We start from the raw sequence: 121896 nt of genomic DNA, 5'->3' as shown, positions 1-121896 counted from the left end.
TGGTGTCTCGGTTACCGAGGCAGATAATACTGGAAAGAATGTGGAAGATTTCCAGAGACATTGGTACACAGAAAAGTTCTCTGCCAGTTTCTGTATCCTACAGGAATTCTGTGGACTCCCAATTGGATCTGAAAACACCAGCAAGGATAAGAACACCAAAGTATGCATGTAAATTAGTTTGGTCCATCTACTTCCATCTCTCCCAAAACACCCTACAAATTAGTGCAGTCCAGAATGATTTTCTGGGTGGTGTCTGGGAGGAACAGTTCAAAAGAAGACTTTATGTCCTGCACATGAGTAACCGCCATCCAAGTCGGCCCTGGTTGCATCCTTATCACATTGGGAGCCAAGCGAGGTGGCTCATTCCTAGGGCAAGAAGACCATTCAATCCCAACAAAAATTGGACATCCATATTTCTCCTCCTGCAGGTTGCTGATGAGCTGGTTGCTGACGGGCTTTTCCTGTGGCTGGCTGAGGGTCAAACTTATCCTCTTCTTCCAACTCACTGTCAGACTCCGAATTGACAGAGACAAAAATGATTTCTAAGGCCCTCTGAGCAGAGATTATTTTTGTCATATTGATTGATTGTGGTAAGGAGCCACACATGCAAAGCTATTTATTTGTTGTGTCCCTCCCCCAATTTGCACCTGGCTGGGGTAGAGTGTGGGAAAATGCTGATGTATTAAAGTAATGTATTGTAATAGCATTGTGCAGGTTCCCACAAGACATTGTGTAGTTTCACACAATATAAAGGGTAAAGAGTGCAAGAAAACCAGGAAACAGGGAGGTTCTTGGTGCTATGTTGGAACAGCAGGACAAGTCAAAAGTTTGGACACACCTACTCATTAAAGGGTTTTTCTTAATTTTTACTATTTTCTACATTGTAGAATAATAGTGAAGACTTCAAAACTTAAATAACACATGGAATCATGTAGTAACAAAAAAGTGTTAAATCAAAATATATTTTATATTTGAAATTCTTCAAAGTAGCCACCCTTTGCCTTGATGCCAGCTTTGCACACTCTTGGCATTATCTCAACCAGCTTCACTTGGAATGTTTTTCCAACAGTCTTGAAGGAGTTCCCACATTTGCTGAGCACTTGTCGGCTGCTTTTCCTTCACTCTGCGGTCCAACTCATTCCAAACCACCTCAATTGGGTTGAGGTTGGGTGATTGTGGAGGCCATTTAATTTGATGCAGCACTCCAACACTCCTTCTTGGTCAAATAGCCCTTACACAGGCTGGAGGTGTGTTGGGTCATTGTGCTGATGAAAAACAAGTGATTGTCTCACTAAGTGCAAACCAGATGGGATGGTCTATCACTGCAGAATGGTGTGGTAGCCATGCTGGTTAAGTGTGCCTTGAATTCTAAATAAATCACAGACAGTGTCACGAGCAAAACACCATCACACCTCCTACTCCATGCTTCACGGTGGGAACCACACATGCGGAGATCATCCGTTCACCTGCTCTGTGTCTCACAAAGACACGGCGGTTGGAACCAAAAATCTGAAATTTGGACTCATCAAACCAAAGGACAGATTTCCACTTGTTTAATGTCCATTGCTCATGTTTCTTGGCCCAAGTAAGTCCCTTCTTCTTGTGATGTCCTTTAGTAGTGGTTTCTTTGCAGAAATTTGACCATGAAGGCCTGATTCACACAGTATCCTCTGAACAGTTGATGTTGAGATGTGTCTGTTACTTTAACTCTGTGAAGCATGTATTTGGGTTGCAATCTAAGGTGCAGTTAACTCTAATGAACTTATCCTCTGCAGCAGTGGTAACTCTGGGTCTTCCTTTCCTGTGGCGGTCCCCATGAGAGCTAGTTTTGATGTTGATGGTTTGTGCGACTGAACATGAAGAAACTTTCAAAGTTCTAGACATTTTCCAGATTACCCCCCGACACACATCTTGTCACAACACAACTGATTGGCTCAAACGTGTGAAGAAGGAGAGAGAAATTCCAAAAATAAACTTTTAACAAGGCACACCTGTTAATTGAAATGCATTCCAGGTGACTACCTCATGAATCTGGTTGAAAGAATGCCACGAGTGTGCAAAGCTGTCATCAAGGCAAAGGGTGGCTCCTTTGAAGAATCTCAAATGTAAAATATAAAACACTTTTTTGATTACTACATGTGTTATTTCATAGTTTTGATGTCTTCACTACAATGTAGAAATGCGTTTTTTTTAAATAAGAAAACCCCTTGATTGAGTAGGTGTGTCCAAACTTTTGACTGGTACTGTACATAATAGAAATGAAAATGTGTTCTTTTACATGTTTTTCACAGAAAATTAGCCAAGGCCAATAAGTTAAAAAAAAGTTGAAAAAATAATTAATTGTATCATTTTTTTAAAGGTAAACATTGAACATGGATCCCTTAGACCCAAACGCCACACAAGGGTTAATGGCTATATGTCTTTGTACAGTGCTTGTTATTAACCAGTAGGGCTACCCCCATACTAGTGCTAACGGAGTTTTTACAAGCAGAAGTGTGATACGGATGTGGGTAACAACATTTTGATACAGAGTTCTGGAACTTTGCGCCTTCGTTGGGGATGCATAATAAGGAGGGTAAATTGGAGATATGAACCCAGAAGAGCAGACGGTTACGTGGCTGATATCATTAGGGGTACTTAATTCACCCAAGAAGAACATAGCTGACCCAGAGGAATTTCTGAAAACATCTCTGAAAGATGGGGTCGTCCTGTGCAAACTTATGGAGCGGCTCGTGCCCGGCTCTGTTCCAAAGGTAAGCGCAGCATTGTAAATGCACTGTTATAAGTGCAACATAACAGTGAGTGATAACGGGAAAAGTCATTTACAAAGTCATAACGCTTTTCAAATGCGAGGGGAAAAAAACACTGGCAGCGTCTCTGGAGAGGAAGGGAGGGGTAGAATGATCAAATTGCTCATCTCCATTCGAGAAATGTAATGTAACATGTCTTAGTTAAAACATTTGGAATAAATGAATGTGCCACATGCAACTTTACGATGAGCCATATATCAATAATGTAAAATATTGTTACATTTGTATAGGATAACTTGCTGACTTCCTGTGAAGTGAAAAAAGTGTTCCGCATTCTGAAGTTCACTAACGAGTTTAGTTATTGTTCTGTGGTTTAGTCTTAAAAGTAACTATAACGTTCCAAAACACATTAAGTCACCAAATATCCTTATATATTCAAACTGATGCACATTCTGCTATCCAATGCTTTTTCTCACCTGTGCTAGATGCATCTGCATCTGTTGTTTATGTTGAAGTCATATCACATGAAAGACTATCTAGGGTACAATTTTAGAATGATGTGATGGCTACAAGTTAAACTTTTAGAATATATCACTTTTATTAATTGTGGTCTTATGAATGTATAGTAGTTCCACGTGCATTTTGTGATACAAAAAGTAGGCTCCGAGACAGAATGACAAACAATCAACATGCAGCGTTGCACTTTTAGCAGGTTGATTTTATGGGGTACCAGACATTCACTGTAATGTATTTTGTACAGGCCAACTGAATGCAGTCCGTAAAACAAAGGAAAACATACATGATTCATTTAGCATACATCGGCTGTAGGCACTCTAATAAATTAATTTCATCCTATTTAAAACTGATTGTCACTGACTAGACAAAAAAATAAGACGCAACGCAGCGGAGAAGTGAGAGGTCATCTGCACGTCACTTCCTCCTCAAAGGCTCGCTTCCTGATGCGACTGCCCCCTTGAGCGAGTTTGAGCGAGAGGTGGGTTTATGACCTGGTGGGTTTATGTATACATGAATGAGACAGGCGTAGGAAGAATCCACAGTTACTTTGTAAACTGTAAGATATACCAACATTCCAAAGGATACAGTGGATTGTTACTTTGTTTCTTTTCCCATCTTGAGTTGTCATTTGCGTCAACGCCTATAATTAAACCAAATTAACCCGTTATCTTTATCTCCAAGGTAGGCTATGTTTTTATATATTTGTTTCGTGTCTCTTTTTAGTACTGTCAGGATCCGAGAAACGAAGCCGACTGCATCGCTAATATCAAGGAGTTTTTGAGAGGATGTACATCCTTGAAAGTAGAGGTAAGTCATTTCAAGTATATTTTGTTTGTGGTGGTTGTTTAATCTATTTTATGTTGCAATGTTTTGCTTTCTTCTATCACATTTTAATGGTCGCATACACATATTTCGCGGGGGTGTAGTGAAATGCTTTTCGAACACATCTTATACGATAATGTGTTTGTTGTTGTTGGACATTTTGACTTGAGTTGGTTGCCGAATTCTTGTTTCTAGGCTCCAGTAAATGGTTAACTACAAACTTATTTGAGGATTGGTGTCATAGCTGAGAAATGTGAAGCCATGGTTAGAAAATAATACTGCATGACTGTGGCAATATATTCAACACAGGTTACAGTCTTAACTTGCCTAGAACTGGTTTGCTGTTATTTAAGCACAGGTTGTTTTCTTCTGCATGTAGAATGTTTTTGGCACATGTCTCTTGCTTGCCTTGTGGAATGGGGCTACCCTCTTAAGTAGGCATGCTTTCAGTCACTCCCACAGAACACACAGACAGACAGCGGCTTGTTGATGGGTCAACTGAGACTACTTCTGTCTTGAATAAGGCTCCACTGTCCACTGTTTGAGCAGTGTACATTGAGCAACAATGCAATTCAACAGAAATCTAGCTGTACTCTCTACCTTTCAAGTGAAAATGACCCCCCCCCCCCCCCCCTTAGCCACAATAAGAAGTCACATTGATATTTATGTCTGCATGTAGCATATTCAGCAGAATCCGCATTAAACTAGTCTCTCCCTCAGGCCTAACATATTTCCAGCACAATGAATGGTGATGCGGATAATAAGAGGGTGGTGGAAGTCCTTTCCTTCCCTATGCAGTATAGGGACTGCCGTGTTGGACAGTCGTGCCTCTCACTCCCCAACCTTTTATAAATAGTCCTTTCTTGTCTTGAACCACATAAGTTGGTTTGTTTAAAAAAAAGTAATTGAATCAGCCAGGCTCGCTGCTGCAAGTCAAGTGGTTGAGGAAGAGAAACGCTGGCTGGCCTGTTTTTGTTTTGGGAGGTCCCTTCTGCTTTCATGCAGCAATCCCACTTCTCCTCCATAATTAGAGCCTTTGCGGCAGTGCAGTAGCTCACGACCGTAAGGATTTGGAGAGTCCCAGTAAAATGTCATCTTGACTTTTTTTTTTCGGACCATTGCAGTTCGGCCCTTCCCTTGCTCTGGTCAGTGATGTGATGCTGAAACCCTCTCTCTTTTTCTTAACCACAGACAAACTAGGCACGTGGGGCTGTCATGTGACGAGAGAAAGCGAGCAGTCACTCTCTCAACTTTTCCTTTCTGCGCAGAGATGCAGAAAGGGGAAGCAGCAGCAACGGATTGAGGGCCAACTTGACCAGTTCTAGTCGACTACAGTATAGTTGAATATATATATACAGCCTGAGCCTGCAGTATCTTTTTTTCATAGACATCTACAGTAATATACAGTTATAACATATGTGAGTCACATACTACCCAGCCCCTGCTCAAGGCTCTTTGACAAAGACGGACAAGTGAGTTTCATATGTCATATTTTAGCCTCCGATGCCAGATTGTTTAGCTTTTAAGTAACTGTGTTTTGATCCATGCTTCGGTTCTCTGTGGATGTTGTCAAAAATGAACAAGCAACAGATTGACATATGTCAGTATTACAAGCTGCCCCAGTAGTCTTTCACCTTGACATGGTTAACAGAGAGCCAAATGTGTTGTGATAGTCTTACCAAAGCTGAAGCGTGGCTTATGCACTACCACTGAGTCACAGTAGCTTTGGCTCTGAAGGGCTAGATAGTCAGCCGATTCCTCATGCCCTGCTACCCAAACTCTATATCTAAGATGTTTTATTTAAAATGTGAAACTATAGCTGCTAGAGGAAAGTGGATAGCTGGCTGTCTGTGAGGCCGGGAGACAGAGAGCGAGCGAGTGCTTAGTGTGCATCGAATGGCAAATGAGGAGGGAACCGCCTGTTTTGTTACCAAAACCGCTATGCCACTAAAAATATGGTTCACATTCAACATGTCTCTGTCTTGTTGTGTGCAAGTCGTATTCCATTGTGTGTTGTTGCTGGGCTGCAGTCAGGCTTCTCAGTGTGATAGTTAGCAAGGCAGCATCTCCTACTTCTTTGTTATCAGTGAAAAGCCTCTCTGATGCTAATGATTTTTGACCTACTTCTCTTCCTCTGCTGTTTTTAGTCCGTCATATGAGCAGCTAGGCATTTTGCTTTTGAATTGAAAGTGTCTTCTTTGTGTCTTTTCTCCTCTCCTGCCAGGGATTTGAACCAGAGTGCCTGTACACTGGGGAGAACTTTAACAAAGTGCTGACCACTCTGCTGGGAGTCAACTTTGCCACCCAAGGTCAGTCTGATGACTGTATTGATCTGCTCTGGGCCTTATTCAGGAGGATGCAAAGCTACAACACATTCAGATAGAAATGCACTGTGTAAAACGGGCATGATTCTCACTCTATACAACTAGCTTATACTTCTATCTTCAAGGTTGTAAACTTTGCACCCCACTGAATAAAGACCATAATGGTTTTTTTTAAGGCTGAGACTGAAATAATATATACTCGCCTTCATTGTCATGCAAAGTAACGTTGTAATCATTGATGTGTATGCTACTAAAGATAATACACATGTATGCCACATGACTAATCTGCCCTCTCTAAAAGAGGAGCCAAGTGGAGTGAATCATTTTACAGCTACTTGTTAGCGTGTGCACTGCCGAGACTCCTAATGACCACGTGTAGCGTTGTCGTTTCTAACGCACTCTGCCATGTCTGTGAGGGTGTAAACATGCTTGTCATGTTTTTGTTTTGTTGCCTGGATTGGTCCCAGAAGGCCTGGTGAATCATGAAAGGTGTCTTGTTCACAGGCAGCTAGCATCGCTGTGTCTCGCTGTTTTTATGGGCCTCCTGCAGAGTACCATATTTACTATGATGACTACCGTGTCTTTGGCTCTCGTCCTACTGAACACGCCTGGCTCTTTTCTGTCACATTGCATTCGTAAGACACCTGGCTGAGCTTGAATAAGGCTTTATTCGTTGCAGCAAGTTCAGTGGTATGAGTGGAATTTACTTGGCGGATACAGTGTTTCATTGTCAATATGAGGAAATTGTATTTTAAGTCAAAGCAACGGTGCAGCTTGGCTCTAAGACGTGCACGTGCTTAAATGGCAACCCGATACTGTCACTCCAATCGAACCAGTGTTTGTCTTTTTTGCTAGTGCGAAGCTTTTGCTGCGAAGTCTAAAAGCTTTCAATGTCTTCAAAGCCATCAGTTCACTGTATCTGTTACAGTCTCGTTATCAGTTTGAAGTTGTCTTAGCGCCAGTCCTCATCAGAGAGCATGGATAGTACAGGCCACAGCATGAAAACTGGACCAAAAGCTCTCGCTCTGCCCTCTCTCCTCTCAGTGATGTGATCAGCTTGATATGCAAATCATCTAATGGCGTCTGAGAGGACCAGAAGCTATTTGCCAATCTTCAAAACATCTAGTGCTGTTCATTTGGGCTGAATTAGTCACATGCGCTTTAATGTGATCAAGAAGAGGCATCTCTCTGTGTTTCTGCTGCCTGTGATTTTCTGGCAAGCCTCCCTCTGCACAGTGTCCTCTCTCTGTCGCTGTCTCTCTGTGTGCTTGTGTGCACAATCTGACAGTGCAGCTGCAAGAAGCAGTGGTTGCCAGGCCACAAGGAGGGGGCTGCTGACTACAGGGCTTGTCTGGGCGTCTCACTGCATGTGCTGAGGCATGTGGAATCCGTGTGATAACCCCCCTCCCCACATACACACACACACACACACACACAGCCCTAAGAGAAACACAACAACTTCTACTATACTGGCCTGTTGTTTTTGCTCTTTTGGCCCATCTGCAGCTGCAAAATGATGAGGAATGGGAGTGAGGTCAAGATTGGCTTTGACTCTTGGCGGTGCCCTAGAAATTGTTGGCTGAACCAACATGGATATACAGTACGTAGGCCTAATGCTGATGGGAGTGCCCTCAATTGTAAAAGGGGAACTCAGAACCCCGGAGGCACCTTTTGTAGTTTGATATCTGGATGAGTCTTTCCTGTAGCATACATGGCCAGGTCTCCAATGGATTTGTTTTTATCAGGTCTAAAAGGTTGAATAAAAACATGATCGGACTGTTTTTTTCCCTCCAGAGTCATGTCCAGACTGTAGCAATATGGTCAATAACATGACTCACTGATCAGTGTCAGAGATACCGGCTTTGCCAATCTCTCTTTATCAATTCTCATTACAATGGTCTCAGTCTGTATAGCTAAGAGGATATCTGGCTAATCCTGTCTTCCAGATGGTTGGCTCTCTATCAAAACATGTCTAAATAGCTTAGCGATGATCCACTCCTATAATGAAAGGAGATTAGACAAAGGTGTTACTCCGGGACACTGTCCCTCCTTGGAAAGTGGATTTAGACTCCTTACCAGCCAACAAGGATGCACATGTCATGTAAAGTCATGTGTTCGCTCATTAAAAGAGGATTTGCTGTCACTTCCCGACACCGATACAAGTATAGATATAATACTGTGTTGGCTAAGTTGTAAAGGATGGCTATGGGTCTATATTTGGCTTCGTTTTAGCAGCTTGCATTGGGAAAGAGTGTGGCTGTGGCAGAGACATGCCCAGGTCTGTTGGTACTGCTGTGGCTGGATGTCTGTTTGTCTTATCTCTATGTGAATCATAAAGAGCTGATGCATCACTGCGCCTTCAAGGGAATCCTCTCACATGATGGCTGCCAGGTGTTTTCCAGTATTAGTCTGGTAGTCCTACAAGGTTTTCCTCCTGTCTGAGAATGCGGAGAGTTTGTTAGTCAGCTCTTTGAAGATGATTTTGTTCATGTCCAAATCAACCTACGATACATGATTTACTATTCATTTCTATTGGGCACAACATAATCTGAAACGCAACCAAAACAAACTGCAAATGCATCCAACAAGTTTGTAGAGTCACAAGCTTGATGTAGTTATTGTGTGCCAGGAATATGGGACCAAATATGATACTTTTGACTACTTTAATACACTATAAGTGAATTTGTTCAAATAATTATGATGCCTTCAAATGGAGGTACTAGATGCATAAAGTGCTTTAATTTCTAAACAGAGAGTACCAGTCAAGTTTATTTAAAAAAAACGTCTACATTGTAAAATAATAGTGACGACATTGAAATGATGAAATAACACATATGGTATCATTTAGTAACCAAAAAAGTGCTAAACAAATCAAAATCTATTTTATTTGAGATTCTTTAAAAGAACCTCGTTGTCGCGCGTCTTTATTTTAGGTCATACTACATGATGTCAGAAGTGGTTTTAAAAATCACATAAACGTGAAGGAGGTACCGAGTAAATCATACTCGGGCTGTTTCAAAGCAGGGAGGGCACAGTGTTGGAGATAAAACAGTGCATATCATTATTTTGCTAGCTAACGAGCAAGGACTAAGCTACTGCTAAGCAACATGTTGCAAGAGGAAGAAGCTGGCGGGATTTCAGGGTTTGCGACTCCAAGTTCAACGGGCTCTGGCGCAAACACGGACAGGCCAGTGGCTTGTGCTGACGGATTTCGCATTAGTCCCCCGGAGAATTTTGTTTGTATGGACATTCAAAACTGTCCGAAATGGATCAGGCGCTTTGAAAGGTACAGGGTAGCATCAGGCTTAAACGTGAAAAATGAGGCATTTCAAGTTAATACACTGATCTACTCTATGGGTGATGAAGCCGAGGATATATTAAATGCTTCAACGTTGACCGAGGAAGAGAAACTTAACTACAGTGCCGTTAAAGACTGTTTTGAAACGCATTTTGTAGGGAGACACAACATTATTTTTGAGAGAGCTAGGTTTAATATGCGCAAACAGGAGCAGGGTGAAACCACCGACAGTTTTATCACAGCTGTTCACAAACTAGCAGAACATTGTCAGTTTGGCGCGCTCAGGGAAGAGCTGATCCGAGATCGGATTGTAGTCGGAATAAGGAATATATCACTTTCTGAAAAGTTACAGTTGGATTCCCAGCTTACCTTGTCCAAAGCTGTAAACCAGGTTAGGCAGAGTGGGACAGTAAAAAGACAGCAGACGATACTGCGCGACAACGAGGTTCTAGCTCCAGCCTGTTTATTAACCTAACCCTTGCATGTCCTACCTAGGTACGGATGCCCCCAAGGGACATCCTACTACAGTAGCCACCCTTTGCCTTGATGACAGCTTTGCATTTTCTCAACCAGCTTCATGGGGTAGTCATCTGGAATGCTTTTCCAACAGTCTTGAAGGAGTTCCCACATATAATGAGTAGAGGTCGACCGATTAATTAGTGCCGATTGTTATGAAAACTTGAAAATCTGCATTTTTGGACATCAATTATGGCTGATTACATTGCACTCCACGAGGACACCGTGGCAGGCTTGACTACCTGTTATGTGAGTGCAGCAAGGAGCCAAGGTAAGTTGCTAGCTAGCATTAAACTTATGAAAAATAATCAATCTTAACATAATCACTAGTTAACTACACATGGTTGATGATATTGCTAGTTTATCTAGCTTGTCCTGTATTGCATATAATCGATGCGGTGCCTGTTAATTTATCACCGAATCACAGCCTACTTCGCCAAACGTGTGATTTAACAAGCGCATTCGTGAAAAAAGCACTGTCGTTGCACCAATGTGTACCTAACCATAAACATCAATGCCTTTCTTAAAATCAATACACAAGTATATATTTTTAAACCTGCATATTTAGTTAAAATTGCCTGCTAACATGAATTTCTTTTAACTAGGGAAATTGTGTAATTTCTCTTGCGTTCTATGCAAGAAGAGTCAGGAAATATGCAGCAGTTTGGGCTGCCTGGCTCGTTGCGAACTGTGTGAAGACCATTTCTTCCTAACAAAGACCGTAATTAATTTGCCAGAATTGTACATAATTATGACATAACATTGAAGGTTGTGCAATGTAACAGCAATATTTACACTTAGTGATGCCACCCATTAGATAAAATACGGAACGGTTCCGTATTTCACTGAAAGAATAAACGTTTTGTTTTCGAAATGATGGTTTCCAGATTTTACCATATTAATGACCTAAGTCTCGTATATCTGTGTGTTATATTATAATTAAGTCTATGATTCGATAGAGCAGTCTGACAGCATTCATTCAAACAGCGCTTTCGTGCTTTTGCCAGCAGCTCTTCGCTGTGCTTCAAGCATTGAGCTGTTTATGACTTCAAGCCTATCAACTCCCGAGATTAGGCTGTAAATACTATAGTGCCTATAAGAACATCCAATAGTCAAAGGTATATGAAATACAAATGTATAGAGAAATAGTCCTATAATTCCTTATCTTCTTGTGACTCCCAAACCCGCATGCGGGAGCGTAATCATCGGCGGAAACTAATTAGCATAACGCAACGGACATAAATATCCCTAAAAAAAATCCTATTCATGAAAATCACAAATGAAATATATTGAGACACAGCTTAGCCTTTTGTTAATCACCCTGTCATCTTAAATTTTCAAAATATGCTTTACAGCCAAAGCTAGACAAGCATTTGTGTAAGTTTATCGATAGCCTAGCATAGCATTATGCCTTGCTAGCAGCAGGCAACCTTGTCACAAATCAGAAAAGCAATCAAATTAAATCGTTTACCTTTGAACTTCGGATGTTTTCACTCACGAGACTCCCAGGTAAATAGCCAAAGTTCATTTTTTTCCCAAAATATTATTTTTGTAGGCGAAATAGCTCTGTTTGTTCTTCACGTTTGGCTGAGAAATCGCCCGGAAATTGCAGTCATGAAAACTGCGAAAAATATTCCAAATTAGCTCAATAATATTGACAGAAACATGGCTAACGTTGTTTATAATCAATCCTCAAGGTTTTTTTCTAATATCTATTCGATAATAAATCCGTCGGGACAATTCGTTTTTCAGTAGGACCGATTGGAGTAATGGCTACCTCTGTATTTTACGCAAGAATCTCTCTCGGAGCCATCATGTGACCACTTACGCAATGTGGCCGCCTACGGCTATTCTTCAACATAAATGCGTAAAACTACGTCACAAGGCTGTAGACACCTTGGGGAATAAGTAGAAAGCGTAAGCTCGTTGATGGCACATTCACAGCTCAATAGGGACTCATTGGAACGCAGCGCTTTCAAAACCTGGGGCACTTCCGGATTGGATTTTTCTCAGGCTTTCGCCTGCAACATCAGTTCTGTAATATTCACAGACAATATCTTTACAGTTTTGGAAACGTTAGTGTTTTCTATCCAAAGCTGTCAATTATATGCATATTCTAGCATCTTGTCCTGACAAAATATCCCGTTTAAAACGGGAACGTTTTTTTTCCAAAAATGAAAATACTGCCCCCTAGTTCCAACAGGATAACTACAACCTAAAACGTCATACCTGGGATCATTGAAGACTCATGTTAAAAGGAACCACCAGCTTTCATATGTTAGCTTTTTTACATGGCAAATATTGCACTTTTACTTTCTTCTCCAACAGTTTGTTTTTGTAATATTTCAACCAAATTGAACATGTTTCATTATTTATTTGAGACTAAATGTATTTTATTAAGTTAAAATAAGTGTTTATTCAGTATTGTTATAATTGTCATTATTTAATCGGTATCGGCTTTTTTTGGTCGGTGTTGAAAAATCATAATCGGTTGACCTCTAATACTGAACACTTGTTGGCTGCTTTTCCTTCACTCTGCGGTCCAACTCATTGCAAACCATCTCAGTTGGGTTGAGGTTGGGTGATTGTGGAGGCCAGGTCATCTGATGCAGCACTCCATCACTCTCCTTCTTTGTCAAATAGCCCTTACACAGCCTGGAGATGTGTTTTGGGTCATTGTCCTGTGGAAAAACAACTGATAGTCCCACTAATCACAAACCAGATGGGATGCCGTATTGCTGCAGAATGCTGTGGTAGCCATGCTGGTTAAGTGTGCTTTGAATTCTAAATATATCACAGACCGTGTCACCAGCAAAGCACCATCACACCTCCTCCATGCTTCACGGTGGGAACCACATATGCAGAGATAATCCGTTCACCTACTCTGCGTCTCACAAAGACATGCCGATTGGAACCAAAAATGTCAAATTTGGACTAATCAGACCAAAGGATAGATTTCCACCAGTCTAATGTCCATTGCTCGTGTTTCTTGGCCCAAGCAAGTCTCTTCTTCTTCTTCTTGTTTGTGTCCTTTAGTGGTTTCTTTGTAGCAATTTGACCATGAAGGCCTGATTCACGCAGTCTCTGAACTGTTGATGTGTTTGCTACTTGAACTCTGAAGCATTTATTTGGGTTGCAATCTGAGGTGCAGTTAACTCTAATGAACTTATCCTCTGCAGCAGAGATAACTCTGGGTCTTCCTTTCCTGTGGCGGTTCTCATGAGAGCCAGTTTCATCATAGCTCTTGATGGTTTTTGCTACTGTACTTGAAGAGACTTTCAAAGTTCTTGACATTTGTCGGATTGACTGACCATGTGTTAAAGTAGTCATGGACTGTCGTTTCTCTTTGCTTATTTGATATGTTCTTGCCATAATAATATGGACTTGGTCTTTTACCAAATAGGGCATTCTTCTGTATACCACCCCTACCTTGTCACACAACACAAGTGATTGGCACAAACACACTAAGAAGGAAAGAAATTCCACAAATTAACTTTTAGCAAGGCACACTTGTTAATTGAAATACATTCCAGGTACCTCATCAAGCTGGATGAGAGAGAGAATGCCAAGAGTGTGCAAAGCTCTCATCAAGGCAAAGGTTGGCTTCTGAAGAATCTCAAATACATTTAGATTTTGTTTAACACTTTTTGGGGGTTACTACACGATTCTATATGTGTTATATTATAGTTTTGATGTCTTCACTATTATTCTACAATGTAGAAAATAGTAAAAATAAAGAAAAACCCTTGATTGAGTAGGTGTGTCCAAACGTTTGACTGATACTGTATGTATGAAAATACCCTCAAATAAGTACATTCTGTACTGTCGCTTCATATAAAACACAACTAATCCAAAATGTTGTAGAACCGAAATAAATGTTTTAGCTTCAACATCCAAATAAATATGAGTGTAAGCACATTAGAGGTATGAATCATTAGGCCTTTGCCCTCTTTGATGTTTGTCATTGATAATGTACAACAAGGTCTCTGGGCTTGTCTGTGTTAGATGGCTGCTCTGAGCTGGCCGGGGATCAATTCTAGCTAGCAGAGTTGAGGTGATTCTGTCAAGCGCAGCAGAGCCAACAGCCTGCACTGAAACACCTTCTCATCAACAAGCTGCTACCACTGTGCAGTACACAGCCCAATGCTGTTTAACCTAACTACTGAAGCAGCACTGACGTGTATGAGAGAGCGAGATATTTGTGTAATCTCATCTGTTATGAGTAATTGTATAAATGTGACAGGGATTTTTGTACTTGATTATAAGAATGATGTAAGTTGTTGTATTCACGACTGACTGACAAACATCTATATAACCTAAGTTATTTGAGTCCTTGCACTCACAATGTCTTTTCTTTTTTTTGTGGATCATAATGAAATATTCAAAAGTCTCGGTCTGTGTTTTTGCTCCACAGACTGTGGCACTGAGAGGTCATGTCCCCAGTCCGGCACATCCGCTCCTAGTCAGTCCACCTCTTCCCACACACTATCCTCATCCAAGTCCCTGCGCAGACCATCCAAACCAGTGGTAGGGTCACACAAACACACGCACAGCTCACAGAGTTCATGTCAATTCCATCTCAAGAATGTCTTTTTTATGTCCTAAATTGGCTGCATTGAAATGGAATGGACCCCAATACTGGTCGTTGCGGTTGTTTACCACTCAGTAAACTGACACGCATTCTACCCAACCAGGAGATGTCGGAGAACGGCGGGGGCGGGCTGCTGCTGGTGAAGGCGCGCTTCCAATTCAAGCAGAATAACGAGGATGAGCTGTCCTTCAACAAGGGAGACCTGATCGGTGTGTCGCGCCAGGAGGAGGGCGGCTGGTGGGAGGGCACGCTCAACGGCAAGACGGGCTGGTTCCCCAGCAACTATGTCCGTGAGGTCAAGCCCTGCGGTGGGTCGGGTTGGGGACGAGTCTATGTAGTACCTGGAATGGATTTAGACTAGATCATTTTGCATGTCACTTGCTGCTCCAAAACTCGGGTTCTAATTCCTTTATGCCCTGCAGATAAGCCTGTGTCTCCTAAAGCCACTCAACTTACCAAGAACTACTACAGTGTGGTGAGTGGGCCCTCTCCCATTGGATCTCCCTTTTCTACAGCTCCGTATGCGCTGGGCCATGACAGCTTTGCTTAGGGGAACTGTATAGGCTGTAACACCATGGATGTGGGATGTGGCTTATTTCAATTATCTTTCTCAGGTGGTGCAAGACATCCAGGAGCATGAGCGGGAGTTTGTCAAGGAGCTGCAGACAGTCTTGAGCTCTTACCTACGACCTCTACTGGCAAGCGACAAGTAAGCTTCAAGAACAAGGATGGAGGATTCATTCAGATGTTTATTCATCTTAAAATACCAATTACTTAAGAACTTTGTCATTGTGAATCTCTCTTAGAATGACCTAGAGTGGGGCAAAAAAGTATTTAGTCAGCCACCAATTGTGCAAGTTCTCCCACTTAAAATGATGAGAGGCCTGTAATTTTCATCATAGGTACACTTCAACTATGACAGACAAAATTAGGAAATATATATATATATATATATATATATATATATATATATATATATATATATAATTTGCAAATAAATTCATAAAAAATCCTACAATGTGATTTTCTGGATTTTTTTTCCTCATTTTGTCTGTCATAGTTGAAGTGTACCTATGATGAAAATTACAGGCCTCTCATCTTTTTAAGTGGGAGAACTTGCACAATTGGTGGCTGACTAAATACTTTTTTGTCCCACTGTATGTACCTTGTTTAACATATTTTTTTAATGAGTATTCAATCTACTCATTATAATTCTATGTTCTCTGTTGTGTGGTGTCCAGGCTGAGTGTTACAGACAGTGGCATTCTGGGCGCTAACCTGGAGGAGATCCTCACCTTCCAGCAGGGCCTGGTTATGGCTCTGGAGGAGTGTACCAAGTAAGCGTCTGAGAGTGTTAATGGCTGTGGTGGAGGCACTGCTAATTTGAGGCAACTGAATCAAACCACATTACCCTAACCGCATGTCAAATCTGCCACTAGACTTTTTACATGCCGGACTGTTTCTACCAGATATTCTGTTGAGATGTTGATCTAGATTGGATGGCCTCGGACGACGTGCACCCCCTAGTGACCGATATCTGAAACCAAAGATACAGGAACAACCCAATTGTTGTCCTACCAACTAACTCACCCACTTCTCTCTGTGTGTGTTGCAGGGTTCCAGAGAGCCAGCAGCGAGTGGCTGCCTGCTACCTCAACCTGATTGGGCAGATCAGGATGCTGTACCTGTCCTACTGCTCCAGTCACCCTTCAGCTGTCTGCGTACTCACTGACCACAGGTCAGGCCTTATTGGCGTCTCAGTTCTGCATTACATTAATCTAAATTTTATTCACATTTCATTGAATTCAACAGTCAGTATAACAATGCAAGGAAAATGGCATGTTTTTGTGGATAACTTTGGAATTAGTTGGTGTTTCTCTTTCACCCACTAGGTGTCATACTTTCTCTCTCTAAATGTAGAGGTGTAACCAATGATGTGTATATATAAACCCTGGATGACTGACAGGGGGCTTGTGTTGAAGCCACCTCGCAGCCATCTTGGTACTCCTCCTGTGTTGTAAAAAAAAAAAAAAGATTTTGGAAGTTGTGGAGATACTAATAAATGCATCTGCATTTGTTTTTCTATTACAGACTCCTTAATGCATACTTTAAATTATATCTGAGCTAAACATAAAAAGAAGAAAAAAAATATAAACATTTTCCTTTTAAAGTATTTTTTTTGTGCATGCTAATGTTACTGTCCCCAGTACAACAACAAAAAATACTTATATTTTGTCCTTGAAACATTTTAATTTAAATACTGTAGAATTTCATTCATTCCTATGGAGGACTCCTACTTGGGAGTGCCAAAATGGCCGACCAGTGGCTTCAATGCCTCTCAATGGCCAATGCATATCGTTACAAATCCAGGGTTTATATACATTATTGGACACGACAGAGGGGTTTCTCGCTTATCAGTTGTAACTATGAATGAGTGACCTTCAGTGTGTAGCCAACCGTCATCATATCCTCACTGTGTCATTCACTGCAATCAGCCCGGAGCCTCTGCACCTCTTAATGGATCCTCTGCGGTCCTTCACACACGGTAGTGGTAATTAAAACCAAGAAATGAATCAAGCGGTTGTGTAATTATTATGTTAGTTTAGCAAATTAATCATGTATGCTATTTTGCAACAATTGTTTATTTCCCTCGTCTCTTGCTGCACAGTTAATGTGAAAAGATGCACTGCAGAGAAAAGAACACACACGTACAGGAAGCTGCACACAGGATATCTATAGTTGTGGTTGTTGTTCGAGACAGATGAGGCACTTTCGATTTCACACTAAACTAATTAGCATCTTTCATACTGTGGGATCTTTTTAAGTTTTGTCCTTTCACTATCAAACAAATTCAACATTGACTTAATTGATTGTTCACTCCAAAATCAAAGTATTTTTTGGGGGGAATCTTGGTAGAATCTTTCCCCTTTATCTCTTTACATCGTAAGCCTGGTGTGTGTGTGTGTGTGTGTGTGGGTGTGTTTGTTTTGTAGTGAGGAGCTGGGTACGTTTATGGAGAGCCAGGGGGCCAGTACGCCAGGCATCCTGACCCTGACCACCAGCCTGAGTAAACCCTTCATGAGGCTGGACAAGTACCCTGTCCTGCTGCAGGAGCTGGAGAGACACGTGGAGGTACAGTAGGCCTCATCTAGAGCCAACATGGAGGGCAGTTGCTTAACTCTCTATAGGCCCATCTATAGAACCATATGCAACTGAAATTTAACTCACCTCTGCTGTCCCAGATGGCACTCCGCTTCAATGCTCAAATACCATTGCTATACCATGTTTTGATATCCCTCCCAAACATCTTAATGTAGTTGGATTATTTACATTTTATTTTTTTACATCCACCTTTATTCAGGGGTGAAAGTATATTTAATTTCTTACTGGTACGGTACTCTGTGTGTGTGTAATAGCCTAGGTGTAATCATAGAATTATATATAGAATCCCTATTAATTTCTTATGATCTCTGTAGGCTTAGTAATGAATTGTCATAACATTTGGCATGTATTACATTTCAATGTGGCATTAACACAACCAGTCATGATGTCTTCATCTGATTGTCGAACAATCACTTGAAAAAGGTTCTCCTGCAAGCTACCCGTGCACGTTCGTCCACTCACAAAATAATTCCAGCGTCCGAACATTGCTCTGTGCGCCCACCATTTGATGAATGGAAACGGCTTTCTGTTACGAAACCCCTAAACGTGTATTGTAACTACATTCTGCGATGGTCATTAGACCACACGATGGATGCGTCCACTGCTGTCTGCGCACGTCTCTGTCTCGGCCACTCGTCTCTGTCTCGGCCACTCGTCTCTGTCTCGGCCACTCGTCTCTGTCTCGGCCACTCGTCTCTGTCTCGGCCACTCGTCTCTGTCTCGGCCACTCGTCTCTGTCTCGGCCACTCGTCTCTGTCTCGGCCACTCGTCTCTGTCTCGGCCACTCGTCTCTGTCTCGGCCACTCGTCTCTGTCTCGGCCACTCGTCTCTGTCTCGGCCACTCGTCTCTGTCTCGGCCACTCGTCTCTGTCTCGGCCACTCGTCTCTGTCTCGGCCACTCGTCTCTGTCTCGGCCACTCGTCTCTGTCTCGGCCACTCGTCTCTGTCTCGGCCACTCGTCTCTGTCTCGGCCACTCGTCTCTGTCTCGGCCACTCGTCTCTGTCTCGGCCACTCGTCTCTGTCTCGGCCACTCGTCTCCGTCTCGGCCACTCGTCTCCGCCTTGGCCACTCGTCTCCGCCTTGGCAAAATGGAAGTGTTCTCATCAAACCACTATGTAACCCACTTATTCTTTTCCATTGACTCTACCGGCTTACTTTTAACCCTGCCTTTTTATAAGGTGGTGTGTATAAAATCTAAGTTATTTAACAGGTTTTTGGTGTTGTTGTTGACTGTCTTGCAGGAGGCCCACCCGGACTACAGTGACATCTTGAAGGCAACGGTGGCCTTTAAGAGCTTGGTGGTAGGTACAGAACCCCTGTGCATTGTAGAATCTTACTAGTCTATAGTAGCGTCATCTATTCTATATTACTAACACACTACAGAGAGAGAGACAAGTCAGTGAGGACTATTGTATGTAAATGTAATTTAATATTAAACTGATTATGGCTGTAGGCAAATTATGAAATAGTCATGTAAACAGGGTACAATGTTTATCCTAATCGGCGTAAGGTCAAAATCTAATAAAGCACATGCCGATTTAAAACGCCTGGGTTTCTGCGCAATCTTTTGAATGATTAGGACATGTAAACAGCTTAATCAGCGCTCCATCGGTGTATTTGATCTGTGCATGTGCCAGGACCAGTAGGTCAGAGCCTTCCTCTAACACCAGTGAAGTGAGTTCTGAAAAACTGAAAATATGCTTCTTATAAATAGTTTTCACATTCAAACGTTATATGTCTGAACTCTGAATCAAAAAGCTTTCGTAAAAATAACATGGTCACTGTGGTAGGTTTTATTTTGATTGGCGATTTTCTGCATTTACCAAAAGTCCCATCGGGTAGCCTGATTTCAGATGTGTCCATGTACTGGTTTCTGTGTTATTATGGAAATCGTTCTTCTTCCCAAGCATGTGCAAGTTTTAAACAAACTATTATATTAACCTTACTATCCACAATAATCGCATTATTGTGTGCAAATAACCGCGCTCAGTGTCTTCATGAAAGCAATTCATGAATTGCTTCCTGTGTAATATGTCCTCAGTGAAAAGCTTTTTCCTACGGTGGGTTGCTACTGAAATAGCAGCACAGATTTTGAAGATGAGCGTTAGATGAGAGTCAATACAAGGTGTCTGTTGGAGAAATAGTCTGAGAGGCAGTTTCCACTGTGGCTGAGAGTACTGTAGTCTCTTGAGGTGTCTGTGTGTGAGATGTGTGCTGAGGGCGTGTGTTTGTGCTTCCCAAAGGTTAACTTGTTCTTTTGGGTCCGCCAGGCCTATTTACATACGCTCCTGCTCTTTATGTCTGAGTCAGAACTTGGTGGATGTTGCTTTGTCATTTTGTCTTTGTGAGAGGGGGAATCCCCCTTCTGGTCCCGTAATCTGTTCTCTGTAACTCGTTATACCTGTTGCACTAATGCCGTATCATGGACATTTTATATTATATTAACCCAGGCTTAAAATGGCTGTCTTATTGTCTGTCTGTTTCCACCACACACTAACAGTGTCTTATATGCAATATACATTAATTGGCACCTCTCCCTCTCATTTCAGACCCAGTGTCAGGACCTGCGGAAGCGTAAGAACCTGGAACTACAGATCCTGTCAGAGCCAGTGAGAGGCTGGGAGGGAGACGGAATGAAGTCTCTGGGTCACGTGGCCTACATGTCCCAGGTGCACATGCAGAATGGGACCAATGAGGTGAGAGCAACAGATACGGGTGTCCTTATATGCTGAACTAAGATGAGTCTACCAATGGTTAATGTTAGGATTGGGGGTGGTAACCTAATCATAGATCTGTGTGTATCGGCAACAATCCAGACGGAGCGCAACAGGCAACCTCCGAGAAGGTCAAAGTTCAAATGAACGACTCCAATGGCTCCTTTCACAGCCATGTGGTTGAATGGATATTAATGTTTTGAGCAGCATGCATGTGTGCTTGGGCAAAGCAAATAAAGGGAAAAGTGAGGTGGACCAGTTACTTTTTATGCTTGACAAACAGGAAGTAAAATTGTTGCTTGTTTGTTCACTCACAGGCTTCGAATCGATCCAAGGACTTATTTCCCCTTTCGGAATTGTAATATTTCAGCACCTGACGACTTTATTCAGAGCAGATCAGTTTGTTTCCGTCCAACACGTTCTGAATATGAGTCCTATATTGTGATCGCCACCGCCTCTCCCACATTAAGCCAATGTTATTCAAATATTTGAATTCATTATGAATCAGAAACCACAGACTGTAGAGTGAAAAGTCATCCCCCCCTGTAGTGTGGTTTCTGTGTAGGGGTCGAATATGAGGATCTGAGGGCTGAGGGGAACAAATGTCTGGCTTTGTTTTGGTCTTATTGAAGCACCAGCCAACATCTATCTAACATCTTTCAAACAGAACCTGTTTTCTTTACCTTTTTAAAGCTGCAATATGTAACTTTTTGGGAGACCTGACAATATTCACATAGAAATGTGAGTTACAAATCTTTCATTCTCATTGAAAGCAATTCTAAGAAGTGGTAGATCTGTTCTATGTGCGCTTTTTCTAGGCTTCCCTTTTTAATGTTTAGTTTTTGTATCTTACTTTCGGTTTTGTAAACTAGCTTCAAACAGCTGAAAATACAATATTTTTGATTGTGGGCAAAATACTGTATTTCACAGCGGTTTAGATGGTACAATGATTTTCTACACTATATTCACTTGCTCTGTCACATAAACTGAAATTTGGCGAATGATTTAGAATTTTAGCAACCGGGAAATGGCAGAGCAATTTCTTTATAGTGCATCTTTAACTTTGCTGAAATATTATGATTTGTGGATTCATAATCTACGATATTGCTCCCCAAATATCATCGACGCAACTGATTTTCACGTCCCGTTGCTAGAGTTTTCAGACACTCATCTCTGTCTGTGGGTGTCAATGTGTGTATTTGACACACAGCCATGTCTGATTCGTTCATGCTGTATCTGTGTTAATGTGTGTTCTCCATAGGAGAAAGAGGAGCGCTATCTCATGATGTTTCCCAGTGTGCTCGTCATGCTGTCTGCTAGTCCGCGGATGAGCGGCTTCATATACCAGGTAACCAACAAGCACCAGATGTGTCCCAGGTGTTTCCCAAGTATCTGTGGCAGTGTGTCACCCCCTCCTCTCTCCTTTCCAACAGGGAAGGCTGCCACTGACGGGCTCCACGGTCTCCAGACAGACAGACGACACAGAGAACGGCCACTATGCCTTTGATATCACAGGTACAGTAAATTCATCTCAGAGGAGATGGAGAAAGACCGGAATACTCTATAATCTGCGGCACAATTATTGAAAGGGCCGTATCATACACAGGTCCTGTTGAGTAGATTGGAGGTCACTGGTCCGTTATCATATTCCTGTTACATCCGTGGGTTGTAGGCTATTAATGGCCATTTGCGTCTCATTTAAGTGAACCAATGGAGTTTTTTTTTTATATAGCATTCCTTTGATAAAATAATATCAAGCTGCTTTGGCAGTCATTCTTATTCCAGTCCCTTCAGTACAAACTCTGGCTGTGTAAACCTTGATTAATGTCTGGTTAAATGATTTAAGACTTATGATATTCACTGAGGGGGGAAAGGAAGCGATACTAAGTGAGTTATGTGAACTATGAATCATAGTGTTTATGTAATGCTATCATTTAACATGACAAGACTGCTGGGAGAACCACTCATCAGAGTTGTCTTATTTACTTGCCACTTGACACATGCTATGATATATGCCGAGTTAAAAACAACTGGGAACTCTGAAATAAACAAGCTCAGACTGGGGAAAATTTGATTCGAACGATCTTCCAACTAAGAATTCCAACTCTGGAACTCGGGCCTCTTTATAAGAGCTCTAACTTTCCGACCTGAAGATCGCTGACGTCATGATTTGACCTCGTATTTTCCAGTTGCCAGTGGTTTTGTACTGAGGCTTACTTGTTTTGTAACCATGACGCCATGATCCAGTTTGTCATCCAGTCTTGACACTGTGCCATGGTGGGCGTTTATGATTCATGTCAGACTTGTGGGCTTTAATGAAACAGCTCGCTAACAAAGTGTTACCCGTACCTAACTTTAGGTAGCTTAGCCTGGAACTTCCCAGCAAAGTGCAACCCACTGAAGTGTGTGTGTGTGTGTGTGTGTTGCAGGGAGCATGTTTGATCGTGTCACAGTGATCTGCAGTAACCCCCAGGAACTGCAGGACTGGCTGGACCATCTCAATACCTACACCAAAGGTGGAAGCCCTGTGGGCACCATAATCAGGGTAAAGACATGACACACACACACACACACACACACGTTCATACACTGCATTATTTATTGTTTCAAAGCTACAGGAAGTGCTGTTATGTGTAGAGAATGTGCACTCAACAAAATGGTGTATTTCCCTTTAGACATGGCCAGTGATGTGACAACGTGCACACCACTCCACACGTAGCTAGAACTCGCATTGCACTGAACTATGAACTACCACTGAACTTCACACATGGCTGGCACTTGCATTAAACTTCCATTGAACCTCACACATCCCCTCTTTCTGACTGTGGCTTACCTCTGTGTATGGATGATATAGAACGAGGGGGGGAAACCACTCAGTATGGTGGGCACTCCCACTCACCAGTCCCACCTGCCCATCTTCATCACCCCCAGCCAGGCCAACCGGGGACCACTGGAGCCCCCCAAGACCACCAAACCCTGGTCCCTGAGCTGCCTGCGTCCTGCCCCGCCCCTCAAGCCCTCTGCTGCACTGGGCTACAAGGAGGTAGGCCAACCCAGATTTATAGTCCATCTATCTCTGGTTTCTTCACTCTTGATTCTGGAGAGCTGCAGTGTGCGCAGCTCTCTAGCCCAGCACTAACCCTCTAGATTGTTCTTATCGAGGTCTGGAAGAATAGTTGATTACTTGAATCAGGATGTTGTGCTGGGCTAGGACAAACGCCTGCATGCGCTAAGTTTCTTCAGGAGCTGGGGTACAGAACACTGCTTTACGTCTCACAGTAACTTGACTCTAATAGGACTATGGAAAAACCCTCTGGGATATAGCTCTGTTTGTGTGGGCAGAGCGCTTAGCAGATGAGTAGGCAAACGGTGCTCCCGGAAGCTATAGGATGACCATGTAGTTCCTGTTAAGTAACCACGTTAGTTCTGGTAAAGACTTGTTTGACCTGGTGGTTGGCTGCACTAGATACAGCTGTGGTCATTGTGAGATTAGGGTGAGCTAGAATGATCATGTTCTTTCTAGTTCATTCCATTTCCATTTTTTTTTTTGCCAGAATAGTCCTTTTTAAAAATGGCTATAGTTTTGCGAGTCCTGAAATCCATTTTTTTAAAAGCAGACAAACAACGTTACATACATGCAATAACCAAAAATGGGTTATGTGTGGTAGTTCATCACTGAGAATAACGCACCATGCTCTCTGCCCCCAGAGTTAAAGCAGCTAATAACTGGGACTCCTTCTCTACCCTTTTGTATAATGCATCCATCTCCCCCTTTAACTCTCTCCCCTACCATGTTATATTTTCATCACTGTTTTCTTCACACTACAGGATGGGGGGAGGCACTGAAATGTTCACTGTTAATCTACTTCTATCAAAATTCTCAAAGAAAATTCTCTCTCTCTCTCTCTCTCTCTCTCTCTCTCTCTCTCTCCAAACTGGCTTCTATAGAGAATGTCTTATATATTGAAGGTAAGGCTAGATCTATCTCTCTCTTACTGTGTGGATATGTGTGCTTGTGTGCGCCCTTGTGCTGAAGTGGCAACCCATTGCTCTGTTTTCCTCTTCCTCTGCTGTAAGCTGTCGGTTTCCTGTGTTCTCTGCTGCCTTGTCTGTCTTTTATCCCCCGTAGTCACCCAAAACCTCTGGCAGACGGTCTACCTGAGATCTCTATCTGTTTTCTAGGTAACAACAAAGCCCGATTTCTAGATAACAGAAAGCCATACTTGTACAAGTGGAATTTGGTGCAGAAACACTCATTCCCTTTCCAGGTTTTAAAATAGAATCGTTTACAAATAGAATACAAATGAAAGGATGACATTGAATTATTCATTGTTTCAATTAGGATCTTCATCTTTGGCTCATGAATGGTGAAATATATCCATTTTAGCTGACATGATGACATCATAGGCCACACAGTTTGCTCCAAGTGTGTGACGTGTGTGCTGGAAATCACATAATTAATGACTCAGAAGACAATTTAGTTTTTTTAAAAGTAAACTGTTTAAAATGATACCAGGGTCATGTTCATTAGCCACCAAAGGGACGAAACCTGACAGAGAGGGAGTGACTACTTAGACTTGTTCAATAAGAAACACCAATTTTCTTTTCATGTTGCGTGTCCTACTGAACATGACCCAGGTTTCTTTGGTTATTACCGTCCCATGCTTATGCAATATGTAAGACTTTGTCGACCTTGTTTGTTTTTGTCCATGGTGGCGATGTGTGTTACTGTAGGCTTGCAGTTACCGTGGTCTTTTTCCCCTGGCTTGACGACGTTTGTCACTGTGTACTCTACCCTGCTAACACTTCTCCCCGACTCCTACAGGACTCCGGTAAAAGTCCGAGGCCCATTAAGAAGTTCCTCCCGAAACGCAAAACGGAACGAAAACCTTCCGACGATGAGTTCCTCCTGCGGAAAAGTAGGTTTGATCATTACACACTATTATGTAGAATTTCCTAGTGTCCAAATGTGTTGCCACCAAGGAAAGCACAGATTCACACTCTGTGTGACAAATTCCACCCGCCACCTAACCAATGACCAATTTCTAGCTCTGTGAATCAACACAATGTAATTCTCTGCATATTAGCTCAAACGTGTATCTCACGTGGTTGACGGTAACTCGCAGTCTGTGCGCCTTCTCAAGGTGAGAGTGAGTCAGTTACTCATCAAACACATCCAGCTGCATCTTATTAGTGTTTAAAGTTGAACTCGTACCCAAATAATGTTGTTGACTCGTCCTATACTCGTATTTGTGGCCAAAGTGTAAATTAGAGGGGGGGGGGGGCACCACCTTGTATCTCAAACAGACTGTTTCAAAAATGCTTTCTCTTTCCTCGTTTAACATGACGTAACATTGGTTCGTTGGCTGAGCTGGCCAATCAGCTGTTTACTTGTTGTCATTAATATATTTTTATGACCGGCATTAACAAAACTGTTGTTAGGGTACGCCCACACCGTTCCAACACAGAAAAGCTGCTTTATAATATTCTTAATTGCCATTTCTTGGAAGGAAAACTATTTTGCTCATGTTATAATGAAATAAAGGTCATATTTCATAGACATCTGGAAACACTGGACTGTTACTTTAAATTGCATGGAACGATGAGAGGGAAATGGACCATCGGTAGCATAAATCCATAGAGATGCTGCAGCTAAATCTGTTGGACCTGACTGTCAGTGGAATGTTGAAGGTTTGAATATAAAGTTAGTTGTTGTGGATCAGAAGCCGCCTGACCTATTGTTTTTCCCCTGCGTGCCTTTGATTGACAGGTACAGCTGCTCTGGAGGAGGATGCACAGATTCTGAAGGTGATCGAGTCCTACTGCACAGGGGCCAGCCTGCATCAGAACAACACGGGTGAGGCGAAGGATAGTGTGTGTGCGTGTGTGCGCGTGTGCGTGTGTGTGTGTGTGTGTGTGTGTGTGTGTGTGTGTGTGTGTGTGTGTGTGTGTGCACACGCCACCGCGTTTGTATATGTCTGTGTGATTGTCTGTTTTCAACCTGTCAATCAAAAAAAAATATATATAGTTGAAGTCGGAAGATTACATACACTTCGGTTGGAGTCATTAAAACTCGTTTTTCAACCACTCCACAAATTTCTTGTTAACAAACTATAGTTTTGGAAAGTCGGTTAGGACATCTACTTTGTGAGTGACACAAGTAATTTTTCTAACATTTGTTAACAGACAGATTATTTCACTTATTATTCACTGAATCACAATTCCAGTGGGTCAGAAGTTTAAATGCACTAAGTTGACTGCCTTTTATACAGCTTGGAAAATTCCAGAAAATGATGTCATGTCTTTAGAAGCTTCTAATAGGCTAATTGACATAATTTGAGTCAATTGGAGGTGTACCTGCGGATGTATTTCAAGGCCTACCTTCAAACTCAGTGCCTCTTTGCTTGACATCATGGGAAAATCAAAAGAAATCAGCCAAAATAATTTTAGACCTCCACAAGTCTGGTTCAGGCGTTTGGAAATTGCTCCCAAGGATGAAGGCACCACGTTCATCTGTACAAACAATAGTATGCACGTATAAACACCATGGGACCATGGAGCCGTCATACCGCTCAGGAAGGAGACGCGTTCGGTCTCTAAGAGATGAACGTACTTTGGTGCGAAAAGTGCAAATCAATCCCAGAACAACAGCAAAGGACTTAGTGAAGATGTTGGAGGAAACAGGTACAATAGTATCTATATCCACAGTAAAACGAGTCCTATATCGACATAAACTGAAAGGCCGCTCAGCAAGGAAGAAGCCACTGCTCCAAATCCGCAATAAAAAAGCCAGACTACGGTTTGAAACTGCACATGGGGACAAAGATCGTACTTTTTGTAGAAATGTCCTCTGGTCTGATGAAACAAAAATAGAACTGTTTGGCCATAATGACCATTGTTATGTTTGGAGGAAAAAGGGTGAGGCTTGCAAGCCGAAGTACACCATCCCAACCATGAAGCACTGGGGTGGCAGCATCATTAGGTCGGAGTGCTTTGCTGCAGGAGGGACTGGTGCACATCACAAAATAGATGTCAACATGAGGTAGGAAATGTATGTGGATATATTGTAGCAACATCTCTAGACATCACTCAGTAAGTTAAATCTTGGTCGCAAATGGGTCTTCCAAATGGACAATGACCCCAAGCATACTTCCAAAGTTGTGGCAAAATGGCTTAAGGACAAAGTCAAGGTATTGAAGTGGCCATCACAAATCCCTGACCTCAATCCTAAAGAAATTTTGTGGGCAGAACTGAAAAAGCTTGTGTGAGCAAGGAGGCCTACAAACCTGACTCAGTTACACCAGCTCTGTCAGGAGGAATGGGACAAAATTCACCAAACTTATTGTGGGAAGCTTGTGGAAGGCTACCCAAAACGTTTGACCCAAGTTAAACAATTTGAAGACAATGCTACCAATTACTAATTGAGTGTATGTAAACTTCTAATCCACTGGGAATGTCATGAAATAAATAAAAGCTGAATTAAATAATTCTCTCTACTGTTATTCTGACATTTCACATTCTTAAAATAAAGTGATCATCCTTACTGACCTAAGGCGGGGAATTTTTACTTCGATTAAATGTCAGGATTTGTTAAACTGCTCTGGTACCGCTTGCCGTAAAGTAGCAGAGAAGTCTATGACCTGGGTGACTGGAGTTTTTGACAATAGTTTATAGGTCCTGGATGGTAGGAAGATTGGCCCCAGTGATGTATTGGGCCGTTTGAACTACCCTCTAGCACCTTACGGTTGGATGCCGAGCAGTTGCCATACCAGGCGGTGATACAACCGGTCAGAATGCTCTCGATGGTGCAGCTGTATCATTTTTTGAGGATCTGGGGACCCATGCCAAATCTCTCTTGAGGGAGAAAAGGCGTTGTCGGGCCCTCTTCACGACTGTCTTGATGTGTTTGGACCGTGATAGTTTGTTGGTGATATGGACACCAAGGACCTGCTCTACTACAGGACCTGCTCCACTACAGCCCCGTCGATGTGAATGGGGGTGTGTTTGGCCCTCATGTTGAGGGAGAGGTTGTTGTCCTGGTACCACACTGCCAGGTCTCTGACCTCCTCCCTATAGGCTGTCTCATCGTTGTCGGTGATCAGGCCTACCACTGTTGTTGTCAGCAAACTTAATGATGGTGTTGGAGTCGTGCTTGGCCACGCAGTCGTAGATGTACAGGCGGGGACTAAGCACGCACCCCTAAGGGGCCCCCGTGTTAAAAATCAGCGTGGCAGATGTGTTGTTGCCTACCCTTGTCACCTGGGGGGGCGGCCCATCATGGAAGTTCAGGATCCAGTTGCAGAGAGAGGTGTTTAGTCCCAGCGTCCTTAGTTTAGTGATGAGCTTTGTGGGCACTATGGTGTTGGACACTGAGCTGTAGTCAATGAACAGCATTCTCACATAGGTGTTCCTCAGGTTTAGGTAGGTTACTTTCTAAATGTAATCCGTTACTAGTTGCCTGTCCAAAATTGTAATCAGTAACGTAACTTTTGGATTACCCGAACTCAGTAACGTAATCTGATTACGTTCAGTTACTTTACTTTCCCCTTGAGGCATTAGAAGACAATGTATGTTACCAATTGAACAACATCTATTGCAGGATAAAACAATGTTAAAGTTTACATAGCTGGCCATATGTGCTTCTATACCTGCATTGCTTGCTGTTTGGGGTTTTAGGCTGGGTTTCTGTGCTGCACTTTGAGATATCAGCTGATGTACGAAGGGCTATATAAATACATTTGATTTGATTTGGATGTTATTTTTTACTTTATGGGTTGGTTATGTAGGCTTCTTCTAACCCATCACTTTCTACTACATATAGTAATACGATTAAGTTAGACTTTTATTTTTAATGTAAAGATCTATCAGAATTCCAGTCATTCCAATAAATGTTATACCCCTTGATCTTCATGAATAGAACTTGGAAATATGGAAGTATAGATTACCCAAAGTTTTTGGGTTATGCTGAGGTAAAACGATAAGGAGTTCGATCTATCAAACACATTTGGTGTGTCATCATAGTGGTCTCTGACCTGTGGTCAGACACGCTCAGGTGGAACAAACTTAAACTTGCGCCTTTTTTCAATGTTGATTTCAAATCAAATCAAATGTATTTATATAGCCCTTCGTACATCAGCTGATATCTCAAAGTGCTGTACAGAAACCCAGCCTAAAACCCCAAACAGCAAGCAATGCAGGTGTAGAAGCACGGTGGCTAGGAAAAACTCCCTAGAAAGGCCAAAACCTAGGAAGAAACCTAGAGAGGAACCAGGCTATGTGGGGTGGCCAGTCCTCTTCTGGCTGTGCCGGGTGGAGATTATAACAGAACATGGCCAAGATGTTCAAATGTTCATAAATGACCAGCATGGTCGAATAATAATAAGGCAGAACAGTTGAAACTGGAGCAGCAGCACAGTCAGGTGGACTGGGGACAGAAAGTAGTCATCATGTCAGGTATTCCTGGGGCATGGTCCTAGGGCTCAGGTCCTCCGAGAGAGAGAAAGAAAGAGAGAATTAGAGAGAGCATATGTGGGATGGCCAGTCCTCTTCTGGCTGTGCCGGGTGGAGATTATAACAGAACATGGCCACGATGTTCAAATGTTCATAAATGACTAGCATGGTCGAATAATAATAATAAGGCAGAACAGTTGAAACTGGAGCAGCAGCACGGCCAGGTGGACTGGGGACAGCAAGGAGTCATCATGTCAGGTAGTCCTGGGGCATGGTCCTAGGGCTCAGGTCCTCCGCGAGAGAGAAAGAGAGAAGGAGAGAATTAGAGAGCGCACACTTAGATTCACACAGGACACCGAATAGGACAGGAGAAGTACTCCAGATATAACAAACTGACCCTAGCCCCCCGACACATAAACTACTGCAGCATAAATACTGGAGGCTGAGACAGGATTTTAATATAATTGAGAAAACAGAGAAGTGTCAAAGATTTTTTTTCAAACATCCTTTCTGAATTTAAAAGTAATCCTCGAAGTAATCTAGTTTTTCAAAAGTATCTAATCTGATTACAACTTTTTTTCTGGTAATGTAACGGTTACTGTTTTTTTTTGTAATCCCTTACATGTAACAGATTACAGATTGTGTAATCAGTTACTCCTCAAACCTGGTGTTCCTTTTGTCCAGGTGGGAAAGGCCAGTGTGGAGTGCGATTGAAATTGCTTCATCTGTGGATCTGTTGGGGTGGTATGTGAATTGGAGTGGGTCCAGGGTTTCCGGAATGATGGTGTTAATGTGAGCCATAACCAGCCTTTCAAAGCACTTCATGACTACCGACGTGAGTGCTATATGGCGGTAGTCATTTAGGCAGGTTACCTTCGCTTTCTTGGGCACATGGACTATGGTGGTCTGCTTGAAACATGTAGGTATTACAGACTCTGTCAGGGAGAGGTTGAAAACGTCAGTGAAGACACTTCCCAGTTGGTCTGCGCATGCTCTGATTACACATCCTGGTAATCCGTCTGGCCTCGCGGCCTTGTGAATGTTGACCTGTTTAAAGGTCTTGCTCACATCGGCTATGTAGAGAATGATCACACAGTCGTCCAGAACAGCTGGTGCACTCATGCATGCTTCAGTGTTTCAGTAACTTGCCTCGAAGCGAGCATAAAAGGCATTTAGCTAGTTTGGTAGGCTCGCGTAATAAATGTGTGTGTGTGTGTGTGTGTGTGTGTGTTATATAGACAAATAGTTTTCTTCAACACGTCCAAGATGTGTGTGTACCACACCTTTTAATGGCCCATAGATAGACACGGCAATGACAAAGGCTTACACGCGTGTCTGTGTCTGTGTGTGTGTGTGTGTGTGTGTGTGTGTTATTGTGTGTATCTGCAGCGGTGAGGAAAGATTCTGTCCCTCAGGTCCTGCTGCCGGAGGAAGAGAAGATGATGGTGGAAGAGATGAAGAACAATGGTCAGACCATCATAGAGGAGAAGTAAGACTGCCATCACTCAGGAGAATAGACTTTCATTAGGCCATTACATTACTGTGTATACACATGCATCTGCAGTTAGTTATCGTTCAGCCGGACGTTTCAACACGTCTAATCCGAAGCTTTTTCACGGATACTGTAGGACACTAGTATTTTATTTATCAGTTCATGTCTTTACATGATGACCTTGAAGTGTTGGCAAAACAGGGTTTTGTCTTGAACGTTGAATAGCAAGAAATTGTGGTCAACATTGAAAAGCGTGACATTGGGACTTTAATATTTGTGAAATTGTTATGTTCAACTACCTCGACCACTCATTCCAAAGCCTTTATCATATTATACATATTGTAACATGACAACAATATGCTATTGTCCGGCTTTTCTGATCACCTTTTGTTTCTTGACTTGCAGGAGTCTGGTTGATGCGGTGTACGCTTTAAAGGATGAGGTCCATGAATTAAAGAAGGTAAAATAACTGTTGATCTAAAACTCACTCTGACACATTTAAAGTCTGACAAGCCATTTTGTTCAGGAGTGTCGGTGTTGTGGTTTATGTGGGTGCGTGCTTGTCTATCTGCAGGTACATGTTTTGTGATTGTGGGTTCCTGCTTGTAGGTGTGTTCTCACGTCTTTGCTGAGTTTCAATGGATATTTGTGTATGTGTCTCGCCAGGAGAGTAAGTGGATCAAGCAATGTCTGGAGGATGAGCAGAAGTCTCGTAAGGAGCTGGAGAGAGTGGTCAGGAAGCTGGCCAAGCAGAAGAACGACTGTGCCTGGGAGGATGGAGACCACTGAACAACCCCACACACCTATCCATTTACCTATCCCGCATATGTGTGTGAGTGAGTAAGTGAGCAGTGTGTGACTGTGTGCAGTGTGTCCATGCTTCCATCTCTACAACACAGAAGGGTTGGATTAATTTAGCTGGACTCTCTGTTCTGATGCTTGGCCTCACATGCTGAACTATTCATTATCTGTCTTCCTGATCCAACCCTGTTGGAGGATTTTCAAGTCATAACCATGGGTCTTACTCAAGCACCCGAAAAGCTAACTGAGACCAATGGGAGGGGAATTAACCAGAATCGAAAAATCTGATTGGTTGCATCCCTTCTGCTGCCACTGTAATTGGTCAACTCTGATGGAACCATTTTGGACAAAGGATAAATAACTAGTACTGCAGTGTCACCAGCTGCATCGCCACTCTGGACTACTGTGTCTACATTTCAATAGGAAATCTAATGGGTGCGAGAAGCCTTCTTTAGGTACAATGGGTGTTTTCTTGCATGCACTTGTTTCAGCGGGAGAGCGACTCCTTCCACCATAACTAGGGCTCATCTGTCCCACTCTACATCTGTTACAGCATTGTTTGGCGTTTGTTTGGTGTTGAGGACACCCCCGCGGCCTTGTCGGGGAAGAGAGAAGCTTGCATCGAGCTTCAGTGAACACGATTGGCATTTTGCGATTGCACATTCTAGACGTGAGACTCTGCATCTCCAAGATATTTTGTAGGCTTTAGCTTTTCATTTCAGATAGGTGAGACCTTTCCATAGACTATCAAAACGGTCTTCTAGCTCATGGAGAGTGGATTTCAATACTGTTCCAAGCTGGTATTAATTTTATCGAAAAAGGTCCTTGACTGTGTACCTTACAATCTGCATGGGTGTACAGTGTTTCTAAGATAGTATTACGCATTAGACATGCTAATCAATATATAGTCCAAAGCTATCAGGGATATAGATATTTATAAACTGGGTGGTCCGAGCCCTGAAGTGCTGATTGGCTGACAGTCGTGGTATATCAGACCGTATATCACGGGTATGAGAACATTTATTTTTACTGCTCTAATTACGTTGGTAGTCAGTTTATAATAGCAATAAGGCACATTTGGGGTTTGTGGTATATGGCCAATATACCACGGCTAAGGGCTGTATCCAGGCACTCCGCGTTGCGTCGTGCTAAGAACAGCCATTAGCCGTGGTATATTGGCCATACACCCCATCCCCTCGTGCCTTATTTCTTAAAAGTGTATTGTGTATAGAATACACACATACTTTCTTACCGAGACAATATACAAATAACAATTCAATACATGTACTAATAATTCATAGCTTTGCTTTATTCTGGGGTTAAATAATATATATTGCTTATTTATTTTCCATTAAAACATTTAATTGTGTAGAAAAGTGTATGTATATGGTACTGGGAACCCACTTGGGGCGGTCGTTATGGGTTTCTGCCTTTTTTTAAACTGGGCTGGAATTCAACCCAACCCGCACTGCAGGAAACCACCTCTACAGAATGTTAATCTTGTTCTGGTGCTAAGGGGGAAAAGTTTTTAAGTGGTCTTATTTATTGGACATTGTCCATTGGGGAAGACAAAACAACTCAGTTTAATTTTTAGTATTTGGTACAACAGGAACATTCTTATTTGTATGTAGTAGGCTATGTCCCACATTTTGAGTTTGGTATAAATTCCAAGAAAGTGTCATTACATTTAACATCAGTGTTCTGGGCCTGTATTCACAAAGCATCATAGAGTAGGAGTGCTGATCTATAATCAAGCCCCTCCTGTCCATATGATCACTTTTAATTATGGTCTAAAAAGGAATAAATGATCCTAGATCAGCACTTCTATTCTCAGACCCTTTAGGAATACCGTCCCTCGTCTCATAGTCATTATTATGCTTCCTTCTCATATTGGAACTAATCCAGGCAGAGGGAAAGATCTCCCCACTTTGATTGTGTTGTTGGAGAGTGTATAGAGTGAATCAGTGTGAGTAGTGTAGGAGAAGAAGTGATCAAGTGCCTCCTGATCCACTTTACGAGGAGGGATAAATTAAGTGACAGGGATTAAATGGGTTTTCTAGCAAATTGCCCAGGTTGGTTTTTTATGTCATGTTTTCACATTTCAGTGCGTTTGATGGCACTGGTTAGATGTTCATGGGGAGAGGTAAGGGTATTATAACAATTCAGTGTGGATTCGGGCTTTGGTGCCTTATGTCAGGGATTTCCAAACTCCCAAACTCGGTCCTGGGGCCCCCCCTGGGTGCACGTTTCGGTTTTTTACCCGAGCACGACACAGCTAATTCAAATAACCATTTGATTATTTGAATCCGCTGTGTAGTGCTAGGGCAAAAACCGAAACGTGCACCCAGGGGGGGCCCCAGGACCGAGTTTGGGAATCCCTGCCTTATGTCAAGGCCTTAGGTGAGAAATGATTCATTGCAATCACAGCACTTCATCCCAGGATTATATGTAGTGCATACACTGTAACACCTGATGCCAACCTCCTACTGCACTGCAGAGCAATAGTGCAAGCATTTTACTGTTACTAAGTGACTGCTTCAGTTTGACTGTTTTACGTTACAGCAGGGTTCCCCAACTGGTGGTTATTTTGGCCCCCCAAGTATTTTTTTATTTGTTATTATTATAATTTTTGTTGTTGGACATAAGACTGTAAAAACAGCATGAAATCAGCACCAATTGATAAACATTTCACATATCTGTTCCCAAGTATTCTCACGCATAATAGAGACCTGTGATCGTATACAAATGTAAGGTTTTAAATTATGTTTTAGTCAAATATTATATCTGTTTGGGCTTCTTGCGGTCAACTTGCAGTCTAAACATTATTTGTAAGTAAGTTCAGGCCCCCCAACCAGACACTCAAGAAAAAAAAAATCAGCCTGTGGCTTTAAAGTGTCACTCTGAAACGGTCAGTTGGGCAAAGTAGACCCAGGATGTATGAAGAAATCATGTGCAGTGATGACTCCTCCTTTGCCCCTTAACCAAAATGGGCCTGTGTCAGCAGTGTGTTTTCTCTAGTCATGATGGATAGCAGCATACTGGAACACACTGTTGTGTTCAGGTCCCACTGTCAATGTCAGCTCAGTTCTGCATGTTTTGTCACCTGTACAAATGTCCTTCAGTATCATTGTCAATGTCAGCTCAGTTCTGCATGTTTTGTCACCTGTACAAATGTCCTTCAGTATCACTGTCAATGTCAGCTCAGTTCTGCATGTTTTGTCACCTGTACAAATGTCCTTCAGTATCACTGTCAATGTCAGCTCAGTTCTGCATGTTTTGTCACCTGTACAAATGTCCTTCAGTATCATTTGTTCATGTTTTATTGCTAAGATTATTATTATTATTACATCAATATTTGTATTGAATAGTTTTCATACAGTGTTTTATAATGTTTAATGCCTGAAAGCCTAAGTGAGCACTTGGAGAGATATAACCTATCCCATCCTTCTCATCGAGACTTGTCAGACTGCTCCACGTGTATCGTTTAAAAAAAGTTATTCTATGCAAAAGTATGACTGTTAGAAGTATTGTAAATCTTTTTTTTTTGTAGCGGCTGCATACTTTCATGTTATGCTTTCAGTATGCTCATTATTTGAATAAAAATGTAACGCAAACAATAGTTTTATTAACAGTATTCATTCATGTTGTGAAAGTCCATTGGTAAGCCTATTCCGCTACAGGGATCATCAACTGGCGACCCGGTGGCTGATTTTATTTGGCCACCTAAAGTTTGCTGATAACTTTATTTTAAATGTAAAAGTGTACATGCATACATGCACATATACATACAGTTGAAGTTAACAAACGCCTAAGCCAAATATTTTTTAACTCTGTTTTTCACAATTCCTGACATTTCATCTTAGTAAAAATTCCCTGTCTTAGGTCAGTTAGGATCACCACTTTATTTTAAGAATGTGAAATGTCAGAATAATAGTAGAGAATTATTTATTTAAGCTTTTATTTCTTTGATCACATTCCCAGTGGGTCAGAAGTTTACATACACTCAATTAGTAAGTGGTAGCATTACCTTTAAATTGTTTAACTTGGGTCAAACGTTTTGGATAGCCTTCCACAAGCTTCCCACAATAAGTTGGGTGAATTTTGGCCCATTCCCCCTGACAGAGCTGGTGTAACTGAGTCAGGTTTGTAGGCCTCCTGGCTCGCACACGCTTTTTCAGTTCTGCCCACAAATTTTCTATAGGATTGAGGTCAGGGCTTTGATGGCCACTCCAATACCTTGACTTTGTCTTAAACCATTTTGCCACAACTTTGGAAGTATGCTTGGGGTCATTGTCCATTTGGAAGACCCATTTGCGACCAAGCTTTAACTTCCTGACTGATGTCTTTAGATGTTGCTACAAAATATCCACATCATTTTCCTACCTCATGATGCCATATATTTTGTGAAGTGCACCAGTCCCTCCTGCACCAAAGCACCCTCACAACATGATGCTGCCACCCCCGTGCTTCACAGTTGGGATTATGTTCTTCGTCTTGCAAGCCTCCCCCTTTTTCCTCCAAACATAACAATGGTCGTTATGGCCAAACAGTTATTTTTGTTTCATCAGACCAGAGGACATTTTGCCAAAAAGTACCATCTTTGTCCCCATGTGCAGTTGCAAACCATAGTCTGGCTTTTTTTAAAGGTGGGTTTGGAGCAGTGGCTTCTTCCTTGCTGAGCGGCCTTTAAGTTTATGTCGATATAGGACTCGTTTTAGTGTGGATATAGATACTTTTGTACCCGTTTCCTCCAGCATCTTCACAAGGTCCTTTTCTGTTGTTCTTGGATTTATTGGCACTTTTCGTACCGAAGAACGCTGGAAACAATGGTTTCTGTATCAAATATTAAGTTCTGCTTTTCTGATGTATCAAATACTTATTTCATGCAATAAAATGCAAATTAATTACTTAATCATACAATGGTATTTTCTGAATTTTTGTTTTAGATTCCATCTCTCACAGTTGAAGTGTACCTATGATAAAAATTACAGACCTCTACATGCTTTGTAAGTAGGAAAACCTGTAAAATCGTCAGTGTATCAAATACTTGTTCTCCCCACTATATATGTGTGTGTATGTATATGTTTGTGTGTGTGTCGTATGAAAACGTTTGGGCACCCCTGACAATTTCCAGGATTTCCATTTATAAATAATTGGGTGTTTGGATCAGCAATTTCATTTTGATCTATCGAATAACTGATGGACACAGTAATATTTCAGTAGTGAAATGAGGTTTATTGGATTAACAGAAAATGTGCAAAAATTTGACAGGTGCATAAATTTGGGCACCTCAATAGAAAAATCACATCAATATTTAGTAGAGCCTCCTTTTGCTAAAATAACAGCCTCTAGAGGCTATGGGAAGTGTCTAATGAGTGTCTGGATTCTGGATGAAGGTATTTTGGACCATTCCTCCTTACAAAACATCTCCAATTCAGTTAGGTTTGATGGTTGCCGAGCATGGACAGCCCGCTTCAAATCATCCCACAGATTCTCAATGATATTCAGGTCTGGGATGTCCATTCCAGAACATTGTACTTGTTCCTCTGTATAAATGCCTGGGTATATTATGAGCAGTGTTTTGGGTCGTTGTCTTGTTGAAATATCCAGCCCCGGCGTAACTTCAACTTTGTGACTGATTCTTCAACATTATTCCCAAGAATCTGCTGATATATGCGACCCTCAACTTTAACAAGATTCCCAGTACCAGCACTGGCCACACAGCCCCACAGCATGATGAAGCCCCCACCAAATTTTACTGTGGGTAGCAAGTGTTTTTCTTGGAACGCTGTGTTCTTTTGCATAACGTCCCTTGTTATGACCAAATAACTCAATCTTTGTTTCATCAGTCCACAGCACCTTATTCCAAAATTTAAGCTGGCATGTCCAAATGTGCGTTTGCACACCTCAAGTGACTCTGTTTGTGGCGTGTGTGCAGAAAAGGATTCTTCCGCATCACTCTCCCATACAGCTTCTCCTTGTGCAAAGTGTGCTGAATTGTTGAACGATGCACAGTGACACCATCAGCAAGATGATGTTGTAGGTCTTTGGAGGTGGTCTGTGGGCTGTTTTTGACCGTCACCATCCTTCGCCTTTGCCTCTCCGATATTTTACTTGGCCTGCCACTTCTGGCCTTAACAATAACTGTGCCGGTGGTCTTCCATTTCCTCACTATGTTCCTCACAGTGGACACTGACAGCTTAAATCTCTGCGATAGCTTTTTGTAGCCTTCCTCTAAACCATAATGTTTAACAATCTTTGTTTTCAGGTCATTTGAGAGTTGTTTTGAGGCCCCCATGTAGCCACTCTTCAGAGGAGAGTCAAAGAGAACAACAACTTGCAAATGGCCACCTTAAATACCTTCTCTCATGATTGGATGCACTTGTCTATGAAGTTGAAGGCTTAATGAGCTCACCAAACCAATTGTGTGTTCCAATTAATCAGTGCTAAGTAGTTACAGGTATTCATATCAACAGAATGACAAGGGTGCCCACATTTTTGCATAGCCTATTTTTCACATCTGATTTAATTTCATACAACACAGTGGCCACCATCGTTCTTAAATGGAAGAAGTTTGGCACCACCAATACTCTTCCTAGAGCTGGCTGCCCAGCCAAACTGAGCAATTGGTGGAGAAGGGAGGGGTCAGGGAGTTGAACAAGAGTCCGATGGTCACTGACAGAGCTCCAGAGTTCCTCTGGGGAGATGGGAGAACCATCTCTGCAGCACTCCACCAATAAGGCATTTATGGTGGAGTGGCCAAACAGAAGCCACTCTTCAGTCAAAATGCACCTAAAGGACAATCAGACCATGAGAACCAAGTTTTTCTGGTCTGATGAAACCAATATGTACTCTTTGGCCTGATTGCCAAGTGTCATGTATGGAGGAAATCTGGCACCATCCCTATGGTGCAGCATGGTGTTGGCAGCATCATGCTGTGTATGTTTTTCAGCGGGACGGACTGGGAGACTTGTCAGGATCAAGGGGAAGATAAACGGAGCAAAGTACAGAGATCCTTGATGAAAACCTGCTCCAGAGCGCTCAGGACCTCAGACTGGGGAGAAGGTTCACCTTCCATCAGGACCATGAACCTAAGCACACAGCCAAGACAACGCAGGAGTGGCTTCGGGACAAGTCTCTGAATGTTCTTGGGTGGCCCAGCCAGAGCCCGGACTTGAACCCCGATCAAACATCTCTGGAGAGACCTGAAAATAGCTGTGCAGCGACTCTCCCCATCCAACCATACAAAGCTTGAGAGGATCTGCAGTGAGGAATGGGAGAAACTCTCCAAATACAGGTGAGCCAAGCTTGTAGCATCATACCCAAGTAGACTTGAGGCTGTAAACGCTGCCAAAGGTGCTTCAACGAAGTACTGAGTAAAGGGTCTGAATAGTTATGTAAATGTGATCAGTTTTTTAATACGTTGGTAAAATCTATTTGCTTTGTCATTATGGGGTATTGTGTATAGATTGATTAGGAAAAAACTAATGTAATCCACTTTAGAATACGGCTGCAATGTAAAAGAAATTTGAACATTTTCCCGAGATTATGTATGTGTTGGTTTTTATACACACACACACACACACACACACCTCTACATGACCAAAAGTATTTGGACACCTGCTTGTCGAACATCTCATTACAAAATAGTGGGCATTAATATGGAGTTGGTTCCCCTTTTGCTGCTATAACAGCCTCCACTCTTCTAGGAAGGCTTTCCACTAGATGTTGAAACATTGTTGCGGGGACTTCCATTCAGCCACTGGAACATTAGTGATGTTGGGCGATTAGGCCTGGCTCGCACTTGGAGTTCCAATTCATCCCAAAGGTGTTTGATGGGGTTGAGGTCAAGGCTCTCTGCAGGCCACTCAAGTTCTTCCTCACTGATCTTGACAAACCATTTCTGTATGGACCTCGCTTTGTGCATTGGGGCATTGTCATGCTGAAACCGGAAAGGGCCTTCCCCAAAATGTTGCCACAAAGTTGGAAGCACATAGTCATCATTGTATGCTGTAGGGTTAAGATTTCGCGTCACTGGAACTAATCCGGAACCATGAAAACCGGCCCCAGACCATTATTCTTCCTCCACCAAACTTTACAATTGGCACTATGCATTGGACAGGTAGTGTATCTGCCAAACCCAGATTTGTCTGTCAGACTGCCAGATGGTGAAGCATGATTCATCACTCCAGAGAACGTGTTTCCACTGCTCCAGAGTCCAATGGAGGCACGCTTTACACCACTCCAGCCGACGCTTGGTATTGCACATGGGGATCTTATGCTTGTGTGTTCCTGCTGGGCCATGGAAACCCATTTTATGAAGCTCCTGACGAACAGTTATTGTGCTTCCAGAGGCAGTTTGGAACTTGGTACACAATATGTGCTTCAGCACTCGGAGCTCACATTCTGTGAGCTTGTGTGGCCTACCACTTCACAGCTGAGCCATTGTTGCTCCTAGATGTTTCCTCTTCACAATAACAGCACTTTTAGTTGACCGAGGCAGCTCTAGCAGGGTTGAAATTTTACAAACTGACATGTTGGAAAGGTAGCATTGTTATGCTGCTTTTTGTTCTATGTTGCTCAGTCTGTATGCTATGTCTTGCTTGTCCTATGTTGCTCTGCGTGTGCTCACTGCTCAATGATTGTATATATTGTAATTGTTTTTAATAACCTGCCCAGAGACTGCGGTTGACAATCAGCCGGCTGGCTGAAATCGGCACTTTTACTGAAACGTTGATTAATGTGCACTGTAAAAATAAAATAAAATCAATAAAAAATAAAAAATAAACCCAATAGCATGTTGAAAGTCACTGAGCTCTTCAGTAAGACCATTCTACTGCCAATGTCTGTCTATGGAGATTGCATGGCTATGTGCTCAATTTTATACATCTGTCAACAATGGGTGTGGCTAAAATAGCCTAATCCACTAATTTGAATGGGTGTCCACATCCATCTACCATCTACCATCATATCAAGAATCTGATTAAACAGCATGATCCTTACGCAGGTTGATCTTGTGCTGGGGACAATAAAAGGCCACTCTAAAATGTGCAGTTTTATCACACAACACTTATGCCATTTGTCTGAAGTTTTGTGGGAGTGTTCAATTGGCATGCTGACTGCAGGAATGTCCACCAGAGCTGTAGCCAGAAAATGTAATGTTAATTTCTCTACTATAAGCCGCATCCAATGTCGTTTTAGAGATTTCGGCAGTATGTCCAATCGCCATCACAACCGCAGACCATGTGTAACCACACCAGCCCAGGACCTCCACATCCAGCTAATTCACCTGCGGAATTGTCTGAGATAAGCCACCTGGACAGCTGATGAAACTGACAAATATTTCTATATGTAATAAATCAGTTTTGTGGCGAAAAACTCAATGCCTATGCCCTCCCAGGGCCACCCATGGCTGTGCTCCTGCCCAGTCATGTGAAATATATATAGATCCGAGCCTAATTCATTTCTAAATTGAGTGATTTCCTCAAGTAAAATCATTGAAATTGCTGCAATTTGTGTTTATAGTGGATTTTTTTTCTCATTTTGTCTGTCATAGTTGAAGTGTACCTATGATGAAAATTACAGGCCTCATCTTTTTAAGTGGGAGAACTTGCACAATTAGTGGCTGACTAAATACTATTTTGCCCCACTGTATATTTTTTGACATAAAATATTGTATCATCAACAGAAATTCACCTCAAAATCATTTTAATTCAGGAAATCTATTAAAGTATTTGCACTCATAGAGAGACGTAATCATTTACCAATGTAATCAATATTTTAAATGATCATGTTTTTGTCCAATGCAATACCTATTTGAGCTTCTTCTGTCAATTTGCAGAGTACAAATAATGTATAATTATGTTCAGGTGGCTGGAACATAATTATGAAAAAATGTGTTCCACCGCTGAATCTAGTTGATGACCCCTGCACTACAGGTACATAGAATATGCTACAGTGACTAGCCTATGTTGAGAGACACATGACATGGGTGAGTATAGATGACATCCTGTGAATGCAACCTCCCCTCTACACCTCTGGCAGGGTGTTCTGCACCTCTGTGCAGTAGACTCACACTTTCCATGCTGTTAAACAACTCACTCGATCTCTGGAGTGGAATGGTATAAATGACATCGGGGCTGTGTGGAGTTTTAACCTTTGTACTGCGCTTACCTTTTTATATATATATATATATATATATATCACACACACACACATACGATAGTCATTGAATAGATGTTACTTTACAAAGTAGCTTACCGTCAGTGTTAAGATCTCATATCGTTGTCAAAGCATCATCACGTTATGGTCTGGTAAAGAACCTCTTCCACACATGCCCTGATCTATTTCCAGTCTGTGGTTTTCCTGCACAGATCTTCTTGCTGTGGTGCATAGTTCTAGAAGGTCACTGTATTACATTTGATGAGATGGGATGCAAAAGGATGCAGAAGGTTTGAGTGCAAGGCTGCAACTTGGTTTCATAAACTTTGTTGCTCTGTGGGGCACCATAATGCCTCCTTACAAATTGCATGACCTTTGATATGTCTGTGGTGATGTCTCATGCTCTTGATCAGCCTATTTGGTGGTGTTCTTGAGCCAAACAACCAACCATTGGTTTGATCATTACACTTAGCAACCCACAAAACTGTAGGGAGATGGGGGGGACTTGTGAAATTAAAGGTTTCACAGGCTGCATCAGTTCCAACCACCAAGCACTGAGCCAATACTGTATGTGATAAACCAAGTGGAAACTTAGCACAGAGATACTGTATGTGATAAACCAAGTGGAAACTTAGCACAGAGATATACGGTTATATTTCATTAAATAATCAAGAACGTTTTCAATAAAAAATAATTTATTATCTATACAGACACCATACGTCACAATAAATACACAGTCATTGCCATATTCCTAGTAATTAATATTAATATCTAACATCGTAGGGCTGGGATACTAAGTTATCCAATCAACAGCAATAAGTTCCAGGGATTTGTGGGTTTCACCGTGGGCTTGGTAAGAAGATTAATATTTTTTAATTGATCTAGTCCAGATATTCCCAAACTGGGGGGGGGGGGGGTGGTACGCCAAATAAAAATGTGATTCACTTCTTTTAAAAATGTATTATTATATAAAAAAATCTTCCCATTTTCAAACAATTCCATTTATAATTTCCAACGGGGCTATACATTTGGGTGAGTTTTTTTCTCTCGCCTGAATAGCCTAATTTCACTGCCAAAAATAAAATTAAACCATCTAGTGTTCAGCAAAATAACAACACAATGTCAAATACAGCTAGCCTAGTAAAATAATTAACATCCAATCGCATTAACCGTTACTCTCTTGCGGGAATTCCACTAACGGTCCGTATGTAGCCAAACGTAGCTGCTGCTCATGTTGGTATCTGTACTGATGGCGCAAAAGCCATGACAGGGAGACATAGTGGAGTGGTAACGCACGTGCAAGCAGATGTTCCCGATGCCACTTGGGTACACTGCAGCATCCACCGAGAGGCTTTTACTGCCAAGGGACTGCCTGACAGCTTGAAAGATGTTTTGGACACTACAGTGAAAATGGCTAACTTTGTTAAAGCAAGGCCCCTGAACTCTTGTGTATTTTCTGCACTATGCAATGATATGGGCAGCGACCAAGTAACGCTTTTACAACATACTGTGCTGGTTATCAAGGGGCAAAGTATTGACACGTTTTTTTTGTAAAGTTGAGAGACGAGCTTAAAGTTTTCTTTACTGACCATAATTTTTCACTTGTCTGACCGCTTGCATGATGACGAGTTTCTCATACGACTGGCCTATCTGGTGATGTTTTTTCTCGCCTGAATGATCTGAATCTAGGATTGCAGGGACTCTCTGCAACTATATTCAATGTGCCGGACAAAATTGAGGCTATGATTAAGAAGTTGGAGCTCTTCTCGGTCTGCATTAACAAGGACAACACACAGGTCTTTCCATCATTGTATGATGTTTTTGTGTGCAAATAAACTCAAGCTTATGGACAATGTCAAATGTGATTATAGCTGAGTGAGTGTGCAATTACGCAGGTACTTTCCCGAAACGGATGACACAAACAACTGGATTCTTTACCCCTTTCATGCCCTGCCTCCAGTCCACTTACCGATATCTGAACAAGAGAGCCTCATCGAAATTGCAGCAAGCGGTTCTGTTAAAATGTAATTTAATCAGAAGCCACTGCCAGATTTCTGGATTGGGCTGCACTCAGAGTATCCTGCCTTGGCAAGTCGCGCTGTTAAGACACTGATGTCCTTTGCTACCACGTACCTATGTGAGAGTGGATTTTCGGCCCTCACTAGCATGAAAACTAAATACAGGCACAGACTGTGTGTGGGAAAAGATTTAAGACTGAGATTCTCTCCAATACAACCCAACATTGCATAGTTACATGCATCCTTTCAAGCACACCCTTCTCATTGACCTGTGGTGAGTTATTCACAATTTCCAATGAACAAATATGGTTTTATATGTAAGATGGTTAAATAAAGAGCAAAATTATTGATTATTATTATTTATGCTCTGGTCCTATAAGAGCTTTGTGTTACTTCCCATGAGCTGGGTTGTGACAAAAACTCACACTAATTCTTATGTTTAATAAATGTATCGTATAGTGTGTGTGTGGCAGGCTTAGAATGATGGCAAAAAAAAACATTTGAGAGTGCGCTGACCCTGGTGCTAGAGGTGGTACGCAGCTGGAGGTTGAATGTTTGAAGCGGTATGGGACTATAGAAACTTTGGCAACCACTGGTCTAGTCCATGTTTAGATCCATTTAGCAGATTTGTATTCAGTCCTGTCCCACTCCAACCACTCACATGGCCTTGATTCCATTCATCGCTCCAAAAACAGGCACAATCCAAAGTAGCGTAGTCCATCATCTCTATACTGTAGGCAATGTCCATTGTGATGACCAGCCTACAGCTTGTACAATCCAAAGGTGGTAGTCCCCTCCTCATAGTTGACTAGGCTGGGGTCCGTCACCCACACACTAAGCTGATCGTCTGGCTCCAGACTGAACACTCCTCCCTGGAAAGCTGTACATACGTCTGTATGATCCTGGTCCCCCAGGCTGCAGTAGGCTGTCATCAGGTCTTTCTCCTCTCCCGTCTCCCCCTTCCTCAGCTTCACCCGGCTGGCCAGAGGGGTTTTGGGGTGCCATTTGGAGAAAGCCACCTGGGAGTAGATGTTGTAGTCTCCAGGCTGCAGCACCTTCAGCCAGCTGGACATGTAGTACTGGACGTTCTTCCGCACTGAGTGGCCTATGTTCCACTCCAGATACTTTGCTGTTCAAGCAGACAATTTACATGTTGAAGTGCATTTTAAAACCTTATACTGAAACTCTTATATCTTGTAGGAACATAGGCCACTATGTTCCTACAAAACAAACCTAGAATTATAGTGGTAAGTAACATCTCTTACTTGGGGGCGAACCAGAAACAGGTTGCTTTACTATCATGCGTGCCATGGCTCCATACGAGGGCCCATCCCCAGTGAGTTTAGCAGCTGAAACAGAACAGACAAACAGTTAGTCTTCACCCTCTCAGAAGAGAAGGTTCTCTGCTGACAGAAGGTGAGCTTGGTAGAGTAGCAAGTCCAGGAAATTATACATACATAGATGCTATAAAAGATTTGAACATACCTCTTCCTTCCTCTTGTGAGACCTTGAGCGGAGAGACAGGAGAGCACAGCATTGCTTAATCATATGTTAATACTGCATGTTTTCTCTTCTACAAAATGTACTCATGAAACCTCCGGTATCTTAATTTGAGTCTCGGCAACCTCGGCCTACCTTTGCCAGGATGCTTTTGTATTTCTCCACAAGCTTCTTACAGTCCAGCACTGACTGGATGTCTTTCTCACACTCTTCAAGTCTCTTCAGGATGATCAGATCATCCAGGTACTTGCTGTCAAGGTCCTTGTGATACTGAGCCCCAACAAAGCAGGAATAAACGTTAACTCTATTCTAGCTAAATGTATCTTAATATCAGCACTGCTTAAGAATGATCATATGTCAGTCTTTCAAATCAAATCTTATTTGTCACATACACATGGTTAGCAGATGTTAATTAGAGTGTAGCGAAATGCTTGTGCTTCTAGTTCCGACAATGCAGTAATAACCAACGAGTAATCTAACCTAACAATTCCACAACTACTACCTTATACACACAAGTGTAAAGGGATAAAGAATATGTACATGAAGATATATGAATGAGTGATGGTACAGAACGGCATAGGCAAGATGCAGTAGATGGTATGGACTACAGTATATACATATGAGATGAGTAATGTAGGGTAAGTTCACATCAGGACAAACTCATGAAACGTTAGGACTAAGCGGTTGTTGTGTACCAGCCGCTTCTGAATGTATCTGTTGAAGTTTTTATTCGGATCCTGGGAAGTTTCCTGAGACCCCCTGTGCTTGAAGAATAAATAGGCCTAGGTTTTCACTGAAATATTTTTTATGTTGAAAAGATGCTCTGCATTAAACCCCATCGCTCTTTGAAGAGTGAAGAGATCCAAGAGGTCTTTCTCACGTCAAACAATATCCCTCTCTAAGACACCCCAGGATAGATTTCCGCTATAACATAGTTATTATACATAACTAAATTAATACATTTATATCATTCCCACTCACATGCATTCTTGAGAATATTTTTAAATTAAACTTTAGGAAAATAGGCCTACTGTCTTCATAATATATATATATTTTTTAAGTAAGTACAGTGAAACATGTTATTCTCAAATAGGCTGCATAACAAAAGTAGACTTGTATCCAAGATCTATGATAGTTCTGAACTTGGCACTAAGAAACTTTGCCCAACATCAATGAACCTGAACGTTAGACCCACTCTTAGACGTTTAAATAACTGTGTCTATATATTTAAAGAGAGGTGAGTTCGTACCTTGTTGTCCGTGTGGTACAGGTATGCGAATCCCCCCAGTAGCAGAACCATTTGAAGCACTATCATGCCAATGAGAAACCTGAGGAGAGGTTTGCTGTGGCCTGGTCCTGGTGCCGACATGACAGAGCCTAGCCGTGGGGGAATAGGTGGCGGAGGCATGCTGGTCTGGTAAGTGTTGATCATGGTGGTGCAGAGGGATCTAGATACAGAGAGGAGAGATCTGACTGCCTTCACACACCATACACATCTGAACAGCTACTGTCAGTTGTCACTAGCTAGTGTATTTTTCTGAGTTCACTTCCTGGAATCTCTCAACTTTAAGAGGTGTGTGTGTGTGTGTGTGTGTATGTGTGTGTGTGTGTGTCTCTGAATGCATGTGTGTGTCTGTACAGTGTGCATGACTTGAAGGCATCAACCCCTCCCCAAAAAATCTACTTTTATTCTTCACATGCTTCTTAAACAACAGGTGTAGACAGTGAAATGCTTACTTACCAACAATCCAGAGAGAAAAACAACCCCGTTTTACATTTAGTGTTCATTCCTTGACCTTTCACCTGTTGGTTTCTCAAGTCCATGTTTCCCCAAAGATGAATTCCAAACAGTTCCCTTCTTGAAGTGGTTGGTGTGTGATATGATAACAGCATATCAGAAATGCCCATGAAAATCTCCCGAAGAATTGTTTGGATGTTGCGCAATCAATGAATTTGCTGAGCAAGGTATTGTGGCCGAAATGTGACCATGTAACCAAAGAAAAATGCAACCAGGGTAAAAGCACCTAAAGACACATCTACCCAGCAAACGGGATGCCCTGAGGAAATTCGGTAACGTCCTAAAAACGTCCTCGGGACAAACTGGGAACTAGACAAAACCTCCAGGGGACCATGAGACAACGTCCTGAAGACTTTAGGCGACCATCATGATTCACAGTGGACAACATAACAAGCTGAAACTTTACACCACTGAATTAGTTGATTGGATGCAATCCAAAACAATAGACAAAAGCAGTGTCTATGCACATTTGAACTGTGTCATCAAATTGGTGTTAAGTGGAAATCAGCCCCTCTTTCATCTACAGGTGCTCCAAAACCCACACTGTTTGCCCTGGTTACAGAAAGAGGTTTCACATTTGACACGTCAATGTACACTCATTTAATAGTCTACTTATTTGATGCATAGCTTTCTTTCTACCTTAGCTCTATCTGTCCATGAGATTTCCACTGAGGTTGCAGAATTAGTCAGTATCAACCATACACAATGCTTGTGTGGCCAATGTTGGCACACCCCCCCCCCCCCCCCCCAAAAAAGCTGGAAGGTTGGTTTACTTTAAGATCCACCCCCAGCCTCTCTTTTCACAGTTAAGTATTTATTTGGAACGTAGGACTAGCGAGAATGGAAAGATCGCTAGCTTGAAGACGTGTTAATATACATAGGGTTTTACGGGTGTCACTGAAAATGCAACAGTGTTCTGCATTCCCATGCAAGATTTCAAAGAGGGGCTGTGGGCACAAAGTCCTCCCCTGTGGCCTGCCTTGAAACAGACCTCAAAGAGGTGACGACAGCCTTTTAGACCCTGATGGCTCGATGGCCTGCAGTTGTTGCGAAGCTTTTTTTTTACATGACAGATGTTTGTTTTTCACCCATATGAATAAACATATTTACATTGTGCAAATACAAAAATACACTTTTCTCTCTTATCTCTATTCTCTCGCGCACACACACACCCTAACCTTAGACCCTAAACCAAACCCTTAACCCTAATTCTAACCCTAACACCTGAACCTAAAATAAATGTTTTTCCTTGTGGGGACAGGCAAAATGTATAGTCCTTGTTTTACTATTCTTGTGGTAAAAACACAAACGCTCTCGCTCTGTCTAACTTTTGACTTTATGAATCTTCTACTGGATGTCTATGCAGCACCTGTGTCATCATTGGCAGGATAAGCCAATTAGAGACTCATTTAATGAATCTCTGTTCAAATGTATTTTTACACCAGCGCTTGGAATGAGCATCTTTTGACATTTGCGCTAATTCAAACCTTAATTATGTCATTCAATTTAGGGGAAAACATTTAGCTGCCTTTTGCTAAACATTTAGCAGCCATTTGTTTGGCCCAGCTGCAGTAGTTACATCAGGAGAGAAAATGACTGTGCTTGTACTACAGGCACCTTAATGAGAGGTAGGCTACTTGAAACACACTCAAGTCTTAATTTCCTTCTCTAAAAGCCAATACAAGCAGGACGCTAACAACTGGATCAGAATCTGACTTCCCCCATGGAACCAAGGTTATAGAGAAAGACTACTACTTGGTTCTCCCAGAAATTGTACCCCTGGGTGCAAATGACACTTCTCTCCATCAGCGTGAGAGGGCAGGACAGGGCAGGTATCATGACTCATACATCATTAAAAAAAAAATGTAACCTTTATTTAACTAGGCAAGTTAATTAAGAACAAATTCTTACTTACAATGACGGCCTACCGGGTTAACTGCCTTGTTCAGAGGCAGAACGACAGATTTTTACCTTGTCAGCTAGGGGATTCGATCCAGCAACCTTTCAGTTATTGGCCCAACACTAACCACTAGACTACCTGCTGCCCCAGGCTGGCATATATGACTATTTCTCTCACACCCTTTCTCACTTAGACACACATACACACACGTGCACACATGCACACTCCTACACACTCTTACAGGGTACAGGAATCACGATGTGGAACTTAGAGAAGGGGAAGACTATGGTCAAGTTGGGAGTTTCTCAGACAATAATCTTTCCATTTACTAATTCTATTGAGTCAAGCAGTTTCCATAGAATGTCAACACGTGTCATCTGCCGGCTCATTTGGAGTGTTAGGCTTGCGCCCTAAATGGCAACCTATTCCCTTGATAGTGCACTCATATTGACTAGTGCCTTTGTCAAAAGTAGAGCACTATGAAAAGAATAGGGTGACATTTGAAAAGCAGACATAGAGGATGTCTTGGGTTGACATTCACTCTGCACTAGCAGTAACAGAGGACTTTAGACAAACTAGAAATAAACTAAACTTTTATTTTCATAATGCACATTGCTAAGCAGAGAAATTACACACAATTTGGAGTGTCCCATTACTGAACGCAGCATTGGCAACAGTTTTAAAACAACTACAAAAAAACTGTCTTGGCGTCAGCTTGTTTATGTGAAAACTTGAATTAAAATAATATCTGAACAATGTCATGTACTTCAACAATACTGAGACTAATATTGAAGCATATTTACACGCAGACTGGCAAGCTGTCCTGCAATACACAACTGCCCAAGCAATACATTCTACAGTATAGGCATCCGACCGTAAGTTACTTCAGAGGGTAGTGTGTACGGTCCAGTACATCACTGGGGCCAAGCTTCCTGCCATCCAGGACCTATATACTAGGTGGTTTCAAATGGCCACCGGGACTATTTACATTGACCCCCCCCCCCTGTTGTTTTTACACTGCTGCTACTCGCTGTTTATTATCTATGCATAGTCACTTTACCCCTACCTACATGTAAAAATTACATCAGCTAACCTGTAACCCCACACATTGACTCGGTACCACCTTTATATAGCCTCATTATTGTTATTTTATTGTTACTTTTTATTACATTTTTTATTTTATTTAGTAAATCTTTTCTTAACTTTATTTCTTGAATTGTATTGTTGTTAAGGGCTTGTAAAGTAAGCATTTCACGGTATGGGCTACACCTGTTGTATTCGGTGAATGTGACAAACACATTTGGATTTGATTTGATTTTGAGAGTTATAACAAAACAAAAAAACACTTTGCCACATAACATCTCAGTAATATGACGTAGGGCTTCCTCTAGTGGTGTAAGTACTAATCTCTCTGGTGGCATGCCACTCTTAAGTGAGGGCCGCATTCTAACTTGAAATCCATGTGCTTACCTTAGGCTGGCATTAAAAGAAAAAGATCTGACATAAGGCTAGGTTGAGGATGAAGATACAAGGCTAGAGCTACATTTAAGGTTAAAGTTCAAGTTAGGTTGAAATTAAGGTAAGAGTTAGAGCTACAGTGGATGTAAAATTGGACATGTTTGAATACAAAAATACTCACCACTGGCAAAGCCTAACAGTTCAATTAACCCAGAGTGTCATGTAATTCCAACGGGATTCTGGGTAGAACAGTCCCAGTGGTGCCCTCAGTTCAAGTGAACATGAGCCTGTATACTGTACAGTATTCACACCTTGACTTTTTACACATTTTGTTGTGTTAAAACGTGGGATTAAAATGGATTTGTCATTTTTTTGTCAACCATCTACACAAAATACTCTAATGTCAAAGTGAAAGAACACTTCAACATTTCGAGAAAAAAAAATAACAAAAAACACTATCTTGATTAGAGAAGTATTCAAACCCCTGAGTCAATACATGTTTGAATCACCTTTGGTAGCGATTACGGCTGTGAGCCTTTCTGACAGAACATTCAGGTAGCCTAAGGCGTCTAGCTGAACGAGTGTGCTCGTATTCTCCTTTAAAAGACCTTCGCTGGAAATAAGAGGAAAAAGCGGCAATTAGTATACGCTTCCTCAAAATAGTCTGAATTAATCTAAAATAACTCAAGAAATCTGTCAAATTTGTATGTTTTCGCCGAGGAGATCTTAGTTGCGCAATTCATCTAACTAAGATGCTTGGTGCAGTATTGCTCAATGAAAACATCTGCATGAAAACGATTCGTCTATCGTTGAATGACAAAGACTTTATTGAAGAATCCCTTCTGTTGACCAATCACCGACGATGGGGCGTAGACTTCGACTCCGAACTTCGGCTTGCCTCTAGAAAGGTGTGCCCAAGCAGCCGCAAAAACTCAAAAGTTCAAAACATCACAAAATGTCGTCATAATATTTGTACAAACTCTTCCGAACTATTTCGTCGGGGAAGCATGTGGACGCCTTAACAGATCATCTAAATGCTACAGGTCAGGGTGGGCTGAGTCTGACATTAAAGGGTTAATGTTGTTGGATTTTGCACAATGAGAACGGCAAAGGTAGAAAGTAACCGGAGCTGGAGAGGGAGGACCCAGTTGGTATACATCTTGTAGAATCCAAGGCAGAGTTTCCTAGATGGCTGGGGACACAACTGATGGGTCGCGACCAGTTCCTTTTGGTTAAGGGCCTAAGACTGGGTTGACTTTGCTCATCTAGTGGGTCACAAAGGAATTCAAAGGTTCCACAGGAGAATGCAGGTGGCTATCTTTTCTCTGAGCCTCTCTCACCTCAGAGTGTGGTTCCCCCAGCCCAGTAGAGGAGGTTCTCAAGGGGTGTAGTGGACCACCAGAGACATGGTGCGCCGTTCCCTCCGCAGGCCACACAGGGGGGCATTGCTGGGGCTCCTGTAGCTCTCTGTGTGTGGGGAGCAAAGAGAGGGCTGTTTTGGGGCTAGAGAGGGGCATGAAAGGGGTTTACCGGGGGTAGCGTTCTCCTCTCTGCTGCTCTGCTGGGTGTTAAAGCCGTACACAGACTGGGGCTCCCCTCTGCATCTCACAAAGGCCACGAAGCATCTGTAAAACTGACACACACACACACACACACACACACACACACAAGTCACTTTGAGTATAAATCTCACTCTCACACACTGAGGCGATAGCATTTGACACAACAGTAAGATGGCATCGGACAGATATGGCAGCTCTGCTTCTAGCTCCTAAGCAACTGTGTTAGTTCTTACATTATTATCCTAGAATTTTTGTTGGGTGTTTTTACATACAGACGGAAATAACTTTTGGATATGAGAGCAGCGGTAACTCACCAGCATTACGACCAGGAATACAACTTTCCCGAATTGGATCCTTTGTTTGTACCCCCCAGGGCATTTTAACTTATTCCAGAGGCTACTCCAAAACACCGCCAGCGGAGAAGAGGTATTCGGAGTGGACTTCTAGTCAGACTCCAGAGGCGTGCACACCATCCACCTCTTCAGAGTATATTACTTATATTCAGTCTCTGGATAATAAAAGTAGACAAGCTCAGGGTGAGGATCTCCTTCCAGAGAGACACCGGGGATTGTAACATACGCTGCTTCACAGAAACATGGCTCTCTCGGGATATACTGTCCCCTTCCATTCAGCCATCTGGGTTCTTAGTACATCGCATCAGACGGGAATAAAACATTAAAAACTCTCCCGGAAGAAGAAAGGCAGGGGTGTATGTTTCATGATTAACCCTCCCTTCTGCAAATCTGATCACGACTCCATTTTGCTCCTCCCTTCCAATAGGCAGAAACTCAAACTGGAAGTACCCATGCTAAGGTCTATTCAACGCTGGTTTGACCAATCGCAATCCATGCTTCAATATTGTTTTGACCACGCAGACTGGGATATGTTCAAAACTGAAAGCGCAAACCACCGCATTTAACCATGGCAAGGTGACTGGGAATTTGGCTGAATACAAACAGTGTAAGTATTCCCTCAGTAAGGCAATCAAATACAGTACAGAGACAGTGGAGTCGCAATTCAACAGCTCAGACACGAGACGTATGTGGCAGGGACTACAGACAATCACGGACTACAAAGGGTACACCTGCCACGTTGCTGACACCGACGTCTTGCTTCGGGACAAGCTAAACACCTTCACCCGCTTTGAGGATAACACAGTGCCACTGACGTGGCCCTCTCCCAAGGACTGTGGGTTCTCCTTCTCCGTGGCTGAAGTGAGTAAGACATTTAAGCGTGTTAACCCTCGGAAGGCTGCCGGCCCAGACGGCATCCTTAGCCGCGTCCTCAGAGCATGAGCAGACCAGCTGGCTGGAGTGTTTACGGACATATTCAATCTCTCCCTATCCCAGTCTGCTGTCCCCACTTGCTTCAAGATGTCCACCATTGTTCCTGTACCCAAGAAAGCAAAGGTAACTGAACTAAATGACTATCGCCCCGAGGCACTCACTTCTGTCATCATGAAGTACTTTGAGAGGCTAGTTAAGGTTTATATCACCTCTACCTTACCTGACACCCTAGACCAACTTCAATTTGCTTATTGCCCCAATAGATCCACAGACGATGCAATCACCATTGCACTGCACACCGTCCTATCCCATCTGGACAAGAGGAATACCTATGTAAGAATGCTGTTCATTGACTACAGCTCAGCATTCAAAACCATAGAGCTCTCCAAGCTCATCATTAAGCTCGGGGCCCTGGGTCTGAACCCCGCCCTGTGCAACTGGGTCCTGGACCTCCAAATGGGCCGCCCCCCTGGGTGGTGAAGGTAGGAAACAACACCTCCACTTTGCTGATCCTTGACACAGGGGCCCCATAAGGGTGCGTGCTCAGCCCCCTCCTATGCTCCCTGTTCTCCCATGACTGCGTGGCCAATCATCAAGTTTGCTGACGACACAACAGTAGTAGGCGTGATTATCAACAATGACGAGACAGCCTACAGGGAGGAGGTGAGGGCCCTGGGAGAGTGGTGCCAGGAAAATAACCTCTCACTCAATGTCAACAAAACAAAGGAGCTGATCGTGGACTTCAGGGAAATAGCAGAGGGAGCACGCCCCTATCCACATCGAAAGAACCGCAGTGGAGAAGGTGGAAAGCTTCAAGTTCCTTGGCATACGCATCGTTGACCATCTGAAATGGTCCACTCACACACCGTGTGGTGAAGAAGGCGCAACAGCTTGGCCCCCAAAAACCCTCAAACTTTTACAGATGTGCAATTGAGAGCATCCTGTCAGGCTGTATCACCGCCTGTTAGGGCAACTGCACCGCTCGCAACTGCAGGGTGGTGCAATCTGCCAAACGCATCCCCAGGGGCAAACTACCTGCCCTCCAAGACACCTACAGTACCCAATGTCACAGGAAGGCCAAAAATATAATCAAGGACATCAACCACCCAAGCCATGGCCTGTTCACCCCGCTATCATCCAGAAGGTGAGGTCAGTACAGTTGCATCAAAGCTGGGACCGAGAGACTGAAAAACAGCTTCTATTTTAAGGTCATTAAATAGCTATCACTAGCCAGCTTCCACCCCGTTATGCAAGCCTGCACCTTAGAGGCTGCTGCCCTATATACATAGACTTGGAATCACTGGCCACTTTAATAATGGAACACTAGTCACTAATAATGTTTAAATAATATTTCCATACTGATTTTACTCATCTCATATGTATATATACTGTATTCTATTCTACTATAGTCAATGCCACTCCACCATTGCTCAATCTAGTATTTATATATTTTTAAATTCCATTCTTTTACTTTTAGATTTATGTGTATTTTTGTGAATTATTTTTAGATACTACTGCACTGTTAGATACTACTGTTCCTACACCCGCAATAACAACTGCTAAATAGGTGTATTGGGCCAATAAAATTTGATTTGATCAAACTCATCCAAAGAAAGCTACCTGGTCTCAGAGCATTTCATATTATTCTGTATGTAAATCAGAGACACTCCATTTAGTATGATAGGTTTCGTGTGTTTATTTGTGGATGTCCATCATCCATTTCGTAGTTCATGAATTACAATTCGTATATGTTAAGAATTTGCTAAATGTGCAATATGTTACGAATTTAAAAAACATTATGAAATCCAATTTGTTGTGGCTAACGTTAGCTAGACTAGGGGTTTGGGTTAAGGTTAGAGTTAGCTAACATGCTAAGTACTTTCAAAGTAGCTAAAACATAGTAAGTAGTTAAAGTAGCTAATTAGCTAAAATGATCAAGTTTTCTATGATGAGTTTCAAACAGTAACCTTCTGTCTTATGTCACCATACCAAACATAGCATCATACTAATTTGAGTGTTCCAGATTTACATGTTATGTCTAGTCTATGAGACCAGGCTGCATAAAGAGAGCATAGAGTGACCTAGTTTGCTAGTATGTGTTCTCTATTAAAATTTTCAAATGAAGTCTTCGTAATAGTGGTGGCTGCTGAGGGGGAAAACGGCTCATAATAATGCAAATGGAATGGCATTAAACACGTTTGATGTATTTGATACCATTCCACTAACTCCGGTCCAACCACTATCACAAGTTCGTCCTCAATTAAGGTGCCACCAACCTCCTGTGGTGTGTTGATACTTGACACCTCTTCTTGGTTCAAGTGCCCTGAGAGAAGACAAATGGGATTTAAGGTAGCTGCCAAACTAAGTATGTCAGCCGGCCTGTTCTTACTGTAAGTGTCATAGGTAGTATCTATGAGGCAGAGGGCGATGAGAGGTGCAAAGTAATTACTGGGAGTCTGTGTCCTCACAATACTGTGTCCCCGCAATGACAGGAGTTAGGGTGTCACTGTCAGTAGTCCGTGTGGGGATGTTAGCAGTGTCCCTTCACCCAGTCCCCCTCTGCTCCTCACTGACAGGTGGGCTGTCACAAGCACTTGAACCCCCATTTATACATTTTATTAACTGAGCTCTCATAACAAAATACATGATTAGCCTGTCAAGCTAAAGTAATCATGTCCATGAATGTGAAATAGAGCATTTAGCAAAAACATCATGTCAACATGTTAGGACATACCTCTAAAATGATACCTCAATGGTATCCTTAGTATGGACTCTGGGGGCTGTGTGTGATTGTCTTTCTGGCCTCACATGCCAGGCTTGAAAAATTAAAGGAGAGCTGCACACTCTAGGAGCTCAGATGCAATAATTGAAAAACCTAATAACCAACGTTTCGACAGACAAGCTGTCTTCATCAGGGTATAACGACAAACACTGCGGGGTGACTAGTTTATGTAGTGTCAAAGGACACACACAGGTGTCTGTAATCATGGCCGGGTGTGGCCTGATATCATTGGTTGATTGTCAGATATAACAAATAACATAAAAAAACATGAATGGATAGCATACGATCCTAGATACAATTTGGCTGCATAAGCCTAAAAACATTTACAACAGCAAAATCACAAGAATGGCTTCAGATCAAAATCTACGTTAAGACCGAGGGAGCAAGGGTCTTTAAATTAAAGATCCAGGCAGCCTCTCGTTTAACAATAAATTGTCATGTTCGATGCCGATATAACATCCATTTAAGGGAACACTTTTTCTCCCCTAATAGTGATATTTCTACTGAACATGTAGGTTTCTCACCTGCACATCCTCCGACTCCTTTTAGAAGTAGGTGTTATTTTGTACCTCCATCCAATCGCAATCACTCTATTGAGACGTATTGCAGACTCGTTGAATAATATGTTGTTAATCTCCTTAAGAACAAACAGGAGTACATATCTTTCCAGAATTTACCTCAGGAATGAAAAACAAGCTCTGCTTGATTTACAATCCGTTATGTCAGTCCTTACCCGCCCTGCTGATAAGGGTGGGTTGGTTGTACTCATGGATAGGACAGTTTATGCAAATGAGTGTCATAGACAACTGCTTGACAACACCTTTTACAAGAACTTCAGAAGTGACCCCACTGCCCAATTTCAGAACACAATCTTTACTGTCCTACATGGGTATTTAAGTTCTGGTCAGATAGCTAAAAAGTCATGTTCTTTTTTGGTTATTCAACACCCTAAAATTGCTACTTTTTATACTTTGCCGAAATTACACAAGAATGTTACAAAACCTCCTGGGCGCCCTATTGTAGCGGCCCTTGATGCAGTAACGGCACCTCTATTGACTTTTGTTGACTTTTTTACTAGACCACTCGCAGAACAGCTCCCCTCCTTTGTGAAGGACACCAGCAGTGTGATCTCTATTACTGAATCTCTTGATCCTCTCCCTGAGAATACTTTGTTTAATGACGAATATTCCACACGAGGGCGGTATTGACGCTGTTACATTTTCTTCTGCAACGTGACCCAAATTAACTAACTTCCAGTGCAGGCATTATAACATTGGCTGAAATAGTACTCTCACACACACAACTACTTCATGATTCTAAATTATTTCTTTATTCAGACGAAGGGTACTGCTATGGGATCCCCCATGTCTCCTAACTATGCTAATTTGTATGTGGGTTACATGGAGAAACAGTCCATCAAAAATGTTTTCTTGCCCAACATCATTAATTGGAAATGGTACATTGATTATATTTTTGTTCTATGGAGGGGTGATGCAAAACAGCTCCAGGCATTTCCTGCTTTTCTTAACTCTTGTTCTGAGCATCTGAGATTTACTATGCAGTCTGACACGTCAAATCAGTTTCCTGATCTTGTGTGAGGATAATGTTCTATACACTGATCTTTACAGGAAACCTACTGATCGTAACAGTTCGTAGAGGGCTGAAAGTTGTCACCCGCATCCCTTGAAAAACAGTTTGCCCTACAGCCAATTCTGTCGAATCAAAAGACTTTGCAAAAAAACTAAATCCGATTTAGACAGAAATATGGCTGAGAAGCAAAGAAAATGCAAGGTGAGGGGGTACAAAAATGGTCCGACTAATATTGCTATTGAGAAAATTCAAAACAAAACAAACAAAACTCTGATTTACCACCCCAAGATATCCCTGCACAACGTCTATTTGTTGCCCCTACTGGATGGAAACTACAAGTGTAATGGCTGTGCTACATGCAATGGCACTTATAAATGTAGTTCCTTCAAACACCCCCAAACAGGGAAACAGATCCCAATCAAAAGGTGTTATCACGTGCTCCACTAAGGCAGTTATTTATCTTATAACTTGTCCTTGTGGTAAAAACGATGTGGGTAAAACAAAGCGCAAATTAAAAGGACAAATCTCAGAACATGACAGAACTCGATTTACCCAGTTGCGGCCCACTTCTTGGAAGCAAACCACTCGATTCCGTCCCTACTTTACATCGGCATTAAACATGTCACCCTCCCTAGGAGAGGGGGTGACCTGGACAATTTATTGTTAAAACGAGAGGCTGCCTGGATCTTTAATTTAAAGACCCTTGCTCCCTCGGTCTTAACGTAGACTTTGATCTGAAGCCATTCTTGTGATTTTGCTGTTGTAAATGTTTGTAGGCTTATGCAGCCAAATTGTATCTATGATCGTATGCTATCCATTCATGTTTTTGGTATGTTATTTTTATATCTGACAATCAACCAATGATATCAGGCCATACCCGGCCATGATTACAGACACCTGTGTGTGTCCTTTGACACTATATAAACTAGTGACCTGCAGTGTTTGTCATTATACCCTGATGGAGACAGCTTGTCTGACGAAACGTTGGTTATTAGGTTATTAAATTATTGCATCTGAGTGTGCGGCTCTCCTTTAATTTGTCAAGTGTTCTACTCCGCTAGCCAGCACCTCGCCTAAATAGGTGTGCGTTTTTTTCACCTCTACAGTGCATTGCGAAAGTTTTCGGCCCCCTTGAACTTTGCGACCTTTTGCCACATTTCAGGCTTCAAACATAAAGATATAAAACTGTATTTTTTTGTGAAGAATCAACAACAAGTGGGACACAATCATGAAGTGGAACAACATTTATTGATTATTTCAAACTTTTTTACCTAATCAAAAACTTTAAAATTGGGCGTGCAAAATTATTCAGCCCCTTTACTTTCAGTGCAGCAAACTCTCTCCAGAAGTTCAGTGAGGATCTCTGAATGATCCAATGTTGACCTAAATGACTAATGATGATAAATACAATCCACCTGTGTGTAATCAAGTCTCCGTATAAATGCACCTGCACTGTGATAGTCTCAGAGGTCCGTTAAAAGCGCAGAGAGCATCATGAAGAACAAGGAACACACCAGGCAGGTCCGAGATACTGTTGTAAAGAAGTTTAAAGCCGGATTTGGATACAAAAAGATTTCCCAAGCTTTAAACATCCCAAGGAGCACTGTGCAAGCGATAATATTGAAATGGAAGGAGTATCAGACCACTGCAAATCTACCAAGACCTGGCCGTCCCTCTAAACTTTCAGCTCATACAAAGAGAAGACTGATCAGAGATGCAGCCAAGAGGCCAATGATCACTCTGGATGAACTGCAGAGATCTACAGCTGAGGTGGGAGACTCTGTCCATAGGACAACAATCAGTCATATATTGCACAAATCTGGCCTTTATGGAAGAGTGGCAAGAAGAAAGCCATTTCTTAAAGATATCCATAAAAAGTGTCACTTAAAGTTTGCCACAAGCCACCTGGGAGACACACCAAACATGTGGAAGAAGGTGCTCTGGTCAGATGAAACCAAAATTGAACTTTTTGGCAACAATGCAAGACGTTATGTTTGGCGTAAAAGCAACACAGCTGAACACACCATCCCCACTGTCAAACATGGTGGTGGCAGCATCATGGTTTGGGCCTGCTTTTCTTCAGCAGGGACAGGGAAGATGGTTAAAATTGATGGGAAGATGGATGGAGCCAAATACAGGACCATTCTGGAAGAAAACCTGATGGAGTCTGCAAAAGACCTGAGACTGGGACGGAGATTTGTCTTCCAACAAGACAATGATCCAAAACATAAAGCAAAATCTACAATGGAATGGTTCAATAATAAACATATCCAGGTGTTAGAATGGCCAAGTCAAAGTCCAGACCTGAATCCAATCGAGAATCTGTGGAAAGAACTGAAAACTGCTGTTCACAAATGCTCTCCATCCAACCTCACTGAGCTCGAGCTGTTTTGCAAGGAGGAATGGGAAAAAAATTCAGTCTCTCGATGTGCAAAACTGATAGAGACATACCCCAAGCGACTTACAGCTGTAATCGCAGCAAAGGGTGGCGCTACAAAGTATTAACTTAAGGGGGCTGAATAATTTTGCACGCCCAATTTTTCAGTTTTTGATTTGTTAAAAAAGTTTGAAATATCCAATAAATGTCGTTCCACTTCATGATTGTGTCCCACTTGTTGTTGATTCTTCACAAAAAAAATACAGTTTTATATCTTTATGTTTGAAGCCTGAAATGTGGCAAAAGGTCGCAAAGTTCAAGGGGGCCGAAAACTTTCGCAATGCACTGTATATTACTCACATGCCAGGCTGTCATAAGGCTTTCTAAGCTGCATATACGTTTCTCCCCACCACTGTAAAGGCTACACGACAGGTGAACAACACCATTGTCCCTCTGGTCCGTCCTTTAGCGCCCCCTCTCACCTGGTTGTTGAACAGCACATAGATGACAGGGTTGATTACGGTGCTGCTCTTGGCCAGGACGGCGGGCACCACGCTGGCCACGGGGGTGACCAGGCCTGACCGGCCGAAGGTGGCCGCCAGGGCCATGACGCCGTAGGGCATCCAGCACAGCAGGTAGCAGGACACCATGGACAGCACCATGAGCAGGATGTGCTGCTCTCGCCTCTGGGCCGACAGCAGGTTGATTTTAGCCACCTGGGAACAGGAGGGGAGAAGAAAATTGTCTGACAAAGCTTTGCATTCATTATACTGTTGTATTATCTTTGCTATTACCAATGTGTAGCACCCCACTTGTAATGCTGTAGTGCTGGTCATGTATGATGTTAAGGTGTTAAACACACTGTGTTGCAATGAAGGTCTACAGTAGGGTTGACTATTTTACCAGTATTCTACATGTGTTCCCTCCTAAGAATAAATAACCTTTCTCCCAGGTAACCCGGTATTTCCCACGAAAACCGGACTTGTCATTCAAAAGCATTATAAAAGCATATAAATAGGCCTGTCTGGATTTGATTAGAGCTTTGATCGAAAATTGACACCTGATGCTACCTGAGCCTGATGAGTCATACATCAATGGAGCAGCAGGAAGCCTAGTGGTTAGAGGGTTGGGCCAGTATCCGAAAGGGGTAGGCTGTCATTGTAAACAAGAATTTGTTCTTAACTGACTTGCCTAGTTAAATAAATTAAATACCTTTTAATGAGCCCAAAAAATCCCAAATGACTGTGCTGTTATCCAATACATATACAGTACCAGTCAAAAGTTTGGACACACCTACTCATTCAAGGGTTTTTCTTTATTTGACTATTTTCTACATCAAAACAATGAAATAATACATATTGAATCATGTAGTAACCAAACAAAAAGTGTTAAACAAATGAAAATATATTTTAGATTCTTCAAAGTAGCCACCCTTTGCCTTCATGACAGCTTTGCATGCCCTTGGCATTCTCTCAACCAGCTTCACCTGGAATGCTTTTCCAACAATCTTGAAGGTGTTCCCATATGATGATCACTTGTTGGCTGCTTTTCCTTCACTCTGCAGTCCAACTCATCCCAAACCATCTCATTTGGGTTAAGGTCGGGTGATAGTGGAAGCCAGGTCATCTGATGCAGCACTCCATCACTCTCCTTCTTGGTCAAATAGCCCTTACACAGCCTGGAGGTGTGTTTTTGGGTCATTGTCCTGTTGAAAACAAGATGATAGTCCCACTAAGCGCAAACCAGATCGGATGGCGTATCACTGCAGAATGCTGTGGTAGCCATGCTGGTTTTAAGGTGTGCCTTGAATTCGAAATCACTGACAGTGTCACCAGGAAAGCACCCCCAAACCATCACACCTTCTCCTCCATGCATCACGGTGGGAACCACACATGCGGAGATCATCCGTTCACCTACTCTGCGTCTCACAAAGACACGGCAGTTGGAATTTAAAAAACTCTAATTTGAACTCATCAGACCAAAGGACAGGTTTCCACTGGTCTAGTGTCCGTTGCTCGTGTTTCTTGGCCCAAGCAAGTCTCCTCTTCTTATTGCTGTCTTTTAGTAGTTTTTTGTTGTTACAGAAACTCGACTATGTATGCCTGATTCACTCATTCTCCTCTGAACAGTTGATGTTGAGATGTGTCTGTTACTTGAACTCTGTGAACCATTTATTTGGGCTGCAATTTCTGAGGTTGGTAACTCTGCAGGTCTTCCTTTTCTGTGGCGGTCCTCATGAGAGCCAGTTACATCATAGTGCTTAATGGTTTTTGTGACTGCACTTGAAGAAACATTCAAAGTTCTTGAAATTTTCCACATTGACTGACCGTCATGTCTTAAAGTAATGATGGATTGTCATTTCTCTTTGCTTATTTGAGCTGTTCTTGCCATAATATGGACTTGGTCTTTTACCAAATAGGGCTATCTTCTGTATAACCCCCCCCCTCCCTCCCTCCCTCCCTACCTACCTACCTACCTACCTACCTTGTCACAACACAACTGATTGGCTCAAACGCATTAAGGAAAGAAATTCCACAAATTTACTTTTAACAAGGCACACCTGTTAATTGAAATGCATTCCAGGAGACAACCCCATGAAGCTGGTTGAGAGAATGCCAAGAGTGTGCAAAGCTGTCATCAAGGCGTGGCTACTTTGAAGAATCTCAAATATAAAATAGATTTTGATTTGTTTAACACTTTTTGTTACTACATGATGCCATATGTGTTATTTCATAGTTGACATCTTCACTATTATTCTACAATGTAGAATAAAGAACCCTTGAATAAGTCGGTGTGTCCAAACTTTTGACTGTGTCGTAATGTGAATATCGTTAAATGTGAAGACTCTTATTTTATCAAATCAATTCTATTTGTAATCATTACGTAGTTATTGGTTACTAACACAATGCATTGATAAGTCCCTAGTGGACTAAACCGGTATGATGGCTTGGTAGACAATGGAAAGGGGTGGGGACAGATAAAAAGCGGGAAAGACCAAATGGATTCACTACAAACAGTTGATAATTATATTAATTGAAATGCTAATCCTTTGCACATGAACAGCCGCTCATTCGAAAATAATTGCAATGTATATATTTACGCCCGTATGTCGTTGTCTTCTCTTTTGGAATCGCCGGTCCGTCTGTCGGAGAGTCAGTTCATCAGAAAGTCTCTGGTTAACTTCCCCAGATGTTACAATGTCTTTCGTAGTTGTCGCTTACTCAGCGGCTCTGGATAGTTTCTGTTGTAATGGATACATCAGGCGTACAGATGGTCGTTGCATGGAATAGATGTTTCCGCAGTTGTCGGTATTCTCGTACTAGACTTACATAATTTCCAGCTGCAGACTAGTAATTCTACGTCTTGGATTTGCTTTTATTCTGTAGTGATCGATAGTCTCACTGACAGTGACGCCGACTATGCTCATGTGGGAGTGGCCACTGATTTGGTTAACTTTATATGAAAACCCATATTTTCTCATTTAGAAGGTTAACATCACATTGCATCTTTTCACAAATAGTTTAATGTTTAATCACATACGTTTAACAATATTTAGATGTAAACCCCATAATTAAGAAGTGTACACAACCAAAGATACAGTAATGAGTGTTTCCTGTCCTTCATGAGATCACCAAATGAAACACACTCGACATGACTGTCCCTTAAGTGTCCACGGACCATTCCCACATTCACAAAAATATAAATATTGTTTTATTCTCCCATTTTAGGGCATAGGAGTTTTGGCAAGAGAAGCTCTCCCGCAACACTGCATGGCAGTTTCTACCAAGTATTTATGACCGTTGTAAAACCTGATGTGGGAGAGAAAGAGAAAGGGGGGAGCCACGATATACACCCAAAAAGGGCCACGTCGTGACAGTCCCCCTCTGGTGGGTTCAATCTTGTGATTATCCTGCAAGTTGCAAACCAACATAAAAAATTAACGACCACGTGAGGTCCTGGTTGTGGATCATCGTTGCAGTCCCCCTCTGGTGGTTGACCTTGATAGGCTCTCTGAAAGCGGAGCAGTCCACCACAAGGATGGGCAGCGGATGTCCGGATTGGGATCGCCGTTCCGTACCCATCGTCTGGTCATCCAGACAGGAAGATCTGGACAGTAACTTAGGCAGATGTTAACAACGCACACACACACTCAAAATATATAATTACATTTCTTCCCATTGAGCGGCATTGTGGCACTAACTGATGGTTGTATGGGGACTTTGTTTAAGGCTCTATCACTTCCTAAGTGTCAAAGGAATTGAAAGGAAAAGGAATAAAAGCATAAACAAATGATATACAAAATCTAATTATCAAACCATCTAATTGGACTGTATTCTACATACGTTCATGGTCGGCAAAATGAACCTATCATGGCATTGTCTAATGTCATATCTAGGGCGTTCCTAATTTGTGGTGTTGCTTAGGGCGCTATCCTAAGTTGATAACTACATGATAAGTCTACAGCTGCAAGGCACCAGATTCGGGCAGTCTACAGGGATGACCTATGGACCTCTAGAGAAACTTGTGAGTACTGCAGCTGTAGAGTTAAAGGCCTCAAAGTAAATTTTCAACTTTACAAAGGCTGCTATTTTGCTCGGACGCTTAAGTGATCCAAGTATAAATCCTTATTACATGTGCCGTTGTACGTGTGTGTCTGTGCTTACACAAGCGCACATACCAAGTAACCAAGTATCCGGGTAGGCTGCAACCTGTTCAGAATTGTCATGGCCGTCGAAAGAAGTGGACCAAGGTGCAGCGTGGTGAGCGTACATATTTCTCTTTATTAGAATGTCGCCAACAAAAACAATACAAAACAAAACGACCGTGAAGCTTCAAAGTTAACTACCCACACTGAAAGGAGGGAAAGGGCTACCTTAGTATGATTCCCAATCAGAGACAACGATAGACAGCTGTCCCTGATTGAGAACCATACCTGGCCGAAACATAGAAAACAAAACATAGAATGCCCACCCCACACCACACCCTGACCTAACCAAATTGAGAACTAAAACGGCTCTCTAAGGTCAGGGCATGACAGTATCCCCCCCCCCCCCCCCCCCCTTCCCCCAAAGGTGCGGACTCCGATCGCAAAATCTGAACCTATAGGGGAGGGTCTGGGTGGGCATCTATCCGCGGTGGCGGCTCTGGTGCGGGACGTAGACCCCGCTCCACCTCTGGCTCACCCCCCTTTGGTGGCGCCTCTGGTGCGGGGACCCGGACTGGGCACCCTCGTCGCAGGACCCGGACTGGGAACCCTCGTTGGGGGCCCCAGACTCGAGGCCGTCGCTGGAGGCTTCGTGCCATGACTCCTCACTGGAGGCTTCGTGCCATGGATCATCACTGGAGGCTTCGTGCCATGGATCATCACTGGAGGCTTCTTGCCATGGATCATCACTGGAGGCTTCTTGCCATGGATCATCATTGGAGGCTTCTTGCCATGGATCATCATTGGAGGCTTCTTGCCATGGATCATCACTGGGCTGGAGAGACACACAGGAGTCCTGGCTCTGGGAGCAGGCACAGGACTCACCAGGCTGGGAAGACATACAGAACCAAACCCGGCAAAAACATAGAAAACAAAACATAGAATGCCCACCCCACATCACACCCTGACCTAACCAAATAGAGAAATAAAACATCTCTCTAAGGTCAGGGCGTGACAAGAATGTGTCTGATGTCATCAGATAATCTTCAGGTCAATGCCTGGAGGTCAGTAAGAATTGATGTCGACCTCAAGACATATGTTAAGGGGACCTGTAGTAGTTTTACGACACGTCAATGTGTCTTACACCATTATAGTGGTGATAGGTATGAAGGAGTCTATTTCATAGATACAGTTGAAGTCGGAAGTTTACATACACCTTAGTCAAATACATTTAAACTCAGTTTATCATTCTTGACATTTAATCCTCGTAAAAATTCCCTGTCTTAGGTCAGTTAGGATCACCACTTTATTTTAAGAATGTGAAATGTAAGCATAATAGTAGAGAGAATGATTTATCCAGCTTTTATTTCTTTCATCACATTCCCAGTGGGTCAGAAGTTTACATACACTCAATTAGTATTTGGTAGCATTGCCTTTAAATTGTTTAACTTGGGTCAAATGTTCCGGGTAGCCTTTCACAAGCTTCCCACAATAAGTTGGGTGAATTTTGGCCCCTTCCTCAAGACAGAGATGATGAGTCAGGTTTGTAGGCCTCCTTGCTCACACACGCCTTTTCAGTTCTGTCCAGAAATGTTCTATTAGGATGTGGTCAGGGTATTGTGATGGCCACTCCAATACCTTGACTTTGCTGTCCTTAAGCTTGGGGTCATTGTCCATTTGGAAGACCCATTTGCGACCAAGCTTTAACTTCCTGACTGATGTCTTGAGATGTTTCTACAATATAACCACATCAATTTCCTACCTCATGATGCCATCTATTTTGTGAAGTGCACCAGTCCCTCCTGCAGCAAAGCACCCCCAAAACATAATGCTGCCACCCCCGTGCTTCACAGTTGAGATGGTGTTCTTCGGCTTGCAGGCCTCCCCCTTTTTCCTCCAAACATAACGATGGTCATTATGGCCAAAGAGTTATATTTTTGTTTCATCAGACCAGAGCACATTTCTCCAAAAAGTACAATCTTTGTCCCCATGTGCAGTTGCAAACCATAGTCTGGCTTTTTTATGGCGGTTTTGGAGCAGTTGCTTCTTCCTTGCCGAGTGTCCTTTCAGGTTATGTCGATATAGGACTCGTTTTACTGTGGATATAGATACTTTTGTACCTGTTTCCTCCAGCATCTTCACAAGGTCTTTGCTGTTGTTCTGGAATTGATTTGCACTTTTCGCACCAAAGTACGTTTATCTCTAGGAGACAGAATGCGTCTCCTTCCTGAGCGGTATGACGAATGCATGGCCCCATGGTGTTTATACTTGCATACTATTATTTGTACAGATGAACGTGGTACCTTCAGGCATTTGGAAATTGCTCCCAAGGATGACCCAGACTTGTGGAGGTCTACAATTTCTTCTGAGGTCTTGGCTGATTTCTTTTGATTTTCCCACGATGTCAAGCAAAGAGGCACTGAGTTTGAAGGTAGGCCTTGAAATACATCCACAGGTACACCTCCAATTGACTCAAATGATGTCAATTAGCTTCTAAAGCCAAGACATAATATTCTGGAAATTCCCAAGCTGTTTACAGTCAACTTAGTGTACATGTATGTAAACTTCTGACCCACTGGAATTGTGATACAAGTGAAATAAACTGTCTGTATGCAAAAACTATAGTTTGTTAACAAGAAATTTGAGGAGTGGTTGAAAAACGAGTTTGAATGACTCATAAGTGTATGTAAACTTCCGACTTCAACTGTATGTCATCCACGGAGGAGTTACCCTCAAGACGGAAGTAAGCACTGAAACAGTCATACGCAGTGTGATTATGGTTCATGACTTCTAATAACTTTCCTCCTGAATGAAGGGTTCTATTTATTAGTGACGTGTGCTGAGCATCAGAAGAGTGTTCTGGAGATTCCCTTACGTGTTGCAATCTGAGTGAACGGAGTAGCGCACAGCGTTGTATGAGATCTTCAGTTTCTTGGCAATTTCTCACATGGAATAGCCTTCATTTCTCAGAGCAAGAATAGACTGACGAGTTTCAGAAGAAACTTTGTTTCTGGCCATTTTAACTCTGTAATTGTGCCCACAAATGCTGATGCTCCAGATACTCAACTAGTCTAAAGAAGGCCAGTTTTAATGCTTCTTTAAATCAGGACAACAATTTTCAGCTCTGCTAACATAATTGCCAAAGTGTTTTCTAATGATCAATGAGCCTTTTAAAATTATAAACTTGGATTAGCTAACACAACGTGCCATTGGAACACAGGAGTGATGGTTTCTGATAATGGGAAGTACTGAATGAGCTTTGCAAAAGCAAATTTGACTGATTAATCAATGTTAATGATAAATCAAACCTGTATAGGCTATTTGGGAATTCAACTTTAATTAACCTGAGAGCGTTGCTGTATCAAGGTTAATGTGGAAAATTGTCTCATTTGCAGAAACCAATCAATTTGGAAATTATTTAAAATGTCAATTTGAAAAAGGTAAGTCTGGCAATTTTACTTATTAGTTCACTTGAAAGAGACAACTATACCCCATCTGTTGAGATTGGCTGGATAACATTAGTAACCACTTGATATAAACGTGATACACACTGGGTGTCACAAATGATGATTTAAAAAAAAAAAAAAATAATCCTGCCGATTCTTCACCCCCAGGGGTCACTGAACGCAGAAAGCTGAAATCAAATGGAAGTACAAAGGGCGGGACTTAAGTCGCTTAAGACGGCGGAATTTCAACGTGACACAGGAAAAACGAAATAGTTACTTTGCCTTTGTTAGCTGTAGCATCTCGTGCAAGCTAATCCTACTTTGTACACTTTCAAGCATAACATAGAATCCCTTTAAAGATGGGAATGGTTTAACTGGAAGGCGTGGTAAACAAAGAAATACACAGAGTCTACTCACGCTACTGAGACCGCGAGGGACAGAGAATTATCGCTTTGTCAAGCTAATACCTCCTCCTCGGCTGCCTCTGTGTCCTCGCTCGAGAAATTAATAATGACCGAGTCTACCCGGTTCTGAAACTCGGGAGACAGAAATAGCACATTTGACCCAACGCGTCAATTTCTATAATTTCTATAAATAGCTGGATTGTTATCCAAGTACTAGAAATTTTATCACTAACTTTACCAACTCATAAGACACCCTGACGTCATCAGATACGCGACACCAGGACAACTTATATGGGTAAACACACACAACCAATAATTCCTGTCTACAACTCCCCTGCTGTATAGCATAATCTGGGTGTATAATGCAATCTGCTTTTCAAATTTATACAGGCTGAATCAAAATAAATGCCTCATTCTATCTTAGATTCCTCACACGGCGCACTATATGTCGTAACGTGACTATCATTAAATGTGAAGACTTATTTTAATTACACAGAATTGATTTGATAAACTAATCATCTAAACTTTAATCAACTAGGAAGTCGGGGCACCACAGGAAAATATTTACTGTCATTAGTTATTTAGTTATTTCCTGAATCGACTTTTCAGATATTTTCATATCTTATCAAAACAGTCACTCATTAATAAATTGTACCCCATCAGTTCTCATTACTAAACGTCGCAAACCCTTGGGTATCTGCACAAAACCTAGCCTCCATAATGAATCAGCGATATACACATTGGCTTAATTATTTGTCCCCACCTCTTTCCATTGTCTACCAAGCCGTCATACTGGTTTAGCCCACTAGGGACTATTCAATGCATTGTGTTAGTAACCAATAACTATATTGTTTGTTTATGTATTTCTGTGATTTGATTAGTTAGTTAGTAAATAATTAATTAAGCCGATTCATTATGGAGGCTAGGGTTTGTGCAGATAGCCAAGGGTTTGCGATATTCAGTAATGAGAACTGATGAGGTACAATTCATTAATAAGGGTCTGTTTTGATAAGATTTTAAAATATCTGAAGAGTCGGTTTGGGAAATAGCGACTCTATAAACAAAATTTTTCCATGGTGCCCCGACTTCCTAGTTAAAGTTACATGATTAGTTTAATCGCGTAATTAAATTACACAGAGAATTGATTTGATAATATACAGTCTTCACATTTAATGATAGTCACAGACACGACAACGGGTACTGTATGATAGAGGCTAATGCACATTTAAGCATGACAGAAAAACATAAAAGCCCATAGATGTAGCTAGCTATATGCTCACTTGGGTAAATAAATGAAATTAGCTCCAGTAGGTTAATCATTTTGAATGAACTGTATTGTCTTATACTGTATTCAATGGACTGGAATTACCTTCAAACCACAATAAAGCAGGGAGAAAACTTACAATTCTGGTTCAGCACATGTGGCTAGCGAATTTGATTCTAATTTTGTTAATATAATAGGCTTATAATTAGTAGTCTGACGCATACATAGGCCTACCTTTCATAATATTTCCCCTAATGTTATTAGCCTACTGTACCTCCTCTCTCTCTCTCTATTGTTGCTTCATTCCTTCCTCGCTTCCAACAGTTAAATGAAATAAGTTGCATTGTCCTTATCTTCATCATTCTAATGACATCCTTGATTAATATAGAACAAATTTGCTCCTTTCAAAACTACCAGTAAGTTCTATTGGCTGATGTATTTAACATTCAGCAAATAAGAGCTTGTGTCCCTCCTCGAATAGTCTATTGGTATGAGAAATGCTAAAAAAAAAATTACAATGTCCAGCAAGCTATACTAGTCTAGCTTTTCCAAGAGCTAAGGATAGAGGCCAGCAAAGCACAGCTTATTGTGCAAGAGAGGCTATAAGTTAGAAGCTTATTATGCATAACCCATCATTAATTAGCTAAATATAAGGCTAAAACTGCATGGAATGTATTACCTGAAAGAGGTAGGCTAGGACATCTACAGTATATATATATATATATATATATATATATATATATATATATATATATATATATATATATATATATATATATATATATAGGACTATTTATCCATCTAGAAGATTATCTATTTTGGGTGCAATTTGAATGGAGTTGATGGGGAGAGAGAAAGACTGCGAGAGAGTGCTCGCGCGTGCACTGATTTAAAGCAATGATATTCGAGTGATAAGCTGTTTTAGAACTCTGCAGCTGCAATAAAAAAAAACACATCTTTCCAATAAAAAAACAAGTTGATCCCAAAAGCCAGATGGAGATGGATTAATTAGAAGTGCATTCGGTCTTTATATTACTGTAGCATAAACTATGCTGCAGCAAATGCAGGCCTACCTGTCACAAAAAAAAAGTTAATAATCATAATGAGATGATTGGTCTACATGCATTGTGAACTGCGCTACATACTGAGATGGGCGGCCTGTCCCCTCCGTGAGCATTGATGATTAATCATGCAGAAGCCATAGAGTAGCCAGATTTAGATTTGCATATAGTTTAACAGTTCCATTTCACACCTTGCTGTTCATGTAAATACTTTATTATAATTTACTGGTTTCATGCAGTTATTTATCCTGGGAAAGGGGAATGGTTTTGGTCGGTAAATCCCGGTACATATCGGTAACCGGGTTCCCGCCATTTAACCCTAGTCTACAGTAGCCTCAGAATCATTCTGCAGGGTAGCCCCATGGTGTAGCCGGAGGACAGCTAGCTTCTGTCCTCCTCTGGGTACATTGACTTCAATACAAAACCTAGGAGGCTCACGGTTCTCACCCCCTTCCAGAGACTAACACTGTAATTATGACAACTTCTGGAAGATGTCCTCCAACCTATCAGAGCTCTTGCAGCATGAACTGACATGTTGTCCACCCAATCAAAGGATCAGAGAATGAATCTAGGAATGGAGGCATAAGGTACAGCTAGCTATCACTGCAGTGCATAAAATGTGTTGAGTAGTTTACTCAAAGAGAGAAAGACAATAGTTGAACAGTTTTGAACAAATTAATTTCTTCAAAAATGAAAGTGAAGCGAGAGAGCAATATTTCATTGTATATTTTCTTTCACTTAGCTAGTGTCAAATGCAGTTTAGCTTACTCAAACAGACAGGGATACTATGTTAGCTAGCTGTCTATCTAACACTGGGACTCTAAGTCAAGGTAAGCTTTTGGTTTTATTAATTTATTGCCACCGAGGCCCTCCGGTGTAACTGCTAAACTGATTGCTGCTGACTACACTGTACTGCTTGATTGTAGCGGGTTTACTAACGTGTTAGTAAGCTATGTTGACTATGACATGACAACAATGTAGGCTGTGTGTAGCGGTCATGATATGAAGGTTCAGCTTGGAAAGGTTTTTTCTCCTAGTCACAGACACAGCTGATGTGTTGTGAACTGAAGTCCACAAGCGAAGAAAAAAACGTGAGAGGAGAGCGCGTAGATAGAGGCGAGAAGGAATTATATGTACAATGAGCTGTTTGAACGGGGCTGCTATGAAAGTGAACTGTTTGCGTGTGATCATTGGGATATTCATTGCACAGATTCTGTTGAAAACCTTTTCTTAAATGGAAGCAAATGGAATGAAACGGGGATACCTGAATTTGTCCAATAGAAACTCGTTTGCAACTGTTGGACTAATGATTACACCATAAATCAGCTAGATGCAGGCAAGAGTGTGCAAGGTGGTATTGAAGGTGTCACTGTCTGTTACCTTGATTACTGAAAACTCTCTCAACCTGTGCACCTACCTGGTAAACCTTCGTTCATAGGCTAGGTTGTAGCAACCTCATGATGGGCACAGGGAAAATGTGAGTATCATGTAGTAGCCTAAACCTATCAATATTACATTGAGCTGGGTGAATGGAATATGAATAACAGTCATCCAATATGTTGTAATAGAAATAAGGCCATGTTCATAAAAAAAGTAATCCTCCTCCCTCATCTTAAACGGCAACGACCACCACTGATGCTCAATTAGACACAGCCTTGTTGCCGGCCGAGTAGGCCATAACCTCTGTTACATACGCAATCTTCTTAAACATGTACTAGGAATTCTACTGCTGCCAAGCCATCACAAAGGGTATTTCCGGTGTATTGCCTGGATTTCTCTATTCCAGACCCACAAAGGAAGCAGACACTTCTATCTTGGAGGCTCAGACTGTTCTTTTCAGGAAATTGATAAAAAGGTACCTTTGTGACACCTGGAGATTTGGCCATGCATTTTAGTAACACATTAGGATGCCGTCGTATTGACATTTATTCTGAGGCACAGTTATGGCATGATAAATCTCACAGTGATGTGAGACCATGGGAGAGGCTTTTATGACCAACAGTGTGCCTGGAATTAAGATGTGCAGTGAGGCCCAACCATAAAATACCACCCTTGATCCATACTGATTATCTTCATATGAATGTCATTTCTCTGTGTGATGTGTCACTGCATGGTGGATTGTAATTCACCTCTCAGATGACGGTACTACTCCACAAGCTGGCGCTTGGTTTCTAAGAAAAGCCTGGGGGGGGGGGGCGCTTCAGAAGGAAGGTGACTGACTGGTGGATCAGCGAAGCGGAAATTCACAAGTAATCAGGTCTGCAGCGCTGGTCCCCTCAGCTGAACAGGCTTCAACAAACTTGAAAATGAGACACTTACATAACTGGATTGTCACCAATAGTAACGGGCCTATTCCACAGCCCAAAAATGGTTCCTAGATGATTCATTCATGGAGTAGCGCTGGTGGGTAGCATAAGGCGAGGGCATTCTGAGCAGGGCAGGCAGCCACCAATTGGAACCCATTAATTACAAATTGGTTGTGTGAGCCAGATGCCCAGGGTTTATAAAAGCCCCTCAAAGGCAAGGATAATTCACAAAAACCTAAGGAGGGTTGAACACAACCAGGTCCAGATTCCCCAGAGAGACTGCCTCCATGACTCCCCAGAGAGCCTGCCTCCATGACTCCCCAGAGAGCCTGCCTCCATGACTCCCCAGAGAGCCTGCCTCCATCACTTCCCAGAGAGCCTGCCTCCATCACTTCCCAGAGAGCCTGCCTCCATCACTTAAATAGCCATGAAAACACTGGGCTACATGTTAATTGGACACTGCCCATGAGCCAATATCTAGCTGCTTCTCCTAATAGACATTAACTATTTTCCTCCATAATACATGTTACCATAGATCTTTATAGCATGGTCACAGCAGTGGTAAAAAATACATTGAGGAAATGATCTAGATTGTGTCTCCGTATGTGTTTTTGAAACATCTTGTTTGTACTGTGTAGTGCTATCTGGTTTTGGCCTCCAGTCATTAAATGAAGGAAATACTTCCGTATAAATGTAATAATATCTCCCAATCATCCAGCCAGACAGATATATCCAGACAGCCTTTCTATTCCAATTACACTGTTTGTCAAAGGGATAATGGGTTCAGAAGCACAAAGGCTGAGTAGGGTCCATAACTGTGTATAATGGTGAATCATGGTCTGGCTTGAACCATTATGCGGGCAGCCACAGTACGGTCTGTCAACATCAAAAACAAAGCTATTTTGGTATGCATTCTACAATTACCCGTATGAACTACCAATATCATTGGTATAAAATGTTTTTCAGTTACCCAACAGTAGCTTGATTTTGACCAGGATACACTACATGAACATCTCATTCCAAAATCATGGCCATTAATATGGAGTTGGTCCACCCTTTGCTACTACAACAGCCTCCACTCTTCTGGGAAGGCTTTCCAATAGATGTTGGAACATTGCTGCGAGGACTTGCTTCTATTCAGCCACAAGATCAATAGTAAGGTTGGGCACTGATGTTGGGCGATTAGGCCTGGCTCGCAGTCAGCGTTCCAATTCATCCCAAGGATTATCATTGGGATTGAGGTCAGGGCTCTGTGCAGGCCAGTCAAGTTCTTCCACACAGATCTCGACAAACCATCAGTATGGACCTCGCTTAGTGCACGGGGGCAAACTGTTGCCACAAAGTTGGAAGCACAGAATTGTCTAGAATGTCATTGTATGCTGTAGCGTTAAGATTTCTCTTCATTGGTGCTAAGGGGCCTAGTCCGATCCATGAAAAATAGTCCAATGGCGGCGAGCTTTAAACCACTCCAGCCAACGCTTGGCATTGAGCATGGTGATCTTAGGCTTGTGTGCGGCTGCTCGGCCATGGAAACCCATGATGTTGCTTCCAGAGGACGTTTGGAACTCGGTAGTGAGTGTTGCAACCGAGGACAGACAATATTTTCGCACCGCACGCTTCAGCACCCGGCGGCCACTTTTTGTGAGCTTGTGTGGCCTACCACTTCGCGGCTGAGCCGTTTTTGCTCCTAGACGTTTCCACTTCACTATAGCATCACTTACAGTTGACCAGGATAGCTCTAGCAGGGCAGAAATTGGACGAACTGACTTGTTGGAAAGGTAGCATCCTATGACGGTGCCGCGTTGAAGGTCATTGAGCACTTCAGTATGGCCATTCTATCGCCAATGTTTGTCTATAGAAATTGCATGGCTCTCTGCTCAATTTTATACATCCGTCAGCAACCGATGTGGTTGAAATCGCCAAATCTACTCATTTGAAGCGGTGTCCGGTGTCCGGTGTCCGCATACATAACCAGCTGCAGAGTGCACACTTCATTAGCACCAGAGTGCACACTTCATTAGCACCAGAGTGCAAACTTCATTAGCACCAGAGTGCACACTCCATTAGCACCAGAGTGCACACTCCATTAGCACCAGAGTGCACACTCCATTAGCACCAGAGTGCACACTTCATTAGCACCAGAGTGCACACTTCATTAGCACCAGAGTGCACACTTCATTAGCACCAGAGTGCACACTTCATCATAATCTCATGATCTTCATCATGAGTCTCAATAAGGCACCAGACACCATGTAGCCAACCACCAATGAGTGACAGCACCACTCTAGGGTTGGAGTCCATTTAGGAAGAAGAACATGAGAATTTGAAATTCAGTTCAGTTCATGAATGGAAACATTTTCAATTCATACACTTCAATTCACTTCTGGTATTGACTGCTTTCAAAATGGACCTTCCCCCACCTGAGTCCCACTCACTAGAGGTCGACCGATTATGATTTTTCAACGCCGATTATTGGAGGACCAGGTAATGAGTGGAGAACAGGAGGCCTTCTTAAAGAAAAACTTACAGGTCTGTGAGAGCCGGAATTCTTACTGGTTGGTAGGTGATCAAATACTTATGTCATGCAATAAAATGCAAATGAATTACTTAAAAATGTGATTCTCTGGATTTTTGTTTTAGATTCCGTCTCTCACAGTTGAAATGTACCTATGATAAAAATTACAGACCTTTACATGCTTTGTAAGTAGGAAACCCTGCAAAATCGGCAGTGTATCAAATACTTGTTCTCCCCACTGTGTGTGTGTGTGTGTGTATGTATGTATGTATATATATATATATATATATATATATAAAAATTGGCCAATTACAGCAGTACTGAATAAACACTTTTATTTTACTTAATATAATACATAAATAAAATCAATTTAGTCTCAAATAAATAATGAAACATGTTCAATTTGGTTTAAATAATGCAAAAACACAGTGTTGGAGAAGAAAGTAACAGTGCAATATGTGCCATGTAAAAAGCTAACATTTAAGTTCCTTGGTCAGAACATGAGAACATATGAAAGCTGGGGGTTCCTTTTAACATGAGTCTTCAATATTCCCAGTTAATACGTTTTAGGTTGTAGTTATTATAGGACTATTTCTCTCTATACCAATTGTATTTCATATACCTTTAACTATTGGATGTTCTTATAGGCACTATAGTATTGCCAGCCTAATCTCGGGAGTTGAGATTCATAAAGTCATAAACAGCGCTGTTCTTCAAGCATTGCAAAGAGCTGCTGGAAAACGCAGGAAAGTGCTGTTTGAATGAATGCTTACGAGCCTGCTGCTGCCTACCATCGCTCATTCAGACTGCTCTATCAAATTATAGACTTAATTATAATATAATAAACACACAGAAATATGAGCCTTAGGTCATTAATATGGTCAAATTCGGAAACTATCATTTCGAAAACAAAACTTTATTCTTTCAGTGAAATACGGAACCGTTATGTATTTTATTGAAAGGGTAGCAACCCTAAGTCTAAATATTGCTGTTACATTGCCTAACCTTCAATGTTATGTCATAATTATGTAAAATACTGCCAAATTAATTATGGTCTTTGTTAGGTCGTTGTTCACACAGTTCGCAACGAGCCAAACTGCTGCGTATACCCTGACTCTGCTTGCACTGAACGCAAGAGAAGTGACAATTTCCCTAATTAATATTGCCTGCTAACATGAATTTATTTTAACTAAATATGCAGGTTTAAAAAAAGATATACTTGTGTATTGATTTTAAGAAAGGCATTGACGTTTATGGTTAGGTACATTGGTGCAACGATTGTCCTTTTTTCGCGAATGCGCTTTTGTTAAATCATCCCCCGTTTGGCGAAGTAGGCTGTGATTCGATGATAAATTAACATGCACCGTGTTGATTATATGCAACGCAGGACAAGCTAGTTAACCTAGTAATATCATCAACCATGTGTAGTTAACTAGTGATTATGTTAAGATTATTTTTTTTATAAGATAAGTTTAATGCTAGCTAGTAATTTACCTTGGCTCCTTGCTGCACTCGCATAACAGGTGGTCACAGCCTGCCACGCAGTCTCCTCGTGGATTGCAATGTAATCGGCCATAATCGGCGTCCAAAAATGCCTATTACCGATTGTTATGAAAACTTTAAATCGGCCCTAATTCAAATCGGCCATGCCGATTAAAACGGTCGACCTCTACCACTCACCCCCCTGATGGAAACCAGTATCCCGCCGTAGGAGTAGACCATGATCATGAGGGGCAACAGCAGGCAGAAGATGAACAGGCAGACCACATAGGAGACACTGGCCGGAGAGCGCTGGGTCCACTGGACAGAGCAGGAGGTCCCGGCCCCCTCCGGGCCATAGCTGCTCCAGCCCATGAAGGGGGGCAGGGTCCATAGCAGGGAATAGAGCCAGGAGCCCCACACACACAGCCAGGCCTTTCTGAAGTCAGACACGTCAGCCTGGGTGGAGCGCTGCACCGTGGCGTAGCGCTCATAGGACAGAATGGACAGAGACAGCAGGGACACGATCCCTAGGAGAGACAGAGAGAGAGAGAAATGAGGGGGAGGTTATCAAGGTGTCATGGGGTGCCTGGTGTTGTTATAACAGATGCCAGGTATCACCATTTCTTTTCTCACCAGTTTGAGAATTCAGATGCTAAGGAGAATGGGAGGTTACATAACAATCATTAGCTCTGTTTTGCCCAATTTTGGTAACATTTAGCTAAATGTTAAAAGTAATATTTTGTAAACCCAAGAGAGAGCTGGCATGCAATGCCACACAGGACAGTAAGAAAATGTATGGTGCAGTATTATATTCCTACATGAAGTCAGAAAACACTGCAAGTTGGCTTTTAGTGCTGACGTGCTATACATCTCTATACTGTGTGTGTGTGTGTGTGTGTGCACGCGCATGTCTGCCTGTCTTTCTGCCTGTCTGTAAGTGTGCGATTGGGACCTGTGTGCGTTTCAAATGTCACAGCATTGGACCAATAAACTGCTTTGACAATTTATGTACAGTATTTGCCAAGCTCATTAAAAATTATAGCCATTTTTTGTACACTTTAATCAGAAACATGAATGACACCAACATGTTTTTATTTAACCTTTATTTAACATAATGAACTGCATTTGTCAAACACCCACAGATTATAATTCAATCAATTTTGGTTATACAATTTTGGATCCAGAGACATGCAAGGAGAGATGACAGGTGAGAAGTGTACAATTTGTATGAGTGGCTGATCTAAAAGGGGTAGGCTGTTGTACTCTGTGTTGAATGGGCGGTCTCATTATGGGGTTATACATTAGAATAGTCTACATGCTTTACATTTAAGGTCCTATGCAAAGTCACTACACTTACTATGTCAAGCTTCCCAGTCAAGTGCACATTGAAACTTATTCACACACAGAAACGAATCCATTTTGGTATAAAGGTTGAATGCAAATGTCTCTTGCTCTTGCTAAAGCTTTATGCAACCGTTTTTCATTCATGTTCGACTGTTTTCATATTCAAATGTAGGTTAATGAACATTTTACAAGCACAGGGAGGAATAAAATACCATTCATTTATTAATTAGATAGGATATACAGTCATAAATTGATGATGAATTGTGCTCTGAGACGTTTCATAATGAGCGTGGAGGACTTATTTAAGAATTGATCGAGCAGTAATGATCTGATGGATTTGCATGCCCTTTTGCCAGTAAAGTTGCTCAGGCTAAGAAACTACTATATGCAAAATATTTTTTCTTTTTTCACATGGAGGTTAGCTCAAAGTGTAGGCTACATGGCTTTCGCTGCCTGTTGAAATATTTGAAAAACTCACCGAAAAGCGAATTGGCGAAGCCGTACCACTTGCAACCATGGTGTCCAATGAGCCATCTCCCCTGTAGACTTGCCGCAAAACTGAATAGAGTTCCACAAATACACACGAGGATGTCGCTCACGCTGATGTTCAGAAGGACGAGGTTTATGGGCGTCCAAAGCGACCGAAACTTTGCGAAGATAAGCAGGACAAGAAGGTTGTTGAAGAATCCCAGGACCAAAATGAGCCCAAGGCATACTGCCACCACCGTGTGGCCTTGCCTGCTCAGGTCGAGGGTGTCCTGGGGAACCAAGGTGTCCCGAACACTGACATTGGTGCTTAGGTTGGAAGCAGAGCTTTCGGTGCTGCTGAAATTCAGAGCTCTTAAGTGGACAACCATCAGCACCCTCAGCGCACGCGGGGGTGACTTACAACAAGAGGAGTGAACGCTCTCTCACTCATTCAAACTCGTTCACAGTGCAGAACACATGCTCACAACAGTCTAGGTGACAAAGAAAGACATACATAACCCCCATTTATTATATCACCTTAAAAACCCAGCTAGCACATAACGTTCTGACAACCATATTGGTATGAAACAAGCAGGGAGCTAGCCCGAAGTCCAGCGCGCTATCGACTATGCCCCAAAAGCATGCTCGAGCGGTAGTCGATATCTGCGCTTATAAACCCAGGGTCGTTACAATATGTTTCTTAGAGTTTGGTGAGTGCGTGGTTGTCCTAAGGTTAATTTGCATACAACTTTCCAACAACTTCCTGGGAATGGTGCAGGATCGTTACTTGGCTTTGGAACATTCTCAGCACATTTAAGAATCTTAACAAAAAAACGATATTTCTTGGCATTTCATTACTTTAACAGAACATTTCCTACAAGTTAAAACATGGTTACATTTCATTTATATTTTGGTAATGTTCTAGGAACGTTCTCCAATTGGTTTGACATTGGGAATGTCCTCAAATGGTTCAGAGAGCGTTAAGAAACAACGTTATTTTGTGGGAATTTCAGTACTTCAGCATGGTTCTATTAAAATTAATATTCTCAAATTGTTCTGAGAATGTTAAGAAGACTTTCCATAAAAAACACATGAAAAGTTTAGTAACATTTAGAATACATTCTAAAATGTTTATTTAAAAACACATTCCTTTCTCAGAATTTTAATGTATTTTTAAATTAACTTTCTAAGAATGTTATTTAAAAGGCCCGTGGTTGTGAATACAGCGATTTTGTCCCTGCCCCGCCCTGTCCCGCCCCCTCCGGAAACCTATTTCTCAAAGCTAAGGATATGGATCACGTTCTGCCATCTCTAGGTTGGCATTATGCCCACTATCTTAACATCTTCCTTTTCATATATAATTAGCTCGAGCACTTCATACCATTTCAATACCACAGTGAAAATACCTATTTACATTATCAACACCTTTTAAAAAAAATATTTTAATATAACACAATTCATTGTCCATCTCTTAAGGGACATTGTCTCCCTTATTTTAGCCCTTGTCCTAGTGTGTCACACTGATACCACTAGGACCTCTGGAACGTTGGGCACATCTGGGAGCCTCAGGGCCTCTCCTTCCTCTTCCACAGCATCCTGAAATTGCGGAGGTACTGTCGGCAGAGATAACTGCCCTGGTGGGGTCTTCCCAGTCTCCTCTTTATGTGTAATGCCCACACGATCCAGAGGATATTCACAGTCATCCCATGTGTCCCTCCTGTGCCATATGCTCTCCTGAACTGGGGGTATGTCCTTCCGGTTCCTTCGATACTTTCGGCCCTTTACTTCCACTTCATATGACCTTGCCCTAATGTGCCCTATGTATGTGCCAATATGTATGTGGCATCCCTGGTGTGAGGTGACAGGAGCACTCTGACAGCTTAGCCTTGTTTTATTACAGGTAGATTTTTTGCATACTGGTCAATGTAATGTTTTGACTTATCCTGACGTGCACGCTTGTGTGCCTGAACATCCCTAATGACCTTTAGTGCGAGGAGCTTGGGAGTTGTTGGCAACAGAGAGCGAGGGCGTCTAGACAATAAGCGCTGTACAGAACTGCAGTCAAAGCCCTCTGTGGGAGTTTTTCTCGACACCAAAATGGCTTGCCACACATCTGTATAGCCTTTGTGATGAATCTTTGCTATTTTCACTGCTGACTCTGCGTTACCAGTACTCTGGCTGTGGTAGGGTGGGGAGGTCACATGATGGAACTCCCAGGCTAATGCAAACAAAGCAAAGTCTTGGCTCGTGAACTGGGACCCATTATCCGGAACTACACCACTGTGAGGTATGCCATATCTGCTAAACTGCTGCTTAAAACAGTCGATAATGCAAGTGGCTGTTTTGTCAATCACTTTCTCCACTTCCCAAAAATCGGAATAGTGGTCCTCTATAATCAGACAAGGAACGTTCATGACTGTGAACAGATCCATTCCCACTTTAGACCAAGGATGTGCTGGTACATCATGTGGGTGCAAAGTTTTCTTTTGTTGCTTCGGTAGTTAGCTACTACATATGCTGCACACAGCCACAAAATTTATTCGGTCATGCTAGGCCAGAATACTGAGTCTCTGGCTTTCCTGAGACTTGCTTCGACCCCTGAGTGCCCTGCATCAATATGAGAGAGAATCATTGGGCGTAGAGTTTCTGGCACTACTACCCTGTCGTCTTTGTAGATGACCTCTTCCTGCATTGTGAGTTTGTCTCTGTATGTCCAGTAGTCCCTCAACAGGATGGGCGTACTCTTTGAGTCCGGCCAGCCTCTTAGGATAAAAGACGGAAGCATTTGAGAAGTCTTGTCCTCTGCTGAATGAGCTTTGATAGTATCCCGTGTCTGCAGGCAGATGTTTTGACCTGTAGCATGGTTCACATCTTCAACCTCAGCCTGAAGAGCATATACAGTCTCATTTGTCCGATATTGCGGGTGACTAGTTGTTGGTAGTGCTGCCCTAGACAATAAATCTGCAATGTGAAGCTCTACTCCTTCTTGTATACTACCTGTAGTTGATAACGCTGAAGCTTTAGCATCATCCTTTGAAGTCGCTTCGGGGCAGACAAAATTGTTTTTTTTAAGATAACCTCAAGCGACTTGTGATCAGTGTGCACCGTGATAAAGTCCCTACCATGAAGGTATTGATCAAAACGGTCACAGGCAAACGGACACTTGCTCCGTGGGTGTCAATGTCCTTGAAGCAAATGCAAAGGGCTGCCCCTTCTGCAGGAGCACTGCCCCTGGGCCTTTGTCACTTGCATCACATTGTCGGGTCACTTCCCCAGAGAGGTCATAGTACCCCAGTATTGGTTGGTTGCTTATCAATTTCTTGATTTGCTCCAATGCAGCATCATGTTGAGGAAGACATGCCCACAGCACATTTTTATTGGTCAGCCAACGCAATGGCTTACATACGTCAGACAGAGGAGGTAAACATTTGGCTAAATCATTTACAAAACCAAGCAGTCGCTGCACTGCTTTTGCGTCTGTAGGTTGCTGTACTGCTTCCACCTTCTTGGGGTCTGGCTTCAGGCCTTCAGCTGTCAAAATATGTCCCATGTATGGAATACTTGTGAGCCTGAGCTTAACTTTGTCTTTATTCAGATTTAGATCCATCTCCCTTGCTCTTTGTAAGAGTGGAGTCAGGTTGTGGCCATGGTCCTGCACTGCTTCTTCCATTGTAGCACCACAGACTTATACCAGGATGTCATCAGCTATGAGGCTTATTCCTTGCAGTCCCTGAAGTGCATCATGTTGCCTTCGCTGTCATTCCTCTGCAGCTGGTTTCACTCCAAAAGGTAACCTTGTCCACCGATATCTACCTTTGTGGGTCCAGAATGTGGTGAGGTAACTACTCTCTTCATCCAACTTTTCCTGCCAGTACCCATTTTTTGCATCCATAACCAAAAATATTTTCGCTTTTGCCAGGCTTGGCAGTACTTCTTCAATGGTAGGTATTTGGTCATTTGCCCTACGTAAGGCCTTGTCCAGGGCACTTGGATCGAGGTAGACTCTTATTTTGCCAGGTTATTCCACCACAACTATGTGGATTATCCACTTAGTAGGTTTGGTGACCTTCGTAATGACACCCTGTTCCTCCATTGAATCAACAGCCTTTAGTGTCTTTTCCTTCAGTGGAAAAAGGATTCGGTGGGGAATCTGTTGAACTGGTCTAACAGACTCATCCCCCACCAGGTCAAGCTCACCTGGTCGAGCCCCCATCCCTTCAAAAACGTCCTCAAACTGTTTCAGTATTGCCTCTGAGGTGTTCAAGTCTGATGGTACCTTTTGTTTTTCTTTAGTGCTGACATGATGAACAACATGTTGGTGGTTAAGCTGTAGCAACTGAAGCGTTTCACACGTTTCTGCTGAAGGGATAGACTTTTGCAAGGCTTTCACCACTTGGAACTTTATAAAATATGTTTCCCATCATGATTGGCTTGAAGTTCACACTCCTCTTCTGGTGCAATACACATTGCATTGGAGCAAAAACGATCAGCGTTTTGTGTGATGATGTAGGTTGGCTAATCTTTATGGTTGCTGAGATATCGTAGCCACTAGCCAGAGCTCCTGAAAAATAGCACACTACTACCTTGACTGCCTGTCTGCCGACTGCTTAGCCAATGTTTGGAATTATGATGGAAAAATAACATTAAATCGCTAATGTCTGTGTCTTTCTAGCAGTTGCTAGCAGTTCCACCTCTGGGCAGCCGAATGTTCTAGGCAGCCGAGCATCTGTATCCTGACCGATTTGTTTTGTGTGTTCATAATAATGCTGACATATTGTAGGAAGAGATGCTGAAAAAAGAACTAGCTAATTTTTGTAATGAAAATAATCTATATTTTTACTGCCTGTCTGTGTCTTGCTTGTGTTTGATATGATTGCCTAAATAGCTGCATGTAACTCATCAGCTAATGACATGAAATATAAAGTTTGTACGAACACGTCGATCAAGGTCTTTTGTATACAACGTGATAGCTACATGTAGCCTAATACGCCTCTTGAAAAAAGAACATGACATCGCACTTTAGGAATGGAATGAATATTTTGAACATGTCAACCATATATTTAGTGTACAACATGAAGTTTCCCCCTCCATGTCAAGGGGTCGTCACTAGTTACCACAGCCAAAATGATGCACAGAAATCTCTTTATCAATAGCCACTGCAAGTCGGGTTCCAGAAAATCCAGAACTGCAGCCACTCCGTATTTAAAAACATACCGCATAAAATCTGTTCTCAACATCAACAAAACTCTATCCTCTATCTTGTTAAATGTGTTCAGGTGTGTTGGCTGCACCCACTACTTGGCCACACCGGCTCTTAATGAGTGCTTGGTATCTTTGAAATGAGGTCCATTTAAATAGACGAAGCTGAACAGCTAAAAAAACAGGGCATACTAGCTCCATCCTGGTGGTGCAGTGGACTTATTCCATGGATAGAGAGAAGTTTATAGGTTTGAATCTCACTTATACTGTCACAATAAATAAAAAAAAACTAACCCTAAAAATGATCAATGCCTAAGGAAATTAATTTCCATGTGTCCTATCTGTGCTTGGAGTTAACCCAAAAATAAGCTAGCAGTGTAATTGATCCGCTTCTGTGTGTGAATACGTTTCACGCTTTAAGGAAGTTATTCATAAACTGCCAAGTAACCTATAATTTCCGTTCTCAGAGCATTATTTAAACCTCCCAGGAAAACTTTCAAGGAACTAGAATAAAACGTTCTCAGAACCTCCCTGCAACCTAAACATTTATTTTCACTTCCGTTCTCAGAAAACATTATTCCACTGGCAGTGGCATTCATTAAATTCTTGATAGATGACGTTGCCATTCCAGCTGTTCAAGCAGCAGAAACATGGCAACAATGCACCCATGTAAAATTCCTATAGAGAATTGCAGGTACTGTAAGTGTGTCAGCAGCAGAGAAAAGGTTACACTCTTCCCAGCCAAGTCCATCCATCAGACACTACCTCCTGCAACGCAACCCATCCTCAATGTGTTTTATGTAACGACCACCCCATATAGAGTACCTTTAGGCCTTATCAAATCAAATGTTATTGGTCACATACACATGGTTAGCAGATGTTAATGCGAGTGTAGAGAAATGCTTGTGCTTCTAGTTCTGACAGTGCAGTAATATCTAACAGGTAATCTAACAATTCCCCAACAACTACTTAATACACACAAATCTAAAGGGGTGAATGAGAATATGTAAGTATATGGATGAGCGATGGCCGAGCAGTATAGGCAAGGTTCAATAGATGGTATAAAATACAGTATATACATGTGATATGAGTAATCTAAGATATGTAAACATTATTAAAGTGGCATTATTTAAAGTGGAATTGTTTAAAGTGACTAGTGATCCATTTATTAAAGAGTCCAGTGATGGGTCTCAATGTAGGCAGCAATCACTGAGTTAGTGATTGCTGTTTAGCAGTCTGATGGCCTTGAGATAGAAGCTGTTCTTTCGGTCCCAGCTTTGATGTACCTGTACTGACCTCGCCATCTGGATGATTGCGGTGTGTACAGGTAGTGGCTCGGGTGGTTATTGTCCTTGATGATCTTTTTGGCCTTCCTGTGACATCGTGTGCTGTAGGTGTCATGGAGAGCACGTAGTTTACCCCCGGTGATGCGTTGTGCAGACCGCACCACCCTCTGGAGAGCCTTGCGGCTGAGGGTGGTGCAGTTGTCGTACCAGGCTGTGATACAGTCCGACATGATGCTCTCAATAGTGCATCTGTAAAAGTTTGTCAGGGTTTTGGGTGACAAGACACATTTCTTCAGCCCCCTGTTGCGCCTTCTTCACCACACTGTCTGTGTGGGTGGACCATTTCAGTTTGTCTGTGATGTGTACGGCCAGGAACTTCAAATTTCCACCTTCTCCACTGTTGTCCCTTCAATGTGGATAGGGGGGTGCTCCCTCTGCTGTTTCCTGAAGTCCACAATCATCTCCTTTGTTATGTTGACGTTGAGTGAGAGGTTGTTTTCCTGACACCACACTCCCTGTAGGCTGTCTCGTCGTTGTTGGTGCTCAGTCCCACTACTATTGTGTCGTCTGCAAACTTGATGATTGAGTTGGAGGCGTGCATGGCTACGCAGTCGTGGGTGAACAGGGAGTACATGAGAGGGCTGAGTACACACCCTTGTGGGGCCCCAGTGTTGAGGGTCAGCAAAGTGGAGATGTTGTTTCCTACCTTCACCACTTGGGGGCGGCCCATCAGAAAGTCCAGGACCCTGTTGCACAGGGCAGGGTTGAGACCCTGGGCCTCCAGCTTGATGATGAGCTTGGAGGGTACTATGGTACATTGTAATCATCAGGGGAGATCCCTGTAAATCTCAGAGGCATGTTGGTCAATGGTGTCACTGTGCGATTGATCGCGACCCCTCTCTGCCTCTCGCCGCAGGCATGACTCTTACTTAATCCTCCTCCATCCCTTTTCAATCAGCTTCATTGGCGTCACTGACTTCCTGAGAATCTAAAAGCCTATGAGTCAGTGGTCTTTCTGCCTTAGAATACATGCTGAAAACACACTTAGATTCTATCAAATTAATTGTTTGCATAATTTCTAATCCCCATATTGTTATATATATTTTTTAAATCATACCACCACTCCTCTGATTGGAGTAAAGAAATGGATAAACAATACGTTATCTAGTGCTACTTACAGCTATTTTTGCGCACATATACAATACACTCAAATTTTGTCCACAGACTAACGCATCTTTCCCAGTACACTACCGTTTTACTATTTCCTTTTGCAATACATCCTTCTATTTTGAACCTCTCTATTTTTAGAATTTCTACTGAGATTGTCCTAAAAATAAACACTTTACCTTAGAGTATAATCTTATTTCCCAATGATTGATAATGTTTTTTCAGAACCCATCTGAACGCCGGCAATGTGACTTTTTGAACAATGGGTGGGTCTAATCCTGAATGCCGCTAGATTGAAACCGCATTCCAGACAGTGTCTATTCCACAAGTTACCACCAGCTAAATTGATTATGTTTTGCCTATTTACTCTGTTCCATCTGACTGCGGAATCCACTGTCTTATTAGCCCAGCCAGGCAATTTATAAACTTGATCTCAACTATAAAAATCATTTAGACATTATCTCACATTTATTTTAGACTAAAATGTAGTTTTCAACAGCAGAGATTTGTATAAACCTTGCTGTCTGTCTCTCTGACATTTGCAACATTTGCAACATTGTTTCAATATTCAAATTGGATCTCAAGCTGTCCCATAGTAGCCTAGTGGTTAGAACGTTGGACTAGTAACCGGAAGGTTGGAAGTTCAAACCCCCGAGCTGACAAGGTACAAATATGTTGTTCTACCCCTGAACAGGCAGGTAACCCACTGTTCCTAGGCTGCCATTGAAAATAAGAATTTGTTCTTAACTGACTTGCCTAGTTAAATAAGCATTCATTGAGCATTCTTTTTTTGGCGAGTATTTTACATCATAGTTTAAATTGAAAGAATGGATGCACTTTAAGATTTAAGATTTATACTAGCCATTTTAAAGGGGCAATCAGCATTTGCTTCATCCATTTTCGGACTCATAAAGTAATATGTTCCTATTGATTCTTTAAAATATAACTTAGAAATGCCTCATGAGCTGACTTCAAATGTCGTACGCCATCAGAACCCAAATTTCCTGCTCCAATGTTTGTAAACAAAGTAAAAGTAAATAGCTTTAAAACATGGTTAAACCTATAATGTTGATATCATGGATGGTCAGTCCTTGCATCCATACTGTCTGTGAATTTGAGTGTGGTTACATTTATCCAGCCCCATCCCTCGGCTTTGTTATTGTTTCAACTGCCGATTGTCACTTTAAGAAATAAATGGTTATCGTTTGGAGGCACACAAACCAATTAATTCCTTTCTCTTTGGAGTATTTGCCTCTTTCATTTTTGAACATATATCAGGGATTTCACCATGAGGCGAATGGTGACTTTAAAACAGTTACAGAGTTAATGGCTGTGAACAGAAAACTGAGGATGGATCAACAGCATTGTATTTACTCCACAATACTAATCTGATTGACTGAGTGAAAAGAAAGATGCATGTACAGAATAAGCATATTCCAAAACATGCATAATGTTTGCAATAAGGCACTAAAGTTAAGCAAAGTAATTTCTTTTTTGTCCTGAATACAAAGTGTTATGTTGGGGGCAAATCCAATACAACACATTGCTGAGTACCATGCTCCATATTTTCAAGCATAGTGGTGGCTGCATCATGTTACAGGTATGCTTGCAATAGTTAAGGACTGGGGAGTTTTTCAGGATAAAAATAAACGTAATGGAGCTAAGCACAGGCAAAATCCTAGAGGAAAACCTGGTTCAGTGTGCTATCCACGAGACACTGGGAGATGAATTCACCTTTCAACAGGACAATAACCCAATACACAAGGCCATATCTATACTGGAGTTGCTTACTAAGAAGACAGTGAATGTTCCTTAGTGGTCGAGTTACAGTTTTGACTTAAATCTGCTTGAAAATCTTTGGCAAGACCTGAAAATGATTGTCTAGCAACGATTAACAACCAATTTGACAGAGCTGGAAGAATTTTGAAAATAATAATAAGCAAATGTTTTACAATCCAGGTGTGGAAAGCTCTTAGAGACTTACCCAGAAAGACTCACCGCTCTAATTGCTGCCAAAGGTGATTTCTAACGTATTAGCTCAGGGGGTTGAATACTTGTCTAATCAAGATATTTTATTTTATTTTTCTTCCACTTTAGAACTTTTCTTACAATTTGACAGAGTATTTTATGTAGATCGTTGACAGAAAAAATGACAATTAAATCCCACTTTGTAGCACAACAAAATGTGGAAACATTTTGGGGTGGCAGGTAGCTTAGCGGTTAAGAGCGTTGGGCTAGTAACCACGAGGTGAAAAATCTGTCGATGTACCCTTCAGCATGGCACTAAACCCTAATCGCTCCTTTAAGTCATTCTGGATGAGAGCGTCTGCTGAACTACTTAAATGGAAAAGTTAAGGGGTGTGAAAACTTTCTGAAGGCACTGTAAATATGCCTGTTTAACCTTATCATGATTAAATATGTAAGCTGCGATATCACTAGAGAATTAATCAGTGTAACTTTACATTTAATCAGGAGACCACAAGGCAATTTCAAGTTTGTATCTTTTAGAGACCCAATTCGTAATATAGTACATTTGTGTTTTAGGGGTGGCAGGTAGCCTAGTGGTTAAGGGCCAATAACCTAAAGGTCGCTGGTTTGAATCCCCAAGCCTGGAAGTTGAAAAAAATCAGATTTTCTATCCTTGAACAAGGCAGTTAACCCCCAATACCAACTGTTCCCTGGTTGCTGATGACGTGGATGTCGATTAAAGCACCTCTCTGATTCAGAGGGGTTGAATGCATTCAGTTGTGCAACTGGCTAGGTATCCCCTTTCCAGAGAAATTATCCAAGTCCTCAATAAGGCCTTTGAAGATTGAGGACTCAAAAAAAACTTTACTCATCAGCGTACATTATTACTTTTGTCTCTAATCCCTTCATTGTTTGCCCCTTAATTAGATCATTATTTTTTTTTAGAGCTAACAGTTCAAAGGCCATAATAAATAAGTATGGTGACAGAGAGAAACCTTTTTACGCCTCTTGACAATTTAAAGTTCTCAGAGAAGTAACCGTTATTTATTATTTTTTTATAAAGAATTGTTGTACATTATTTAATAGTTATTTTAAAAATCCAGGCACTTATAAACTGATTCTAGACATACTGTATCAAAGGCTTTCTCAAAATCTGCTATAAAGATTAGACCTGGTTTCCCTGCATTCTCATAGTTTTCAATTATTTCTAGTAGTCTAATGTTTTCTCCAATATATCTTCCTTTGAGGATTGTCCGGTATTGGAAATGAGAAATTATGCAAGTAATGTTATTTGATAGTCTAAAAAACAACAAAATAGTGCCTTTTTAATTCTATGAAAAAACATTCTGCCAATATTTCTGTGTGGAAGGGTTTTGGACCTCCAATTTTTCTTTTGTATTGCCCCCTGGCTCCTGCTTCAGTAGGAGATAGATCAGTCCCTATTTTTGTGTGTCTTTTTTTTGTGCGTGTTTACCAGTAATTAAAACATAGATGGATCTTTCAGTAGTTCCTAAAAGGTTTTTATATCTCTATTGGAATGTCATCAAAGCCGTCTGAAAGGAAACAATTTTCAACCACAGTTCGTCCTGTGTAATTAGGCCTCGCACCTAGTTTAACATTACTTTTTGGGGAGAAGGATATCACAAAACTCATCGTCAAGTGAGGCTGACCAGACGGGCAAACCAGAATGAACGCACCGTCTTTTCCTCTTCAATCTGAGCCAGATTGACAGCACTCTGACCCAATGAGAATGGGGGGAACCAAAGGTGGCCAATCATACATCAGTGGTGGCTAGGTTCTAAATGTGTTTGTGAAACTGAAATAACACATTACCATGGGAAAAATCTAAGGGACATTATATTATAATGTCACCTGTAAACTTCTTATTGTTCCACATTGACAGCTCTGTTTCTCTGTAACTAATGAGCTAATTAGTCATGTGTAGCGCTGCACTGCTACTGTTGTGGCACACCTGGCTTCTGAGTCACTGATAGACTCTGAATTTAGGAGAAGAGCGTGTCCAACAAATTGATTGGACGGAGCCTCTGTGACAAAGGCAGATGGTAGCGCATCAATCAAACTGCTGAAATGGATGTCAAATGACTCCCCTCATCTCACTCCAAAAAATAATACATGTAAATAGAATGCTAAGGATGCCTGGAACTTTGAGTAATTAGCTAGTAATGTCAAATCTCCACCAAATATTTTTATTTTTTTAAATGTATTTTATACATGTATTGAGATACAGGTGAACACTGTTTGTTTAGAAGTCCTCAGATGTCTATTGGTGTTGAAGCCAAGGAACAAAGGCTCTTCTGTACCACCAGTGGTGACACGTTATACACAGGAAGGAACCACACAAGAGTTTTGTGTATGCGTGTGTTTGCGTGTGTGTGCACGTGCATGTGAGATGTGTCAAAATCAAATCAAATCAAATTTTATTTGTCACATGCACCAAATATAACCGTGAAATGCTTACTTATAAGCCCTTAACCAACAACGCAGTTCAAGAAATAAAGTTCAGAATTATTTACCAAATAAACTAAATAAAGTTCAGAAATATTTACCAAATAAACTAAAGTAAAAAATATATATAAAAAGGAAAACAATAAAATAACAATAACGAGGCTATATACAGGGGGTACCGGTACCGAGTCAATGTGCGGGGCCACAGGTTAGTCTAGGTAATTTGTACATATAGGTAGGGGTAAAGTGACTACGCATAGATTATAAACAGCAAGTAGCAGCATTAACAGTGTAAAAACAAAGGGGGAGGGGGTGTTAATGTAAATAGTCCGGGTGGCCATTTGATTATGGCTTGGGGTAGAAGCTATTACGGAGTCTTTTGGACCTAGACTTGGTGCTCCGGTACTGCTTGCCGTGCGGTAGCAGAGAGAACAGTCTGTGACTTGGGTGACTGGAGTCTTTGACAATTTTTTGGACCTTCCTCTGAAAACACCTAGTATATAGGTCCTGGATGTCAGGAAGCTTGGCCCCAGTGATGTACTGGGCCGTACGCACTACCCTCTGTAGAGCTTTACGGTCGGATGCCGAGCAGTTGCCATACCAGGTGGTGATGCATCTGGTCAGGATGCTCTCGATGGTCCAGCTGAACCTTTTGAGGAACCAGGGACCCATGCCAAATCTTTTCAGTCTCCTGAGGGGACGACTGTCTTGGTGTCTTGGTGTGTTTGGACCATGATAGTTCAATGGTGATGTGGACACCAAGGAACCTGCTACTCTTGACCCGCTCCACTACAGCCCCGTCGATGTTAATGGGGGCCTGTTCGGCCCTCCTTTTCCTGTGGTCCACAATCACCTCCTTTGTCTTGATCACATTGAGGGAGAGGTTGTTGTCCTGGCACCACACTGCCAGGTCTCTGACTCCTCCCGATAGGCTGTCTCATCATTGTCGGTGATCAGGCCTACTACTGTTGTGTCGTCAGCAAACTTAATCATGGTGTTGGAGTCGTGTTTGGCCACGCATTCATGGGTGAACATGGACTACAGGAAGGGACTAAGCACGCACCCCTGAGGGGCCCCAATGTTGAGGATCAGTGTGTCAGATGTGTTGTTGCCTACCCTTACCACCTGGGGGCGGCCCGTCAGGAAGTTCAGGATCCAGTTGCAGAGGGAGGTGTTTACTCCCAGGGACCTTAGTTTAGTGATGAGCTTTATGGGCACTATGATGTTGAACGCTGAGCTGTAGTCAATGAACAGCATTCTCACATAGGTGTTCCTTTTGTCCAGGTGGGAAAGGGCAGTGTGGAGTGCAGTTGAGATTGTCTCTGTCTGTGTCTGCATTGTGTTGGATGGTGGGGGGATTTCTGGGTTCTGGCATTGTCCTTTTTTCATTTGGACCGGGGTTGTTACAGTACCAGATGAGAAAGTGCTAGAATTAGTGCAGAGCCACCAATAATCAACAAGCAGGTGTGTGGAGATAGCTGTTCCTCTATCTGCAGCAGACAATGGTGCCTATAGTGAGGGGTAGACCTCAACATGCTTGGCAATCTAATTAGGAAAGGGGTGGGGGGTGTAGGGAGAGGGCACCAGTATACCACCAATCTATTACCATGTAACTGCAATTTCATAACTGCAATCTCATATCTAGTAAATGCAGCAAAGAATGCAGCGGGGAAATTGTTCCTAGGTGAAGGTAGAAGTGAGAGTTTTGGTGTATTGTTGTTCACAGTGCCATACATTTATTTTTCATTTTTATGAAAGGATGCAACAGGGCTAAAGAATCACACAAGAGCTCATCCAGATGTGTTGTTTGATTGATTGAGCCTGACTTACTTCGGTTTGAATGAGGTAAACAAACATACTCATTGTTCTCCTTCAGACGAATAAATCAAAATTGAAAGTACTCTCGCCAGGCCGGTAACATTTATAGACGGGGGAGGGTTTAAGTCTACAAAAAGTAGAAAACTCAAAGTTTAAGTAAAAGTAAAGGCTTTAAAAAATATATATATATATTTCACCTTTATTTAACCAGGTAAGCAAGTTGAGAACAAGTTCTCATTTACAATTGCGACATGGCCAAGATAAAGCAAAGCAGTTCGACACATACAACGACACAGAGTTACACATGGAGTAAAACAAACATACAGTCAATAATACAGTATAAACAAGTCTATATACGATGTGAGCAAATGAGGTGAGATAAGGGAGGTAAAAGGCAAAAAAAGGCCATGGTGGCAAAGTAAATACAATATAGCAAGTAAAACACTGGAATGGTAGATTTGCAATGGAAGAATGTGCAAAGTAGAAATAAAAATAATGGGGTGCAAAGGAGCAAAATAAATAAATAAATTAAATACAGTAGGGAAAGAGGTAGTTGTTTGGGCTAAATTATAGGTGGGCTATGTACAGGTGCAGTAATCTGTGAGCTGCTCTGACAGTTGGTGCTTAAAGCTAGTGAGGGAGATAAGTGTTTCCAGTTTCAGAGATTTTTGTAGTTCATTCCAGTCATTGGCAGCAGAGAACTGGAAGGAGAGGCGGCCAAAGAAATAATTGGTTTTGGGGGTGACTAGAGAGATATACCTGCTGGAGCGTGTGCTACAGGTGGGAGATGCTATGGTGACCAGCGAGCTGAGATAGGGGGGGACTTTACCTAGCAGAGGCTTGTAGATGACATGGAGCCAGTGGATTTGGCGACGAGTATGAAGCGAGGGCCAGCCAACGAGAGCGTACAGGTCGCAATGGTGGGTAGTATATGGGGCTTTGGTGACAAAACGGATTGCACTGTGATAGACTGCATCCAATTTGTTGAGTAGGGTATTGGAGGCTATTTTGTAAATGACATCGCCAAAGTCGAGGATTGGTAGGATGGTCAGTTTTACAAGGGTATGTTTGGCAGCATGAGTGAAGGATGCTTTGTTGCGGAATAGGAAGCCAATTCTAGATTTAACTTTGGATTGGAGATGTTTGATATGGGTCTGGAAGGAGAGTTTACAGTCTAACCAGACACCTAAGTATTTGTAGTTGTCCACGTATTCTAAGTCAGAGCCGTCCAGAGTAGTGATGTTGGACAGGCGGGCAGGTGCAGGTAGCGATCGGTTGAAGAGCATGCATTTAGTTTTGCTTGTATTTAAGAGCAATTGGAGGCCACGGAAGGAGAGTTGTATGGCATTGAAGCTTGCCTGGAGGGTTGTTAACACAGTGTCCAAAGAAGGGCCAGAAGTATACAGAATGGTGTCGTCTGCGTAGAGGTGGATCAGAGACTCACCAGCAGCAAGAGCGACCTCATTGATGTATACAGAGAAGAGAGTCGGCCCAAGAATTGAACCCTGTGGCACCCCCATAGAGACTGCCAGAGGTCCGGACAGCAGACCCTCTGATTTGACACACTGAACTCTATCAGAGAAGTAGTTGGTGAACCAGGCGAGGCAATCATTTGAGAAACCAAGGCTGTCGAGTCTGCCGATGAGGATGTGGTGATTGAAGTCGATTGAGTCGAAAGCCTTGGCCAGATCAATGAATACGGCTGCACAGTAATGTTTCTTATCGATGGCGGTTAAGATATCGTTTAGGTCCTTGAGCTTGGCTGAGGTGCACCCATGACCAGCTCTGAAACCAGATTGCATAGCAGAGAAGGTATGGTGAGATTCAAAATGGTCGGTAATCTGTTTGTTGACTTGGCTTTCGAAGACCTTAGAAAGGCATGGTAGGATAGATATAGGTCTGTAGCAGTTTGGGTCAAGAGTGTCCCCCCCTTTGAAGAGGGGGATGACCGCAGCTGCTTTCCAATCTTTGGGAATCTCAGACGACACGAAAGAGAGGTTGAACAGGCTAGTAATAGGGGTGGCAACAATTTCGGCAGATAATTTTAGAAAGAAAGGGTCCAGATAGTCTAGCCCGGCTGATTTGTAGGGGTCCAGATTTCAGAACATCAGCTGAACGGATTTGAGAGAAGGAGAAATGGGGAAGGCTTGGGCGAGTTGCTGTGGGGGGTGCAGTGCTGTTGACCGGGGTAGGAGTAGCCAGGTGGAAAGCATGACCAGCCGTAGAAAAATGCTTATTGAAATTCTCAATTATGGTGGATTTATCAGTGGTGACAGTGTTTCCTATCTTCAGTGCAGTGGGCAGCTGGGAGGAGGTGTTCTTATTCTCCATGGACTTTACAGTGTCCCAGAACAGTGTCCCAGTTAGTGTTGCAGGAAGCAAATTTCTGCTTGAAAAAGCTAGCCTTGGCTTTTCTAACTGCCTGTGTATAATGGTTTCTAGCTTCCCTGAACAGCTGCATATCACGGGGGCTGTTCGATGCTAATGTAGAACGCCATAGGATGTTTTTGTGTTGGTTAAGGGCAGTCAGGTCTGGGGAGAACCAAGGGCTATATCTGTTCCTGGTTCTAAATTTCTTGAATGGGGCATGTTTATTTAAGATGGTTAGCACTTTAAGTAGCCTACATCAAAAAACAGAGTTCAAATTTGATTGAGGATGTGTTTTCAACAGAACAAAGCCAACATTTCATCTTCATTTTATAACATCCTCAAGTTTAGAGTGTTCAAATCCCGGAGCCAACCAGGTGAAAAATATGTTGCTGTGCCCTTGAGCAAGGCACTTAACCCCAATACCTCCAGAGTCCTGGACAATGGTGACCCTAGCCATAATCCCAATCCCTGCACGTGTTTTAGGGGGAGTTTTTAATCACCTCATTCTTCCTGCTTTTCTTCTTTGCCTTTTCTTCTGATTTTCAGACTATTTTCAGTCCAGTTATTCAACATAAGTTGCAAATTAGTGTTATGATGTAGGACGGGGCAGAGAAGAAAGGAACAGCCATTAGGCATGGCACAGTATGCCTTCAAATAGTACCACTGAGAAAGGACGTATGAGCTCAGCGGAAAGCTGAAATGGGCAACTCACAGAATAAGTGACAGCTAGAGTAGCTTTAACGGACACCCCCTATTAGCCTTCTCCCATATCTGTCTGCACTCTACCTATGCTACTGCAGAAACACAACGCAAACTCAACAGCTCTTAAGTTTCCGTTGCTCTCTTTTTAGTGGCACTGAACAAGGAATATGGCAGTGAGGTTTGAGACCTCTTAGCAGAGTGCTTTTAATTGTATTTTGTCATGTATAGGATGGTCATTGTCACTATTAACCAAACATTCTACATAAATTATCAGCCCCAAATTCTAAAAGAAAAAACGATTGTATTTGTATTATTGAAGATAATCCACTATACCCCCATGTTGAATTCCCCGGGTCACTTGCAGCATTTGGAACTGCCGATCTGTGGTCAAGAATGCAGAGTTCATCTCAGCCTATGTTGCCTTTCATACCCTTTACCTTTTGTCCCTGACGGAAACATGGATCACCCCAGAGAACACTGGTACTCCAGCTGCTCTCTCTTCACCTGACTACGTTTTATCTCGTAGTCCAATATCATCTGGTTATCGCGGTGGTGGCACAGGGCTACTAATTTATCCTAACTGGAGATTTTCTCTTTTCTCCCTCTCTCATCTCCTCACTTGAATTCCATTATGTCACTGTCACTTGTACACTCAAACTTAGCGTTGTTGTCATGTATCACCCACCAGGTGCCTCACCCTTTTTGGCCTCACCCTTTCCCAATCCCCTCCAACTCACAAGGCAGGCAATACGCTTGACCTCATCTTTACTAGAGGCTGTTTGCCTACTAACCTCACTGCAACCCCCCTCTAGGTTTCTGATCACCACTTTGTTTCCTTTTCTGTCTCCCTTTCCTCCAACCCTAACCACTCAGCCCCTACCCAGATGGTCTTGCGCCGTTGCAATCTTTGCTCTCTCTCTCCCACTACTCTCTCCTCTTCTATCCTATCATCTCTCCCTTCTGCAAAATCCTTCTCCCTCCTGTCTCCTGATTTTGCCTCTTCGACCCTAGTCTCCTCCCTTTCTGCATCCTATGACTCGCACTGTCCCCTTTCCTCCCGGGTGGCTTGGCCCTCCCCTCCTGCTCTGTGCTTGAGTGACTCATTGCGAGCTCCCCACTGCCTTCTCTTCCTCGGTATCTGCAGCTAAATCCACTTTCTATCACTATACATTTGAAGCTTCTGCCTCTAACCCTAGGAAACTCTTTCCCACCTTTTCCCCGCTCCTTAATCCTCCTCCCCCTCACTCCTCCCTCTCTGCATTTGTCAACCACTTTGAAAAGAAGGTTGACAACATCCGCTCCTCATTCACTCAGCCTATTGAGTCCACTGGTCCCACTCACACAGAACTACCCTACGCCTTGACTTCTGTCTCTCCTCTCTTTCCAGAAGAAATCATGCGACTAGTGAGGTCTGGTCGCCTGACAACCTGCCCGCTTGACCCCATCCTCTAATCCCTTCTCCAGACCATCTCTGGAGATCTTCTCCCAATCCACATTTCCCCGATCAACTCATCCTTGACCACAGGCTGCGTCCCCTCTTGACTTTAAAATGGCCCGAGTCGCTCCCCTCCTCAAGAAACTAACACTCAACTAACTGACGTCAAAAACTATAAACCTGTATCCTTTCTTTCTTTTCTTTCCAAAACACTTGAGTGTGCTGTCTCTGACCAACTCTCTCGCTATCTCTCTCAGAACGATGTTCTTGACCCTAACCAGTCAGGCTTCAAGACGTATCACTCAACCGAGACTGCTCTTCTCGGTGTCACGGAGGCTCTCTGCACTGCCAAAGCTGACTCTCTCTCATCCTCCTCTATCCTCTGCCTTTGACACCGTGAACCATCAGATCCTCCTCTCCACCCTACAGGGCTGGGTGTCTCAGGCTTCGCACACTCTTTGATTGCATCATACCTGGCAAGCCGCTCCTACCAGGTGACGTGGAGAGGATCAGTGTCTGCACCACGTACCCAAGCTCTTCTCTGTCCTGTCACCCCAATGGTGGAACCAGCTTCCCCCTGAAGCTAGGACAGCAGAGTCCTTGCCCATCTTCCAAAAGCACCTGAAAGAGGTAGGAACCTCTTCAAAGAGTATCTTAAATAATCCCCCTCCTCACCTCGACCCCCCCCCCCCCTTTCTAGTTCTGACTTTGCTGTTAGCTACTTTATTGAGGAAAAGTGTACTTACTATGCCTGTGATATGTGGTTGTCCCACCCATCTATCTTAAGATGAATGCATTAACTGTATGTTGTTCTGGATAAGAGCATCTGCTAAATTACTGAAGTGTAAATGTAAATACACATAATGAACATAAAAAAATGAATGCAAAAACATGACCATATTTAGTAGTCTAGTATTTATTTCAATTTGAAAATGAAATACATTTGGCACCTTTTTCCTCTTCTTATTTTCAGCCACAGGATGGCAGTATTGTCACACTTGTTCTAAATGGCTTGAGGTCTGTTCCTGTGAAAGTAATGTAAACTATGTGCACTTGACAGGCGAGAGATATCTCATCTGATCCAGTTCATCATGTATTTCCACTTCATTAAAGGTAGACTCAGCGATATGACGTAGATGCAGAAAGTAAACAGCAAGGCTCAACTTCTCCCGTTCTGGTCCTGTGGCTACCACGCTCTAACAGGGTGAAGTGAACCCATGCACAGATACTGTGTGGGAGCAAAGTCTTGCGTCTTGCTCATCTCAAAATATGCGATGCTGCTCGTGGCAATGTCATTTCCCTGAGTCTACTTTTAAGATGGAACAGATTGTTTTTTAAATGTTTAATCACGAATCACAACTCAATTATTACAGTAAAAGAGGTTTGTGTCAATTCCTACAGATCGTCTACTTGGTATTCTCATCAGAAATCTCTGAATAACAAAAACCTCTTCATAAACATCTTTCATTTTCATGGTTACATTGGCAATCATTTATTAGGATATCAACTGCATTTCATTAATTTGCTACGTGCAAAAAATGAAAACAGTTTCTGTTTCCATATCACAACTGAAAATCACATCAAAACCCCCTCCTTTAGAAGTCCACACATCAGAGGAAACAGATATTCCTAAACACCAACATTTCAATAAAATAGTCTTAAAAAACATTGTAAATTTTCTCCACAGTCGATACAGGCTACTTTTGACATAACACGGTTTTTCTTACACATGCAAAACACTCCCCTTCTCCCTCTCCCTCCCTCTCTCTCTGTCCTTGTGTATAAAAGTTATTGAGTTGTAGGCAGCATACTGGCGACTGGCAGTGGTTGTCACCTTGGTCTTTGATGTGAATTATGATCCGGTTTGCAAACTGGTTAGTCAGTAAGTGATTTGTTTCTGAGAGGCAGTTCCAGCTGTTGCATTGCGAGGAACTGAAGTCATCCTTTGAAGAGGAACAGAGCGGAGAGTTACCGGCACTTCCTTCTTCTAGTGGCTGTGGAGGAGGCCTGTCTGATAACCAGAGGAGTGAACACAGCATGCACATGTTGCAGACTCCTCTCTTCCCTGCGCGGTCATGCTTCATTTAATACCAATAGAGTTCCCTTTTCTGCAGACCTATTCCCAAAATAGGGTAGAATAGGTGTTGAATAACTCAAAAGAGACCTTTGGAAAACCAAGCAAACCACCAAAATAAATTAAGTTTAAAAAAAAAAACACTGGAGCATAGATACTATAAAACCTCCCTAATCTTTACAAAATCCAAAGGATATGGAATTACAGATTTATTTGTCAGTTCACTATCTAATCTATGTGAAAGAAAGAAGTCTCCCTCTCCCTGCACATGCATAGTGATAAGGGATCTGGGTAGAGGCAGCCATACCTGAGTCAGGGTTCATGGGGTCTCTGAAGCCAGGTTGACCCATCCAGCTAGGGAGGAGCTCTGGTTTGGAGCCCGAGGCCACGCCTGCAGCCACCTCTGACCGGTCACTATGGAGGAGATTGAGCAGGGAGTTGGTGTAAGGCTGTCCAGTGACCCCCAGGCCCTCATGGGACATGGAGTGAGGATAGTCCATGGCAGGCAGGCCCAGACCACCATGTTGCCTAGGAGCGAAGGCCAATGGGTTGGTGCTCTCATCTGGGGAGCTGAGAGCCAGGCGGTGGCTGGAAAGAGACTCATTGGTGCTGCTCAGATGAAGGCGACCAGACACAGGGGGAAAATGGTCTTCAGACCAAGATGGGGTTGGAACAACCCACTGGCAAGATGTTGAGTCAGACTCTGAAACAGATGTGGATAGAGAAAAATACATCCACAAAGAGTCTAGAAATGTGTTAATTTTGTACATTTCACATGTCAGTGAACACACGTTTTCTTGTTTGGTGCACACAGCATCATGATGATAGCATACAAAGTTCATTGCAAAAAATGAAATGCCTTTTTTAATATATTTTTTTTGGGGATAGACAAGCTGAAATTAGCAGATAAAATCTAAGTCTATAAAATAACATTACCTGCATCATTTCAACATATATATATATATATATATATATATATATATATATATATAGTGCATTATGTGGTATTGTGTGTAGATTGATGAGGGAAAAAAAACAATGTAATCAATTTTACAACAAAATGTAGAAAAAGTCAAAGGGTCTGAATACTTTCCGAATGCACTGTATACTGGCTCTGGCAGCCAAAACAGCCAATTACTCCATCTAAACCTGAATCGATTCTCAATTGCGATATGGTTCTAGAAACATGAAGCCCTTAGCCTTCATATCACATCAAAATCATTGTCAGACTGATAGTACCTGCATTCATAATTCAAGCCTGATTTAGATCAATGTACACTATATGGCCAAAAGTATGTGGACACCTGCTTGTCAAACATCTCATTACAAAATCATGGGCATTAATATGAAGTTGGTTCCACCTTTGCTGCTATAACAGCCTCCACTCTTCTGGGAAGGCTTTCCACTAGACGCTGGAACATTGCTGCGGGGAATTGCTTCCATTCAGCCACAATAATATATATATATATTATTATAAAAATGTATATATTATATAAAGTTTATTTCCTAATTGCACTGGACTCCAAGTGTATTGGCCAATCACTCAATCAATCACTCCAATCTTAATTCCAACCTTCATTGCATAGTTAGGTATCAGTCTGCTCACCAGATTTGACAGCCTTGCGGCTCTTTTTGCCCTTCCCGCTGGGGGCCTTGGTCTTACTGGCCTTGCCGAGGGCACGGTTGAAGTGTTGGTCCACCATGCTACCGATGTCACCCTGGAAGTAGGTGAAGATGACTCTATTGGACTGTTCCTCTGTCTTTAGAACTACCTGGGGGCTACCTGAATGTCCTGCCATCGCTGACTCAACTTAGATCCTGTGGGAACATAGTAGAGTACAATGGTTGGAAGGTAGAGAACATTCATATTTTGCCTAACAAGTCCATGCATCATCTGTAGGCTAGGCTACCCATACAGTATGTGATTGCTGAGTTATGGCTTGTGTACGTCCATAATTAAGGGATATGGATATAACATTATAATGCACAGTTCAGACACTGAACTTATGGTGAGTCAAACTGAATAGAAATTAAAAGTCGTCTGGCATGGACGGTTAAGAGCTTTGCTTGGCATACCGATTGTTTTCATTCAACCGCTCTCAACACTGCAGCAGACTTCCTCGTTGGTTTTGGGTTCAATTCAGGCATAACAGTAGCCGACTAAACAACTCCATGACATTGTTCTTTGTAAACGCGGCTTATTCTTTGGGTGTGGAAATCCATCGATTTTGATTTTAAAAGCTTTATTTTATGTGACGTTCGAACTCCAGTCCGCACACACTAGTCACCGCTCAACTCCATCGTGAATCGTGGAGTTGAGTTTAGTCGGCTGGCATAACAGTGACCTCTCACAGAAGTCCACCTAAGAATCCGAGCCCATGATTGTGCTTCCCGCGGTGGGTGTGGCCAAGCAACCTTTACAATTAACATATTTTAACATACATTACCATTTCTCCTGACAGTGGAAGAACTGCTCTGGCGCGCTGCCGGAAAACAGAGGCCTGTTTCACTTGCATAGCACCGAAAGAGGCTGCCGAACTATTGTCAGAAGTTTGATGAGGTGCATTGTGTGGTTTCAGAAGGCACTCTATCCCCACTCTTCCAAAGACAAAGATACGTGTTTTTAAGTTTGATACGGCGATAGAGAGGTTTTTGAACTAGGGCTTACTCTCTCCATTTTTGTTTTATTTACTGACTTGAGTGGCTATTGTAGCATCCATAGGAATTCACAGATCATCTCACCGTGAAGTAGTAAAAGGGTTATAACCTAACATTCATTTGTCATTTTGTTTTCCACTCTGCCGGGATGATAATTCAATAATAATTCAATAAGTATCAAGGTGATCTTATTTGATTCATCGAACACATGTTGAGAAATCGCCTTCATCTGTGCATGTATCAACATAAAATAATGGGCAGGATAAGCTATTCAAAACCTGACTGAAATGTCATCTTTTATTGGTCTTTATCTGTTATTTGCAAACAATGTCTGCTTGTCATTACACAAAGGTTCAACGTAAATCAATGCTTATTAATGTCAGCACATTACAGGCTGTTCACTACATCCTTTTTATGCAGTTTGGCATTTATTGAGATGACTCATGTACTGGAGGCAGCTCTGCAGAGCGGTCACTGCGCTCTAAAAATGAGGGTTCCTCAAGGGTTCTTTGGGAAGGGTAATGGCTCTATGTGGAACCATAATGGCCCAAAAAACCCTTTGAATTCTTCAATGGCTCTTTACAGTTCACAAAAAGGTTCTTTGCTCTTTTAGTGATAATTAATATGTTGGGGACCGGCTCATTAGAATATTTTGGGGTGTGGTTTACGCACAGCTCTTTTTGTACAACCGTGAGTGAGAATGTTTATCATTCCAGTTTATCTAATGTGTTGTGTTATGCCATTGCATATTATTTATGGCCAGTGATGGTGTCTTGTGAATGAGTCATGTATGGCCTGTAAGACAGAGACTGGGTTTTTGGGGACTACGACAGCTGACTTTTGAGGGCAAGGTTTTAATCATTAAAGCTGTGATTTTACCTGTGCTTTTATTAATCAGTTCTGTTTTTATCCCCCCTCGAAGGAGCATTTTAGACCTGGAGCGGACGCTTTTTTACTTCCTGTGGGGAGGCAAGTGGGAGAGGCTGAGGAGGGAGGTGGTCAAGAGGCCCAGGTCCAAGGGGGGGAAAGGCTTGCCTGACCTCTACTTGTTCCTGGGCAGCCGCTACACAGCGTTACATCTGACTCTTGCCACCTCCCCGGTCAACAACAAGACCCAGGCCCTCGCACGGTTCTGGCTGGGATCTTACCTCAGGACTCTGAGGCTGATCCCAGTCGACTTGCGAGCCCCAGTCTCTTTCCTGCTACCCCCGCACTACGCCCAGCTCCAGAAGTTTTTAAGACATTTTAAACTGGAAAAAGAAACAGTCACGGTTTTAACAAAACACCGCTCTCTTCTCTCTCTTGTGCAGGATCGGGAACCAGTGTGTCCAGTGCGCGGGCTCGCTATAGGTGAGCCCACAACGGTTTGGCGCAACGTGGCCCATCCTGCTCTCCTGAATCGGCATCGGGACCTGTCCTGGATGGTCGCCCACGAGATCCTCCCGGTCAGGGCCGTTATGCACTCACGGGGCATGGCGAGGACATCCGCGTGCCCCCGACCAGGCTGCGGCCAAGAAGAGTCGGTGAGGCACATGCTCTGGGAGTGCAGAGCCGCCAGGGACCTGTGGAAGGAAGCAGGCCCCCTGATCACCTCGTGTCTGCCAGCAGGGGAGGACCTAACACCTCAGCTCGTGCTGTATGGGGTGGGCCGAAGGCCCATTCCATCGAAGGCCTTCACCAAGCTCTGGCCCACCCTCACGTGCCTGAAGGAAGCACTGTGGTCCTCCCGTAACCTGCTGGTAGCGAAAAACGTAGAGACCACCCCCCAGGCAGTGGCCATGGTAGCCACGGAAGCCCTGGGGTGGTACGGAAGGAAGGGGGCCTCGACCCCAGGCGAAGGGTCCCCCACAACACCCTAGGTCCCGGCGGCCACGGCCTGACAGCGCTGCGGCGCCTAGGGCGATGCGCCTAGGGGAGGGATCTCCTCTGGGCCCCGAAGGACGGGACGATGATCTATTCAGAAGAGCAGGATGAGGTGAGCTTGATAAAGACTCACCCCGCTCCTGTACAAGGGACTGAAGACAGCCTTTTAACAAAGTGACTTTTTAACATGGTTTTTCATGTCTTAAAAATGTTTTACCTTTGTTAGATCATTAGTACACATTTTAAATGGCTTTTACAGATTTGATGTTTTTACAAGGAAAGTACTTTTATCCATGGTTGTTTTCATTGGTTTTAACAACATGTACTTTTTAACAAATTTAAATGTAACTTTCAAATGCTGTGTTTTATGCTTTGTTGCCGTTTTTATGTGTATCAATGATGTAAAAAATGTATGAGCTGTTTTTAAAGGAAATGTATCAATAAAACTTTTCCAAAAGAAAAAAAAATGTATGGCCTGTCAATTGAAAATGGTTGACTAAATCAGTCAGTGGGTCTCAATTCTCTCCTCAGGGACCCCCCAGCTGTTCCAGAGGTAGCTCACTTGATTCAACTTGTCAATTAACTCATTAATAACACCTATAGCATTTTAACAGTATAATGTGGCTGACCAGAATTAAGAACCCTGTATGGTTCTTCAAAAGGATCTACAAAGAACCTTTTAGATTGAAAAAGGTTATTTATGGAACCGTTCTCCATAAAGCATCTAGAAAGAAACATTAAAAAGGGTTCTAATAGCCCCAATTAGGGTTGTAACCACAGCTGGAGCCTTTTTTCCCGGTGCTATATAGATCCTTTTTTAACGGTTCTTTAGAGAACCATTCTCCATAAAGGTTCTGTAAAGAACCATTAAAAGGGGTCCTATATAAAAGGGGTCCAAATAGGGTTGTAACTACAGCACCAAAAAGGGTTCCGTTATGGTTACAAGTCAAATAACCCTTATCTGGGTCTATTTAGAACCATTATATTTTAGTGTGTCACTGGAGCAGACACAAAGTCATGAAATCTGATTTTAAACCTAACCTTAAACTTAACCACAGTGCTAACCCTAATGCCTAACCCTAACCTCAATTTAAGACCAAAAAGTTAATGTTTTTACAATATAGACAATGTTGGACAATCTAGAGGAAACGCTCAGTTTTGCCTCCAGGGCAAGATTCATAACAATAAAGGTCAACCTGCCTTTTGCATCACAACTTTTATCTCTGTATATAAATCGGCCTACCTTTTTTTTCAGTTAAATTATGTCAACAACCATGTAATATTGAATACAAAAGTTCCCAAGTGACATAGGTCAGAAAAAAATAAATACACCATAAAGTGGGGAATTATAATAATCAGACATGTATCTGCAAATATTGATAAAACTATACATTACGTATGCAGTCTTGTAAGATTATATTACAAAGAAATGCATGCCATGTACTCTCTCTTACCTGAGCAGGTGAGCTCCTCTGATCAAGGACCAAGTCCCAGGTTTGATTGATTGAAGTAACCCTTGATGCTGCCTATATGCAATTGCGCACAATTACTCAAAATAACGTTATTTTGACAACAGCACTGGCATTCCTCAAATGCTGCTGATAAAACACAACCTGTTAAGATTACTGTGCTCTCAAATTTCCAGATTGATGGAGAAAACATCGATCTCTTCGCTTATTGGAGTTTGTTCGTCAGAAACCCGCCTTCATTCAACACATCCTGCGCTCGAGCTGCCTGCTGTGTGGAGATATCGCGAGGGAGGGTGTGATGCGCTACGACAGTATGATGAGAATGTAACTTAACAACTTCCTCCACACACCGGCAGCACCTTATCAAAACATTCCTTAGTGAACTACACTGTCAAGAACTCGTATTCACGTTTAGAAAATGGCTTATGGGAACACATGCTATATGGAAAGAGTTTAATTATAAAGTGTAATTATAAAGTGTGGAAATATCTACTGTGTGATACTGAAAGGATTCAAATTAATACCATCGTTATAGAATGGCTGTTACGCCGAGATAACACCATTATCATACTTTTTTTTGTGCACTGTGCAAGTAATAATTATATTGTTAAACTAAGACAAGCTTTGTATGCTTGGTATAGATGTTTTCCTTTAGGCAGAATGCACAGCTGAGCATTTCACACAGTAATGTCAGACAATACTGTATTGCAATAATGTAATAAAATGTTTTTTTTATTTTATTTAGGGGTGTAATAACATGTTAATATTATATTTGAAATTCTTATTTTAAATAGCTCTCTTACAAAAACGAGAGCCGTATTCGTGATTGATATTATGATAAATGATGGCAGATTTCAGAAAGTACACTGACAATAACAAAAGTCACCACTGAGGTTTTCCTGTTACACATGCAGAGAACCACAATGATAGTTACAGCCACCAATGGAGATGTGGTGGGACATCTTTTCACTAGTCAATATAAGAACACAATGAGAAACGTGACGTTATGCTATTATGGACTTGACAAATAGCCTTATTGTCAGATGTGTTGAGAATGGACATTTTGAATGGACTACACTGTTGAACATGCTCACAATGTGTCCTCCACAAACTGTGTATACTGTCTGGGAGACACATGAGCCAAAAAAATTATATGTATTTTCCAAAATAAGACTCAGCTTTGACTTGGTTTATTCAATGTCATTTAAAGAGAATAAATACTCCCATCATACAACAAAGTGAGAAAAGTGATAACATACCAGAACAGGCACATAAATTGGAGTACACTGTATACCAGGGCAGGGCCTGTATTCATGCAACATAGTAGTGCTGATCTAGGATCCGTTTAGCCTTTTCATAATCATTTATATGGTTACATGGACAGAGGGTACCTGGTCTTAGAACAGCACTCCTACCTGAGCCACTTTAGGAAATGGGACTTATGACTGCAAAGAAGTGCATTAGTCCACATTTCAGCCCTAGGCCTCACCCTGCAGTAATCCTACAAGACCAGGAGTATTAGAGTATTAGACCCCAGAGGTCTGTCACATACAGTATATGAAGCTCTTCTTACAGACAAGATATTGGAAGCACCCCAACTTAATAGTTTTTTACCCTGTAGTGTAGAACATATACAGTGGGGAGAACATGTATTTGATACACTGTCGATTTTGCAGGTTTTCCCACTTACAAAGCATGTAGAGGTCTGTAATTTTTTATCATAGGTACACTTCAACTGTGAGAGACGGAATCTAAAACAAAATCCAGAAAATCACATTGTATGATTTTTAAGTAATTCATTTGCATTTTATTGCATCCCCCCCAATTTGTTCTCCAACTCATAAAACATTTTAGAAAAAGGCTCAGTGCCGTTATCCTTGCAAGGTGAAGTATTGAAAGGTATTGAAAACAGGGTTGTCAATCATTTTGATCATACCTTTAAAAAAAATAAGTATTACTTGTTAAACAAAATCTCTCCCACTGGGCACAGACGTCAATTAAATGTCTAGTTTGGATTTACATTTGCTTGAGTTGCCAACTAACTTGAATTCAATGTGAAATCAACCAACAATGTCACCCTGTCATTGGATTTAGGTTAAAAGTTGGGTGAAAAAAATACGAACTTTCCCTTACATATATGACTTTTTGCAAATCCAATTCGTTTCCAAGTTGATTCAACATCATCACATAGATATATATTTTTTTAATGACGTGGAAACAGCATTGATTCCACCGGTTTTTGCCATGGACTTTCTCTGAGCAATTGTATTAGAATAAAATAGTATAATTTCCCAATTTGTTTGAGCATACAATATAGCACAGTATTTTTATTATTTATTTTATACAGTAATTTTTGCTCATCTTTATCAAGGCTGTCAATAATTTCGGACCCCACTGTATATACAGAATGTTATTGTGACTTAGTAGTCCTATCTTTGTGTCAAAAGGCGAGCGTGGGAAGAGCGCCATTCATACAGTAAGCTGCATTTGAGATGGAGAAATGGAGAAAAGACTGAACATAATGTATCTCTACTGCATTATCCCCTATGCTAAACAACCCACATTCATCAACCTTCAAGTCTTTTAGAGATGGAGGTGAACATAATGTGTGTCATGAAATGTCCTGGATTTTTTCTCAGTTAAAATGGTGACAGATCCACAGATCAATGGTAGGCCTACAGTACATTGCATAACAGCAAGGAGGCTTTGTACATTTGTTTGAAAAGATCTGTTCTTTCTATGAAGTCAAACAAAGTCATTAAGTGTCCTTGACTCTTTAAACTTCACTATGTGTATGTTTTATTTATTTAACATCATGAAAAGAAGAACAGAAACAGATTTTGAGAAAGAGAAATGTCATTTAACAAAGAGAATGCATAAAGTACCAAAATATTGATCATACTCTACAACAATAGTCTGACATGAAGTCAACTTTTTTTTTGTCATTCAGCAGATGCTCTCAGATCGACTTACAGTAGCAATTAGGGTTATGTGCCTTGCTCAAAGGTACATAAAACAGATTTTCCACCTGGTTGGCTTGGGGATTCGAACCAGCGACCTTTTGGTTACTGGAACCAAACGCTTAACCACTAGGCTACTTGCCTCCCTGTCCTATAATAATAGAGCTTATGTCCTTTAAAGCACAGAACAGGCTAATACTTGCACATAGAGTATGAATGAATATCTCCAGAGGATGATGAGACTGCACTGCAGAGAGACATACAGCAGTTCGTGGGAAGGATACTGGTCATTTAGATAGAATCAGCCGAGTGTCTGGACTTTTCAGTGTAATTCAGAATGGACTGAACTTAGGTGTCTGCTATGGTGTCATGAGCTCAAGTGTTTCTCATTGTTCCAGGTGAGTGGTATTATGGCACTATGTTGTGAGCCCGGCTAGGCCCCCTGGTGGAGCCAAGTTAATACCCTTTGTGGAACTAGACTAGGCCCACTGGTGGAGCGACAGTAGACTATGGCCCCTGGTGGAGCTACAGTAGACTATGCCCCCTGGTGGAGCTACAGTAGACTATGCCCCCTGGTGGAGCTACAGTAGACTAGGCCCACTGGTGGTAGGGTGGGGAAGAGCTACCGCTAGCTGTAGTGGAGTCATCAGAGATCTTCCTAGATGAGGTGTTGACAGACTTGACAGACGGAAAGCGGTGCACCAGATGGTTTTGCTTGGTCCTGCCGCCCATTGTCACGGAGCGGCTCCAATCTAAACAGGGTCAAAGGTAAAAATGAAGCAACCTCAGGAACACTCTCTATGAACCACCTGGGGCTTATGCAATATCAGATAGACTGCTTGGAGGTCCCTCGACTGTACCTGAGTAGTCATTGAGCCTGAATCGGCCACAGCACAGGTGGATCCTCCACTGCTTCCTCACATTCTCTTTCATCAGGCAGTGGAACACAAAGATAAAGAACCCTGAAACACAGCCGGAGAGAAGATAATGGGTTCTCTCTCTCTCTCTCTCTCTCTCTCTCTCTATTGTACAGTAGACAACGTATATTGGTCCCCTTACCTTGCAGACTGTTGAGGACTGAGAAGAGGTGGAGCATAGGTACCCTGGCCGGTCCCCAGGTAAAAAAGGCTATTGGCCAGGTGAGACCCAATAGGAAGGTGAGACTGGCCACCGCCCTCAGATCATGCATGACACTGCGCTTGTTTACTGTAGCTGCAGGATTATTGGTCTGCATGTGTCGGATCTGGATCAGAACCATGATGAACACGACCATGTTAAAGACCAGGACCAGTAGCACGAATGCCACGATGGTGATGTAGAAGAAAACGTTACTCTGCATCCAACAGCTGAGAACAGGAGGAAGAGGGAGGCAGAGAGAAAGTGAAATAGAGAGAGAGAAAGAGAAATGTGATTAATCACATGTATCCGTAACAGTGGTCAACTGGCCATGCTGCATACTCACAATGGCTCAGAGCCCTGTAGAGAGTCAAGGGAGTCCCCAGATAGAACATTGCCATAGGCATCCTTCTCTATGGCCAGGACCAGGCTGACAACCACCAGAGGAATGCCTGTGTGGAGACAGAGAACTTTACTTCTTCATTCTATTCCCTTGGTCAAACAGGATCCGTGTGAAGGATTCAATCGCTGACTAAAATATAAAAACACTCAAAAGGAAATTAAATAACTTTAATTTACCTTGATTTGATTGATAGACTGATGTTCAGTTTTTTTTACAATATGATTGACAATATGGGTTGCACCATTCAATTGGTATATTTCTTCTACATCCATTAATACCAACCATTAGTCTGTGTGATTAACGGGGGCTGAGCTAGAGTGGTGTTTGTAAGAGCGGATCCCCAAATGGACTGGGGCCGGGTCTTTTTACAAAAACATCTGTAGAGTCCGAATCGTTTGAGATACAAACTATTAAACGATATCTATGAAAAGCTGAGACTCTCATGAACATGCCCAAATTCTGTGACGCCCACAAGCTACACAAGAGTCGTAAGAAGGTAAGGTACATAGAAGATCATAGTAAATCTCAGGACATAGTGTCTATAACACTGCAATAAGCTCACATAGTTGCTGTCACAAACTCCAAACAGTTGTCACTGACTAGTTGGATATTCATTTCTCAATTTCTGTACTCTATATATATATATATATATATATATATATATATATATATATATATATATATATATATATACACACAGTGGGGAGAGCAAGTATTTGATACACTGCCGATTTTGCAGGTTTTCCTACTTACAAAGCATGTAGAGGTCTGTAATTTTATCATAGGTACACTTTATCATAGGTACAACTGTGAGAGACGGAATCTAAAACAATAATCCAGAAAATCACATTGTATGATTTTTAAGTAATTAATTTGCATTTATTGCATGACATAAGTATTTGATACATCAGAAAAGCAGAACTTAATATTTGGTACAGAAACCTTTGTTTGCAATTACAGAGATCATACGTTTCCTGTAGTTCTTGACCAGGTTTGCACACACTGTAGCAGGGATTTTGGCCCACTCCTCCATACAGACCTTCTCCAGATCCTTCAGGTTGCGGGGCTGTCGCTGGGCAATACGGACTTTCAGCTCCCTCCAAAGATTTTCTATTGGATTCAGGTCTGGAGACCGGCTAGGCCACTCCAGGACCTAGAGATGCTTCTTACGGAGCCACTCCTTAGTTGCCCTGGCTCTATTTTTGTCTCATCAGACCACATGACCTTCTCCCATTCCTCCTCTGGATCATCCAGATGGTCATTGGCAAACTTCAGACGGGCCTGGACAATGCGCTGGCTTGAGCAGGGGGACCTTGCGTGCGCTGCAGGATTTTAATCCATGACGGCGTAGTGTGTTACTAAAATGGTTTTCATTGAGACTGTGGTCCCAGATCTCCTCAGGTCATTGACCAGGTCCTGCCATGTAGTTCTGGGCTGATCCCTCACCTTCCTCATGATCATTGATTCCCCACGAGGTGAGATCTTGCATGGAGCCCCAGACCAAGGGTGATTGATCGTCATCTTGAACTTCTTCCATTTTCTAATAATTGCGCCAACGGTTGTTGCCTTCTCACCAAGCTGCTTGCCTATTGTCCTGTAGCCCATCCCAGCCTTGTGCAGGTCTACAATTTTATCCCTGATGTCCTTACACAGCTCTCTGGTCTTGGCCATTGTGGAGAGGTTGGAGTCTGTTTGATTGAGTGTGTGGACAGGTGTCTTTTATACAGGTAACGAGTTCAAACATGTGCAATTAATACAGGTAATGAGTGGAGAACAGGAGGGCTTCTTAAAGAAAAACTAACAGGTCTGTGAGAGCCGGAATTCTTACTGGTTGGTAGGTGATCAAATACTTTTGTCATGCAATAAAATGCAAATGAATTACTTAAAAACTTAAAAATCATACAATGTGATTTTCTGGATTTTTTTTTAGATTCCGTCTCTCACAGTTGAAGTGTACCTATGATAAAAATTACAGACCTTTACATGCTTTGTAAGTAGGAAAACCTGCAAAATCGGCAGTGTATCAAATACGTGTTCTCCACCACTGTATATATATTTATAAATATACAGCATACCAACAATGAAGACACAGAGAGGCAGTCAATAGCGATTTAATGTGCAAACATTGCTATTGGGAGGCAGAGTTATTTTTTCAGCAACTATGGCTTTATGGCAGCATAACTATAACGATTGCATCATCACACAAAACTCTGATAGTTTTCCCTAATGCAATGTGTAGATTGCGTCTTGCTTGTGCTACGGCAATATCCCTAACAACAGACAGATAGCCTTTAGAAGTAATTCATAACCCTTGACTTATTACACATTTTGTTGTTAAAGCCTGAATTCAAAATGGCAAAATAAACAAAAAAATCTCACCCATCTACACACAATACCCCATAATGACAAAGTGAAAACCTGTTATTATAATTGTTTGCAAACTTATTGACAACAAAATACAGAAATATCTTATTTACATAGACAACATAGACATACACAACCCTGAGTCAACATATGTTAGAATCACTTTTGTCAGCAATTACAGCTGCAAATCTTTCTGGGTAAGTCTCTAAGAGCTTTGCACACCAGCATTGTACAATATTTGCACATTATTATTTTTTTAATTCTTCAAGCTCTGTCAAGTTGGTTGTTGATCATTGCTAGACAGCCATTTTCCAGTCTTGCCATAGATTTTCAAGCCGATTTATGTCAAAACTGTAACTCGGCCACTCAGGAACATTCAATGTTGTCTTCGTAAGCAACTTCAGAGTATATTCGGCCTTGTGTTTTAGGTTATTGCCCTGCTGATATGTGAATTTGTCTCCCAATGTCTGTTGGAAAGCAGACTGAACCAGGTTTTCCTCTAGGATTTTGCCTTTGCTTAGCTATATTCCGTTTATTTTTATCCAAAAAAACTCCTTTAATCTTGCTGATGACAAGCATATCCCTAACACGATGCAGCCACCAGTATGCTTGAAAATATAAAGAGTTGTACTTAGTGATGTGTTGTGTTGGATTGGCCCCAAACCTAACACATTGTATTCAGGGCATAAAGTTAATTTCTTTGCCAAATGTTTCACAGTTTTACTTTAGCCTTATTTTAGCCTTATTGCAAACAGGATGCATGTTTTGGAATATTTTTAATCTGTAAAGGCTTCCTACTTTTCACTCTTTCATTTAGGTTAGTATTGTGGAGTAACTACAATGTTGTTCATCCATCTTCAGTTTTCTCCTATCACAGCCATTAAACTCTAACTGTTTTAAAGTCACCATTGGTCTCATGGTAAAATCCCTGAGAAGTTTCCTTCCTCTCTGGCAACTGAGTTAGCTTGTATCTTTGTAGTGACTGGGTGTATTGATACACCATCCAAAGTGTAATTAATACCTTCACCATGCTCAAAGGGATATTCAATGTCTGCTTTTTTATTTTTACCCATCTACCAATAGATACCCTTATTTACAAGTTACTGGAAAACCTCCCTGGTCTTTGTGGTTGAATGTGTGTTTGAAATCACTGCTCGACTGAGATAATTGAGCATTGATTCGACCTTACAGATAATTGTATGTGTGGAGTAAGTCATGAGGAAGTCATAAAAAATCCTGTTAAACACTATTATTGCACACAAGAGTCCATGAACTTATTATGTTAGTTGTTGAGCAAATTGTTTCACCTAAACTTATTTAGGCTTGCCATAACAAAGGGTTTGAATACTTATTGACTGAAGACATTTCAGCTTTTCATTTTTTATTAATTTGTAACCATTTCTAAAAACATAATTCCACTTTGACATTATGGGGTATTGTGTGTAGGCCAGTGACAAAAAAAAATCTAAATTTAATCAATTTTAAATTCAAGCTGTAACACAACAGAATGTGAAAAAGTCAAGGGGTATGAATACTTTCTGAAGGTAATGTATATATTTTCGGGAACGTTTGTTCAAATCATCCCCAAGTTGTTATTTCAGCTGTTCCGAAACATGAGGCTTCATTATCATGTCGCTCAAATTGGTTGACGGTTCAGAAGAGGCTGAGTAAAGCATAGTGTAAATAGAGAAACTTGAATGTGTGTGTAAAATCACACATGCGCAGAATGTTATTCGGATCCTTAGTTTTGAGAAAGACATTTCCAGAGTTGCGGGTGCGAAAACTCTGTGTTCGTTGCCTCAACCATAAAAATATTAATGTCAAGTAAACAGCTGATTGGCCAGCTCAGCTAATGAGCCAATGAGACCTCTCAGCCAAAAACATGACGTCATCCTCTATGAGGAAATAGCAAGCATTTTTTAAACGGTTTGAGTTGTTTTTTTTGTGAGTTTTTTCTCTAATTTATGACTTGGCCACAAATACAAAGTATAGGATGAGTCAACGACATTATTTGGGTATGAGTTAACAGCTTTTAAAATATTTTCATTGGGCAGTTACTTTAAAGATGTTTTTACAAGTGTCCTTATTTTGCCTCAGACTGCCTTGGCTTACCCCAGCCGAGGGTGCAGAACTTGAAGATGTAGGAGGGGATGTAAACGTTGAAGACCTTGACCAGAGAGAAGTACATGTGGACAGCCTCCAGGCCCATCCAGGTGAATGAGGCTAACAGGAAGTAGTGCAGCGTGGCTGCCGTGGTGATGCAGAGGCTGTAGAAGCCGAAGGAGGACAGCCAAGAGTCCATCAGGAAAACCAGGTTGAGGCCCAACAGAGCCACAGAGAGGTTGACGAGTATCTTAGACGGATAGTCTCGACGCAGCTTCCTGTGACAGAGTGGAAAGGAGTGTGTGAGAGATAGAGAGAGAGAAATTGGGTGAGAAATTGGGAGATGAGTGGAAAGAGATTGAGAATGAGAGGAATAGTGAGAGTGGCAGATGAAGTACAGGAGGAGATTAGAAAATACAGAGAGAAAAGGGGGAGAGATGCCAAAGGATACAGAAAAATAGAGAACAATATTCTATCTGTCTGGATGCTGACTTACTCAAAGACCATGTAGGTGAGCAGGCTGATGCTCAGGAAGATGGAGGACACACCACAGCCCAAGTAGGAGATGACCATCAGTGTCTCCTGGTCAGCCTCACTGATAGGAGTCCTGGACACATCCTGTAGGACACCACAATAGGAGCATAAGAAATAGATCAGTCTAGATGCACTGCACTAATGCAGTAGTGTGATTTGAAAAAGGTGACTCACCAGGAGCACGCCAAAATGGGTCAGGTGGTAACAGTGGCAGGTGGTCTGATAAGCGGAGATGCTTGGTAGTGTCTCACAGCCGTTGCTGTCCCACCCACCACTCCCATTGTTCTTCTGGAAGTCCCAATACACACATTCCACCTTGTCGTTTTTCTGTTGGGGAAGAAAAGGATTTAGCTCGTCATCGCTACGCTCAGTGGTAAGATAAAGCTATTATTTTATTCCTCACCTCTTTGGGCTTGAGGTGAGTAAGTGTCACCACCACGGGATTCCTGAGGTTGCTGACATTGCTGTTATTGACACTGGCAGACACCACGTAACTATTCAGCATCCAGTTGGTCTCTGGATCCTGTGAATGATCATAAAACTTTAACACTGAATTACTGTACATTTGCTGGAAGCTTTCATTTGAAATAAGAAAACCATGAAACACCCGAGTATCCTTCCTTATTAATGAATAATTGACCCAAAATAATTAGACACCTCATACGTTGTTGATGGCATCACCTTGAAGAGCTCCTGTGTGCCATAGAAGTGGAACTGAACTCGCTTTTTTTTGTTTCCCTCGGGGAAGAAGTTCTGAAGGGCACGGGGCAGAGAGATGGACGCCACTGTGCCGTCGCAAGGCTGACTCAGGAATGTCTGGTTGACAAAGATCTACAACAGAAAGAGGTGTACATATACTTACCAGGTGATGCACACTCACACACACACACCTCATACTCACAAACACACTCACAGACTCACACACACACACACACACAAAGCCAACACTGCTGTCTCATGCTATAGAGACATTGAACCACTGTTTCACACTGTGTACTTAAATACTGTACTGTACTGTAGCTCATCATAATATTTCTACTACTGTACATTGTATTTTAGTTACACTATTTATCCACACCACATATTTATATATACACTGTATTCTTGACATAACTTACTCTAATATATCTACTGCTGTACATATCTTTCTAAGCTGATCTTGTGTAAATTCTCCAGGTATATATACAGTATGTATAGATTACATTTGGCTACTGCTACAGCGCTATTTGGATTTTTAATCAGATTTATCACACCGTTCTTGATTTCTTGTCTTTTTTTCCCCCTTACATTTGAATTGTCCGACATTTTACCGCATTGTTAAGCGGTAGTAACATATGCATTTCACTGCACCCACTATAACCTCTGCTAAACTGTCAACTTTGATTTGATTTGAAGTAAATCAAAACATATGTTTTATTCAAGTCGTCCTATATACAGTGCCTTGCGAAAGTATTCGGCCCCCTTGAACTTTGCGACCTTTTGCCACATTTCAGGCTTCAAACATAAAGATATAAAACTGTATTTTTTTGTGAAGAATCAACAACAAGTGGGACACAATCATGAAGTGGAACGACATTTATTGGATATTTCAAACTTTTTTAACAAATCAAAAACTTAAAAATTGGGCGTGCAAAATTATTCAGCCCCTTTACTTTCAGTGCAGCAAACTCTCTCCAGAAGTTCAGTGAGGATCTCTGAATGATCCAATGTTGACCTAAATGACTAATGATGATAAATACAATCCACCTGTGTGTAATCAAGTCTCCGTATAAATGCACCTGCACTGTGATAGTCTCAGAGGTCCGTTAAAAGCGCAGAGAGCATCATGAAGAACAAGGAACACACCAGGCAGGTCTGAAATACTGTTGAGAAGAAGTTTAAAGCCGGATTTGGATACAAAAAGATTTCCCAAGCTTTAAACATCCCAAGGAGCACTGTGCAAGCGATAATATTGAAATGGAAGGAGTATCAGACCACTGCAAATCTACCAAGACCTGGCCGTCCCTATAAACTTTCAGCTCATACAAGGAGAAGACTGATCAGAGATGCAGCCAAGAGGCCCATGATCACTCTGGATGAACTGCAGAGATTTACAGCTGAGGTGGGAGACTCTGTCCATAGGACAACAATCAGTCGTATATTGCACAAATCTGGCCTTTATGGAAGAGTGGCAAGAAGAAAGCCATTTCTTAAAGATATCCATAAAAAGTGTTGTTTAAAGTTTGCCACAAGCCACCTGGGAGACACACCAAACATGTGGAAGAAGGTGCTCTGGTCAGATGAAACCAAAATTGAACTTTTTGGCAACAATGCAAAACGTTATGTTTGGCGTAAAAGCAACACAGCTCATCACCCTGAACACACCATCCCCACTGTCAAACATGGTGGTTGCAGCATCATGGTTTGGGCCTGCTTTTCTTCAGCAGGGACAGGGAAGATGGTTAAAATTGATGGGAAGATGGATGGAGCCAAATACAGGACCATTCTGGAAGAAAACCTGATGGAGTCTGCAAAAGACCTGAGACTGGTCACGGAGATTTGTCTTCCAACAAGACAATGATCCAAAACATAAAGCAAAATCTACAATGGAATGGTTCAAAAATAAACATATCCAGGTGTTAGAATGGCCAAATCAACGTCCAGACCTGAATCCAATCGAGAATCTGTGGAAAGAACTGAAAACTGCTGTTCACAAATGCTCTCCATCCAACCTCACTGAGCTCGAGCTGTTTTGCAAGGAGGAATGGGAAAAAATTTCAGTCTCTCGATGTGCAAAACTGATAGAGACATACCCCAAGCGACTTACAGCTGTAATCGCAGCAAAAGGTGGCGCTACAAAATATTAACTTAAGGGGGCTGAATAATTTTGCACGCCTAATTTTTCAGTTTTTGATTTGTTAAAAAAGTTTGAAATATCCAATAAATGTCGTTCCACTTCATGATTGTGTCCCACTTGTTGTTGATTCTTCACAAAAAAATAAAGTTTTATATCTTTATGTTTGAAGCCTGAAATGTGGCAAAAGGTCGCAAAGTTCAAGGGGGCCGAATACTTTCGCAAGGCACTGTAACTCCATTCCGTCATGGAATTAAATGTAATAGGTCATTACACCACAGTGACAACACTGGACAAGTGTTGGAATACACACTGTAATTGTAAAGCAATGTTCTTGTTCCTTTAAATCGTTGTAGTTTCATTACCATTCAGTGTTTCGGCGTAGTTTAAATCATGTGCTGTTTTTCCACATTGAAGGTTAACTAGAAATGAATGCTAGAGGCTAGAGTCAGTTCTGAGAAACCTTAAGCTGTTTCACAATAACCTCTGCATGTGTCCTACATTTTCTCTGTTCATTCAAGGGCATGCCCTCATTTGAATGAAGTAAAAACAGTCTAGTGTTTCATGCTATTGATTTTCAGTAAGGAAGGACTCGAGCAAAAAAGGATCGGTCATTTATATTGACAGGACAGGTATTTGACTGCTGGAGCATAGACAGTGTATCTCTGTCAGCTGTGATAGCCACTGCTTGTCAAATCCAGTACGTGCCTGACGAGAAAATAGAGTGTTATTGCTGACTTACCTCTGGAGCAAGGCCAGTTGAAAAGGAGGACACGCCAAACGTGAGGCCCTGGAACTGCTCTGGATCTACGTTGATCATGGAGAGAGCCAGGGAGGGGACGGTCACATTTTGTGACTCCTCAGGGAAATCCATCTGGTCCCCAACGCTGCCTGTGATACCCAGTATGCTGTTGGCAACATGAACGACAGCAGTGAAGGCAAAAGATTAGACGAGACTAGATTCAAATGTACTCTTGTAATGCAACCATTTTCCCTCTCCCCGTTGTCCCTTTCCCTTACTCGTTGGCGACCGCTGATAGGTTAGAACTGGACCCCAGGATGTCAGCGATTATGCTGACAATGTCCTCGCCGAGGGCAGGGGTCACTGTGCTGACCACCAGAACCTCATCCAGCTTCTGGACCACGGTGGCCAGCTGGGAGTCACTCAGGTCCCCCTCGACACCCATGAGGTCCTCAATCATGTCCACCACATCTGCTGAGTTGTCTGGGAGGAAAAGACACAAAGTCCAAAGTTATGTAATACATCATTGTAATATTTGAATATACTACTACTGACAAACAAAGGGAAAGAGATAGGGAAGCGCATGCATGCCATTGCTACAGTATAATACATGACAAATTACTGTTATTTCACCAGAACCTAGTCACTGGTATTTAGACTGCACAAGGGACTTACTTGCTGTGACGGTGACATTGTCCAGATCAGAGATGGTGATCATTGGCTTGCATGCCTTCAGGTTTGGCTCAGCCCATTTGGCCTTCTCAGTCACTCCATCCAACTCACTAATGTGAAGAAGGGGACCAAGAGAAAAGGAGATTAAGGTGAAATGAGCAGAAGACGAGAGGACCAGTCTTGTCTTGTTCTGATCTGTAGTCATTAAGCAATATGTTGCTATTTTGCATAATTGCACATCTATTTTTGCAATGATAAAAAACTATTATTTGAAGGACTGTGGGCTAAGGAGTCATCATGGAGAACATAAGTAAAATACAAATGTTGTATTCGGCGAATGTGACAAATACAATTTGATTTGTTATGTTCCTGAATGGCTGAGTTACAGTTTTGACTTAAATCTACTTGAAAATCGATGGCAAGAGCTGAAAATGGTTGTCTAGCAATGATCAACAACCAATTTGACTGAGCTTGAAGAATTTTTAAAATAATGGGAAAATGTTGCACAATCCAGGTGTGGAAAGCTCTTAGAGACTTACCCAGAAAGACGCACAGCTGTAATCACTGCCAAAGGTGCTTCTACAAAGTATTGCCAGGGGTGTGAATACTTATGTAAATGAGATATTTCTGTATTTAATTTGCAAACATTTCTAAAGATGTGTTTTCACTTTGTCATTATGGGTTGTTGTATGTAGATTGGTGAGAAAATTCAGACTGTAACACAACAAAATGTAGAATTTGTCAAGACATATGAATCCCTTCTGAAGGCACTGGAGCTACGTTGTTGCTTGCATGCGATTGGCTGTGGTCTTGGGGTGTGCCATACAGCCTGGGAGACAGGCTGCCTGTCAAGCATATTCAGGTCTTAAATGCCCCATGAGGGCTGAGATGCCCCAAGAGGTCGTAGCTGATGGTAAGGACATTTAGCTTGGTAGTAACATTCTAACTTATAAACTGAAAATGAGCTCCAAACACAAACAAAGGCATAATATTAGCATGAAATGTACCATCCCTTAGTGCAGTAATCAATAAAAACATATGCGTTGATACAACGTGGGCTCTGCCGCCCCAGCCATGCTGTCAATCTATGTGTCCACTCCTATTCATAGAGTTTATCTTGTGATCTCAACAAAACAACTTATGTTATGTCATAATCATGAGAAAATTATATTGTGATCTTGACTAAACAACTTTTGTTATGTCGTGATAATGAGATAAATAAGTTGTGATCTCGACATAATGAGGGCATTTTTTATTTATTCATAATGATGTACCCTCTGGACTTCCATAATGCCCTTAGCTCGTTGTGAAGTCGTCAAGTTCGAGGCCCCCACCCAACGTGCCAAGGTTCAGGTCTAAAAGCAGCTGTTTCGAGTAGTCATAGTATTGCTTCGGTACTGCAGTTTAACTGACACCTGGCCCAGAAATACAATTTCCAAAAACGGCCACATACAAAACTCAGATTAGAAAATTCCTAATAAGACACTTTAGTCACCAATTTTGTGCACAAAACATCCATTGAATTATTCAAATAATTGTTGCTGATTTTATTTTCCGTCACTCACAGGAGTGAAGTTGAGGGTGGTGCATCTGCCACACGTGAAAGTCAGACTCTAATGTGGTTTTCCAACAGCAAAGCACATATCAACATGGCAGTGTTGTCACTCTTTATAAAACATATATAATGTCGAAGTAAACATGCACTGCTTCCTGTGTGCACTGAGGGCTAGTGTACATGTGATGCAACCAACATACAGATGGTCCATGAATTGGTGTATGGGAACATGAGTAAATTACCTTGAACACAATGTTCAGACATCTTGGACGCAGTCTCCAGGGGACTCATTTATAAATCGTGTGTCCATACAAAATATACCCCAAAATGTGAAT

General features: G+C 42.0%; 5 protein-coding genes across 7 annotated transcripts in view; 1 reads left to right on the top strand and 4 right to left on the bottom strand.

Annotated features, from left to right (window-relative positions):
• The first annotated feature begins 2445 nt into the window (after positions 1–2445).
• On the top strand, positions 2446–35311 carry LOC139366228 (rho guanine nucleotide exchange factor 6-like). Of its 3 annotated transcripts, none has more exons than XM_071103472.1 (22): positions 2446–2753; positions 3990–4073; positions 6313–6397; positions 14641–14753; positions 14921–15125; positions 15240–15292; positions 15432–15526; positions 16059–16154; positions 16433–16555; positions 17811–17949; positions 19222–19281; positions 20530–20676; positions 21956–22042; positions 22128–22209; positions 23124–23239; positions 23549–23737; positions 24643–24663; positions 25520–25613; positions 26465–26551; positions 31534–31633; positions 32042–32096; positions 32303–35311. In XM_071103472.1, the coding sequence occupies exons 1-22, from the start codon at positions 2589–2591 to the stop codon at positions 32423–32425; spliced, it is 2319 nt and encodes a 772-aa protein (XP_070959573.1). In that variant the 5' UTR covers positions 2446–2588; the 3' UTR covers positions 32426–35311. The 3 variants fall into 3 exon arrangements, with proteins under 3 accessions (XP_070959573.1, XP_070959574.1, XP_070959575.1); XM_071103474.1 differs by lacking the exon at positions 2446–2753 and adding an exon at positions 3729–3822 and having other exon boundaries at positions 32303–32549; XM_071103473.1 differs by lacking the exon at positions 24643–24663.
• A 7964-nt stretch (positions 35312–43275) lies between these two features.
• On the bottom strand, positions 43276–47608 carry LOC139365953 (CD40 ligand-like). The gene is made up of 5 exons (XM_071103016.1): positions 47366–47608; positions 46252–46386; positions 46102–46123; positions 45882–45965; positions 43276–45745 (listed from the first exon to the last, which is right to left on the bottom strand). The coding sequence occupies exons 1-5, from the start codon at positions 47546–47548 to the stop codon at positions 45378–45380; spliced, it is 792 nt and encodes a 263-aa protein (XP_070959117.1). The 5' UTR covers positions 47549–47608; the 3' UTR covers positions 43276–45377.
• Positions 47609–52650: 5042 nt separating this feature from the next.
• LOC139365819 (teleost multiple tissue opsin 3a) lies at positions 52651–80193 on the bottom strand. The gene is made up of 4 exons (XM_071102890.1): positions 79815–80193; positions 78191–78519; positions 61352–61585; positions 52651–52905 (listed from the first exon to the last, which is right to left on the bottom strand). The coding sequence occupies exons 1-4, from the start codon at positions 80191–80193 to the stop codon at positions 52651–52653; spliced, it is 1197 nt and encodes a 398-aa protein (XP_070958991.1).
• A 20030-nt stretch (positions 80194–100223) lies between these two features.
• LOC139365952 (transcription cofactor vestigial-like protein 1) lies at positions 100224–102088 on the bottom strand. Its single transcript, XM_071103015.1, has 4 exons — positions 101896–102088; positions 100909–100992; positions 100597–100645; positions 100224–100331 (listed from the first exon to the last, which is right to left on the bottom strand). The coding sequence occupies exons 1-3, from the start codon at positions 102086–102088 to the stop codon at positions 100602–100604; spliced, it is 321 nt and encodes a 106-aa protein (XP_070959116.1). The 3' UTR covers positions 100224–100331; positions 100597–100601.
• A 7742-nt stretch (positions 102089–109830) lies between these two features.
• LOC139365818 (adhesion G-protein coupled receptor G4-like) overlaps positions 109831–121896 on the bottom strand; it is a 25560-nt gene continuing 13494 nt past the window's right edge. The window contains exons 9-20 of the mRNA XM_071102889.1: positions 120010–120116; positions 119613–119817; positions 119335–119500; positions 116441–116590; positions 116163–116282; positions 115934–116086; positions 115722–115843; positions 115235–115503; positions 110702–110807; positions 110299–110585; positions 110100–110201; positions 109831–109991 (exon numbers count right to left, since the gene is read on the bottom strand). Coding sequence (XP_070958990.1) covers positions 109831–109991; positions 110100–110201; positions 110299–110585; positions 110702–110807; positions 115235–115503; positions 115722–115843; positions 115934–116086; positions 116163–116282; positions 116441–116590; positions 119335–119500; positions 119613–119817; positions 120010–120116 — 1948 coding nt within the window. The remainder of the gene's footprint in view (positions 109992–110099; positions 110202–110298; positions 110586–110701; positions 110808–115234; positions 115504–115721; positions 115844–115933; positions 116087–116162; positions 116283–116440; positions 116591–119334; positions 119501–119612; positions 119818–120009; positions 120117–121896) is intronic.

The sequence above is a fragment of the Oncorhynchus clarkii genome, chromosome 14 (genome assembly GCF_045791955.1).
Source record: "Oncorhynchus clarkii lewisi isolate Uvic-CL-2024 chromosome 14, UVic_Ocla_1.0, whole genome shotgun sequence".
Classification (NCBI taxonomy): Eukaryota; Metazoa; Chordata; class Actinopteri; order Salmoniformes; family Salmonidae; genus Oncorhynchus; species Oncorhynchus clarkii.
Note: the sequence above shows the minus strand (reverse complement) of the source record. Positions and strands in the feature narration are given on the sequence as shown.

Bases quoted from the DNA above. Each gene is read 5' to 3' on its own strand.
- LOC139365953 (XM_071103016.1), bottom strand. From the start codon at position 47,548: ATGATCAACACTTACCAGACCAGCATGCCTCCGCCACCTATTCCCCCA. The intron at 45,966-46,101 runs GTATGTTCAAAT...GTTCTGTTTCAG, and splicing joins CTCACAAGAGGAAGGAAGAG to CTGCTAAACTCACTGGGGAT. The intron at 45,746-45,881 runs GTAAGAGATGTT...CTGCTTGAACAG, and splicing joins TGTTTCTGGTTCGCCCCCAA to CAAAGTATCTGGAGTGGAAC.
- LOC139366228 (XM_071103472.1), top strand. From the start codon at position 2,589: ATGAACCCAGAAGAGCAGACGGTTACGTGGCTGATATCATTAGGGGTA. The intron at 14,754-14,920 runs GTAGGGTCACAC...CTACCCAACCAG, and splicing joins GCAGACCATCCAAACCAGTG to GAGATGTCGGAGAACGGCGG. The intron at 16,155-16,432 runs GTAAGCGTCTGA...TGTGTGTTGCAG, and splicing joins GCTCTGGAGGAGTGTACCAA to GGTTCCAGAGAGCCAGCAGC.
- LOC139365819 (XM_071102890.1), bottom strand. From the start codon at position 80,193: ATGGTTGTCCACTTAAGAGCTCTGAATTTCAGCAGCACCGAAAGCTCT. The intron at 78,520-79,814 runs GTGAGTTTTTCA...TGTCTCTCCTAG, and splicing joins CTTCGCCAATTCGCTTTTCG to GGATCGTGTCCCTGCTGTCT. The intron at 61,586-78,190 runs GTGAGTGGTAGA...TCCTGTTCCCAG, and splicing joins TACTGGTTTCCATCAGGGGG to GTGGCTAAAATCAACCTGCT.
- LOC139365952 (XM_071103015.1), bottom strand. From the start codon at position 102,088: ATGGCAGGACATTCAGGTAGCCCCCAGGTAGTTCTAAAGACAGAGGAA. The intron at 100,993-101,895 runs GTGAGCAGACTG...CATCTGTTTCAG, and splicing joins CCGCAAGGCTGTCAAATCTG to AGTCTGACTCAACATCTTGC. The intron at 100,646-100,908 runs ATCTGAGCAGCA...GAGCTCCTCCCT, and splicing joins CCCTGTGTCTGGTCGCCTTC to AGCTGGATGGGTCAACCTGG.